This window comes from Taurulus bubalis (genome assembly GCF_910589615.1).
Source record: "Taurulus bubalis genome assembly, chromosome: 1".
Classification (NCBI taxonomy): Eukaryota; Metazoa; Chordata; class Actinopteri; order Perciformes; family Cottidae; genus Taurulus; species Taurulus bubalis.
In genome coordinates this window covers 9,410,375-9,554,553 of record NC_136589.1, presented here as the reverse complement: position 1 = coordinate 9,554,553, position 144,179 = coordinate 9,410,375, and the positions used below count along the sequence as shown (strand labels likewise).

At 41.3% G+C, this 144,179-nt stretch overlaps 2 protein-coding genes across 2 annotated transcripts in view; one reads left to right on the top strand and one right to left on the bottom strand.

Moving 5' to 3' along the window:
• dph6 (diphthamine biosynthesis 6) overlaps window positions 1-5,298 on the bottom strand; it is a gene marked incomplete at both ends in the record, with an annotated part of 59,151 nt that extends 53,853 nt beyond the window's left edge. Inside the window, one exon of the mRNA XM_079230485.1 lies at window positions 5,228-5,298. Within this exon, the coding sequence (XP_079086611.1) occupies window positions 5,228-5,298 (71 nt within the window). The remainder of the gene's footprint in view (window positions 1-5,227) is intronic.
• Window positions 5,299-89,543: 84,245 nt separating this feature from the next.
• cdin1 (CDAN1 interacting nuclease 1) lies at window positions 89,544-143,333 on the top strand (the record flags this gene model as incomplete). Its single annotated transcript, XM_079216913.1, has 11 exons — window positions 89,544-89,650; window positions 98,883-98,928; window positions 99,909-99,973; window positions 100,801-100,861; window positions 103,878-103,950; window positions 111,175-111,254; window positions 111,632-111,681; window positions 113,321-113,388; window positions 114,940-115,005; window positions 115,233-115,338; window positions 142,169-143,333. The coding sequence occupies 11 exons, from the start codon at window positions 89,544-89,546 to the stop codon at window positions 142,320-142,322; spliced, it is 876 nt and encodes a 291-aa protein (XP_079073039.1). The 3' UTR covers window positions 142,323-143,333.
• Between the last annotated feature and the right edge of the window lie 846 nt (window positions 143,334-144,179).

The window sequence follows — 144,179 nt, the reverse complement described above, 5'->3', positions numbered from 1 at the left end:
CTCTGAGGGAGCCCTATTTTGCTCAGAGGAAAGACTTTGATGCTCTTTTTGCTCTCTGTTGTTGTGCCAGAGCAGAATAATTGCACTGCTTTTGTGTGCTTCCCTTACCTTCTACCCCTAAGCAGGCTAAAGGCAACTGATTTTGTTTGAGTGTACAAAATTGAGAGAGATGTCTCTTCATCCCATTGCTTTTAACTAGGTTCCCTTTTTTGTTTTTGTTTGTTTTATTCATCCTGAATATATGGCAACAGCTAACCTGCAGATGCAAATCATTTGTTTTGTGGTATAAGCGGTACAGACTGAGAACAGGCATCACTTTTCTAATGGAGGGATTTTCTTGATAAAGTGCACATCTTTGATATGATTATTTTTGTAATTCCTAATTTGAAGAAAAAGGTGAGCAAATAAAAGATGTAATGTTTTCAATTCAGTATATTTTCTTTTTATATGTTCTTTTAATATGGCCATATTATTTGTATTATTTTATCTGTTAAAATATAAATATATACTTCCATGAAGTCTGATGTATTTGATTGAGACACCTTACTGGACAGGTCATATTCATCCTCAGTCCCTGGGTAGGTGGACAAAAATACAATACATGTACCATGACAACAAACGACTACAAATAAATTTGTTTCAGTGTGGGACATTTCATTTGACAGGATGATTGATATAGTTTTCAAAATGTTTCTTTGACATGTTGGTTTGAAAAATGGCCTTGACTTGGGGGAAAGCAGGACACCTGGTTGTCCCTCAGTTTGGTAAAATCATTAATATAGCACATATGTTCTCCAATTTTGTGGGTTATACTTTATAAAACAGCTTTATTGCCTCTGGTCATTTCCATTAAAGCCCAGGCCCATCGGATATAACTCATGCAAATGATGTCACTTATCAGTTTTAATTTATGTACTTTATTACCTAGACAAATAAAGAGGTGTGTTGTTCCGGTTTTATTTGTGGCAGCTTTTTGCTGACGTAAAAAAGCGTTTTATGTCCGTATTGTTGGTGCATGGGGATAAAAAGTGTTGATGGATAGCCCAACTGAGACACAGCCAATGGACATGAATATGAGACGCATAAATATGAAAGCAAGGCAGCAGGAATCAAATGACACCCTTGGCCTTTCCTTAAAGGAGCATGTGCATATATGACAGGTGATTTACTCAGACAAGCAAACTAATTTTTGTCTCACAAGGACACAAAAACTTTGGTTGTAATGAGAAACAAAGGCCTCAAATCACAAGACAATAAATGGAGTGTCAGAACAGGCCAGCCAAGGTTGCACGCTGAGTGGCCAGAATAAACGCATACACACTTCTAGTCTCTTCAGCAACATGACCAAGCAAGTAAATGTGTGGCACAGTAAAACATGTTGACATGTATTAAAGTAAAATATAAATGTACATATAGTTGATGATTACATGCATTTTCATGGTAACATTCAAACGTTGGTGGTACAAATTCCATTTTCTACCCTTCATATTGATACACCCTTCTTCTTTTTTTTTTTACCAGTTTTTCAAATTGTTATATTAATCACTTGCACCCTCACTCAAACTTAAACAATCCTATATGAATATACTTTGGGTAGATGTTCTGATAAAGAGATATTAATATGAATGATTTGGATCAACATGAGACCGAATTGCAAACTGGGAGCAAAATTGAATAGATTTCCTTCTTTTTGGACCTTTATTCAATGACAAAGGAATGTGAGCAGCAAACTTTAATCCCAATTTTAAAGTTACTTGATGTCAAACAGAACTTTCTGCGAAAACTCAAGCCAATGTACAATTCTTATTCTGACTTCATGCAGAACACAAATTGGATTTGAATTTTACTGTAATTAAATTTAAGTTTTAACTATGCAACATAAACATGAAGCAGCGGACACGATGGAAACAAAGTTAAGACGTTTGCCTGGAACATCTTGTCCAGTTTCTGGATTTCTTTCCTGGACTTTACATTGTGAATCACCATGTATCTGAATACAAGAGGTTTATGCAAGAAATATTAACTTCCTTCGCTGTAGTGCACTGAGCAAAACAGAAAAGTGAGCATGCTAATTATAGATGAGGGCTGATGACAGCCAAATGTTATCTTAAGATAGTGATAAATTTGCACTCAAGTGAGCAACGGTTGAAAGCAGTCCTGTGTATTCTTAACTCTACTTCACTCTGGTGTTGCCTCCATCAGGGGCTCATTTTCCAAACAACTATCAACATAATGATACCTCTTTAGGGCCTAACCACATCCAAATCAGTTAGTAAACAACCCAAACGGGGATCTGTACACATTTTTACAGACAATTAACTGTTATCACGAGGGGCCTAAATGGATTAGTAGGCTCATTAATGTCTGAGGCTAATCGGTCCTTGATTGGAAATGTGAGAAAATGTGAAATAAAGTCCTGATTTGATCCAAATTGTGTTTGATCATGGCATCGTCCTTAACAGCCCCAGTCTGCAAACAATAATTGTGTTTTTTTTTCCTTTCTAAATCCCCCAATGAAAACCCGGCTTTTGCCCCCCTTCCGTTTAGCTTCTACACCTATACATGAAGCAGCAGAGTGGATATATAAAAAAATGTTTTGCCTCAAGCTGCTGCACTTTTGTGAAAGCATATATATATATATATATATATATATATATATATATATATATATATATATATATATATATATATATATATATATATACATGCATATATATATGTATATATATATATAATTATTATTATTATTATTATTATTAATAATAAACACGACAAAGGGTAAAGCCAAGCTAGCGGCTCTTTGAGGCGGTATTAAGTGCACAGTGGTACTTTGAAACGACCATGCTCACAATGAAAATGCTAAGATGTTGACATTCAGCATGTATAATGTTAGCAATGTTCATAATCTTAGTTAAGCAAATTGCATATTACCATTAAACACAGCGTACCGTTAAAGCTGATGGGATTATCATTAGTTTTACAGGTATTTGGCCATTCACCAACATATTGGACAAATTGATTTTTTACTTAATGGTATCGTTAGATGAAACATCTGGGGATCACCACAGCTGTTACAATTCATCCTGAGAGGGACATGAATGTGTGTAGCAAATTTTATGACCATCCATCCAATCGTTGTCAAAACATTTCACTAAAAGACAGAAATATCAACCTACTGATGGCACTAAAGAAAGGTCAAAGGATTACCAGAGTCAGTATTCATCCGTTCAAAAATGTATTTACTAAATACCATGGCAATGCATCCAATATTTGTTGAGATATTTCATCCTGGACCAAAGTTGTGGACCAACCAACCGACAACCTCGTCAGACATCGAGCCATGCTGCTAATATCACTAAAAGTCATGATGAACCTTGAAACAACTGCTTTTGCCCCTTTTAAGGAAATAAATCAGGCATTTACTAAAGTAATAGTTGGTTTGCATTCAAATTACTATTGTAAGTAATTCAAATCACAAACTCCATCCTATGTGTCATACTACACACGGATTTTACAGATAATTCTCAACTTCTATAATCTTTTATATGTAACAAATTTGTACCATATACTTAAGTGAGAATCTCAAAGAGGATTTTTTTCATGAATCAGGATTTTCAAAATATAGAGTATATTTTTTAAACTCTGCCCTATCCAATACTGCAGGAAAATAAACTTTCCAACATACAATCGAGCCAACCGTCCTTAAGTACAAATGTAATTTCCTGAATATTTCTCCTTGATTTGAAATTGTCTTGCCTGTGCGTCTAGCGTCCTGGAATCAAATTATGGCTCCAGTGGTTGAGCCTTGTGAAGCTCCATCCAAAAGGATGTGGTCCATCACAGTACACCAGCGTTCCACTCATTATGAAGCAGCAAAAGCAAACAGCACACACTGCTGTCACCTGACCCTGCTGCCAAACACTATTCTATATGCAGGATCTTTAGTCTAATGGTTTACAGAGACACTTTCTCCTTAGTAATCTAAACCACTGGACATTTAGCCAATAGCTGCATTCAACGAGTGAAAGTCTTACTATCTTATAGCATATGCAAACACATACCTTAAATAAAACCATCAGATTGATATATCTATCAATATGTATATGGGTAAACAAACTAAAGTGATAATTCTTTTTCTACCCTCTTCTTCTCTTTGATATATCATTAAAATGATCAATTCTAGCTTTGCTTATATTGACAGATAAATTCATATTGTATCTGATTTGAAGAAGTATTATAATGGCCAACATTGGTGAAAATACTTTGTAATCTGTAAATTGTCTGGTGGGAAGGTTTAATTAGCTTGTCTGCTCTATATACAATCCTTGGACAGTTTTCCTCTCAGCCGACAAACACAACCCTAATCCAGGAAATAGCCTGCAATCAGAATATTGGAGTTGACATCAGAGGTAGCCACAGAGGCGATTCCCACACACCCCTCCCATTGCTTCAAAGGTCTTCCTGGGCCTGTTATGGGTTTCCCTCGTGATGAAGTGTGACACTCCACAAACACAAAAGCCCCAGACCTCTCGTGGGTCCGCTTTGCTTTTCTTGGATCACTCCAATCCGACCAATGCCAAGTCAACTTGGCGGTTGTCAAAACGGGCCCCATATCTCTGAAGAGTGTGTCTTTCTGCTGCTTGTGTTGCTCTGTGTATGAATGTGGTAATGTGTTGAGTGAGTGTAGATAGCTTGTCACAGTCACAGGGACCTCTGTCTGCATGGTAGATCTGTCTGTGTGTGGGGATGTGTGTTTGTTTCCACCTAGAAATGATGTCATGTGCACCCATAATCAAAGCCACCACCTTGTTGTCTGGGCGAGTTGCTGGTTTTCCAAAACCCTCCTCGTATGGTCTCTGGAGACAAATGATTTAGTAATGTTCTTCTTCCCCTTCCATTTGAGCATCAAGCATCATCTTCACCACAACATTTGTGCCATAGACATATTCTGTATGTTAAATCTATTTTTCCCCCAGTTATTTCTTATTAATGCCTTCCAAAAACATTCTGGTTTTGATTACAGTGTTTTCTTTTTTTCTTTTTCAGCATTAATCACGTCTCTTCTTTCCTTTCATTTTCTATACATATCTCCCACGTTTGACTCTTCCCCCACACTCTCTTTCATCTATCCACCGACCCTCGTTTGCGGTCTTTTTTTTCTTTCTTGCAGTAAGACGTCACCTGGGCTGAAAAGCTGGCCAAAGTTGAGCCAGACCAGCAAACTCACTGCCAGAACACAGCAAGCTCGGGTCTGCCATTTGTCTTGTGGTTTTTGAGTTGGGGATATTTGTCTAACATGCTGTCCAATGTCAACACTGGCTCTAAATACCCTTGCTGCTCCACGAAGTGGGCTTCCTTAGGGAGGATAAGGATTAATGCTGGGTTGCGGAAGAAACAGAGAAAGAGGAGGATGACAGGGGAGGGATGAGCCTTGAGAAAAGGGATTGATCAAGGCTGTATGTTTATGACAAGCAGAGGAGGATGAGAAGCATTCAGCATTGAATTTGTTTCTTAAAACAAAACTTTTCAAGAATAGCAGCTTGTCTTTCTTCTGTCTTTCTATACTTCCTGAAGACAGTGTGTACACAAGGGTTAACCATTTTGGAGCTGTGACAAGTCCAATGTGAAAGATAGCCTCCGATCATCCAGAACCATTTCTAAACCTGTGACTAACCATAAATAACAAACAAAATTCAAGGCCTCCCTCCAGCATTAACATCGGCATTGCCAGATGAGAAACTGTCGGGTAGATAGGAGATGGCCTCAAGTTTACAGCCTCAAACCTGTTGATCCTGAGCAATTGATTGTCATCCATAAGAAAGAGCCTCTGCCTCTATCAATTCCCAGCAAGAACAAGATGAATTCTAGCCATGAGAAGCACATCAGCGGCCTCTGCTTTTTCTTTTATGAGGAGAATTCCATACACTGAGCCCAATATTCGTGGTTACTGGAGTCTGGTGATTAAAGTGTATAAAAAAAAGGGGGCAGCACCACTAAAAGGCAATGATTTAGTGAGCTGTCACCCCAGTTCAGGCGGGGCAACAAGTTCAAGTCCCCGCAGGAGGGTTGTAATGAAAATGAAACAAGGAATGAGACGGTGTTTGGGAGGATAGGGTTGGGGGGTCGAAGGGTTGTGAAGGGGCAAGAGGTGTGAGTGGGATGGGGTCATCTGGAGGGTGGTGGTGACCATGATAGTATACATGGACTAAATCCACTATCATACAAAGTATTCCACAAGTTTTAACTTCCTACCTTGTGGTGAGCCATTAAATTCCATATATTTCAATTTGGAAAGAAAATCAACAACTCATTGAGTTTACCATCAAGCCGTTCCCAGATGGTGTGCCTTTCAACATTAGCTGGCAAACAGTCATTTTTTTAAATAAGAAATGCCCCAAATCACATGTTTGCTTTCAAAATATCCATGTTTGCTTATAGTTTGTTCTGTTTTAGATTTTCTGGCAACATGTTCTATCTCTGGCTTATGAATCCAGGACATTTTGGCTGTAGACTGTCATACAGTACATCAAACGCACCTCAGCAGCTTTAAAAAATAATCCCTTATTCATGCTGTTGGATTATAACACAAAAGTATCACTTTGATAAATAAAAATCTCAAATCTACGCAATGATTGTCAAAAAATAAATCTTTATAAAACTGTATATTGTGCTTTGGAATGTTACCCTTAATAAAGTTGTATCTCATTCTTTTAATATGTAATAGGTAAGTTACTGAAAGCCAGCCCATAACCAACCGTGAACTGCAAAATTGTTGTTTTAAATTTAGAAATACGTACAGATGAAATACAGTACGTTAATGTGATCTTTAGAGCTGTTGTAAGGCAGATTTCTTAAGACGGATTCAGGCTAGCCTTTCCCCGTTTCCAGTCATTATGCTAAGCTAAGTAGCTAATGGCTTCGGCTGCCTTCAGCTCCATATTTACTGTAAAGGCGTGAGAATGGTATTTTCACATCTGACTCTCACCAAGAAAACAAATGAGTATTTCCCAAAATGTTGAACTTTTCGGTCCAAGTCATCTGAGTTCAAGGGCTGTGCACAGTGTAGTGGCTGCATGTGGTGTAGTGTAGTCCTTCTGTGTGGAGTTTGCATGTTCTCCCCGTGGCAGCGTGGGTTCCGTCCGGGTTCTCCGGCTTCCTCCCACAGTCCAAAGACCTGCAGTAGGTGTGAATGTGAGCGTGAATGGTTGTCTGTCTCTATGTGCTCTGCGATAAACTTACGACCTATCAAGGGTGTACCCTGCCTTTGCCCAATGCCAGATGGGATCGGCTCCAGCGCCCTGAATAGGATTAGTGGTTTGGATAATGGAATGGAAACTTAGTTTAAACATGTGTTACAAACTACTGTGTGAGGGTGCTGGTGTGAAGGAGTTAACAGACATCCAATTCCCTGGACTTAAAAGGAGGGATTACTAGGTGCCTGCCCCTCCACTAACCTTGTGCTGACCTTGTAAAAAAACCTGACCCCATCATTTCCACCCTTACAGGATTCATCTGCTGGCTGGACTGCCTGCCTCTCATCTGTGGGAGTGGGGTTGAGATGCCTTCAAGTACCAGCCAGCTATAAAAGATACATCCTGATGGGCCTTCCTCTGCTGTGTTTAATAGCTGTCTCCCCCTTCTGACCTCCACCACCACACCCACCCTCAGCCTCTGCACTGGCCCTTGGCTAACCCCTCATATTCAGGGTTCAGGGTCAGGGCAGCAGACTCCCAGCCAATTGGGTGGTTGCCCAGAGGAGCTGATGCAGCTGTAAGCAGCAGGAGAGACGTAAGAGACCCAGGGACCTTTCTGATGTTCCCAAGAGTTTCCAAAGAGGGAGAGGCCGTGGTGTGTTTACAACGTCTTTAATTTAGGGAAGGAAGGAGCAACGCACAGGCCTACAAAAAGAAAAAAGTGGTGCAGTTGAAGTGTTACGTAAAAAGAAGTATGTGATTTTGTTCATTGCAATCAAACAGCTAAATTAAGGCTGATAACATTTTTAAAGTTTAGGTTTAAATTTTATTGCAATATTTTTTTAAAGTTCTAAACACACGAAGATGAACACACAATGAAAGACACAGAAGTCATTATTTAAGATACTAGTAAAAGAGAGAAATAAAGAGAAAAAGTAAGATGAGAGAAAGAAGAACCAGCATAAATAATAATTATGTTATGTAAAAACAGGTTGTGACATTATGGAGTGTTTTACAGAAAGCATCTAAATTATGGCTTCTATGAGTTCAAGCTAATTCCATGGAGGACTGAATGCTCTGTTGTTGTTCATTTCTACTTAAGGAAGTCTCTTCCGGCCTCGAGAACGCTGATTCTGGAGCATGGTATCTGTGGCTTCCTGCTGTGGGACAAAGAGAACACCAACGTCTATGCACATAGACTCATCTAGCATTTTTAGATTTCATGCGTGTGAATCTTTGACATTATCAATTTATGCCTGTATACTTCTTTTGTTTCCTGCGGATATGAAATACCATTTAGCTGTTGTTCCGTCTTCTGGACCACTTATTTCCTAAGCAACTACGATTGCACACAATGGAAGTAACTCTGTTAGGGTTTTTCACAGTAAAGACAATGACGATACAAACAATAACACCCATAAAGTGCTACTTCCTGAATTGGGTTATTTAGAATAACAAATGTTGGCTGCTTATGGCTCTCTGATGGCTTCATTTTTCACTTGGCATAACTTGCTAATTTTTACTGCTCAATGTCCTCCACTCAGCCTTCGTCACTAAGTCATAAGCATGCTGCTCCTGCTGATATATGGGTCTGCTCGATGATGTCAGCGAAAACACTTTCAATAATTGCTATGATTAATATTCTCAACCTTCCAACACCTTCCCTTTTCCATCTAGCTACATATCTCCAGCGAGGTTCATCTATCAGTCTGCTCTCAAACTGTTTAAGTCCTCCGAGTGATGCATGGCACATTGCCAGCCCTGTGTTGCAATGCAAACTATTTACATCCATTCAGATTATGAGTCGATGAGCCTCTGGAGCATAAAATTACCATGAGTTAAAGAGGTAGAAAGAGGGAGAGGGACAGAGTATTTACTATTTAATTGTTTTAACTTCATTGTGCAACAAAAGGATTTTTTCCCTGTGTCAGCTGAAACGATGACATCAAAACTAATTGTGTTTGTCTTCTTTTCCAAACAGTTTTACGATTAATTGTTCAATGAATAAATGTGAATTGTACACATAGAAAAGCGTTCCTCCACACTGACCATTTCCATGTAGGTTTCCGTGATGTCCTGCAGCTGGCTGGAATGCGCTTGGGGCTCTCACAGGACGGGTTTCCTCTCGGCCTGCACACTAATTGTTTAGGAGGAAAAAGGTGAAACAGATATGTATAAACAGCGGAGGTCTTCCAGAAAGTAGAGAGAGGCCTAGAGGGCCTGGGACAGTAGCTGACCTGTCATATTCACCATTCACACTGAGGAGCCAGGTCTGCCATATTCTGTCGAGTGGCGTCAGAAAAAATAAACTCTCACTTCCTTGATGTTGATGGACAAATTCAAACTCCAGTGGGAAACATTTCTCATACACATGTCAGGCTGTCCAGAGTACATATACAGTAATAGAACAGAAAACATAGTATACAGAGTAGATTTTTGAGATTCATGCTTCACTAAATAATTTCATTTAATTGAATAATTCATTTCCGAATGAATGCTTCAAGTAATATAAATGAAACCCTTTGTACTCTTGAGGTCCAAACAACAGTTAAGAGGAATAGGAAGAAGTACAAAAAAACTAAACATTTCTCAGTAACTGCTACAACTTGCTGATATTGTCTTTGCAGCATTATACAAAGCATCTTGCTATTGACTACACAATGTTTAAGCATTTTATCTTGCGTGTTTAAAGCCAGTACAGATTTCCAACTACCTTTTATTTTTGCTTTGTGATTGCAGGTTAAGGAAAACACACTATAGTGAATGATGTTCGTAATATGTACATATTATACAATATGCGGGACTAATAAAGAATACAGGATTATCTTATTTTATCTAATAATGTTGTAGAAAAGTGGCAGCATCATGTAAGCCAGCTAAAAGAAATGTTTACATACAAATGTTGAATCATACATGTCACATAGTATGCTTTTTTTTAACATTTCAAGTGACATTATGCTTTACACAAGTATTTGTCCTATATATTTAGGCGATGCATGCATTTTGGATATGTATAAGTATTTTCTGTGTTACTTTTACCTGTTTTGTCTTTCACATCCGTCTGTCTTTCTTGCACTGCACTGGTTCATGCAGCACTCCATTGTCTTTGTGTATCCCAAAAGTGCTGATCATAAAAAATAAATGTGGTCATTGCTGGGAATGTGCTTGCTCCCTGTATGAATGAGATCTGTAGACAGTGATGTTCAGTGTAACAAATTGATAGGAGTCAATTAAGCATCTATTATTAACCTCCTATGGTTCACTGTCAATTATCTGTCCCATTAACTCTGTAATACTGTACGCAGTATGTGTTTAACACTGAGGAGATCCAGCATGGCTCATATTTAATCTGCATTCATGAAAAAAGAGCCAGAAATTATGACTTTTAATGTCAATTCAATTTAATTAGATTTAATGAAATGGTTAAGGTCATTTATACCTCTGTTCCTCTGCTCGTAGATGATTTATAGTAATAATAAGGTACAATGATATAGATTAGTCATAAATTCCCCACACTTGTTCTACAGTCTTAACGTCAAGGCATAAAGGTGTTTTTTTCTGCAAGCATTACCATATTAAAGATAATATTACTGTCCACTTCAGGTATGGAAGGGAATTACTTACATCTAATTAAAGGGAAAAACTGGAGAAAAGCATTTATTACAAATATTTTCCTCTTTAGAAAATGACACATGGTGAAAAACACCTGAGAAAAACTAATCTTCACAACATGGAAATAATACCTATTTATCACAAGTGGCGGATGCAAAAATACCCTTCCATTTCTTCCATGACAATACCATGCCTGTGTTATATGATGCCAATGCCTGCTGTGTCCCTCTTGATGTTCATCAGCAAACCACTGTGCTTGTAACAGGAAATCACTCTACTGCTGCATGGACTGGGTCTTATTTACACAAACTCCCCCTAAACACTTAAGACAGGATATTTGATTTGGAGAAGTCTTTTCAGTGTTGTTTTCCCAGCGCTGGCCGTCACCCTGGGTTAAGGCCTAAACACAAGAAACACACAACTCACAGCACTAGATGGTAAAAAAAAAGAAAAGTAAATACACACACACACATACATATATATATATATATATATACACATATATATATATATATGTGTATATATATATATGTATATATATATATATATATATATATATATATATATATATATATATATATATATATATATATATATATATATATATATATTCAAGACCTGCTAGTCATTAGAGACTTGGGTTGCTGTGTTCCACAGCACTGATTTAGTCAGACATTGTTTGATGCCATTGTTTTGTCTACAATGTACTGAGTCAGCCATGTGTAATACCTACCATGTTGAGACACATTGCATCAAGCAAATTATCTCAGGAAACAGATCACATTGTAAACTATTTGCAGCAGTTATAATACAGCACCAAACACAATGACATTCAGGGAGCATATTATGCGAAAATGTAATTCTTCTGAGAGTTGAGAAGGAAACCATTCTCACCACAGAAATTCCAAATACCAGCTGGCTGGTTGCTGACATGAAAAGCAGGGCTGCCAAGCCAGACATGCTGTCATCTGACCCCAGTGAATTGACTGCAACTGCATACACTTATGTCTTGAGTCTGTATCTGGACATCCTCTCAATGTGAAGGGACCAGTGATGTCCCTGTGGCAGCCCTTTTTGCTAATCGCGCTTCCCTGGGAGATTTACAATCCAAAGACATTGGACAATTAGAGAAAGAAAACACAAAAGCCTGGAGGTCTTTGGAAAAAGATTTATGGTTTACAGAGGTGCTATTTTTAAAATTGAAAGTCTGATTAGAAAGTGCTGATGGTCTGATCCAGTAGAGGACTCTGTTTAGGTGTCACTTAACTGGTGGCCTCATTACATCCTCTCCAGTTCAACGGCCCTGTGCTGTGCTGGCATTTCCTCTTTGTTTGTTCACTGTCATTCTCCTGCCATTAACATAGCAGATGTAATAAATGAGTCACAATGAGATATGTGCCATGAAGGCAGAGTTTGCTCAGTTGAGTGTCTTAGATTATTACATTCTCCTCCAGTGCCACCAACACCTCTCCTCTCAGGAAGTGAAAGAAGACACATTTGTAGTGATGTTCCAAGACTCAAGGAACCTGGAGTCCTTTAACACGCTAAAAGGATGAAAGACTGCATGATGGGGACTGAGAGTCACTGATGTGAAGGGAAACAAGAAAACAAGAAGGCAGTGGGGCAAAGAAAAATACACTGTGTGTGGAGGAGCTGTTCAATTTAAACAAATCTCTTTGATTATTATCTACTAATTGTCAATATAACTGCAATACTCACATCTGAGCCTTCCATTGCTATACAGAGCCTTCCAGCTATAAAATAGGAAATGTTTGTATGGCATACAGTATTATAATGTTACAATGTTTTCTTTAACTAAAGTATAGTGTAAAATGTAGGTCACCCCCCAGTGTCATAACTTAAATCACATGTCAAAGTGTATCTTTTGATCTTTTTTCACGATAATGAGTTGCATTGCATTGCTCGGCAAGTAGATGTAGAAAAAGGGACGCAATCATTATGTCATTCTGCTACATTATTTTACTGAAACACCACTGACATTTAGGGCCTTTGATCTTCAGCTAGTTTTTAAATCGGAATTAAAGATTTTTCTGCCAAAAACGCAACACTTGAATCTGATTCGCTGCATGAGGAGTTGAGACCGTCAGGATCACTTTCATTCATTAAAATCACTTCCTATAACATATTTGTATAAATAGGTCTTTTCATTATCAACCTGCCATCAACCACAATCAAGGATCATACAGCTTTTTGTAATGACTTTGAATCTACAATAAGCCTGTACATCGACTACTGTCTTCCTCTCTGTGCACAACATATTGCTCAGTGATTGTGTTCTCTGTTTGTCCGTGTTTAATGGCAGCCTCCATCTGCCAGCCCTATGTGTCTGCAGGCTAGCGGCCCGCGGCGCCCCACATTAGGGCCTGTTGGCGCGGGCCTCAGGCACATTCCGCTCCTGGAAGTGTGATTATTGAGGCCTGATTACAATGTCTGCGACCACGATAACAAACCAACCCTCACTGAGTGCTTGGCAATCTCATCGCAAAGCAAAACGGCTGGAGAATTAATGACGCTTCAAACTCGGACAGGTTTTTTTACTGCTGATAATCCGGATCCAGGGTAATTTACAGCAATTGGTGGCATATGGTTTGGTTTTACACTCAGTGTCCAGCAACAGATATTAAATCTGTTTGACTGGAAGTGATATGACACCACATAAACAGACCCATTCTAGTTCATTAAGAGAAACTCGATGAAAGAAAAAAAAAGATCGATGAGAAAAGTAATCGGGAAAAGTGGACTAGTGAAAAGGCATATGAAACAAAATGTAAAAGAGGAGTTTACAAAATCAAACAGTCATCAAAACAGCAGTTCAGCTGTCTGGTTTGAGTTTTTCATATTGTCGATGGGGTGGCTAAAGCATGTCGCTGTGGAGAGGAACCAGAGAACAAAGAGCATGCTGCTTAGTGTTTGACAAACACCTGAAAGCCTCCATGTTCTCTCTCTGTAGAAGTGCCTGTGGTGGTCTCCAACTGCTGCTTGTTTTTGAAGGGAACTCATTGCCTCATCCCTGCCTCCAGGCGAAAGTCCAGCCCAATCCCTACGTCCTCTCTTTTTCTATTCTCCTTCTCCCCTCATTCATCAACTCCCTCTTTTGCTCAATCTACTCTCATTCTCTCTTCTTCTCTCAGTTTCTCCATCCCTCCGTCCCCTCAGGGCAGGAGGTTCGGGTAGAAGTCTATCGTGGCGATCAGAGCTGATAACCTGTATTCTGGACAGGCGTGCCACATGGGGCCACACCTTGCCTGAGGATAGGTCCATCCATGCTGGGGGCAACAGAGACACAGGGGCCAGGGGGCTAAAGCCGGGGGCTAGGTCTAGAGTTGGGTCTGCGAGCTTGAGCTGCAGCAGCGGCAAGGGGGAAACGAGCTGTATGCTGGGACAGCAGCTGCATGAGCCTGAAGGTCAGGGCAGCCGGAAGGGGGCATATAGAGGGGTGAGAGGCAGAGATATTGAGCCAGGAGGACAGAGAAGGGTCAGGGTTTGTGACAGGGGTCTGCACGGTCCAGCTGAGGCTCTACTGATCCATGGTCGAGTGGAGCTGACAGGTGAGAGAACAGCACCACCCTTAATGATGGCAGTTTGGGGAGATGCTGGTGCAGGTTGGCGTGCACACGTTCACCGTGAGGTGAGTTTGATTGGGTCGGTAGAGGGGTGAGGCGAAAGGAGGGAAAGAAGCGAGAGGTGGACACATAGATGGAAAAGTGATGGACTCACTCGTTATAGCCTACTGTATATAAAGCTTCTGTTTCAACTGATCACGGCTCAATTGGAGGCCTCAGCCAAGCTGTGTCTGCAGCACAACTATTATACTGCAGCAGAAAAGAAAATACATTTGTTTGGCAAAAACTGGATTTTAAGTATTGTTAGAAGTCTAGTGGTTCACATTGTCCCCCTTTTCACAGTAATAATGCGTTTTTTATTCACTTAGCTGGCTCCACCGTGTGTGACAACAGGCAATGTGTTCTGCCTTCCCTGCAGCGTTGAAAGTAGGACTTTCTGTCACTTTAGGAAGAGACCACAAGCTGGAATATTTGGTCAGAGGAACTATGGCAAGGTGCATTCTCTAATCATATTTGTGCATTTGCGCGTATGTAGAGGCAGGACTGTGTGGCAACGCTCCATCTGCCCGACTGCCTGGATTACCCTGTGTGTGCCACCTCGATTCCATCACCTTCCATGGCTTTGGAGAGGGGTGGGAGTGGGGGTTGATTGGGGGAAGGAACAGTGGCGGTGGGGAGTGTACACAAAAAGTCACCCTGAATCTGCCAGCTGATTAATCAAGGGTGATTTAGCGGCAAGCGCAGCCTACCCGCTCCTTCCTGGCTAGTCTGTGTGTATTTATTTAGAGTAACCCGTGGCTAGTCACGCCTGACCTCAAACCATCAGGAGCAGCCACAGTTGCGCCCAAGCATAAACAAAAAAATTCGTAATGAAGGTAAGGGGACAGAGGGCGGGGTGGTGTGGGGCAGGGAGGGAGAGGAGGGGAGAGAAGGAGAGTGGGAGGAGGGCAGGCACTCTTTCTTTTCTCAGAGATAGGGATCTTGAGCTTCACAGCAGAGCTCATGGGTCCAGACGTTGAGCTAAAATAGCCGCCTGTGTCCTGGTGTTTACTTCTCAGCTGACATGGGAAGGGAAATCATTGACCTCTGTCGGAGCAGCCAGGGTCCATCCATCTTCCAGGCCGAAGGTATTTTTTGTTGGGTATCAAATAGCTAGCGTTGAGGGGGAAACCTACTTGCACAACAGAGTTAATTGGAACCTCAGGATACACAACTAAAGAGAGATTAGTTATGATTTTATGAAAGGGAAATTATGGCATGACTGCAGTGTTGAGAATAAGTTGAGAGTTGGCAGCCAAGCTCAGTTGCAGAAAAGCCATAAGATTGTATTCTGTTTTGAAACCAACAGTCTCTTCTGCTCCCTTTTTCTAAAATGGTCTAGTTCATTTTGGGGTTAAAAGCATCAAGGTTGATCAATTTCATCATCTTGGCTGTGATGTAAGTAGCGGGGCAAGCAGGAGAACAGAAACAAACAAACTCCAAAGATGGAGCCTCTATAGAGTTATTGATTGAACATGAAGGTTAGCCAGAAGTCTGAGAAGGTTGGCTCTCAGCGGTCCCACGTGGCGTCGAGAGGCCCAACTCTCTCTGCCGTTAAGAGCACAAAACAGGGGAAAGAACAAACACAGCAGTGAGAGAGAGGAAGGGAGAAACAAGTAGAACACTCCCAGTCAGGCTGAGGATGTGTGTTTTGATGAAGAACGTGGTCAAGAGTCATTGTTATGAATGGCAGTTCAATTGGCCTGTTTTAGAGCTATTAATATTTAAATCAAGAAATAGAGAAAAGTAGCACGGGAACAGCACAATATTCTACAAATCCAAGTGTGTGTATTATGAACCAAGTCTTTATTTGCATTCTAAGTTCTCAAAGTTATTTTAAAGGCACAGAGGGAGCAGAGGTCAGCCGGGACATGAGCGGGTGGCAGTTAGAATGCCTGTTTACCAACCTCTGTGTCCTACACACACACGTCTGCCTTTTTACCTTGCGTTGGTAAGTAATCTGCATGACACGCGGTGATTGTCCAGGAGAGGCACCGTGGCATTGCAGGTGAGCAGGTGGAAACAGGCAACACACCACCTGGTGCTGGGAGAAAAAGGAGAAGAGAGAAGGAGCAAAGCCTCCCAGCACAGCTTGTTGGGTTCTGACCCACCACAGCCCTCGATCTCTACAACCCCCCCCCCCTAACCCTCACTCCGCTCTCCTTTTTTCCTCTGCCATCACATTCAGATCAGCCACACAGCGCCTGCTTGACTGAAGCAGGAAGGGTCCTGTCTCCCGCAGAGGCAAATAGAGGATAGGAGGATGAAGGGAGGGCAGGACAGAGGGAACGTAACAGTAAACAACAGCACCTTTTGTCCTGCATCTGTCTGAGCCTGGCATCCTACGGCGTGTGACGGTTAGAGATGCGCGTGGTACATTCAGCAATCTCCAACATAGATGTTGAGTCATCCCAGATGGCCATCATCGTTTTCATTTTCTCTCTCTTATATCTCTCCATTGTTTTCTCCACCCCCCGTCAGCGAAGGACAGCCACTCCGGTGTGATTTTGAGGAATGGGAACGATCAATTGAGACGCAGTAAGCAGCCGACATACGCAATCAGCTAATTAAATATATTGCCTCTTAAATGTATTCAGTGTGGAGATGATGACTACAGCAGTGTCTGAAGGTTTTTATAAAGACTTCAGATTAAAGTCTGGATCAGTTTAGGAACATTGATATACAAGCTGGGTTTACAAATTACCTTATGAAGATAATACAATGATCCAATGATAATTTTAACTTTTTTTTATAAAATTGTATTAATATTTCTTCCGTCCTTTTATTACTGATGCAGTAATTAATGCAGTTAAATTAATTTGTGTTATTGCAGAAACTTACATACGTGAACTGTTATATTGCATTTTATCTGAGAGAAATGCTTTTTAACAAGCTGCACATTTCATATCAGAGGTGACAAAGAATGATGATTAACCTTCTCTAATACAACTTTGAATAAGTCATAATTATGCACATGCCAACGGTTAAGAAGTGCTCCCTGACTAAGTAAATACCTCTGACAGCTTCTCACTTCACATTGACAAAACAGAAAAGAAAAAGATGCATAACCCTTTGACTTTCAACAGTTTGGGTGCCAAAGCCGCCTTGACAGATGCTATGCTATTGCACACATCTAGAGATGGGGAAAAAATATGAAAATGCATTATTAATTTCACAATGTGAATAGCCAATATTCATAGTGTAAGAACAGGCAGGCGAGCAGGCTGGCGGATGCGCCAGCCAACGAGTGAACGAGCAACTCTAACCTTGAGCTTTCACCATCGCTGGTTGACATCTCCGAAAACATGTTCTTTTTTTTTCAAGTGTGAGTTGTCAGCGGTACTGTCACTGGCAGGGAGCGGCGACGTTAAGTATAGAAGGACACATGTGGCTCCATGAGAAGGGGGGGTCTCTGTAAAGTCACTCACAGAGTTCCTGTCACGGTTAAGTAGACAGGTGCTTACTGTTAACACCCCACTAATATCTTTATGCATATTTATGAACCCCCCCTTCCCTATACCACGTAGCTCGTTAATGTCACAGCTGCCAAATATTGACTATGACGTTCTTTTAAAAAGCGCATAAATAAAACTGCTTTTAAAGATTTTGACCTGCTTAAATACATCGCTTTTCCTGTCCCTTTGATCAGGAAGCTTTTCATTATTTAAGCCGCCATGCTTCTTTATATTCTGCCACCTCATCTGCTGCAAATATGCAATATATCTTTATTTAGAGTAGCTACCTATCCCTTCATCTACTTTACCGGCACTTAATCCTCCGACTTTTTCTTGAGTCTCAGTGCGGTCAAAGACATCTAAGTGCTCTCATTATGGGAAAAGTTTGCGAGCGGGTCAAAATTTGCTGCTGGGTCTCATCAGTGAGAAGGAGGGAAATAGCTTTATAGTCTCTGAGGATTTGTATGCTGATTGCTGCCTAATTTTGACTCGCACTCTGTAACTGCGTCTTTCTTTTCCCATGAAAAGTTGGCAAAGAACTGCAGAGCGCTGGACATGAGAGGAAGAGTTTTGAAGAGATGTATATAAAACGGGACAAGTCCTTACTCTGCTGTAAAACCCAAAAAATAGTCACATCAGACAGATTTGCTATAAGTCTGGCCTCTATACAGAATCTGTTGGGGCTCAAACAAAGGCCTCTATGAGACAATCAACAGAACATATGTTACATTTCTGATTTAATTTAGTACTTACTGTAGTTCAAACTGTTTTCACTGAGTGGTTTGTATTTATCATATTAACAGAGCTGATGCAACCTGCCTCAAATCGTCAAAAAGGCCATAAAAGGTCAGGATGGAGATTGAACAACTACTTTAAGATTGACAACTCTGAACTCTTTGCGAAATTCACAACAGTTCATGGCTATGACATTATAAAATGCATGACATAATTTAATCTGAAGATCACAATCTGCACAAAAATGATTTGTTTTGTTCACAGTGCCTGATTTTATTAGATTGGAATAGCCTCTGTATATGCTGTAAAAAAAACAACTAAAAAATCTGAAACAAAACAAGTAATCACTGAAGCAATATGAATGCATTTGGTCTAAATGCATTTATATTTAAATATATATGTTTTGTGAATGTATATGAACCAAACCTTTTTTGTTTTACTTCATATTTACCAATGGCATAAGGTGTGGATGTTTTGAAGCTGTCAAATGAACATATCTGAAGTTGAGTCATAATTAAAGACTATAAATGTTGAGCAAAACTGCATGATTCCGACACTTCCCTCCAAACAAAGAGCCCGCAATATAGCTGTAGGAACAGGCAAAGAAATGAGAACAGTGATCAGACATACAGAACATACAGTATTGTAACATCTACGTCCATATTCAAACCACAAAGCGTTTGCATGCTGGTGGGATTTTGGTTTGTCCCTTCCTGTCTTTGAGAGTAAACAAATTAGCCCTGGGAAGCCATGGGTGGGGTCAGAGGTCAAGCCTGACACAGGGAGGCATGGTGTGACAGGCTTAGGCCACTTGGACTTCTCGCCCGAAGAACAGATGTTAGCCGTGGCAGTGTGATTATCGCCACGGCGACCGAGGAACAGGAGCAGCGGCCCTTGGATGGATGCTGGTAATTACCCAGGGTCCCCTGGGAAGTTGATGACACGTGCCCGCCACTCTTGGAGATCACAGGGGCGTAATTAAAGCTGCAGTAACAGTTGTTAATAGGGCAGCAAATAAAGGTAGCAGGGGATGAAGAGAAAGAGAAAGCAAGGGAGGGAAGCAAGGGGGGCATCATGGAGGATTGTCTTTCCTTTGTCCTCTCTCTTGTTTGTTTTGCACACTGTGACCTTCCTGTAAGGCAAAAGATTTAAATGAAGGACACTTTGACCAAAAAGTGAACTTCACTAAAAATGGGATATTGTGCCAACTCCAAAAAAGTATAGCACTTATTTTTCAGGGGCATTAATGCAATAATATGTCAGTATTCACACAAGAGCAGCAATAATGTTGATGAAAACATCAAATTAGATGACTGTATAGAGTATGTATGCTGGTCACTGTGTAGTTCATTCTCATTCCTTAAAGTCACACAAGAGGGGCTGTCATTTGTTGACGGGAGATGGCGAAAGCAATGAAGTGATAGACGGAGAGCAAGAAAAACAAAAAAAACAAAAAAAAATCTTACATTTGAGTAATCCAAATCTTTATGTGGACTTCTCAACCCCAAGACAACTACAACTATTTTTCCAGCTGAACTATAGAATCAAACTTCTCAGCATGTGAAGAACTATAGTGTGGCTTCAACGTCCAGCAGCAACAACAGAAAAGCAGGTTTGCTGTACAACAGAAATATAACACAGTCACCTCAAGACCTCTGCTGGCATGGAATCAGCTTGGAATCTCTTTAAGTGCAGCAGTAGTGTTTGCCAGTGACAGGTATGTTTTTGTCTTGCTTGGCAGTGTGTGATGTAGAGAGTGCCCACGCAGAGCTCTTAAAAGCACCATACAAGACCCCAAGTGTCAGAGCACATCACCACAGCCTTTTAGAGCCACAAAACCCTCTGACAGCACCAAAATGGCTTCTCTTGCTCTTTTTGTGCTCCAGTCGGCTTCATATAAATGACCACACTCAACCCCTGCACGGCACTTGACAGGCCTATGAATTCTGCTTCCTGAAAGGCCTGATGGGAAAAAGTACACATTGCGTTGTGGGGGTGTGGGAGTGCGTTTAGACTTTGTATGAAGAACTTCAATGATTTTCAGCTTGACGGTAAATTTTCTTTTGGATGTCAAAGAGGTTAAATTGGAAGTGGTGGTGGGCAAGTGAGAGGTAGCCAAAACACTATGGCAAACTGGACGATTAATCCAACTGACTGGAACGTTTTCAATGCTTTTGCCATGTACTTTGAAGATCAAATGTCTGACGTAACGTACCACCAGTAAGGTTAGTATAATGGTTTTACCTAATTACGTTACAGCTATATTTTTATATTTGTAATCCTACAACACATGATGTCTTCATTGTCATTTAACCCGCTGGTTTTTTTTGTGGCAAATTACAGATCTTTCCAGTGGAAGAATGAGGGGAGTAGAAGAGAAGAGGCGTATCAGATGACTGTGGCGATAATGTGTGAGTTTGCCAGTCAGGTCTGTCTTCCATAGCAGAGGGGAGTCCCAGAGAGAATTAGCCATGCTGAGCTTGACACAGAATACCCACCCAGATAAATGGCAAGGTTCTGGCAGGACATATTTAAGGGATTAACTCACTGACCCAAAAAAGTGATGTCTGCAAAATGAGACCACCAGGGACAACGAAAGAGAAGTAGATATTTCCTCAGATGTTATAAGGCCACTGTCAGCCAGGGAAACTTGATCTTTAGAATGATCGTTTAGCTCTCAAAAAGAAAAGGTCCACTAGAGAGTATTTGTCCAACGGGAAGCTGCCAATTCATACATAAGGTTAGATGAGGCAGTGATGAGAAACCATCTACATTCTAGCAAAACTAGCTGTACTATTAGCTTATAGCACACTTTCAATGAACAAAGTGTTTATTCAGTGTCAACAGATCTCAAAGTGGGATGGCCACGTCTTCTGGTGTACCCCTTTCTTAATCTATGTTTAATTTGGAAGAACCACCACTTATGCTACCATGCAATGCTTCTCTCTTTTTGATTGTATCTCTCTCGCCCTCACACGCTCACTCTCTGTGGTAACATCACACACACACACGCACACACACACATACCCATCACACATTGCAAATGTCCACATGCTCTCTATTTCTTAGAGTGTTGTGTTGTCAGTGTTTCATGACTTATTCACTCATTTTATCCAACTAAGGACATCCATATTTAATAGTGATGGAGGCATGCTTTCCCATGGCTTGATCAAGACTATGGTGTGCATGCAACACACACACGCACAGAATGCATATGTGAGTGTGTTGTCTGCAGCGGTATAAGAGCTTGTCTCCTGTGATAAAGAATACATAGTATCAGTGGAGTCTTAAACCAGCAGTCACAGGACAACAGCCAACATCATTATAAAATGTGTAATTTAAATTCCGATTAGATATAACATTCTACATATTATCAAATATATTCTATAATTAAAAAAAACATTGCAGTCAGGGCAATTTTCTGCTTGTCATATCCATGTTATTGTTGGCTGCCAATGCCGGATTTCTCTACAAACCCAGTTAATTTCTGTCACATGAAATTTAGGTTTAGGGTTTCTTGAGAAGAGAAAACCTGAAAGTGATATATATGTTCGCAAAGCTATTGAAACTAACTCTGAAAGAAACATTATTTCATAATATTTAATGTCTAATTAAATTGAGGACTATTTATTATTCCTGAAATTTGAAGCCATGTATGAAAAGCAACCCATGAACTGTGTATGGCTGGTCAATACACTGGTTACCTCATTTTTCACAATCATCAAAACCCAGCTATAACTTATGAATGACTCCATCTGCATTTGATCTAACGCCGGGTTTAGTCAGGTAAATCGATTGTTATAACCTTATGCATATAAAGGGCAAGCATGACTGCATTAACATACTGTGTTACTTGAACAGCTACCGATCGGTACAGACCTACAGCGATATCAATTTCACAGTTAACACTCATCAAATCTAATCCTGGCTGGAAATCCCCATGCACCCCGCTGTCATATCCCATTGGCAGGTTGCATCTAAACTGATTTGGCAACCTTTTGTCTTCTCTAATCTGGTCAAATCAATAGAAATATTCACCCTTGATCCGGCAAAGGGGGGTTCAGATCAATATTCATATTGATCAATAAGTGGTATTGGATGCATTGAGAGGTCAGCCAGTCCTACCAGGGTCGAGGCTAATCAGTTTAAGCAGCAAACAGGCAGTAAAGTGGGGGTTAAGCGAAGTTTAAGAAGTGACCTGGCCTGGAGAGTCCTTGGCTCCTTCTGTGTCACAGAGAAATAGGGATTGTAGAACAATACTTTTATTTTATACGTCAGATCATTTAATTGATTTATGCAACAGTCAGTCGTAATTTTCAGTCTCACCTATACTAAAATAGAATATGACATCCATTTTTTTTGTGGGAAGAAAAACAACGCTGATTCATTTAGTTTTCTGGGAATGCATTTTTTAGGTATTTCAATGGGCCCTCCAATGATTTATTGATCTTAAGAAGAAGGAAAATATGTTCAACCACGAAAGGAATCCCTCAATCATGAGCATACGTAATGTTGTTGACTTGATCCATTATTTTTCTTGGATGGTCTCAGATTATATGCACAACTCTTTTGTATATGGAAGGTGACAAAGTTCAAAGTCTTAAGAGAGAAGACGGTCGCTAATGTGAAATCTGACTGATTACACGCACTGGAGAATGACATTTGTCCATGGTGTCGAAACACACACAAGCTTTTAGGAGGTTATTTAACTAAGTGCCAGTGTACCTAACCCGATAAGCTGGTCTTCCTCCAACATGCTTTAGCAGAGTTTATTCCTTACTTTTCTATTTAACTTTTACATGCCGAATCTGTGTCTACCTCCTTTTCTCCCACACCAGGATGTATGTCCTGACACACTGACCAAGGTCAAGGATACACAGAATCATTAGAAGAGAGGATACACATGAGAAGGATGAATGAGCCCTACAAGGGTCACATGACATGAATGATAACGTACCATATTCTCTGCAGTTAAAACACAAAGACCTTATAAAATAAGAAGAAATAAAATAAAATAGGGAGAAGCACAGGACACAGACAGAGAGTTATAGTGGGAGGGGGGAGGGAAACCAGAACATGGTGAATCGTGGCAGAGTCGGGGCAATAGATGACCTTTTCAGTGAAAGCCCCTTACGCAGTCTTGGGCCAAGGTATACTTTTATTTATAGAAGGTATTTATAGAAGCGATTTTCCCGAGGTTATCCTGAGCAAAATGCCAGTTCTCATTACCAGCCGGGTCCTGCCTGTGCCTCATTTTACGGCTGGATGAGCCCAGGCAGCGGGGGACCCAGCATGCAGCCCAGGGTCACCTATTAAATCCTCATGTCCAAGAGAGCACCGTCATGCACTTCTTGTTCTACACTGGGTGGGGCTATGGAGCAGCAAGAATAGAGTGTGTAGAGGGGTGGCCAGGTGTGTCTACGTATGTGTGCACTTGTGTGGAGAGTGATTTATTAAGAGAGTGTGTCATTAGTACCTTGCCATTTTACATATACCTCCTGTTGTTTCAGATTCTAATGATTACATTTTAAGATCTAAGTATGTTTCCGTAACTAAGAAAAGGTGCAAACAGTGGACAACATTCATCCAGTGTGTAAAAAAAACATGCTTGTGGCATACACAAGACCGATGCACTTGTGTAAATTAGTGTTTCTGTGTGTCTGCATAAGAGTGTGTGTGCTTGTATCCTTGTTTGTGCAATGTACATGGCAATAAATGATTCTGATTCCGATTCTGATTCTGATGAGTGTGTCTGTGTGTATGAATGTGTCTTTCATCAGACGCCCTGGTTAAGCACCTCAGGCCCTTCTGTCGAGGCATTGGAGCCCCAGCATGGGGTCATCACAGCCCAGGGACATATACAGACAACGAGGAATGTCAACTCAAAGACATAACCAGACATGTACCGGCTCCAGGGAAAAGGCTAAATAAGATATAGCCCTTCTGCTAACATAGACAGCATGCGTTGCTTAAATAAAAAGTTGTTATGTCATGAATATGAGCTGTTTGCTTATATGTATGGTTCTGCTAACAAAACACATTTCATACTTTTCAACAGCCCCTTTTTCGAGACTGAAACCAGAAAACTGGATGACGAGGCAAAAAAAAAATCTGTCTCTGAACAGCAGCAGAGGAGTGGGGAAGGTACAGACTGGACAGATACACTGCAGCACAGGGACAATGGAAACCCCTGTGGAATTGCACCCTATTCACACAGCGCAGCAATATTCCTGTTTGTCCCTCATCAAAAGAACCTTCTGCTACTACTTTTTAGACTTGAGGGAGTCCAAGGGTTTAATGCTACCTGCAGAACCTTCGGAATAATGCAAATTGCTCCAAAGTGCAGGCAGCAAAATGACCTGCTTACTATAATGGCAATTACTTACTGTATGTGCAACAATGGTCTTCACAGTATAACACGGCAACTGCACTGACCTACAAGCTACTGGAGATATTTCTCTCTTTAAGTAGCATCTTGACAATAAATTTGATACTTTGTCACTCACTTCATTGAAAACACTATGGGTTTTGTATTGATTGAAATTCCATCTAGTTTGTTATTTTCTAGAAGGATCCTGGTATTTTCCCCTATACCCCCCCCCCCCCCCCTTCCTCCGCCTCCTGTTCCTACAGTATGCTGCTTGTTTGGTGCAAGGTTGTGAGGCTGTCAGGTGAGACACCATTAGACTGGGTCCTGACAGGCTGCACTAATGACCGCCAATGTAGAGGAGAGGGCGAACATTTTTGCACAGGAGCCACACACACAAGCACACAACTGCTACAGATGCTTGACGGACAAGAGTCCAGTTATATCCAGGCCTCTCTCTGTCTGCAGCTATTCTAAGTCCTCTGGTCATTTTGACTTTTACGTGTGTGTATGTGTGTGTGTGTGTGTGTGTGTGTGTGTGTGTGTGTGTGTGTGTGTGTGTGTGTGTGTGTGTGTGTGTGTGGTTTTGATGAGATGGCAGAGAGGGAGAAAGAAAAAAAGTTAGGCCTGCAGCCGACATATATTTCAAAGCTTCATACAGATTACAGTGGAAGATGTCTAATCTGTCGGTTGCCATTTCCTCTCACTGAGGAAGAAATTTTCCGGGATCGTGTGCGTGTGCGTGTGTGTGTGTGTGTGTGTGTGTGTGTGTGTGTGTGTGTGTGTGTGTGTGTGTGTGTGTGCCTACCACAGGTTTGACATAATCTTTATCATACTTCTTGGCCTCATCATCTAACCAGCAGCACTAGATTGGTGATTGTCAGAGCTTGGCTGTTTCCCCATACCCTTTTAACAACCCCCCAATGTCTGATTGGCTTATAGGCTCTACTATAGGGCTGTAATTCTTTCCATCCCACAAGGCTCTTTAATACTTAGCATGAATGGAGCAATCCTAGAGGAAAGATAGTTGATGTGAACTTGGCATTGCTGATTTTTTTTCTTCCATACAGTCAAAATTAGCAATGCAACATTTATGTGGCTCTTGAAGAAAAACTCATCAGGGTTCTGGTTGCCCCAGTTCTTTGTAAATTCAAAGGTAGCTCAGTAATAACTCAAGCGTTTACAAAAATGTAGATTTGCACATCACTAGATTTGAGTGAGTTGCACACAGTTCTTATACAATTTTCAAACCCCACTAACCGCCAGGTGGATCTGATGCATTGCAACGCGAGCTAACTGAGAGAGCTAGCGTTAGGTTATTCAAATATGAATTGTTTAGATTTAAAGGTTATTTATCAAAGTAAAGAAGAAAAAAAGAAGAAATGGGGAACATAACTGACCTCACACTTGATAAAAATGTATATTTAATAATAAAACATCTCATATTATGAAACGTTTTGCTAATAGCGTCAGTTTGTTCCCACTCACTCTGAACTGCAAAGAAATAATACCAGAAACCTACATTTACAAAAGTTTCAAACACGTTTAGCGAGAATTTTGTGGCAATCTCGTGGCTTCCTCTCTCTTAACCCAAACCAATGCAGGCGCAGAGCCACATCTACAGGTTTAACCGTGTAATAGTATAGATATCGAGGTGAATTAATTCCATCCACACCAGAGGGGAAAACAATGAATCGCTCTCCATTGACTTTATACTGCGTGAAGGTGCCTTCTTGTCACTTTTGTCTGCTGGCAAACAAAAGCAAAATGCTTACAAGCTGCTGTTGCTTTGGATTCACTACCAGCAGGGTGAAAAACACAGTACTTAGTTTTTAAGGGCTGCCAAACCCAAAAACCGAGCCTTTATGAAGACATCAGTAGGAGGAATGTGAAAAATGTGGGATCCCTAGTCTCCGTGGGTCTATCTGGGCAGCAAGCATTGTGTCTAAAGCTAAAGCATTTTGACAGTATGCAAACTGTCTTAGTGGAACGTGGAAAAATCAAAAAGTTATGCAGTATTACGTTTGGAAGTGCCTCAGCTAACTACAATAGTTGAGATTAACATTAACTTGTTTACAGCTCACTTTTCCTATCATTATTTTTGTTATTAACCGCAACCCTGGTAGACATAGGGAGCTAAAACAATCATTTGACATCACTTGGCTGGAAACGTGTTAAACTAGCACATTTTGACAGCCCTTGGTTCCATATTGTGGCGGCAATCACTCTTCCCTCAGGTGGGCGTGTTCTTTAGAACTAGTTTGAGCTAGTAGTTGGTTATTTCCAAAACCCTATGCACTGCATTACACACACACACACTTTAAACTGATTTACAATTAGCTGATGCAACCCTAATCCTGAATTACTGACCATGTCTGAATGACTTTCTTTCTTAAACCCATATTGCCCCACACATGCCATTCATTACCAACTTTAACTATCCAGTTAATCTATCCATCAAGAATGCCGATAGATGGAGATTATTTTCCTTTCTTTCTCGGAATGATAAAAAGGACAAGAGGAAAAAAAGCTTTACAGAGCAAATTTAATCACAGACACATGGTCTTACAATCTGGCTGCCATGCTCCCACAATGCAATGCAATGGAAACGCATGACATCTTCATTTCAGTGAACCTCCCTTGTGAGTCTCCGTAAATTAGCTAAAATCTCATCAGCCATCAACATCACACACAAATTTGACCATCAAGTGCAGGCCCTAAAGATGAGACCGCCCGCCTCCCTGCCTGTGCGCCCGGCTACCTTTCCAAAGCCACATTCCGGTGTTTGGAAGTAAGGGAGCAAGGTCTGTCCCCCAGGGCTGTTTGCCTGCCTGTCTGACATCATAGACTGCGGCATCTTCTGATCCGCCGGTACAGAGAGACGATCTGACAGGCTTAATTTACAATGTCAGGCCTTTCAAAACCATTTCCCCCTCATGCTGACAGCAATCCTGCATTTATAAATTAGCAGAAACATTAACCTTTAGACTGATTATAACGTGTTCTGAGGGAGGCAAATTAACTTCCATTTGTTAATGTCAGATTTTGGGTTCAAATGGTACGAAAGAAAATGAAGTAAGTAGATTGAGAAGATAATGTGATGTATTGTGTGTCCTAAAATGAAATGTTTTGTCAGGCTGTGATGATGAATGTGATATTGTTTTTGAGATAATGTGAAGCGCGTTGCACAGCAGGTGAAGCTCGGTAATTGCAGTCGTGCTCTCATCACATGCAGCACAAAGGTCTTATTGTCTGAAAACATTATAATATGTACTGGCTTTTCCCATTTCACAATATGTGACCTTAAAAAAAACAGCATACAAAAAATATAGAAAATAAAGAAATACACAGATAATATTTATAAAATGCAATTAAAATGAATACAATATTTCGGATGTTATCTATCACATGGGAACAATGCCAAATGAGATAAATAGGAGGTATCCTGATCGTTATTAACATGCAGCCTTGCTGTTCAGTAACATCAGTGCAATTGCTAACTTGTGCTCATCAAACCCAGAAAAGTCCTCACACATTGGCATGTAACAGCTTGTCATGAGGAACTGTTGCAGCAATATTTGTGGCTATTACCCTAATTAGAGGAAAGCACACAGATGGTGTTGTTTCACAAACTCACAGGCTGAGAATCAAAATGTCATCACTGCCAAAATTAGTGATGGTCTGAGAAAATAACCTCAGAAAAAAACACATCACTCTTTCTGCAGCTTAGTTTTCATTCTCAAAACTTCTTTTTTTCTCTCCAAGTGAAACTGACATTAAATGGCTTTTCTTCCTTGATGAAAAAACAGGGTATTTAGTGGTGAAACAATGGTACTTGGGTACCATATGCTGCATTTAAATGCTGTAAGACAGCTGTGAAGCCTGAGTGTTCCTGGATGTGGGCCAGCTCCCAGAAAAAGCCTTCCACTGGTTGGAAAATGTTTCCAGCGAGAGCAGGAAGAAGCCACTTTTCATGGAGCAACTTCCAGATGCAGGACACAGAGGATGAGATGAGTGCATCTGTGTGTTTGAGCGTGTGTGTGTGTGTGTGTGTGTGTGTTTGTATTTTCCACGTGTATGTCATTACTGTACCACGTAGTCAAGCACAATGTATGTCAATATCTCTAATGAAGGAAGTAAAAAGACAAGGTTTTCTACAGGTGGACATTATGATTGCTCTACTTATATTTGCCGTCCTTGACCCCCTTCAACTATTTTGTTTCTTTTGCCTGGAAAAGAGTTGTAAAGAGGTATGTTTCATAATGCTGCTCAACTTTGCCTGTACTTATTTATCAATGCTTTCTTCTTTTTTTAAAACTTTTTTTCAAGAAAGGTGCAGTTACTAACAAAAGGAAAAGAATATCTTGTTTTTCTATTCAGCCACACAGCAGGTGAAAGGTGGATATGCAGCTGCACTGTTTCTGAATCTGACTTTATTACTTACCCCCAAAGAAACTGTCTGTCAATCACATCATGCTCCTTCACAGAGTTGCCCAAGGGTAGAGTGCTAGTGCACCTTCTCAACAATGTTACATTGTTCACTACATATAGCATATCTACCACAGAGAGGCAGAGGATTCAATAAGGGGACCATGAGGTAAGACGATCCCCTTTGTTGAAAAGAATGCTGAGGATTTCATATTGCTGAGGTGAGCTTTTATGTGATGCTTGAACACGGTTATGACGAGGTGAGAAGTTTCCAATAACTGTGTTTTGCCTTCAGCGGGGATTAAACTGAATCTAGGCCCAATGCTGGAATCTAGGATTACAAATCTGGATCCTGCCAAAGGCGGGTTTAACTCATCTTTGTCATTCCAGAGTAATCTCCTCACATAAGACCTGTTTTGCAGTGATTTTATGTCTTAAACCTAAATATGAGATTTTTAGCGAACATGTTGCAGAGACTTGCTCAATGTTGCAAAAAAATGTGCGAGATCCTACCAAGTGCCGATAATTCCCCTTATCCTGTTTGAAAGGGATTTATTTACGATTGTTAGACAACAAAAGGGAGCGATGAGGCACCGCTACCACCTATGAACAGAAGGCCTAAGGTCTGATAGCTGGTGCAGCTAGACAGAGACTGAGAGACAGACGGAGAAGAAAATGAGTAAAAGAAATAGAATGAGATATTTTCAAGGGGAAGCAGGTTGGCATCAGATTCACTCCTCAGAGCTTTAATAAAATGTGCTCAGTTAGCCCCAACTCATTACTATACTATGAGTATTGACTTTCGCCTAGAGTCATGACCAGATAAAATGGTGTAAGGGCTTGTCCTAAGTGATTACTCCGAATTACAAATCTGTCTGCATGTAACCCAATACAGCCTGTCTGCTGAGCACTTTACAAAGAACACTTCCACACACACATAAACACAACTTGAACACACAAACCATGGACGTATATATTAAAGCAACACGTATATCCTATGAAACTGGAACGAATACATACTGTACACAAACAAACGCACAGGAGGCCAAGGAGAGAGGGGGTCTATTCATCAGCTAATGATTGCAAAAACACATGAACCCCACCAACACACACATACATACACGTACACACACTTTCTCTCTCTGCTATCTCACAGTCACACTCAGTCACCCAGTGTTGGTACAGTGTCTCGTCCTGACAGCTGAGTTTTAATTGGCCAGGGTGGTGCAGCATGGGCCGCTGTCACGCGGCTGGCAGTTTGAGGGGTTGTGGGACAGGCCCCTCCGTGGGGGCTGTCAAACGGCCCACGGTCTCCACGGGAACCCCCACCGTGGGTGTCCCGCCTCATTTAGGAGCGCACAGACAAAGCGCCAATTAAGAAGGGCTTTAAACAATCAAACAGAGTTCCTCAGGGCCCACAGACACTCCACAGGGCACTAAGAAAGACAGGCAGACAGAGAGAGAGAGAGACACACACACACACACACACACACACACACACACACACACACGCTTATCCATGCCTGGTAGTACACATCCACGCAGACAAAGATAGAAGGGTAAAAATAGACTGATCAGGACTTGATCTGAAGACATAATTAATGCTTGTTAACAGGACTGCATGGGTGAACTTGTGTGCAGGCATCTCTCTGAATTAAAGTGGAAATGAAATGTGACTGACAACAGCACAACACTGAATCAATACAAAAATGCACAGAATATAAAACAGAAGTTCCATCTTACAGTAGTTATTTTCTGCTGAAGCTCTTTGGGATTGTTTCTCTCTTTATATAAATTCTTACTTTTTCCCGTTCTGGTAAGAACTGCAAACTATTACTGCAGCCCTAACTGAAGAAAAGGCATCAAAAAAGAAACTTGCTGCAATCACAAAAGGACAACCTCCTGCATCTGCCTGTGTTTGTCTGCCTCCAGTTCCACGGAAGGAAGCGCCACTGACTGATATTCCCCACTAAACTGATGAACCTTGCATTTTTAAGAGCAAAGCAGAGTCTTTAATGTATATCTCTGTCACTCCCCTCCTTTTGCCCCATCTTCTACTATGAGCTTCCATATGCCACTTCCATATGGCCCTGCACCCTCTCCTGACAAGCCCATGGCTAAAGCCCATCCATCATTCGAGGGAGTGCAGTCACTTGTTATCAGCTCAGGCTGGCGCTGGGGAGTAGAGAACACAGACGAGAACAGGGCTGGGAAAAACAGAATTCAGGCAAATTGCCCACGTCCCTCCTCAAACAATTTTGTCTCAGAACAGAGCATCATTTGGCTGTTGGATATTTTATTTGGATTTTTTTTCCTTTGGTGATTTGAGTGACAGATTTCAGAATCTGAGAAAGGAGATGGAGATGTGGCTCTCCAACTGCTGCCTTCTCCAGCCTCAATGCTGAGGGAGAATGGGACCATAATGCAAGTTGTCCTGGAGGGGGAGATACAGGCATGCAGTCGAGCTGAAGAACTAAGAAACACTACACCATGTTGGAGAAAAGAGCAGAGACATGATCCATACACCGCAGCGCAATTAAGACGGTTCTTGTATACTCTTGCAAAAAGGAAATAATAATAAAAACAATAATAATACATTATGAATGTGACCTTTCAAAAACCTGTTAAATTTGATGTATACTGAATTTTCTAAACAATTAATCAAATAAATGGAAATAAACATGAACAAGCAAACATATTTAAACCGAACCAGAGGAATCTGGATAAAATATATCATCTCTCTTGAACAGTAGAAAAATAAACACTGTCCTGATTCATGATGTTTATCAATGCTTTTGTAAACATGGACCACAGACAGTTTACATTTATATTAGAGAGCATGTTCTGTGCACTCTCAGTATTAGAAGAAAAATATATTTTCAAGTACAAGTGGGTGGAAAGGGAAGACTGCACTTATATTATTTTTCAATTATGAATACATTTCTCTAAAAGTCATAACAGCATCTACAAGAGTGGGATATTTTTAAAAGGCACACAGCATAAATCTGTATATTTTCAGTACATGCCTGAGTAGTAGTTCCTTTGAGTCAAGTAGGGCTATCAGTCTGTTGGATGCATATGCTTGTGCAGTGAAATCAATTCAGATGATAGAGATGATAAACAAAATACACCACAAGAACGATAGCCTTGGTGGCTGCAGGTGTAATGACATTCAAACACTGATAGAAATCAGTAAACACTCAGGAGCATAAAAATGAAAAGCAGCTTTGGATACAGACACTGGAGGAGAAAAAAAGGACTTTATTTGCTATCCACTGGTGTAAAACAGCCACCTTGAAACAAGGGAAAAGGTGAGGAAGGCGATGCGTCTAGAGATAAGAAAGACGACAAGGACGAAGTGGAAGTGGAGGCATTGAGGCCATTTTGTGGTATCAATGGTGCCAGACATTCTATCTGGAGGAACATGTAGCCTCCATGCGCCTGTATGCCACAGTGGTCACACTAGTAGTCGGCTGGGGAGCAGAGGATGAGTAATTTTAAACCCCATTAACAATCACCATATTTATTTATGAGGCCGGGGCTGACTTGGTATGTATTGTTGCCCACACTTCCTTACTTACAATGAGTCCAGAGGACAGATGATCCTTGTCTGAGGCTTTCTGGGAGGAAGAGAAGCCTCACTTCCTTGTAGACACTCTGATAGCATGAATTATTGAGAGGGTGTTAGAAAACGAAGCAAGTTAAATGTAATATGTGGCCTTGTTATTGGCTCCCACCTTTTGTAACCTTTCAGCTTTAATTAACAGTGTGGGATAAAGCGGGGCTTGGGGTGGAAGTTGGCGCCTGTAAGAAGATCAGTGGTTGTAGCAACGTTAGTGAAGCAAAGTGTGTGAGCGTGAGTGTTCAAAAAGGTGAGGTGAAAAAAATCTGTCAATATGCACTCATGGGGATATTTTCTCCACATTTCCTGGATGTTCCTGTCACTTCCTATTAATACAAAATGATAATAAAAATAAAAATAAACTTCTAATTGCATTCAAAAAAGTAAACAAAAGTGTTCTTTAAACTATGAAATATATATATATATATTTATATATTAAACAAATTCCAATATATCGCCTTGCTTACAGTATCACAATATATTAATTTGTGACACCTGTATCGTGATACGTATCGTATTGCCACATTACAAATGATTACTAATACAGTCTAATGACTCACATCTTTATGAAAGGCAAAGGATGTTTCTGATCCCAAACACTTTGAATCTAAATATCTCTGCTCCACACTTTGCATCGGACAAATCCAAAAACCACAGCATAGCTGCATGCTCATCCTCCTCGGCCATTAGGGTGGAATACTCTCCCTGATCAAACACTCTGTGTCTGATTCTGCCCATGTGTCTTCAACAAGTGCTGCCAATATGGCCTCCCCTCTTCACGCTCCCCGGGCGGGATGCTGCATCACCGCTGCGCCCCGATGACTTCAAAGATCCTGACGCGCCGCACACAACTGACGGACAGGCGAAGGAGGCTGCCCGATGTAAATAAACACTCAAGCATTTTACCATCAAAGAGGTTGAGCCATTGTTGTGGTCAGTGTTGTCTCACATGTGTCATGTTGGATGATGCGGCGGGGAGTATGTTGGTTGTTTTGATGTACAGTGGTGCTTTTCATGACCTGCTAAGGGTTGTGGGGAAGAGGGCGTGTGTTCAACCACAATGCTGAACCTCTATCGATCAAAGTCAAGTGTCAAAACAGACAATTGCGTGATATGGTACTCAAGGAGTTTTCTCTTTAAAGCAATGGAGAAGGGGCTTTGTATCAGAGGGATTTTAAAGCTCTTCTGGCTTGGCTCTTAGACACAAAGATACATGCCGTGGAAGGATTTTCTTCTTATTTACTGAAGATGTGCAGCTATGAAACAGAGATTCTTTAACTGAATTATAAAGTATTAAAAATACCAGATAAAAGAAGAAAAAAACAAATGTATAGTCACTTGGATCTCGACTCTAACAGATAAATTATTAGACAAGCACAAAATCCATTCTTCTGCATTCAGGCTCTGAAAACAAGGTTTATGTTTCATGCTTTAGGTCTCCAGGCTGTCATTCAAAGGGTTTGTATTGTAAGCAATTTTTCTTTTTGCCTCTCCCACTTTTCTTTGTGTGCCACTGGCAACCATCATATTAAACCACCTTTGTTTATGTTTTCTCTCCTGAAACATGCCTCTTCTCCCTTTCGCCCAGTTTCTTCAAAAGATGTGTCATCTTTTTACATGATAGGTCTGGACCTGCAGGAAAGCCCTCCCCTGTCCAGCTGTTTGGTTCTGAGGGTAAAGTCTGGGGAGAGTGATGGGGGGTCAGAATGGGGGAGAGGGGAGGAGGTAAAAAGGGAGTCGATAGAGGCGCTCAAAGGGGGAAAATGAGCCGAAGTCTTCCCTGCTCCAACCATGTTAACCATAAAGATATGTGTGTGTATTCATGGCAGAGAGACACAGCGAGTGAGAAAGTAAAAGCAAGGCCTGAATATTTCCACCCAGTCCTCACAGCAAAGGCATTTCCATGGCAGGTGGTCTGGCTCAGCCGCCATCTGGAGGCCTCGATGGCCAGATAACCTTCGCTATTTACAAACCCCAAACTTTGTTTAGACAAACCCTCTAAAAGCCATGTGATGGCCAAAAAGAACTTCAGGCCCACTTTTGTTTTTAACCATCGAGACCTGGGAAACGGGAAAGTCACGCTGAATTTCCCCGAAACCACAAAGAGAATACTTCTGTTGGGACTACATAAATAAATAGTCAATTAGAATAAGATTGGGCAGTTACGTCTCAGCCGTTTTGCGTACCAGAAATCAAAGTCCATAAAGTGGAAATTCATGGGGCTGCATATGAAGTAGTTTCCTATTATATCCCTCCCAAAAAGTACAAATAATCATTCCATTTAAATACCAGGATGTATAAGTGCTGCAGTTTTGTGGTTTGGAAAAGGATTTGACAAAAAAAATGTAATGTCTGATGAAATTAATCAATGCAAAAAAATAGTCAACAATATGGAATTTTCCAGATGTTTTTCTTAATTCAGGAATGCCATCTGTTTCGTTTGCATTTTTTTAAATTCAAGGATTGTTTTGCATGCATACAATGAATCATTCTAAAATAAAGTAGTTTTAAGTTCATCTCCAGAACTCCCTATGCAACATCCTCTTCATAGGCTACAGCAGGTGAGAAGCTGATTCAGGAGTTCTGTGGAAAACTAGGTCATATACATTGGAGATACACCTGAGTTCACCACTCTTTGAATGTTGTTTGAACATCCTTTTCCCCATGCAGCTTCTCAGTTTCTCAGTGATTGGGAGTGTAATACAGGCCGACTGCATTAAAGCCATTTCCGCTAAGTGAAATATGTGTCCCGTCAGTGCGGCTCATTCATTATTTATCCGTTTGCTCACATCTGAAACAAACCTGAAAAAAAACAAAGCTGTTTATGGCCCTATGGGTTGGAGGAGCACTCGCTGATGTCATCCAGGGGATGTGCTACTCGTTGATTTATTCTGAATGTTATTAACCTTTCCCTCCCCGGAAGGCTCCACTCACCTCCGAGTGAGAGTAAAAGGTACGGAGTGGGGTGCTGGGGGGGTAGGTATGATTGAAAAGGGCAAAGTGTATCAAGGATTGGGTTGCCTCACGTTTGTTCGGGTCAATCTGGGCAAACCCTGTTCCCCCAAGTTCAAAGCAGATAGCATGTGGTTTTTTCACTGTCCTGTGAGTAATTATGAATGGTAAAATAAAGTCACTATGATATTGCCATAACTGAGCAAGCTCACTGTGAATGATTTCCAGATGTCCCTTGCTCACTAATGCATTTGCTACAGCAATAAAAATACTTTAGATTATATTTTCATTTCAACAATAGCTGGAGCTATCATTGCAACTGGAACAAAAGCACATGAAAAGCAAAGCAAGATCAGAGGGGGATGATGAGAGGGTGGGATTCCAAGAAACTGACATTATTGATAACATTTTACTATGGGGTGAGAGAAAGCAAAAGATCAAGAGGAGAGATGGACTACGGCTCTCAGTATGCAAGTAGCAGAGAATTTATCGCCTTGTTGCAGGAGCAAGCAAGGAAATTAAGTGATAAGAAAATCAATTGCATACTCCTGGATCCATATAGATGTTGCTAATGTTTAAAATTCCAAGTAAATGTGCAGAGAATGCAGCGTGGGGGAGTGTAGGAGGGTGAAGTAAGAGGTTGCAAGAGAGGACGTGGTTGGAGGGGGGGGTCGAGGGCGTGGAAGAGAGGGTCATCAATCACGTCTGGGTGACACACAATGAAATCTGACCGCAGCCCAAGATGTTTTAATACGGCATCCATTAGAGCCCTCAAATAAATTGCAATTTGGAAAACAGAACATAATACCAGCCAAGTTTTCCTCATCCATCTTGCAGTGTGTCATGTAATGTAATTGCGTTGTTAATTTATCCAAGAATTTCCTTGGTACACCATTTCATCCGCATTGGTTAATTTCCCTGTAGAGTATATTTTCTCTCTTTCCCTCAGTGCGCCCTCCCCTCCTCTAGCTGTATAGCTAGCGGGGGCAGAGTAATGTTTCTGCTTAGCATGGCATTAGTCGAAGGGCTAATCAAAGCACTGAAGTCTGTGACACTTTATCAATGCCTGGCTGTGTTGGCTGTGCGCCGGCCGACCTCGCTGTAGTGCAGATCCAATCAGGCCTCCACTGCCTGTCATTATGTCCCTGCGACAGCAGGATCACTCAAAAATGCCTGTGGATTACATCAATATAATTGACAGAGTTTGGGGGCATTTGAAGCTGGGCAGCAGCACCAAATGCAAAGCAGAGGACTGACACTTCCTGTGTTCGGGCCGAGGCATTACAGCGAGCCTGGGAGAAGACGAGAAAGGAAGAGATGTATGGGCACGACCTGGGTATATACACAAATCAATACACCGCCTAAAATAAAACTGAAGAATATGACAAGTGGGGTTTACTTTGATGCGTAATAATTAAACTTTCCAAACTGACTTTAACATGCTAGCCACCCAGTTTAGTTTGAGTGAATAATTCCAACAGTGAAGACAAGACAAGAACCTGGGGGGTTTAGTTGTCAGTGATAATGGGCTAAGGACCTGTAGTGCAACAACAACACCAGACATTTTCTTCATTCCTAAAATGGCTAAGTCAAGTTCGGGGATTGGCACGTTTTGACATCCTTCTCCAGCCACATGGTATTATATCCACAGGTGTTGAGCTGCAGCCTTGGTCAGTGGAATAACACTGAAAGGAAGACTAACATGGGCCTCTGTTGGAGAAGTATCCTGGTATCTAAACCAAACCAGAAGTTTTTTTTTTTACCTTCTGTCACCTGACTGGAGATCCTGAGGGGGCTAACATCAGACCCATGAGGGTAGACAGAGAGTGAGAAAGAGAGCAAGAAGCCTGACATGATCAAAGGATGACAGGGGAGCAAGAGGAGGAGAGTCGACCAAAACAAAGGCTCATTCAAAAGTTCCCTTGTGCAGGGTTCCTGCCTGGCTGACAGAGAGAGAGACATGGACTCCACCCCTCAGCACCCATTGCTGCCAGTGGACACATCACAGGGAACACATGAGCATACAAGGAATATTCAATGATAGAAATGCAGGTTAATTTAGTCTGTTCAGTACATTCTTACCATCAGAAAAGATATAATTTCCTTTACTCAAATAGTAATATTATATCCCGCTGACTGATTACTTTTTGCCGAACTCAGAATTGAAACCTTACCAAACCACTGATTGCTTTCAACTATGCCATGTAGTAATACATACAAAAACAGATAATATGTAAGTGTTGTATTCATAGTTTGTTTCTGCTGCCCCCAAGTGGCCAAACAGAAAAGCCATTGGTTATATTATATACTTGTTACAAATGATAGATAAATGCTTCTTATTATTTGCATGAACTCATAAGCATGCTGTAGCCATATGGGACAATAACAGTGTTGCCGTGAATCTGAGCCGTCTTCTTTGTGTTCTTCAAATCTATCATTAAAACGTTGGCGGTTTACAGAGAGGAAGTCTCACTACTTCCAGATAAATCAGTGAAATGAAGACAAAACCTTTCATGCATGTCCAAAATGCAGCAGCCCTCCAACCTCACAAACCTCAAAGCCAAAGCTGCAGAAAGACATATTTATTTACATGGTTTTGAGAGGTATAATCTGATGTCATTATGTGGATTTGGCTGAGCTGAACGCTTACATCTGAGTGGAGTGGACTATAGTTTTGAAATCAGCACCTAAAAAGACACTTTTTCAAAGACCTATATATCTGAGAGCATTTGTAATGCTTAAGTGATAATAACATATTTCAGCTTTTATTTTGCATTGAATTGAAGTTGTTACAGGATTAGACTTCACACATTCCACAAGACCACATACTACTTCCTTAAGGATCCGGGGGATCTGGAGGATTGACAAGAAGCACTCAGCATTCCTATAACCCATGAAAAGGGGTCTGAATACACAATGTTTTGCCTGACTAAGATTGAACATCTTCTCTTTTCCTGATCTGACCTTTAAGTCCACATTGCCTTGCCCCCGACCCTCAAATCCACCTCCACCTCCACCAAACACACCTATACCCTTCTTCTTTGTAGGAAATGATGTCTCAGGAGGAAGAAGACAAGGAAAAGGTGGTTGCTCGCTCAAATCCCACCATCTCAAATGAAGCTGAGCCATACCATGAAGACGAGGGGGGTCCTTGAAATGTGCACTCCGTCTATTTCCTCCGTGCAGCCTGTCACGGCCAATGCAGCTGAAGACGACAGGAGGAGCAAACAAGCACTTGTACGTCCGTCACCATCCTGACAGGTGAAATAAAAGCTTGACAAGACTGAAATCTAGCTGGGGCCCCCAGACATGGCCTCCTCAGCTCTTAGTCCAGACTAGGGAAAGGTGAGAAATACATTAGTAATAGTTTACCTGTCAACAACACCGGCAGCCCTGGCTATCGACCCACTGGTGTGTTCGCAGAGTGCAATTCAAACACATTTACACACCGTATAAAAGTTGGTAATGCACTCAAGAAAAAGGATTCATAACCATGGAAGTTTTATCCCCATATGCGCACCATAAAGTTGGATGGGAGGTGAATCAATAGCGTTTACAATATTCTCTTTGGTCACCGTTGAGGTGCCCTGGAGCAAGGCACCAAGGTCAGTGGGAGCTTTAAAATGTCTATACACACTTGTATCACTGCTCAATGTTTCTCTGACAAGAATACAACATTGTATTCCTCAAGCAAGTTTCAGATCTGCAAATTTTGATATTTACAAAACTTCACCATGTCTTGGAAATTGCTAAGCAGTAATAGAATGTGTATGTGTGTTCTTAATTTAAACATTTCCAAAGATGATATTTACTAAAAAGTATTCTGCCTGTAACCAGGTATTTAAAAAAAAAATGGCCCTGGCATTAGTTGGCTGCACAATAGAGCTATTCAAACAACACACTGACATTTAAACCAAAGGCTTTTCATTTAGTGCCCTTATCCATCTGAAAATCTCCCAGCTTCAGGTGTATCACATATCAACCAGCCTCAGAAATTAGCAAAGGAATTTGCCTAATTGAATTTGCAATCAACTTGGGTTTCAGCTCTGTAAGTCTGCTTCCATTTGTGCTCTTTGCAGGACTATTAAAAGAAATAAATGTATTCATCTTAAAATAATATGCCATGGCTGGAATCTTAGTTGGTATAATAAACTCAAGACCTTTTCTACACTAAAGAAAAATATTTTCTCTTCACATCTGGTTTCAAAGACGTCAGCCATCAACACTTTCTCATTTATAGATGGAGCTTTTTTGTAATGCAGCATTCTTGTTGCATTTTGTTGGCCTTTTGCAGGATGCACTTCAAGTCTCATTTTTAACCATCAGACTTTCATGACCCCTTAAATCTTTCTGTGAGATTCTACAGGCTGGTAAAATGGTTATGACCTATTTATCTGTTTTATGGACTCCCTGGCCATTTCAGATGGGCAAAAATCAATGTCATTTTTGACTGAAATCGATCGAATTTACTGGTGGTAATTTGAACATGCAGCGGAATAAGGTTACAAGGGAATCCTGGGCTAGAAAACCACTGACGGGGAGATTTCTACTGAGTCAATAAATACTATGATTGAATTTGAGATTTAATATGTAGAACATGGCAAAATCTTAAAATAACCAAATCACGGAAACATTATAGAAATATAATTTTCAAATATTTTTGTTTTAATTCCACAGCTTCTCTACACTTCAATTTCATGTGGATGAATGCTTCAAAGAAAAAATGGATACAGCATCTTTTATATGACAAGACAAAGACATCATTGATCATTTTGTTGTGAAAGCCACATTTTGGTAATCCCTCTCTTCCTCTCGCCATCGCTGCACTGTCTAATGATGCACAGATTGACACAGTGGCCCCTCCTCCGCTCCTTTCCTCTTCTCTGCCCATCTGTGTGAAAGATCTTAGCGTACAATACTGCTTCTGCATGTTCCCTTAGATGTGCCTCCCAGCCTGCGAGAATAAGGGATTAATGAGATAGATTTATCTTTTCTGGTAATACACCCGCCATTGTTTTCTCCATGCATGTCCTAAATGCATCCCAGAGTGCCTTGGGAGAGGGCTGCATCATTGAGTCCCATAGATCAGTGTTGCAGCATTCTATTCTACATTCACATTTCCCTTTAGAGGAGAAAGCAAGACGTTTATGCATTCACATATTATTCACCAACATTTCAGCACTTTAACAAGTATGTTAGACAAGTTGTACAAGTGCATGCTGGATTTGTTAATGTTTCTGACTTTCATGCGTAACTCATTATATGCATAGTGTATTATAAATAATTAAAATATGTTGTTTTATACTCCCTTATACTATGAAGGTAATAAAAGCATACTTTTACAATGTACAGATGTATTTAGAATAGTCTCAATATATAACTGTATTAAACAATTATAGGTATATTTATCTAATGTTAGACTTACTAATGCAACATATCTTCTCCAACTGATCTTCACGTATTTAAATCAGTTAAAAGAAAAAAAATACCTTAACAAGGAAATACAAAAAAGAAATCTGTTCCTAAACGCTTTCCTGATTACCTTACAATCTATATCAATACAAACCGTGATTGTACAATTTACTGAGACTACATACATGAACTCATCAAAGAGCAATCTGAAACAACCTGGAGCTACTCATATACATGGATAGACAATTATAGTGTCCTTAGGAGAGTAGTTAAAAAAGGCTAAGAGTCAATAATGACTTACATGTTTTTATTTGGTTTTGTCAATGCTTTTGCCCTCACTGGGAAATTGTTTTGCTGCACTGCCTCAAGGATGATGTAAATTAGCCAAGATTTTACATTACTGGCATGCAGATGAATATGCGAAAGCTCCATCTTGGAGGACAATTATGCCATTTATGTAGATTGTCAGCGCAGTACCCATTTACACTTAAATAAATCGGTTCTAGCAAAATTTAAAATGAATGGTTGATGGAAATAAAGATTATCTTTACAAGTGTTGTTTCAGAAAATGCAATTAAAATATCACACTCGTCTTTTCGAAAATGTTAAATTGCATTGTAAAGAAACACATAGATCCCTGTCAGGGCATATCTCCACAGCATCTGTTTGAATAGTCAGCTGCTAAAATGAGAGGACACACACTATAATTATCAGGGCATGAATCACACACACCATCCTCCCCTTGCCATGCATTCCTGCCTGGGTGGCAAACCAGAGAAAAATACACAGTGACCCCGGAGACTGGTGGGAGTTCTGCTAACAGGTGATGAACCAGCTTTCAGCACGCCAGAGATCAAGTTTCTGAAGAAACCTGGCGAGAGTGCAAGAGCATTGATGACTGTTAATGTTGCACGTTCAAAGTGTGAGAGCGTGCGTGTGCATGTGTGTTTTTCTCCAATCGCAGCGGCCTCGAGCGAATCAGGGACACATCTAACCGCAAAGTCCCTGACCTCCCAGTGTGAATGGCAAGTGTTTAGGAAATTTACAGCGGGAGTGATTAGCTCATATTTAAATGCCAACTTCCTGAAAATTTCAGAGGGGTGAAGTAGTCGCTGGTATTTAGATATCCCAGTGGTAGCGAATCTTCCTGAGTGAGTGGCTAAGGACTTCCTTAATTACCCATTTAGAACTTTCGGGCCTGTTTGACAATTCAAGGTGATAAGAATGAGATCATATCCAAAAATGACTGTGTGCAAGCATGGGATCTAATTTAGAATATCTTCAAATTCTAGCAAGCTGTCCACCACCCAGCAGGCCAGATGTGCAGTGGTATGACAATCATGAACACATATACTGTGATTCATTTTCCCTCTCTTCAGTGCCACGTTAGTGTTCTTATATTTGAAGGTGAAGAGAGAACTAGCGGCTTCCAGAAACACAAATGAGTGATCGCTCTGCTGGAAGACTTTAGCCCTGGCGTCAGACTAACATGCGTGGCTGTCTTAACTTGAAATGGCGCTGCAACTGAGGAGAGTTTCCTCCCCTGAATCCCTCGCTCCTCTCCACACATGCACAGCCATCAGCAGGTTAATTAACTGTGAAAGCTGCTCACTTGAAACCTTAAATCACTCATTCAGCGTTCTGTCACGAACCGCCAGCTTAACTACGCTGACGAGGGTTCCGCCTTGTTTACCCAACACAGGAGACAGCGGCGTGGAGGTGGGGATTTAGGTGGTGTGGGGAAGTACTGTGCGGGGGGCATCACATTTGGACTTTAAAAAATGGAAGGAAAATGTCAGTGAGTGATCTAAAATCACATGAAGAAACATACCCCTGGGTGTCGCTATAAATGTGGAGCTGCTCTCCTTCCTATCTCTGTGATTGCAGACTGCCATTCTTTGTGCTCTGTGAAACCTAATCTGTTGATTCAGACTGTTTGAATAATAACAGGTGGATTGGATATGAGAGTCTTGGGTATTTTGGAGGTGAACCAATTCCACCCACTCCATCGATATCCTCCCTGAGCACGTATACACAGACATCTCTTTTTTGTCTCACATACATTCTATACTTAAAGGCTGTATTTGTTCCATTTTACCTCCCAAGCCATCCTCTCTGCTACAGTCCAATATAGCAAGGCATTTCCAGCATTGAAGGTGCCATGCAAAGACTTCTTGGGAGACATCTGTCTGCCAGGCAGCCAGCCACAAGCTGAGCTCCTTCACACCCTTCAGAGCTCGTAGTAGTCCTGCCTCCATAGGTCATCCATAATATCTAAATGTGTTTGCTTAGGGAGAACTGTGACGTTTGCCTGTTTTCCCTCATTAGTCAAAAGGCTGCGGCGGGATAGGCCTCCCTTTCAGAGCAAGACCCAAAAGAGAAGTTGTGCTCATGTCTGCTCATTTCTCCTTTTAACAGGTTGGACATCTCAGAGGCGCGGGTTCATTTTGTTCTCACTGCAGGGGTATTGACCAGTAATGGCACCCTAGGGACGACCGGACTAATATGTAAGAGCTTTCAGCCACAGCAAATATCTGGGACACAGATTTGGATTCGCTTATGCTGTGGAATAATACATTCGTTAAAGAGGATGAGATGAAAACCAAGTTACAATTTTAAATGTGGCTTGAAAATGGTGTTTTTCCTTTGACTGCTAAAGTGCTCACAGTATTGACCACACTCCAAAATACCACCCTGTTGTGAGGACGCTTCCCGCTCCCCCCCCCCCCCCCCTCTCTCTCCCTGCCATCACGATCCTCTCTCCTTCCCTTAATCCTCTCTCCTTCCCTTGAAACATTACCAATGAATATCACATTCATAAATCACCTCCCATCCAAATAATCTCATAAACTTTTTTTAACAGTGTAATTCATGCTCATCAGCATTCTTTGTTTAACATTTATGTTTATTGATAAATGAAGATAGGTTTAAATAATTCAGACCAAACATTAGCTGTGAGCAAGGAGATTAATAATTGATGGGGTGTGTGAAGGGCTAGGCCACTCTGGGAATAGATAATATTAGCTTAATGCAGGGCTGTGTGAACAGGGGAAGTGTAATGGACCCGCCGCCTTTAACTGATGATGGTTATTGTGGCCTGAAAGTTGTTACAAAAGGGAGAAAAGGGGTCTGAGACACGCAGAGGGGGGAGGGGTTGGAGTGTGGTCATAGATTTGGCTCATAGGAGCTGACAGTGCAAATTGTGGTTTTAATAGCAGGAGGTTTACACATTCTACAGAGAGGCCCTAATGGCCAGGCCTGTGCTTAGCGTAAAGGGAGAAAAATGGCCCTGTGCTATTAAAATGAAACTTGAGAAGGTCTTTGCTCTTAGTTTGGTGTTTTGCTTTTTCCCCAGTCGAACTCTGTCTCTCCATCACTCATTTTGATCCCCTCCTGTCCATTTCCTGCTCGGGGTCTCACTTAAATTTGCCCACACACCCTCAATATGCAGCGGCTCACAAAGTGATCCAGTGCAATGACCCTGTGTGTGATCGGCAGCCTCATTTTACACAGAAAGCTGAGGACATGACCTGGTCACCAAGAAAGTCTGAGCCTGTGCAGCAGATAATATGCTCAGAATAGTCTCTGCATTACATTCATTATGGATATATAAAAAGACTGTAACCTGAATTGGAAAAATTCCCTGACCATCTAAGACCATACTGTCGTCCCCCAGAGAAGTGCACAATATTGTACAACACGTAGAACAAAGACGTTTTATTAAGGCATCATTATTTCTTGAACACAATAGCAGAACCCAGCAATGCTAGATATTATCCATATGCTTATGTTAATGGCTGCTCAGTGCCTGCAGGTCAGCCTGCAACAAAAGGGCCTCATTTACTCTCCAAGGGATACTAGTCTTGTTGTGCCAGGCTAGTAAAAAAGATGCAGAGGGGTAATGTGTATCAAAGGCAGAGGAGGACCCCTTCATTCCATATTGCTATCACAGCAGCATATTAGCATCTAAACAAAGGAAGCAGAATCCCCTGCAGCGCAGCAGCGTTTCAAGTGGTCACTCACTGCCTTTATTTCTTTCTCAATCCGACACATTTTATGCTGAGTAGCAGAATTGCTCCCCACTTCATTGTTGGATAGCATGTCTTCAGCACAAAAGTGTTGAAGTTGCTGCTTCTTCTCTTTTTATTCTCTCCCTCTCTCATACTGCTCTCTCTTGTTTGACTTTATCACAGAGCTACTATGACAGCTGTCATCACTCCTCAGCAGGCCTCAGATCTGCATTTCAAGGTTTGCAGGTTCACCAGTTCACAAGGTTCTGCTTGGGCAGACAACACAGGCGATGTGTCTGAACCTCCGTCTTCTGATAAGTCCCTCTCATAAACAATAGGTCACACATGCATGCACCGCACCGCCACAACATATAACACTTGAGGAGCATCGGTGTCCCCTCAGCTAAGACAAAGCAGTGAGCTAAGAGTGATACTCATTATTAACTGTACAGGTGTTAGTCATGCTGTTGTAGTAATGCTATGTAAAGTTATTTTGTCATCAATAGTTATCTTTATATCCATATAACATGCAATATAATTTATTGATGACATATTTATGTCACAATTTAGAGGAAATATATGGTATTGCTACTCTGCAGCCTAGATGATGTCTTAAAGGCTTTGGGCTTTGCAGAGGAATGCAAAAAGGAGCTGTAAGCCAGAAACAAAGAAAAGGAGTGTCTTTAACGGAATGAGGAGTGATGGAGAGGGATAGTTGGTTGGAGTTGCATGAAAAAAAAAGGTATCCATATTGATGCAGAAAAACTGGTGATACGGTATTTTTAATTAAATGCATTCTTCCTCCTTGTCAAAACCTAGCACCTAGAATACCCAGAATAACAATGCAACTCCGCGCAGACAGTTCCGCAGCAGCTAATGTGGCCTTGAGCCTCTAGCCTCAAGCAGAGATGAGGAGCGGCATGCAGAGGTCTTAGGTCAAACTTGTTGTCTTCCACCCCATCTCACGCTGACTCAAGTGACATCACTTGAAGCAAATGTTATCAGATTTCCTCTGGAGCCACAGAAGTTTGTTCTCTGTCCACACATGTATGTAGCAGTACTTCCGATGATTTGTAAACAGGCTTTAATCTGTAAAAGCGGCGGTTTTCCTCTTGCTGGAGCCAGAAGATGGTTCATTTATTTTGTATCATAATCCCCCCATAAACCACAATATATCATGTTTACCCTTTTTGAACATATTAAACAAATCAGATGTGATGTGTCAATTAGATAGCTTTATAGCTGCTGTTAGATTTGGTCTGTTTCTCCCATTTTACCAGTTGTAATGCTAAACTAAGCATATCCTGGCTATAGCTATATATTTAGCATACAAACACGTGAGTGGTAAGAATCTTCTCATCTATCTCTGGGCAAGAAATAAAAAAGCATATTTCACAACATATCAAACTATCCCGGCAATATATGTTTTGCATGTTGTATGTAGCATAATAGGTTGGAATGATACTGCTCATAGACCACACACACACCATACCTCTATTCAAACTTTTTCACAGAATTTTTAAGATGTATTTTTTTTCTGGAGTGAAATGTCTGCGTTGTTGAGGGAGCAATCACAGGCATACAAGGTTCCTTACTCGTGTTACAATCCTGACAGACTTGTTTGTTTTTGACCCTGGCAGATCACTGTCAGAATTGAAATGCCCTTTAAGACGATGGTTTGGCTGGCGACCTTCCTCACAACTCACAGCTCCTGAATGGATGGACAACATGCTAAGTCCAAGCCTGCAATTTGGCAGATCTAACTTTGACAGCACATTGAAACGGATCAATAATAACCTGTCAGGAGGAAGCAGCCATTCGCTCTCATTTAGTGATAAAGGTGAGTTTGTGTTGGACGAGTTGCAAGCGGACAGATGGGTAACGAAAAGAACAAAAAACGTACTGGTCAAAGATGTTGTTGGAGAAGTTCCGCTACATTGGTATAACAATAAAAAACATGGAACACATGAATAAATAAGAACACGTCCTCTTTGGTTATGTTTTTGTGTTAATTCTGTTTTCTGCAAAGCGCAGAATGTCTGAGTGATGTCACCATTGTCTTCAGGTTGGTGTATGACCTCTGGGCATGAGGAGGCCTGTGCATATGTAACCAGGCTAATTTACACAGCGCTATGAGCAAGCTTTACTCCATAATTCACAGGCTTGGTTTGTTTGAACCCTCTATCTCTCCATCAGACGGGTCTAGGTCTGCGGCCGCGCACAACTTCAACTCCACGGCTCATCTGGATAGCTGGAGGCCTAGTCGCAGACACAGAATAGACCAAAGGTACAAAGGCACACATATCTCAATACATGCATGAGAGGAAAGTGTGGGGTCGTTATGGTAGTCCGGGATGGCCCCAGTCCCATTACTTTCTCTGATGTGTGTGTACAAGGGTGACATGTCATTGTCCTCATGCTCGGCCTAAAGCGAAGCTCCTTTGTTGTCATCTCTGAATGCATAAATCCTTTTTGTCTGGACCTCAAAACAGAGGACAGGGCAATTACAGACAAAACACCATGGCGTCTTGAAGTCAGATTGAAAGAATTGTTTCTTCATTTTTTTCAAGTTCCTATTTGAAATATGTCAAAATTAGAACTGGGATTTTCAAGTGACTTGAAACTAAATCTTGGTACAAAACACCCAACATACATGAAATGTGTTTATTTGCTCCATCAGCTCCAAATGGGAGAATAATAGTTAGAAGATCTTGACATGATTCTCCAGACTAAAAGCAAAACTCAAAATTATTCAGATCATACGAAGCACTTTGGCGAGCCTTCAAAACAAACTTCACTGCCGCCAAATCTCAGAAATGTTACCATTGCTCTCCCTGTTCCTCTGTGAGAGTGTGATGACGAGCCTTTCACCCAGTTCAGAGCACTAATGGTGTCTGTGGAAGGCATGCAGCACCGAGTTCCAGGCTGGCAGGGACGTGCTTAGAGCGGTACACTTGTCACAGCCCATCATATGAGCGCTCCTCTGAACTATAGCCGTGAATAATTTCTTCAAGATCCAAAAGACTTTCTTTTTTTTCTTCTTTTTTTACCCACAGTATCTTTGCAGAACCAACCGCGAAGTCCTTGTAACTATTTCAACACTTGCAGTGGAGAAAGCAAAGCGATGGAATACAGTAGTAGTCTCTCTTTGTTTAACTGAAGAAAGTTTGCAAAACTGGGCTCAGAACTTGACATTAAAAGAAGAGCTTATGTGAGCAGTCAGACAGAGAGAGAGTGAGGGTGGCAGGCTCTGTGCGGGATTGTGAGTATAGGAGTTAACTTATCTAATTGTTAACCAGCACACAAGTGTGTGGACACTCATCATGCACTTGTCAAAACATGGTTGCCCGTGATTTCTGCTACGGCTTTTGTGTTTTAAAGTTTGTTTACATTCAGACAGGCCTTTTACAATTCATGTTTCAGAGTACAATTGTAGCAATTACTCCAAGAAAGGTGCAGTACAGCTGGAGAATCAACAGCGTGAAAAGATTTAACATATGCATTCCTTACAATTATTGCTTCATTCTTGGGCTGTATTTTCAGCATGTGCATCATCTTTGAACAAATATGTCCAGATATGCACTTATTTCCACTGAGGTTTCAGATGTAAAAGCCAGCGTTTTTCTCCATTTGTTTGCTTTGAGTGTTAGTTTGAGATGGTGAAGATGAAGAATGTTGTTCAAAGTAAAGAGTCATTCATCCAAAATGATGGTTTCAGTCGTGGGTCTTTTTTTACAGACTGTCAAAATGAAGGTCACTCATTGGTGACGTAATCATGAACACAAACAACAAAACAACAACTTGCAGTCGACAGACTACACTAGAGTATATTCTATAATCTAGATATCGGACCTGTGTATATGAAATCAGTCTGATTAAAAAATATAGCATTTTCTTTTCTTCTTGAGAACAGTGAATTAACTTAAATTTTGAGAAAATGTGGCACACAGTGTGGCACATAAAGAAGGCCAAGAGTCTGCAGCCATGTTAACGGCTCCGTGGTGCACAGTTCATGGGAATCCATCCAATAGATGTTGTTTACAGTTAGTAATAAGGGTGGACCGACTGTTATTGCCATCCGTATGCCACTAGCATGGCTAAAATGTGGTGACACGTGTATTTTACTGAAAAAAAAGTATTATGTTACTGTGAGGAGGAATGAATGTATCCATGATGTGAGAGAGCAGGCAGATGGGCACAAGCAGTGGGTTTGAAGTTGATCTTGATTTCAAAGTGGTGGGAGGGAGTGGGGGGGAAAGCTTCCTCACACAGATGTTCACAAGCTGCTGTCAAAAGAACATCAACAGCTCCTCTTAACGAAGACACTCTGTCCGAGCCTGAGAACACACATCGTGTGGTTTTCCAAATACACTGTACATTTGAAGGAGACACATCCTTCTGCATCCATTGGAACATCCTCGCTTACCAGGTGTCACAGGCTGCACTGGAGTCAAAGTTGAAGGAAGGAAGAGGCAATTTTGTTTTTCAGCACAGGCCTGAAACTGCTGATGGATGCACTTCCGAAAGTCTTCGCACACACACACACAGGCTGGAACAAATGGTGTGATTGTATGCTAATGTTCTTGCTTGTGGCCATGAATTATCTGCTCAACAGAGCAAAAGATTAAAAACAACCTCCAATCACTTGTGTTTTGAAGAAAAAAATATTTGTTGGACAGCATTTTGCACTTCTCTTTTAATGCCACAAGGCATTAATGTCAAGTGATGAGTCAGAAGTATCCCTCATTGGTTTCTGTGGCTTTGAGCATTAAAACTTGATGCGTCTCCTCACTACACTGTAAATGCCTGTGGACCTCTTAATGTGCAAGCCAAATGCCCTGCTGGGTTGAATTGACCATAATGGATTTGGTCCAAAGACAGATATCCAGCACTCGTAAATTGATTTGATCTCTGAGGACACAGAAAGAGAGATGATTTTTACAAGTGAGACATCAATGGAACGTCGACCACAAAAGAGGAGATGGAGAAAGTCAATCCCAGCTAAATTGGCACTGGAAAAATCAAACATGTTCCTCAAATGACTGGTTTTGAGTATCTCTAGGCCTCTTTGGTCTTGTTTTCAGTGAGGTTGCAGATTTTCTTAATAAATTAAATATGTCTAAATAAACACTTTCTTGGAGTATGTAATGCATCTAGGGGGTAAAGTGTATTCTTACTTTTATCCTTTACTTGACAATAGAACTTGTAAATCTTCTTTTTGTTAACACTACTATCAACATATTCCAGGGTTAAAGATCTGTAATCTATCACACAGTCTATTTTTAAAATCACTCAGGCAGACAAGGTCCGATTGCTCATAAATTCGACATCGAATGAAGTGATCAGATTACATTTAATGCATTTTTTTGTATCTGCGGGCTTCTGCCATAAATTAAAACCATCTGAAAATGTCTGGAGTGCATTTCATTTTGCCTTGATTCATGTGCTGTAATATAACCCCTCTCCGATTCCCTGTGTGGCACAGAACAGCGAGCGGAGTGAGCGGAGTGAGCGGAGTGAGCTGAGTGCGTCAGAAGATTAAACTCTAACCACGGGATTGGACTCAGGATGTAGGCATGAGATAATATAGTAGAGGTATAATGAAAGTAAACTAAAACCTGGCACATTCATAAAATCTCCTCTCTCACCATTGTCTTCTTAACTAGAGATTCCATCAGCCTGGCGCCCTGCGAGTTATTAACAGTTGACTGAATAACACACTTTCCGTCCATATAAAGGCTGAGCAAGCAAGGAGCGCTTTATAAGTAAGATACATGAGAAATCCTGTCCAAAAATCAAAATATAAGTGCAAAACTGACCCACACATACAATGAAGACATCAAATGATCAGTTTCCCATCTAGATAGACAAGCCAATTAAATCCCTTTAGCTCATATAAGTCTATGTGGACAGATCCTGACGTGTAAAGCTCTGTCAGCACACTGCTGAGCCCTTCTCCTCTGTAGGCTGGGTTTACACCTTTGTGTCCTTGTGTGCCCGGCTGCTGTAGTGATAGATTGGTCGTCGCTTTCACGTTGGGAGCAGCTCTGAATGAGACGCCTGCCGGACAGCTGTGCTGGCAGAGACTGCGATCCTTGCTGCCAAGTCACAGAGCCTTTTTACCCCTGCTGCTCCCTTAGCACTGCTCAGTGCTTACCGTCAGCCTCTTCCCTGTCGTGCTTCAATGACAAAACACACGTCAGGCTTTAACAGCTCACTTTGTACTGGCTTGGCGCGCCCGGTCCAGCTTTTGTGTTATTGGCAGGGTCACTCTCTGTGGTGTGTGTAGGGCCAGTGGAGCATACGGGGTCATATTTGGTCTCTATTGTTAATATATTAAATGAATCAGTGCAGAAACTCATCGTCTGCATAACGTGGCCAACACTAATTTCCCTGGCTGACTGCTGAGAGGCGAACATTTTATTTAAAACAACTCACATTAAACACCCAGCTGGGAGACACATCACAGCAGACTTCTAAAAATACTGCCGACGGGTTTCAAAGACCTTGAATTGAGACATACTCTTAGTTACAGTAATGGAAGAAGTTAAAAGGAAACATGTAGAGAGGCTTAATATATGATTAGCATTTTGCTGTGGCACCAGACTGCATTAATAAGAGATGATGAAAAATCAATATCAGTCATTACACCACGACGCAGGATAAAATATTAACTAGTTTGGAAACTGACCTGAGGAGATTTCTTTCTCTCCAGTGGTGAAGGCTTGATCGGGTTATTGGTAATAAACACCTAAAGTGGTGCAACTACTTGCTTGGGAAATATCATATTTACCAAAGAGAGGTTAGATGTGCAGTTAACCTTCCGTATAATTAGACAAACCTGCTGTCTTGCATGTTCTGTCAGTCCAGTACAGAAAGATGAGTGTTTGAGCAGAGAACATGTGAGATAATACAAACCCTGGGAAATTCAGTTCCTGCATCTGTAAGCTTGTGTTGACCCGGAGCCCCAGACCTCAAAACACATCGCAAAAGTATTACGGCTTTGTGCAAACATCTGTCCGTGTCACATCGCCCAGTGTCACAAGTATGAGGCAACTTTGATCACTCCATGCTACTTCTAGTGTGAATGCAAAATGTTTCGCTGGCATGTTATGATTGTCTGTATGAAAGGCATAAGTTTGAAACAGGAAGCAGATGATGTCATTATCTAGTTTCTCCATACATTGTTCCCATTCTCACTGCACTTATCCATCCAGAGCCGAGCCCTCCTTTCTCTATCTTTTGAGAATGGATTCCCAGTGGAAGGATCAACAAGGATTTCACAAACAATTTATCCTAAATTGCAGGAAAATTGGCTGCAGATCTTAGAGAGAGAACAGTGGGGGGGAGAATGAGGTTAAGATGATCCACAGGGCATTTATTCACTAAGGCTCTCATGGTTGTTCCACAGGGTTCTCCCCTTTCAAAATAACCCACAGCCCCCCTTTCAAAATCCCTGACAGCCCCCCTTTCATTCTGCGTTTCAAATGTATTAATGGGCCGGAACCTTCCTGGATGATCTTGGCCCTCTCCCTAATGAAAACGCTCTGCGGCTGGATCCTAGCACAGTAATCAGGCTCTGGCCTCCAGAGCAGTGGGGCATGCAACATGCAGAGCAGGAAGAGCCCCAGTGTGACCCCACACTGTGTCCTTCAGTCACCCCATGTTGCCCTGTGCCCTCTCTGGCCCGGGCCTCTTCTCCTCTAAGGCCCTCGGTGCCAGAGGCCACGAGCCTGGACGGCTATAGAATGAGCAGGACAATCCAGCGGTTTGCTGGACTAGAAACATCACCCGTTAACAAATCTACTGTTTCTGTAATCGTAACGTGTAACGCTCCACAGTATCACAGTTATGGGATTTTGTAGGCAATTAGAGCATGAGGAAATTCAAAAGATCATATCGTATATACCTGTTGTAGGCTGTTTGTTTCAGATCCATATTAAGATCCATATTAAGATGATATGCCAGACAATGGCATTACTTAGACATGTATTTAAATTAATCGTATCTCAATGAAGCAAAGTTACTGTTACATTGTTAAACGTATTACATCATTTTTAACTGTGTAAGCTGTGTACACTGTGTGCTCCATTTTGGGTATCTTAAATGCATCATTATATCATCAGTACCCTCAGCTACCATAAACAGAAGCCAGCCACATATTGTAAACACTGGAATAAAAGCCATCCACTTCCCTGCGAGGTGTCATTTTGAAAGGCTGATGGGGACAAGACAGAAGCAGAAACCATGTCTTGGGTCTTCTCCGACATTTAGCCTGTCGGTAGCCAGCAGGCCTTTGTTTGGTCTGTTCTGACAGGTCTCCTTTAGTCTCCACTGTCTGTCCCCTCAGGCCCTCGCCTTCAGCCTCGAGGTAAGCCCGGCCAGATGTGGCGACCCAGGGTTCTTTGCAGCTGCATGTGTAGCAGGGCACTAAAATGATGGGGCAGTCACCAGTACGTGCATCATCTGTTTTAACTTGTCTGTCTTCCCTGACAGACCTGCTGAGTGCTGTTTTCATTCCCTTGGATAATATCTTTTACAGTTACAAAACTGTCAGCGATCCTAAAGCGCTGAGCCCCACCTGCCTGCACTGTTGCCCATCACCCCTAATGACAACCAGACACCCTCAAAGACAGGGCACTAAGGTGCTAACAACCCCACAGAGCTACATCTAGCACACATTTGCAAGCTCACATTTTCCAATTGGATAGTAATAGGCAGATTTTCTCAGTTTTCTGCTTGGAACAAAATCCACTTTTAGATAAGTGTAACACTTTGAATTTTTTCTGCAAGTAAACATGCACCAATTTCTGTGTTGGGTTTTGGAAAAAAATAATCTAGAAAACACTCCACATCTTGGGTGTGTAATAATCTAATGGAGGGGTGATGCCACTCAAACTCAACGACATAAGATAAACTCTGAGGACCATTTTCGCAAATCATGAAAAATGCCCCTCTTACTTCAGTTTATGCGGGACACATTTATGTGTGAGCACTTCTTCAGGGCAATTTATTTGAGAACAAAAGGGGAGCCAGCCTTCACATGTGTTAGTGGAGCGTGTGACAACTACACTATGGTCTGCATTTGTTTTTCTTGGGCACTTCCATTCTCTCTCTCTGACCTTGGGGGAACAAGGACCGGCGGGCAATTATCTGGTGTCTCCAATAGTTAAGTCAGACATTTCGCTGCTCTACAAAGAACTGCAGCCTCTCTAACTACTGAAGAAATTATGGAGAAAAGATAATGAAAGAAAATCTGTCAGATATGAAGAAGTCTCAGCTTTTTAGTGTCAGTGCTTAGCCAGGCATAAAATGCGCCATTTAGACCCCTTTCCAGAAACAAAGCTTTCTGGCACAGGCTTACAGTGATTGTCTGAGAATGTAGGAAAAGATTTCCATTTCTTCCCAGCCCCCTCCTTCACCCTACACATCCAACCTTTTTTTCCTCCCCAGCTCTCCCTCCCTTTTCATATGAGACTGTAACATTCAGCAGTTCAGCCTGGAGTTGTGAAGCAAACTTGGTGAAAAGCAGCAGGAGATGAATCTCTTAAAGTCCCCTTGAACAACATAAAACAGTCTGGCTTTCCATTATTCAGGGGTCTGTGCTGCTTGTTTACAGTGGAGTGGGCCCGCTGCACCTGCACTCCGGATGGCCTGACAGCTTGATGGGCCCTTTAATGGTGATTCACTGGCCAGATCTATGTGGATAAAAATGGAATTCTGGGAGAGCAATCTAATAAGAAAATAAAGCACTGTATGGTTGCCATGCCGGTTGGATGGGCTTGTTGGACCTTTTTCAGCGGGCCATGCTGGCTGGAAATCAAATTCAAACTTTTGATCTTGGAGCTTTATAACATGCCATCACCTCAGCTATGGGGCTTTTCAAATATCGTGTCACAGGGTCAAGTAGATGGTTCTTCAGTTTGGATTTGTTTAACTTGGGCTTTAACCTTGATGCTCAGGAAACTGTAAAAATCCAATCCCAGCCTTGAATATTATGTCTTTGGCAGTGTGCCTCGGTATATTGTGTACGGAGCTAGAATAAAATATCTGACTGATATATGTATATATCTATGCCAACAATATTTCTGAATTGCATATAAATACATTGGACATAAAGAATTATCCTGCACATATTGCAATGAATATCAAGACGAAGCAACATTTAGACCCCACTTTAAATATTGTTGCTGTCCACAGAAAACCATGTATCTCCATGTTGGGCGATCTTGAAATGTGTTCCTTTATGGGTTGAGAAAATGTTCCTACTTCTTGGATTAAATAAACATTTTAAAGACCAGTTACATAATCTGAGATATGCATTATAAAGCCATTTTGGGCCTGCTCTAAATAATAATGTGGTTATAATATGCGTTACATCCATTCTTCATATGATTATTTATACTTAAATAATGTTAATAGTCATTATTGTGGGTCAGTATGATAGAAAAACAAAAACATATTAATTATTCTATATTTGTACAGAATTTTTAAAAATTTGAATACATATATAATACTATTATTTCTTAAATAAGTCACTTTAGTGACAGCTGATATCTACAGTGTCATTGTAATGGTTCTGCCATCCTTTATTCTCATGGCATGACTGCTATCTTCTGAATCATTTCACTTTCACATTTTCTATAAATATGATTGAATAAGACAGGAAAAATCAGGCATCATTCACTAGTGGGTCTGGAACAACAGATAAGAACAAAGGGGTTTCAGCCTATATGATAAACCTTTATTATCTGTGTAACTTATGGAATTAGCTGCTTTGACCTCCAAAGGCATCCCAACCTGCTATTCCCAGCCTCTCTTCCATGAGGTGAAAACGTATCCAGAGGCTATCCAGTCTCTATGATGTTTGACAGCATGTACCTATTAAAGGCAGTGCATAGTGCATAGTGCACACACACACACACACACACACACACACACACACACACACACACACACACACACACACACACACACACACACAAATCCGGGGCTCTAACTTGCAGTCTGCATTGATCTCCCCTGTCATATATCATTAATGAGGGTATTAAATCCATGTTTAGGAAGCAGAAGACTGGCTTTAAGTGGGGTTTGCTGGAGCAGCTCATAACGCAAAAGACCCTCGCTGAAATCTCCCCCAAGGAAGGGCCACTCTCTGGCTCTCTTTGGCTGAAGAGCACATTAATGGAGTGATGTCATGGTGCCTCATATCACTGCTACTGTCCAGGGACAGGAGAGAGGGGGGAAATTCAAGTATGTGACCCATAGATTGACCCCGAACCAGCTAATGATGATGGACAGAAATCTCCAAAAGCATAACTATTACCAAAAACTTGTTCCACAAAAAAAAATCTTTGAACAGATATTAGTTTATGGTATTCAAATGTGAGATATTGTGAGTAACATATCAAATAGAAGGTGCATCCTTATGCAAACCTTGTCATACTGTACACCAGCTGTATTGATCAGTCTAAAAATTCTGCCCTATGTGCCTCACCCCTGGGTTATCATCGCATCATTATCATCCGGAGTTTGGGGAGACGCTACAGTATGATATGGCAAATGGACTTGCTATTGATTTTGTCAGAGAGGGAGAGAGAGAATGGCAGATGGAGAGGAAGTCAAAAATGAAAGTCTGAAGGGGACAGGGGAGGAAGGGTGTGTGAAGGGCCTCGGGTGTTGGACGATACAGGAGGATAGTGCAAGGAACGTGTTGAAATATACAACTGTCAGAAAAGTAGAAATACGAGTTTCTTGATACTTGAAATCTGAGCTGCACCAAAAAAAAAAGGCAGAATGTGTCTTTTCTCATTATTTTTTATCACACATGATAAAAAAAGACAAAATGTCCATTTTATCTTAAAGGAAAGCAACGTCTGCAGCACTTTACATTACATTAGAAAATAGCAACTTTGCTCTGACTAATTCAATTATAAGAGGGAGTCTTTTCTTTGGAGTGTAGCTGAGGTGTTAATGTGATGAGCAGCGTGAGAGTTGAAAAAAATAAAATAAAATGGGGCAATCCTTCCTTTCGGGAAAGGGATATCCTGAGGCACGGCTATATAGACCTTAAGTGCTGACAAAGAAGATATTGTGTTTTTCCAGTAATCCTTTTAAACACCGCAGGGCAGAGGCATACTGTTTATTTGAGAGTAATGCTGTTACATTTCACTGAAGAAAGACTCCTATTGTGATCTTATCATTCATTTATTACACGCCAGATAGAATAAGGTGAATATTCATATACTTACAGTCAAAGTGTGCTTTTGTAAATGATACATTCTGACGAGGTAAAATAAACGGAGCAGCTCCTTTAGAATCAGGTCACCTCCACACACCAAAAGGCCAAAAATCTTTTATCTTCTCCTCCCACTGGCTGGGTTTGTTTTGTTCTGCTTGATTAACCAAGAATGCTGGAAACTGTATGTGTTGTTTCCGCACCATGTGCAGTGTCTAAAATATTTGCTGTGCATTAAATACTTTAGCAGACAATCAAAATCCTTTCAGCACTCCCCATTACTGTGAATAGGCTTAAGGGCAAATAATGTGCTGGGCATGCTGGTTTCAGAAAACATGTCAACAATTCATCGTTGGTGGAGTTTCTCACTGTCAGGTGGAGCTTACTAGGGGCTACGATTAGCGCGGATTTGTGTGATGCACCATAACCTTGACACTGAACTGTGAAACAGCTTCACGCAACATTCCAAAGCAACTGTCAATCAACTCACACCTACAAGGATAAATACCCATCTGCTAAGGCGGTGCTTTGAAAGAAGTGGTACAATGAGCTCTGTGTGGCTGTTGCAGTTACATCAGGATTATGTTCCGAAATATATTATCGGCTGTCTCTTTGGTTGACTTTGTGGCGTGCACAAGTCAACAATACTGACAAACTGACCCAAACAGTTGTCTGCAGGGATTGAGTTTGAGAACTGTGGTTGACTTTAACAGATATCGAGATGGAAACAAGTGTTAAATATCTAATACTGTTTGCCCTGAGGGCTTCACTTTCTCTGCATGGACCTTGAGAAGCTACAGCCAGCTGCATCGGATGTTGGCAGGGCCGACTCCTCGTCATGAGACCGTCTGACTCGTCCGTCTGACTCGTCCGTCTGACTCGACCGTCTTTTCATTACCAGCAGCCCAGGTGGATCCTCACTGGAGTCCGTTCTGTTGTTCAGGCTCTGTCTGCTGTGAATAGAATAGCAGAGGTTATGTGAAATAGGAGGAAGGGAGGAAACACATTTCTCAATACATTAATTTTCGGGAAGCATCTTTCACAAATGTCTCTGCTATTACCTGACCTGTGGGAATGGGTTGAATGAGTTTCACCCAGCGTTCAAGGTAGGATAGCAGCGTTTAGGAAGGGCGGAGGTCAGAGAGCATTGGTTTTCGTTAAACTAGCTTTAATCACTCCTGTGCCACTTGTGCTTTGGGTGTGTGCATGTGTGTGTAAGAGTGTTAGAGACCAGGAAACGTACTTCACAGCACTGCTATTCTTTAACATTTACAACACCTAAAGTGTTACAAACTACAGTAGGCAAAATGAAAACAAAAAGGACATTAACAGTTAGACATCTGTTGAAATTTATTGCAGTTTTTTTTTACTTTCGCTGCCAACAACTGCAGATACTGTACCCAATATCTCATGGCAGAGAAATACAGGAAGTCTGGCTGCTCTGTCGGGGGAAGCCGGAGGTGCCGTGAGGGCACCCCACTGAGAGGAAAGATGGGTCGAGGTGTGGTGGAGTAGTCAGAGCACCTCACTGGGGACCAAAAAGGATTTCACACCAGTTGTGTCCAATTGTTTAGGTTGATCTGAGAATGTATCCCTGGTTATTAACAACTCCACCTCACTGGCAGGAGCATGAAAGTAGGAGAGCAACAGTCCTACGTTATGCACTGTAATATTAGGCTTATACAGAAATTAAAATAATAATTGCCTAGAATGCTTTTGTAAAAACACTGAGTGGTGTTTCTGTTGTCATGAAGCTAACACTCACAGGATTAATACCCTGGCCTCGCCTCCTGTCATTGCTCATGGATTAAGGCTTTGGCAGGCGGTGAAGCTGTCAGTCAGCGACATGTCTGGACTCATCATCCACTAATCATCAGAGTTTATGAAAGTCCCTCACCTCTGACAGGTTAGAATGACTGATACCTCACAGCAGCAGGCCCCACTGCCTCAACACGCACTGTGGATCCCATCAGAAGCCTCCAAATCAAAACAGGATAAAATGGCCACACTATTGCTGAGTGTTTGGGAACAATTCCCCCACGGGCAGATAAATGGTTTTTTTTTTTCTCGTTTAAGCCTTGATGGAATTCACCATGTAGAGTTTGACAAAGGCTGGCACTCTCTTTGACATCTCTGTGCCATCGGGGCTCTGGAGGGTAAGAGATGAGTGGCGTGGTGAGGTACACATTCGCCTGCTGGTGTGACGTAAGGGCAGTGTTTATGCAGCATCATAAATATGCATGTTGCTTTGTGCTATACAGGGGCATTTATGACAGTGGAGTGACAGTATTTGCACTTTCAGAGGTCATTTACCTGTCATCCACTGTGACAGGAGGGATGAACGAGGCAGAGGACGACTACACATCACATTTACCGGACAGGAGGATATTAAAGGCTTTGAGTGGCTGGAGGATCTGATCAAATTAAGATGAATATTTTTTTTCAAAATACTGCACTATGAATAATTAAAAAAAAGTAACTTTTTAATTTGTTGGATTTCTTAGGATAGGATTTACAATTGATAATATGAAAGGCTTACAAACAAACGCACAGGATTAAACCCTATTCTCACTGCACCAAACTTCCCCCTGAGCGAGTTCCCCTGGGATAGAACAGTGGCCTCAAATACATGTAATGGTTTAGGAATGATTAAGATGTGGTGGCCAGAGAAACATCTGGAAATGTGAAGGAAACATGTGAGTCTGAGGGTATTACTCCTTGAAGTATTTATAATACTACACCAGAAATATTTGATTGGCAACAAAAAAAGAAGGATGTGTTCTGCAAGCTGTATTTCCTTGTTTCCTTCTTTCTCTCCCCCATACTGTTCATAAACTGATTGGGGTTAATGCAGTGGAAGACACTGCACTTCTGTTCCACATTATGCTCCTTTTTTTTCCGGGCAGTTTTGTGCAACTTTGAAGAATACACAAGATAAAATTCCCCAGAACTACTGTAACAGGTACACCATGTGGTATCACTCTGATGGAAGAGTAGCGAAGGTTGTTATCATAAAGCCTTGTGACCTGAGGCTAGTCCTATGGACATATGAAATCATTATAAAGATGTCTGTGCCTGTTCAACTTCTATGAACTGTAGTCCTAGCAAAGAAGTAAGCACTATTTATCATTAATAACTTGTGATTGCATCAAGAATAGGCGGGTATAATGAGCAACTCCCAGAGAGGTAGTATATTGACATAGATACGCATTTAAAGTAGATTAATTGAGATTCTGTGAGGACAATTTGTATTTCATGGATTAAATTCATCAAAAGAATGAAAACAATGTCAGTACAACTGACGATTTTAGATAGGAAATAGGACAGAAAACATCAAATACGGTCGATGATGTCATCTTAGAGGTAAGTGTAGGCAGAGATGGATGAGTCTTTTCTTTGGCCGACAAGAGGTCAGTTTGATCAGCCAGGGTGAGTTCTGGACATCAACGTGCCCCTGCTGCAACCCCATCTACTCCCTGCCCCGCCTCAGACAGATCAGGGAGATGAGGAGAGCTATGTCCAAACGAACACAGGTGCTCTGATTCGTCCTGCATGTTCCAGCACAAATCCAGGCATCCAGGGAGCCGCGCTACCCCTCCCCAACGACCATCTGCCCCGGGGAGACACTGATCCTGTGGATCTAATGTCAACACTGAGGGGATGTTTGGAGCAATGGTGGAATCTTAAGTATTGAGTCAGCGGTATGGGCGTGTGCGCAAAAGACAGCAGGGTCGGGGGGTGTTTGGGCCTGAGATAGGCTTTATCTCCGATCACTGAAAAGTTATATATATTTTAAAAATATTAAGAGTTTTTTATTTTTTTTTGCCAGATGCAGATTGAAAATAAACAATGTATGTTATAGGGTAATGTAATTGTATATTCCATCACATTTGATCAATGGTTAAAAATAGAGTGTATGAAGTTATATTGCATCAATAAACAATGGTCATAGAGGGAAACTGCATCGAGATTTAGAGAGACTACCGATCACACGTGTCAGTAATGTGAGAAAAGGATAAATCCCACTAAAGCCAAACCCCGCTGTGCTGAGACTCACAATAGCTCACTGTTTCCCCTCTTGGATACAAGTCTCAACAATCTCCTCTCACTGGGTCAAAGTGTCACATGGCACAAGCCCAAACACAGGCCTACAGTAAATAGAGAGGGCTTGAGAGTGCTTAGAGCCCTGCTGTGGAGGGACAGTGTTTGGATAGGCCCTCCCTGTCTCGTCCACATGGACTAAAATGTTGAATTAATGAGCTCACGTGCGGCATGTTAGATTTATCTCACAGTGCTGCTCCGTCTCCCCGGCCGCCGCTCTCCATCATGCTGTGGGTCTCTCACCACAACATACAGCTACTCGCTGATAACTTTGAAGTTTATGTGCAAAAGCAAACAACTGCTGGGGCACTTGAACCTGACTCCGAGACAGGCGGAAACGTTTATATGATGTTGTCAATTTTTGTCCGTTTTTTCCCTTGTCTACTGAGCTAGGAGGTAGGACGTTGTGGCCTTGGGCTTTTGCTCAGAGTTAGTCCATTGTCAGTGTGTTATGAACTAACCGGATTGTGTGTGTGTGTGTGTGTGTGTGTGTGTGTGTGTGTGTGTGTGTGTGTGTGTGTATTGGAGTATGCACACTACTTTATGTTGAGGGTAAATTGTTTTGAAAAAAATTCAAATAGTGACAATGCCTGCGGGAGAATGAAGTAATACTTATTTATAGGGTGTATGTTTACTGTAAAGAAAAATTGGACAGGGAGGAGGTTGATGTCAAAAAACTATTTGCCTATTCCTCTCACTGCCTGGGGCTGGGGCTGATCTGTCCCTGTATGGGTCCCAGCCACCAAGAGTGGAGATACACTCCCTGAAATTATTGGCCTCAAGAATAAATACAAGTCTATCATCGCTCAGCTGAAAGACTCATTAGGGCTAGAGGGGCAGAGGAAAGACGGTAGGAATCGGAGGATGGTGCAAGTTTGTTTGCAGATGAGTGTGTGTTTGAGCAGAATGGGAGAGAGTGTGATCAAAAGCGAGGGGGAGGCAGGAAATGATGCAAGGCTTTAAAAAGACAAACTGCTGGTGATGCTTATTTTCATTGCACTCACCACTAAAAATGGACTGAGGTCTGAGGCCCCGAAAGGTTGGGGGGCTGATGCCTTGGAAGTGACCCGACACTACAAATAGCCCCCCTGTCCTGTCCAAATGTCATTGTTTGAGTTCCGTCTGGAATACAGATAGTTCCTATGGGGTCAGGATCCCAGGAGATGGATATTTCCCTCATGTCCAAATCTACAGAGGAAAGGAAATATTAAACAACTCCACCACACATTGATATTTCTGCCCACTGCTGTTTAGAGTGTTTCCTGACTGAAATCCTGCAGACCCAGGAAACACACTATAACCTGAAGGTGCATAGGCAGCTCGATCTCTATTTAAACAAAATAACACAGAGACATAGAAAGCGATAATGAAAGAGAGGGTAAGAGGAAAAGAGAAAGAGTTAAACAAATAAATCCAGAGATAGCAACACTTTCAAACAGGAAAGTACAAGAGGCGGCGAGCAGACATCAAACTGTCAGTGTCAGTCTATATGCGGCGATTCCATAAACTGCTGGATGCAGACAGGCCCAGCATGAGGCCAGGGCCCCTAGTCTGCAGAGCATTCCTCTATAGCGAGCCCAGGGGAGTGCTGAGCCAGGTAAAGTACTATCCCAGCCACAGCTCTGTCTTCTGCAACTAGAATCACAACCCGTCTAACGGAGGAGACAGTGCACTTCCACCACTGTCTCTCACAGTCATTAACAATCTTCACTCAAAAAGATTTACAACCTCATGATAAATGCGTGTGTGACTAAGTACAGCAAAGACACTTCCAAGCATAACAGTTTATTTTCCTTCCATGACTGGCTGGACTGTGCCTTGCTCTCTGCAACGTTGAACAAAAATCCCACTGTTTTACAAAATGTGAGACAAAGCCAGTTTTTGTGCGTCATTTTCCATTTCATACCAATTCCTTATACGGTGTTTATTTAAAAGGTTAGTAAAACAAAATCGAAAAAAAAAAAAAATCTTTTTCTCTTCCATTTGCAGAGGTTTTACAATATCCGTCTATGAAAGTCAGTTTGTCGTTCACATAATTAAAAAATATTCTTTAAATATTGAACAGCAAAGTATCTTTCCATAAACATCTGCATGGCTTGATACCACTAAAGGTAAGTAAGTGAGAAAATGTGCTTTACTCTAATTCAGGCATGCAAGTATATTTGATTTAACATGTGCTTAATGCTAATATATGAGCTGCACTGCAAGATACACATCTACTAAAGGTAATGGAAACCCATAAAGTGCATTATGTGCAGCATTCACATGCAGTTTTAAGTAATCTGATAATGACATCAATTGTAGTAAACCTGCAGTAAAGATACAGCGTGCACACAAACGCACAATCCCACACAAGCACATTACACGGCGCTATCTGGCAAAGAACAGCAGCAGGTAATGTGCAGCAGTTCCAGGACTTAGTGCTGCTTAGATGGCTCCATGCCTTGAGGGCTCACTAAACACCCCTCCCATGGCTAAAGGCCCGGAGAGGAAGAAGGAAGGAGAAATCAGTGGCTGAGCTCATCCAGGCCTGCAGCACAGAGCTAACACTAAAGCTAACCCTCACCTGTCCATGACGATCCTTTGACCTGTATGAGGGAAGTTTGTGTGTGTGGGTGTAAGTGTACATTGTGTATGAGGGGATGAGGAGCATGTGTGCACTCCTGTGTGTGCCAAGAAAGTCAAAAGTCAAAAGCACAGCTGCCTTCATTCTAGCGCATGGTTCCATTCCAACTGATCTATCTATCCAGAAAATGAACAAACCACTTTCTTTCTTTTTTCCTCCCTTGGTGTCTTTTTCTAACACCACCCCTCCTTCACCTTTCTCTCTCTCTTTCTCAATTCGCTTTATCTCATAATTTCTTCCAGTCCTGCCATCTGACTCTCCTCCCCCCCCACGTTTCAAACTCTCAAACTGTACGGGGGACACAACCTGGAGCTCCAGCCCTCCTCTTGGAATGCCATTAATCCCAGCTTTGCCATCTCCGTCTAAAGTGAGATCATTAGAGCGCTCGCCGCTGTGGCGTTAAGAGACATACTCTGATGAAAACATCCTGCCGCCTGCTCCTCCTCTCTCCTCCGTCTGTATGCTGCTGGTGTGAGCCAGAGCTTTAGGATGGACGGAGAGGCGGGAGAAAGAGGGGGCAACACCATTCTACATGTTCTCTGAACATCTGCAGATAAAGCTACTCTTACTGTAAATAGAAAGGAGACAATATTTTATCTGCATAGTATGCAACTTGATAACAAGTTGGTGTATGTTGAACCAAACAAGGATACTGAAAGCGCAGCACAATGATGCTGTTTGTAAAAATATGGATGCCTCAGAATCCCTCTGGGCGTATTAATAACAATGTTTGGTGCTTCACATTTGATTGACCATAAACTCGGTTAGGGCAATACATCAACAACATTTGCATGGTCTCCAATGATCAAAGAGGGAGGTGGAGGACCGCAGCTTAATAGCTGGAGACCTGTAAGTCCTCCTACACTGTACAAATGAACTCACATTCACTGGGATGTCGTCACTGGCACAGATGAGAGTGATTATCTGGGGATGGCTGATTGTGCATGGATTCTAGCTATTTGTATTTTGCACTATTGGAGAAGGATATACCTAGATTATATGTTTGTCTTTGGCGCAGCAACGTGCTTCCATTGAGAACGTTAATATCATCTGCACAATTGTTTCTATTATATTTCTGAAGCCCTATCCCTGACTCTTTAATCATAAACTAGCATTAGTCATTTCTACTCCTTTTGTTAACGTACCTAAATTAAATTCCGCCTTCAAAAGTCTTCATTAAGTGCATTCATCAAAACTAAACAGTGTTCCGACTTTCCGGCCGTATGTTCCCATGCAATCCGATCCAAACCAAATGAACAAATAAAAGCCTTTTACAGAACACTGCGACTCAATTAGGCCTTTTAACCGAACCACAGCAAATAAATCACTTTGTTGATCAATGTCTTCAATAATTAAATGCTGGGCAATAGCTTTTCTGTTTTGCTGCTGTCAATACTGCTGAAATTTATTTCTCTCTGGCTGTACAGGAAGTCAATTTTTACAACCCTTCGATTTTCGACTGTGAAAGCAAATAATTTGAATGCAGCAGTGAGGGGGGAATTAAACAGTCCACTGTGTAACTGCAGACGGTGATGTCTTTACATGGGCTTTCGCTTTTGTTTTTTCTCCTGCAAAGTTAATCAATATCTGAATTTAGATATACCCTGCAGTCCTAAACCCCATGCACTACGCTCGAGGATTGCTGGTGCACAATGCCCCAGACTCTGCACCAGGATATGAATATGATATAACCATCCAGTAGTGGTGCTTTCCACAGTAGTAATCTAACATGATGAAATACATCCTCTGAAAGCATTTCAGAAAGTTTTCTGCAAGGGTCTGATTGTGTCTCGTGCTGTAGTCTCCCTCTGGACAGCACTGTATATCATTATTTTCTCCTAACCTCGGGCTATTTACTGCACTTTACACTGACGAAATAACTTACTTTCAATCGGCAACCCTTGCCCTCTTTGTAAGGTAATTTCCCTTGCTGAGAACGCGGCAACCAGAGGAGGAAGCAAAGGGACAAATTATCCTCAGTGTCTAGACGGGTACACGGGTAACAACAAAGACCAACCTCTACAGAGAGCACATCTGAAGAAAAGACACGCACACAGTCAAATCTCTAGGCTGCAACCCAAGGTTTACACAGTGTACGCAATATACGGTATTGCTGCACGAAAGCAAATAATCACAACAAACAGAAATAAATAATGAAGTTGTCATGCAATGGAAGGAAGAGTAGGCGGGAAACATAAATCACACAAGTATCACAATGCAGCACCTCCTTCGACAAGGCTCCCTGGGGCAGGGTCTGGGCAGACTTAGATCCTGGACTCTCTCACAGCTATGTAAATCATACCTGCCCTGCTAGACCCTACACCAGACCCCAAAAGCCCCCTCCAGACACTACTCACAGCTCCCCTGTTCAACTGTTAATTCAACACAGAAACCGCTACAGCCGCAGAGCCCGTGGCTCCGACCTAAGTCTCAGAGGAAGCTCTCTAACCCCAGCCACAAAGCTCCAGACCTCTAACCTCAGCCCCTACGCTGCAGCCCCGAGCCCTCAGCTTGAGTCACAGTTGTGCGGCTGTAGTGGTGGTGGGAAGTTTGGCGCATCTCACCTCAAACTCCCACATTAATCATGAGATCCCACCCGTCAGTCTCAGTTTCAGTCCCTTCTTAAAACTCAAAGCACCGTATGATAAAGTGGCACTGTCATATCAACTGTGACTCCCTGTGCTTGAAGCGCACAAGTATAAATACACATGTCAGATGAAAAAACATGCTGGGTAGGTAGGTGGGGAAAGAAGAGTTAAAAGTTTAGCTTCAGAGGACATATTTGATCCTTCCAGACACTTCATTGGGAGCTCAGCAGGAGGAAAAAAAAGAGCTGTTGATGGAATGCAGCCATTTGGTTGACCCTGTGGCCGTCTCAGGGAGGAAGGCCGGAGACAGGTAGATATATGGCCAGTTTGTTATTGTGAATTCCAGATCCTGTGATTATCTCCCGACTCTCAACCTTCTGGAGTTTTTTAATCTGGGGATTCCTGAGACAGTTCACTCACAGGGGCTGACGTCGCTTCTTGCTCACCTTTCTCTGACCCCCCCCCTCTTCACTGCCCGGACACTGCACACACATACAAGCGGCAGGATTCTCAGTTCAAGAAAAAAGAAAAGACGGAGGGGGAAAAAACCCAGCACCTTACAGATTCCAGGGCCAGGGTCAGGTTTCGTTTTAATGTCCGCTTGCATGTGGATGGGGGGCTGTGGGAGCGGGTGGCTGGGGAAGAACTGGGGTTAGTGTGGAAGGGTGTGGGGTTAGCGGGAGTTCCCCATGGCAGCCGTCCATTCTGCACATACAAACCCCCTGATGTCACACACTACTACTTGCAAGCGAGATGACGAGAAGCAGCTTTTTTACTGCCACTGAAGTCACTTTCCTCACTGCTGATGGAGAATTTAAAATGCCGTGAGCTGTATAACATGGTCATAGACAAGACAAACAGGAGACCCATGATAGCGGAGACTTCTAGACAAAAGGGAATCAAGTTTCTGCACCTTGCTCTGAACGAGAGGCGGCTGATTGAAACCAGATAAGGTTCAAATGGAACTGTTAGGTCCAGTAATGAGATTCCCCGAGTGTATGTTTGGATTAGGTGATTACAGACCTTGCCTTCCTCCTCACAGTCACTCTCACATGCATGCATGCAGGCACAAACACACACAATGGTGAAGCGTTGAGCGTTAGGCTTTCATAAAGGTAAGAGTTCATCATGAAAATGGTCCTTCCCTACTCTGTACTTTTATAGGGAGGTGAAGCAGAACAAAAGGAAAATGGGTTATGAAAATAGACACAGCTGGCACAGCCTAAACAATGGGCCAGCTGGTTCTTTTTGAAAGTAATGATCCTCGCGGCTTCACACAGACTTGACAGGATCTGCAGAGTTACTAATAAAAGTGCAGCTAAGACTAAAAGAGGAGTAAAACAAAAGCCGACCCTCAATGTCAGACACGCACCTGCTCTTGTTGAGGTTAATATCGGCACCAACTGCACAGAAAAGGGTTAGAATAATATTTATTTGTTCATCCCTGAAAATCTATATTTTTGAGTTTCGTAATTTTTTTTTTGCTGAATTTCATCTGTTATTACACAGACTCTCTGCTATAAATCTTTCATTCTACCTATGTGCCTGTGCACCCGGTCGCTCTGCAAAGTATATTGACATACGTTGAAAGTTTGTAGGCTTAGGTATTCAGAGGAAAAATATGGCGTGCATAATTAGGTGATGTTTCCATTTTTTAACTGCTGGGACAACACTGTCAGAGGCTTGCAGTAGCTCACTTCAATAACGGTGTGTGTGTGTGTGTGCATTGTTCTTTTGAAAAGTTTGTCACAGTGACAGCGTCACCGGGGTTTTTGACATCGCCTGTCATGCTGAAGATCTCTGCTGCCTCTGTTGCTGTCACTCCTTATCAGCACTCATTTCTTAAGTTTATGCTTGCAAATATTCAAAAACCATATTACCATACCTACCGCTGCCAGGGGGGCAGAAATGAAAGGAGGCAATAATCTCTCTCTTTCTTTATCTGCGAGCTATCCTTCAGCAAAGTATTCAGAGCTAGGGATTTTCAGCAGGCTTATATGAGTGAGAAGGATATTAATGTTATGATTGTCATCTTTTTTTTTCAAAAATGATCCAGCTTGTGTTCTCTATGGCAAACACTGTAAAGTTATTCTTTTAATACTCCTCTAAATTATTCTATTTTACCTCGGGTTAAATGGCAATGTCACAAAAGAGCGTATATAAAATTATTAAATACAGCACACAATAGTTTGGGGAGTGTGGGGGCGGCTTACATGCACATTTAATTGCATTACAAGACAAACACTTAGCACCATAATGCAGAATCACAGCAGTACAATTTCACAGTGCTTCCGCACAAAAACATGCTGCCTGGCATGCATTTTGGCATATCCATCACAATACTGCTATCTGCAAGGTGCAGGGTAACCTGATTTAAGGGCAACTTATTGGATTTGTGGGAGGGACTGAGAGGGGTGGAAGGGAGAAAAGAAAAACAAAAGGGAAGGATTAATCACGATGCAGCGGCATGACAGTACCTACAAAGGCAGCCATGAAACAGTTGCTTGACGAGAGAATGATTGCAGGATCTGCAAGTAACTGGCTGCCACCGGCGATGTTCTTCCTCCAACTCAACTTGTCAGGTGTAATCATTTTGTTAAGCTTAATGTTTTATGCAAATGCTCTTGGGGAGAGTTTTGTCAAGGGGCTGGTTGTTGTTTTTTTTGTTCCTCTGTTGTGTGGGTATGTATTGTGGTTAAATGTGTGGATGATGTTGTGTGTGTCTGTGTGTGTGTGTGTGTGTGTGAAGTTGGAAGGAGGAGGAGGGGGTGGGGCGGGGGGGTATTTGGCGGTGTGTGTGGTATTGTTTTTTAAGCACTCTGAAAATATTTGCATTCCTCTGAACCCTGCCTGTGTTGCCCTGATTATTTCCTGTATGCATCAGGGTTTTCTCTCATGGAGATCACACGGCTCAAGTCACTTCACACGCTGCCTGAAGAGGAGGGAGCCGGTGCTCACTAGAGCCTGCCTTCTCCAGTCTGCACTCTTTCAATAGAGAGGAAAGGATAAAAGAATCAATGAGGAGGAGAGGAGGAGAGGTCCGATATGTTGCTGTTGTTTCTTGGCTGCAAATAGCAGTTGATTTCCAACAATGTATTGGCACAGAACTCAATGTATTGGCACGCTCTCATTATGATATATGACGGCATGTGACCTATTTGTATGTTTTGGACTTTGACTGAATCCAATGTGGACTTTCAAGGTTACCAAAGAAAACTCCAACAGCCGTGTCATTTGTCCTTTCAATCTGCGTGTCAATATCAATCGGTTTTCCAATTCTGTCACCACCCATTTATTATAATTGTTTTTTTCCAGTGCTATTTATGATGACAACAACAGTACATTATCCCAGTTTTTAACAGATAACTGGTTATAGATCTTTAGTAATGGCAAAAGAAAAACTCACTATTGGATATGAGCAGGCCTAACATCCAGCCACACGAACTCTCTCAAATCAAAAAATGTTTCATCCATAAATATCCAAGGTAATCATCTCTAAAAGCCAGCAGAGGGAGAAGAAATGCATTGGCACGGACCAAACCTAACATGGCCCTCAGGTCCTCTTTATGAACTTGCGCCTTTTGTACTTTTATTGAGCTATATCATTTTTTATGGTTCATCATCATCATCAGAGGATCTCATGTGAAAATCAAAGCCTAATGTCAGTGTTGAGGGAAGAAAGCAGTCAGGCTGAATGCGGTCTTAGCCCCGGGTTTCATTTTCAATCGTCCTTTTTTTTCCCCACACGTGCCTTAATTCACTGCCAGATGCGATAAAACGGATGTAGCCTGTGGAAAGCGGGGTGACTGTCTTATCTACAAGATGATATTCACTGCCTTGCCTTTTTTTTTATCACCTTTAAAACTCCTCCATACTTTCACACAGACGCCTGAATCATACGGTGCATCTCGTCAAAGGCAGAACAGACAGACTGAAATCCATCCTCACCTCAGTGCTTTTGAATTAAATTTGACAAATTGCTAATTTTAATTCCCCAAAGAGTATATGCCCCAAAGCTTTTACTTTATACGTTTAGGTTACGTCTTTTTCATCATCATCTTGAATTGAAACAGTTTTGGAAGGGAAGTCGAATGTTGATGATTCGTGACTTTGAAAATATTTTTTTGTGTCCTGAAAGGGAAAAAGCTGTATGATCTTTAACCCCTGGTTCTGCTGAGCATCTCCCATGTGCATACAAGTCATGGTGAAAATATTTGAGGATCCTGTTTAAACTGACATGACCTACAAAGAGGGAATAATAGTGTAGAGAGGATGAGGGAGGAAGAAGTCTCTTTTAGTTTATGTTTAACTATCTTTACCCTTTCCACACAATTTTGCTCTCATAGTAATGCTCTATCAACATGTGAAATATGTAGCTGCCCCGCTACAATGCTTATCAGAAATGTAACTATTAAAGATGCTATATACTGAGCAAGTGAGAATGACTCGCTATGACTCAAGTAATTAGCCCGTTGCAAAAGTTCAACTTCACTGTTGGACCAAAAGCTCTCGATCTAATGTGAGGCATGTGATGGAGGAAAGGCCACCTAGCAGCTGCAGATGGTCGCCACGTGCCGTCTGTCGGTCCATTTGTCTTGTCAACATGGTTCAGCGGGACAGTTATTCAGAAAGTGGACTTGAGGAAAACAGTTCAGTAGAGGAAATGTAACTCGGGATCACACAAACTGAATGTGTACGTCTTCTCTGTACTGTTTATGTCATTTCACCATATTTTCTCTCAGGGGAACACCCCTGACATACAAATTAAATGAAGGAGAAGAATGCATAGAATAAAAAAGCTGAGATAAATGTTTTTATTTGTTGTTTTTTAAGTCCAACAACGTTATTAAAGTGCATACATATGAATATCAATCTAGTTTTTATAAGGCAACAAACAAGCAACAATATGATGAAAACCCACATATAAATACACATTGTAACTGCAAAATGCAAAAGTTTGTTATTCTAAAGGAATAGACTGATTCCAAACAGCCTCAGGCATAATGTTTTTTTCTTTTTTTGGACACACACGATCCACACATGCACAGCCAAACACAGCCAACACATGCACAATTGCACACAAACAGCCCTCCTGTCCTTGCTCTGCCACACTGCTGTGTACTGGGGTTAATATTCATTCTTTTTGCTGGGTGCTTCTGATGTCCCTCCACCCATAAGTAAGCAATGAATAAACTGTAGCTTCCAATAAACCCTGGATGGTGTGTGAAGTGGATTTGAAATATGGTAATGAGAGTGTGTGTGCTTTGCAAGTATTGAGCTTGGGCTGGACCACCAAAGCACAGCAGAGAGGACAAGCAAAGTTGCAAATGACAACAAAGGACTTCAATACCATTGTAACAATAAAATGGCATCCATTGGTGAAATTACAGAATTACTAGTGGTGTAGTAGCTCTTTCTCATTACAATATTACCTCTGGCTCCCACCAGCACGTTGAACCCCATTAAGATGACCTTCACTGGTACAGCACTCATTAAAGAACGCTGAAATGCTCTTTTTCATCTGTCGCCATAATGAGAGGACTAGTGTACATACCAATATGGAATTTGATCAAGAAAGGCATAGGCTGCAATTATAAGGACCTTTTTGAAAAGTTCACTTCTATTATACCCCTCTACCACTGGTAATGACATTGTGGCCATACTCGCTCCCCCAGTAAGTTAATATCAAATATGAAACCAGAGATCAACGGCCCCAGAGACTGTGTGCATGCTGTGTGTGTGTGTGTACATGTGTCTGCATGTAAGCGCTGCCACAGTGTAAGCAGGCGCGTCCTTCATTGCATTGTGTCTTTAATCTCTTGATATTACAAGCCATTCATCATTTCATCTTGACACCTTCATAAAATAAAACATACAGTAATTAATTTTGTTAGACAGAGAGATCAGGAAAGAGATGAAGAAAGGACCATGGAAAAAAAAAAAGGTTTGGAAGTCCTAAATTAAGATTTAATTTAATGATATTTGATGTGTCAAATCTCGTCCAAATTGACTTTATTTTCAAATTCAGCTTGTCAAAGGAAACGCAATGAAGCCGATGGAGTTTAACATGAATATGATCCTGATTGCATTCTTGATTCCTAAAAATACATCAGATTTATCATTTGTCAATATGTATACTTAAGATTTTAATATTGTACAATCTCCAAATTTAATCACTGATAGTGTAAATGCCATTGCAACAACCTCAATCTCAAATAAAGTATTTATGTCACATCAGGGCATATTATCTGGGTATTACTCATTCGCTCTGAAGCCCAATGTACTGGGGCATATTATTCACTATCGAAATTAGACTTCTGAATTCTAATATAAAAGTGTCCAGAAAAATATCATCAACATGCAATAACCACAAATACTAGAACCCACTCGACATAGACAAGAAACTGTGTGTACAGTATACTGCTTTTTTTCTTTTTGAAAGAGATCATTACTTCATCACAAACCCACTTCTTGCTGTCAGTTGTGGGCTACACATCAGCCGGTTTCACGCCGCTATGCTCTGAACCCTCTAACAGTGCTGCAGACAGTGGAGATGGATGCTTACACTGTGGAAAGTATGAAATTAAAAGAAAGAGTCTGATAAATTGACAGCAGGCACCTCAGGATATAGAAGCAGGAGATGGAATGATCAACCTGACTTGAGGGTGGAGCGCTCTGCTGCTGAGGAGAGGCTGATGGATGTACAGCAGGGGGAAATGTTTGGCTGTACAAGACGTGTGTAGCGTTGTGTGTTCTTTGTTTCATTTGGGATTTGCATGTTTATACTGTATGCTCATGTTTTCAAATCTGGGTTTTATTTAAGAAACAATAAAACTGGCATGCCTGCAAAAATTGCCTTCATACAGTTTAAGTCTTTTAAATTACTATATTTAAATGAATTAATCATTGAATGAAGAATTATATATATATTATATGATATATATCTAAAGAGGCCTTTTCAAGACACATGGCTGATTACTCTTGAACAAAAGTTGCTAAAGTAAAAAATAAGTTTTACAAGGTACGAACATGATTAAAGGTTGAATGGTTTCTACTTAACAAGCCAACAAAAAGTCAAAATACATCAACCACGGAGATTAAAAAACTGCCATCTTTCCTTAGTGTAGTGATTGTCTGAAATGCTGCCACGGGCATGTGGTTGCCAGAAGCATTGCAGTATTTCTATGTGGCTGAAGTTGTTTCTGTAACCCACTGCTACATACAGAGAGAGACAGAGAGAGACTAAATCCCAAAAACAGTCTCACAAAGTCACAGCAGAAACAAATCTTAACTCAAATATTATGCTATGGGAAAGGAATGCCATTGTTTATATATCCGACATCAGAACAGGACTCATAGTATTAGCACAAAAAAAACTATTATTGAACTCATATTTCTGAATAGTTTTCACCAAAATTCTGGCTCAGTGAATATTTTTATATATATATATATAGTATATACAGCCTCTATACTGCCAGCATGTGCGTTAACATTTAAGAGGCAACAATCAAGGCGATACTGTAACTCCTTTCTTTCGAGCTCCACTTCTCAGCAGTAGTGGTGAGGATGTAGTGGCCTTTCCAACTGGCTTCATTCTTCACCTCTTGCCTTCCCTTCCTCTTCTAACAGTGGTCAGGCCCCCGCCACCCCTCCCAGCACACACTGGCTGGCTGCTCACCCCAGCACAGGTGTTTCCCATTGCCAGTCACAGTCCCTCTCGCCCCAACACCAACATTGTTTTAAGGGAGAGGACTCTGGGCTCCTTCCTCAGCCTTCTGACAAGCCATTGGACCCATGTTTATCTGTACGCATAAAACTGCATGCATCACAGTGTCCACTCGCTCAGCCTCTTGGGACAACACATGGTTTTAACATTAGCTCATCCCCCTGAATGGAATACAAGAGAATCTGTGAGGCTTTAAGCCACCACAGGAGAGAGCTGAGAAATATTGCATTGGACGAAAACAGACTGTTAACAAGCATCATCCACTGTGTACAGTATTCACAAATACTGTATCCCACTGCACTAAAACAAGTGCAGTGTGATTAGGCTATTACCATACCTGAGTTAATATGAGCGGCATGCATGCAGTCATCTTGATAATTTAATTTGAGTGTGCCCCGAGGTGGAGCAATCTTTATTTCATCATCTCAAAGCAGTTTATTTCATTAAAACGTCTACTTGTCTATCAGTAAGAACCTGTTCCTTTTGAGATAAGCTGGCGGAGTTTATCATAATTGCAAATGTTTGCCCATAATGTAAAGACCTTGTGGGGTCTAGTATTCTTTGAGATGAAAAAGGTTGTCATGCATACAAATAAGAACAAGTGACAGTAATTCCCGCCAACAGTTTTCGATTAGTGGCAATTTATAAAGAAACGTCAGAGTTGATCGGACCTGCAGGGCAATATAATTTGGGCCCACGGTTTCTTTTAAATCTATTATTCTACTTACTTCTGGCATTTTGCCAACAATGTTACTTTAGTTCCGCCAAAACTTTTTATTCTTTCACTCTTTTCATCACCAAGTCTCTGACTTTCTACTTCTCCCACACATTTACAGTATACACATTAATGTACACACACACACACACACACACACAACACAACACAACACACACACACACATGCACGCACGCACACACACACGTCTACACCCCACTCCCACACACATCTCATGGCGTAGCGGCTGAGAGGGGACTAACTGACAGAGATTGCTGGGTAATTCAACCCAACATGATTGACTTTATGATCACTTTATAGCTCCAACTAGTCTTTATGCTTTCAAGAAATGCCAAAAGTTTCCAGCACGAAAGTGGCAGGGAATCGTGAAGGGAACAAGAGGTAGAGAAACCCCACAACTGCTTTCACTTCAGAGCCCACCTCCCTCCCTTCCTTCCTCTCGCACTCTTTCACCCTTGGCACTTTTAATGGCATAAAATTATGGGCCTGCAAGAGCGACAACAACTGTCTAGGTTTAAAACATAATACGTTGACAGGAGTGACATGGCCATTTTCTCCTCCTCCATTAGCGTTGAGATGTGGCCACCTCCTTTTGCTCTTAAAGAACCAACCACAGCGGCAGGCCAAAGTTGTCAGACGTCACTTCCTCTGTCATTACTCGCTGACACACTGACTGCTGCTGCTTTTATACTGACACAAAGAAAAAAGTCTGAACGTACTTCAAGACTGCTCTCTCCTTGTTACATTAATGCAGACTAATCACTAAGTGGATGTGAACATTTGGAAAAATTAGGACGTCTCAAGACAGATATAAATTGTTTGGGGGTTAGGGAAAGAGTACACAATGACCGTCAATATCAAAACCATTTGAGGTAATTATTTATGACAATATTATCAAATATTATGTGACTTCATACCTCACCCATTGTAGTTTTTTTTTTTATCTCATTTGTCCTTACAAAAAAATCCAGCTCTTTCACAGCCATTTGCCTAGTCGCGTAAAGAAAGAGGCTCCTAACACATTAAGCTCTGAATCAGGACAGAAAAATGCCAAAGGTTCAACTAATAAACGAGGGTTTTCAGATATTCTTTGATTTATATGATTGTAAACTGAATAACTTTTATTTGTTCAACATCACCTTGTGCATTGGGAAATGATGATGGGCATTTCTACTTTTCTCTGACATTTTATAGGGTTACTGATTGGCTTATGGGTGAATTCATTAAAAAAAACTAGATAGATGAACTGATTAAGAAAATAATATTGAGGCGCAGCTCTTAATACATTATATACACAAATGAAAATGAATCAACAACTTGTCCTTCAGACTGATGTTAATAACAGTACTTGGTGACTGTAGTTTTCCAAAAAGAAATGGAAACTTTAACCATCAGGAACACTGATCACTTGTATCGTAAGTCCCTCAAATAACTCCTCTGCACTCCCTATTACAATATAACTCTTGTGTTGCAAAACCTCCTCTCACCCCTGCAGGATGCCAGGCCCAGTCCAAACAATGTCTCAACACTGGTGCGGTGACAATCCAGAGCATGAAATCCTTCCCGTGGCTAAAGGGCCTCAGCTTCTGAGGATCTAGCCCTTGGTTAAACGTGACGACCACATTCTGTGCCGTTTGCTTCTGCAGCCTAAGAGCGAGAGAGAGAGAGAGGAGAGAGAGAGAGAGAGATAGAGAGAGAGAGACATGGAGGGATCTATAATTCAAATAAACAGGAAGAGGATTATCACTCATAAGCTGCATAAGAACTTCAGTGGGGAATGTTGGGTTTGCTGAGATCATAAATAAACAAGATCTCTAGAAAGGGAAGAGAGGGACCTCCTTGTTCTGGTGTCAGCTTGTCCCAGCGTAATACATGTGTTATTGTTGCTCTAACTACGTTCTCCCTTACATGCTGCGTTGTCCCAGTTGCATGCTGTAGCAGAGCCAAGGCCTTTGTTTGGCTAATGTCCTGTGGTGGCTTCTGATTCGTCTAAATGACCTGTGACACCTCATTAGCTCCTCAAGTTGGCCTCTCTGCATCATATTATTAATGGCGACATTGAAAACAGAAGCCATATTAACCACCTCACACTTAATGGTGTTGGTTTTGATTAACATCACCAACAGTCAAATGACAGTTAGGTTAATGGGAACTTTGAACAGGACCCCTAGCGCACGCCCACAAGAATCCAGGCTTGCACACATCACACACATTAACATCTCCCCTATCTTGGCTGATATCATCTTACCAGGGATTTGGGTGGTTATCATAGTGAGCATGAAAAAAAAAGACTGAATGGCCCAGGAAGCCTCCACTGACTTGTCTATATGGAGCCTCATTAGGGACATTGATGGATGGGCTATTGCCACCAACGGGCTCGCCCAGAAAAGCTCTGGGTATTATTAGTGTTTGTGTGTTTATAAATTGACACTTAATTACAGGTGCAAAATCAAACCACATACATTAACGAGTCTCGGCCCATTGAGTATGATGCAGCCTGGATATTTAAGATTAAGAACAACTGAACAAGAATTGGATTTAATTCTCAAAAGACATAAGGAGAGACATACATAATGCTTTTGGAGATTTAGACTGGTTTTCTGCAGGAAATATAAATTTGGAGGCAGCCAAAAATAGAAGCCCTTTCAATTGGGAGAAGAAAGCCTTTGAAAGTTGAAATACAGGAGCTGGCAGCATATTTGTATTTACTCTTTTTATTTCCAGTTTCGGGATATTTCTCTTGTGTATTCATGTAAAAAGTTGACCTTTCAAAAACCAGAGGAAATGGGAATGGTTTTCTTCTTTTTTTCCATTAACAGCCGTGGTTAAATATAATCTTCTTTTGAGGAAAAAAATATATCAGTAAAAGAGCAGAAATCACAGTTAGAAAAATTAAATGAACGTTCTCTATTTCTTTCCCATTCCTCAAAAGGTGCAACGACTCAAATCCAGATTCAGTCTATCAGAAAAATATCTAAATATCTCTTTAAAAAAAATCTTTCCGTTTAATATACATCAATACAAATATTTCTGAAATTCATTTCCAACACCTTCATTTGAAGTTAGTGCGAACAGCTGATCTTTATTTTCCTAGTGAGCTCCATGTCATAGAGAAGTCACTTCCGTTCTTCTTCACACACACACTACTGTAGTTGTGTATCAGATTTACAGCTGATAGTTTACTTTTATACCAGAGGAGGTCATACAATATGATATTTTCTGTTTCCCAAAATGGCCTCAGCCAAGGGCCCAGACATATAAAACTCCTGACAGCGATACATTTCACGTGATGACACTACTCTGAAACAATCTCGATATTGCCTTTCCCTGTCATAAACAAAACCTGACCACAGTTCTGTTCGCCGTGTGCGCGCGTGTGTGTGTGTGTGTGTGTTGCTCTCGATTTGTCTATCCAGCATGTGTGTGAAGGGGGAGGGAGAGAGGAAGAGTGGTGGCGGGACATGGAGACGAAAACTCTCTTATTCTCAGCGGTAGACGGAGTAAGTAGATGGGTTCACTCTGGGGAGAGCAGTAAGAATGGTTGTAAAATGCACAACTCCATGGTAACTGAAGGAGAAGCGGCTCTGCTGAGAAAAGAGAGAAAGGGCAGGAGACAGGAAGGAGAGACGGCTGAGAGGGAAGAGTGAAAGAAGAAAGAAAGCAAGAGGAAGGGAGGCGAGCGGACAGACAGAAAGGGACGGAACAGACACGGGGGAACTCTGGCAGGTGCTTCATCATCTGCTAAGGCATTGTCGGGCCGCCCGTAAACAGTCATTGGGCTTCTCGAGGGAGCAACCTCCTCCATAACTAGCACAGGTATAAATCTGCCTCTTAGCCACTAAATTAGACACATTCTTGAGAGAGTCTCACTCTGCAAGTGCTGCACAAACCTGAGGGAAAAAGGAAAGACAGAAAACTAAGCCAGTCCACCGAGAGTAGTAAAGGAGGTATAACGTATACCCTGTGTGAATTTAACCAGATGGCCACTTTGATCTATATGAAAAATTGTTAATGTTTTCACACCCATCGCTGTTATGAATAGTTTCTTTACACTGAGCAAGAATTAATTTCCCCATCATCTCAAAGAGCTGTCGTTGCATCACGTGTAAAGAGCCTGCTGTGCCTCAAAGCCGAGGGCCAAGACCAGGGTCTGCGCTCTGTCACCTCGTCACAATGTTTATCCTTCATTACGACTCCAAAAACAGCGACACAAACATTTCTTCCCCCAACGAATTTTTCTAACATATATGAAGTGGTGACATTGTGCGACACTTGGATATTGTTTTAACACTTGGTGAAGGGGGGGAAAGGTTGTGGTAAAAATACACCAAGAAGAGTGATCTAGTGTTCTGGAAACAAAAAGTTTTTACTGCATGTGTATCTATACATGTCTAGCCATGAGGGCATACTCTACTATTTAAGCCTGCCGAACATTACATTCTAAAAATAACAGGACAATATGTGGACTTCCACTCGACTCTATATTTGATGAAAGTGAATTCAAATACATTTTACCCTAATTATAAGAAAACTGTGACACATAAAGATCTAAAACAAATACACAATTTTAGACAAAACATAACTCAGTGAAAAAGTGAAATAAAACAAAAGTGTAAAAAAAAAATGTCTTTGATTGAGACAGAAATAATTGTTTACTTGGTGTATATTTACATGCCATATCTGCTCCACTGAATGCTATCTGCTGCTTTGAACAACTTTTTCTGAAGTCGGAGGTCAAATTTGTCATCGAAAAGCCCTGCAAACATGGCACTCAAGTGTGCTGCGATGTGTTGTAACAGGATGCTAATCTCCTAAACACTCCATCTGTATTTGCTAAAACATTGCCTCACTCACAACACGTTTGCTTGAATGGCACATTACTCAGTGCATGTTTTCAAAAGGTATCCTGCGGGTCAAAGGAAGGAAAAAAAGGAGGTTAATGTGAAGTTATTACAATGCCAGTGTTCCCCCGAATCACAATTAATAACTAATACTCTTATTTTTAAAAGCAATTTTCAAAGTGTTTGATGAATAAGGTGGTGTCTTGTTTTGATGAGGCAAAAGAGGAGGCAATCGCACAAATTAAGACAACCAACCTCAAACAAAAATAATGTATCTTTAATTTTTAGATATGTTAAGTACTATTTTAGTGTTATCATACATGACGTAATTAACACTTTACGTCTGCACATAGGAAACAAAGGACTGTAATAATCCACGCTAGAAGTCTCGGCCAAGGCTTTGTCATTCCTCCAGTTTAACGCCACTATTTTACTAGTTCCTCGCTCAGAGAGTTTCTCTAAAAAAAAAATCCCCACAGGACTTTTTAACATTCTAATAAAACGATTTTACAGAGTGGTCTGAGTGTGAATTTTGAGGATGATGCCATGGAAAAAAGAAAAAGAGGTGAGCGCAAGATTGTCAGTGAGGGACAGGAAGAATAAAGGGGAGGTGGTGAGCATACTTTACTCATAAATCAAGGAGGCACGATATGTTACGTTTGAGTCAAATCATGCTGAGTAATATGAAAATGATCAGATCAATGCACTCTCAGTAAGTTAATGCTGTCGTACAGTTCAGTATAAACAAATATTATTGAAATAAGTAATCATGCTGATGTGAAAGTTTTAAACCAACTTTAAAACTAGATTAATCAAAATGAAATGTACAATTTTTTATTCATATTTGTTATTGAAGAGAGTTTCATTATATATTTCTTTGATTGATCACACAAACAGTAATGCATACTAAATCAACCAAGCCATAATCAACCTTTGATACAATAAGCCCAGTGCTGACAGAAATAATCCACTGGCCACCTTCCTAATGAATAATTGATGCCTGTCTTAACAGGCTAATGAATGAATGTGGTTTGGGTTTGAGTGATAGCCCTCTCGTTGGAGAGCTATCCCAGGAGGGACGGGGCACTGGAGACAGAGGTGCCATCCTCTATAACCTGTATAATTGGTCTTTTGACATAAGTGACTTGACTGTCTGTGTGTGTGTCCGTGCACCGCCGGTGGAGACTGACCCTTTTACCCTATTGTTTATTAGCACTGTTCCAGGTTATCACACCAATTAGGGCTGGGATAACAGTGATCAAGAAAGGAAAACAAAAAGTACAAAAATGCATACTATTAGTGAGGGAACGGAGGATCAGTCCAGGCGTGGCAAGCATAAGAGCGAACTATTTTGACCTGAATAAAAATATTCTAAAAAGAATAAACAACTAGTACGCAGTTATAGAAGGGAGTCACAGATGCAAAAAAGGATTTTGTTTTAAAGTGCATGCTGTGTATCTCGACTGAAGGAAAAAAACACTATTGAGAGGTGACAAGGCTTGAAGGCTGCTCCTTGTGTGCATTTGTGTTGGGCTTGTCCAAACAATCATACTTACATTTTAGCACTATTATGCACACACCCTATTTCCACAGGTCTGATAACATTCTCACTGCAGTTTCGGTGTGGCACTCTCACTAAACAATACCTTATTGACACGAGCTCTGGCCTCACAATAGCCACAAAACATCAGGGTTCCTGTTTTTGTTGACACTGTTTGAGCCGTCCATTGAAGGCAAAAGCCAGTGTGGACTCAGCAATGCATAATTGGAGCTCTCTGTCATACAACACAACAAATCAACCCTTTAAATGTTTGAGCATGATAAGGCAGAGAGAGGGCACACAGAGGGGGAGCGGGACAAAGGCAGGGGGAAGTCAGGTGAATGGAAGTGTGGAAAGTTGATGGAAATGGAGAGTTAAGAGAGACTATGGAGTTGAGCGCCACTAGGGGACAGTAGTAAGTCATGGACGGCAGCAGGAGAAGTGCACATACATGTGTGTGTGTGTGTGTGTGTGTGTGTGTGTGTGTGTGTGTGTGTGTGTGTGTATGCAAGTGTGTGTGCGGCAAACAGTGAACAAAAGACTTTCTTTGTTGCACTCTGAGATAATAAAAGAATTCAGAAATAGCTACTTGACTGCTTTAGAAAAGATCTTGACAATGCGTTGGCCCATAATGCACAGGAACAGCTCCAGATTTACATAATCATATGTAATGTAAACCACTACGCAGCTCCACAACCAACAAACAAACCGACTGGGGAGAGGGGGGACACAGGGAGAGGGACCCGCTTTCCCCTATGGACTTCATAAACTCACTAAAAGTATATTTTACTTCATCTGCTCACAACAATAGGATAACGTTTGCAAATGTTGTGGTGATTTTGTGCTGATGATTCAACAAAAAATAAGCATCTCAGGTAAACACCTAAATATACTTAAAGCACAGAATGAGAGGTACCAGTTTGAAGCAATGTTTTTTATATTTACTAAAAATGATTTATAGCTTTAATTATGCAGTTGCACACAAAAGAGGCACATGATTTAATGCTGATTCTTCAGTGACAACGTAGCAGAAATGTTATAAGAAAGAAAGCCTCTGTGTTAATGAGACACAAAAATACAGGGACCTTTCCTTTGACCACAGACCAAGATGAATGGCCAAAGGATTTCACGCTGTAACTTGAGGCATTGCTACTTATATTTGCTCTTTTTGTGTTACGTTAAAAGGGGTCATTTGTTTGGTAACTGGTTAAACAAGAGAAGTTAACACCTCCACGTACTTCTGACGTTAGATATAACCGTCAGGAGGGAGCCAGTGTTTCTTTTTCTGCTATGGTAACCAAGGACGTATATTCAAAACAAGCTGCCTCCTCCTCCGCCTCCTCCTACAGCAATTAAAAGCAGAACAATAACAATATTCACCAATGACAGCAGCGTACAGTAGTTATGCCCTTCGTTAGTTTCACAATGTTCCTCATGAATTAGTTAAGTCTGTTAATTGCACATTTATTACACTCAAGGCCATAGAGAGATGCACTAAATGGCTCCGGAATAGAATAATACTCGCGCACGTATCATGAAAAATAAATTAAGCTTTTAGATTACAGTTTAACCTTATGTCGCAAAAATATGTCGCAACAAATGTTATTTACCTGCTATGTTGTCTTTTAGGAGAAATTCTTAACCCATATTGTATGTTAAATAAAAGGGATACTTTTAAAATGACCACTTTTGACATTAGTCAAAAAAATACTGTTAACAATATGTAATAATAAATAAATAAATAACAAAATTAGATTTTAGGAACTTTTCCTTCCAAGAAAAAAAAAATCATGAAACTAAAAGCCCTACTTATTCCAATATTTACATTTGCCTCGAGTGGCTCCAAAACAACGTGACAACAATCATTTTTATCCAGAGACAAGAAAATAAGGCAAATATCAAAATCATGCACCGGCATTATCTCTTTGTGTTTACACTTTATCATCGCCTTTTCTGATCTCCGGCGCGTTTCATTATGGAGTGACGTTTGAGTGACACTGCGCCGGCTGTCACAGCCATGTGCTGAGGTTCCCTCTCATTTCCAGCAGCAACAATAATAATGACTATTCTAGTGCTAGCCCCACTATTTGTGTTATTGTTGTAGGGTGTCAGACACAGGCCCTGACGTTTGCTATGCTATCAGCAGGAGTGTACAAATACAAACACATTTGCCTGAGTTATTGACCTTTATCTCCCCACTTTCTTGACAGCCTTCTCCAGTTATTGACAATACAAACACATGGGACGACGCCTAACCTTTCATTTACAGAGCTCTCTCTCTTCCTCTCTCTTTTTCTCCCTCCCTCGCTCGTTCTTTCCCTTAGTCTGCGTCTCTCTGCTCTTGCAATTTGTTTAAATAAAACGGGGCAGACAATGGTAGTGCTCATTTCTGCCATTTTTCTTTCACTTCAAATTTCAGAGGATAATATCATTAGAACGATACAATGGCTGCTATTCAGCCATAGATACACATATATTTCAAGTATTCAATATAGTTTTGACATGCTGACATTAAGGGAGAGTGTTGTTTCCCTATTTGTTTGTTTACAATGTCGATTCAGTCATAAATCGTATATTCCGAAGGCAACATGTTTGTCTTTATGATGTTCAAATTACCACAGAAATATATGCATGGTCCGTACAATCAAAACACCAATAATATGCAAAAGATGCAGAAATAAAAATTATTTTGAAAAGCTAAAATATACGGTTGAAAAATGTATATTTACAGTGTATATAGCATTTACATTAATGTTTAAACACACAGCAAAGTATGAGGAGAGTAGTTTTATTTATGCAGAATGTGGGCAACATAATTATTCTGAAATTGGGACTGAATCCATAAACCCATAATAAACAGAATAATTTACTGCATCACAATACAGCGTTGAATAACAATGGTCATAAAAACCACTAGTATTCCACTAATGATTCTCCTCCAGGATTTATTGTGTTTTTCAATGTGTGTCCTCTTGCATTTCAGCGTGAAAAATAGTGTCCATAAAATACGGGTGTCCCCACCAGTCAGCCCCTCTGCAGGTACTTCAGAGCCCCAAAATTAAATTTTAAACAATCCAGACCAGTGTTTGGTGACCATGGTTAATCATCAAGAAACAAAGACATCAAACAATATTTGATAATGAGAAAAATGCCTCCAGGATATTAGGGGATGGGGGAGAACACAGCGTGAGCCTCGGCAGCAGAGCTAGGTAGAGAGGCCAGACCAGACACAAGCCGCATTCACATGTCTGTGTGTGGTGATGGTGTGTGTGTGTGGGTCTGTGTGTCAGACGCACAGACCCACACACACACCCACACACACGCACGCACACACGCAAACACGAGTCAACTTCTGTCTCACACACATTCACACATGCATGTAACCAGTCAGACACATACACACCTCTTATGGAGTTAAAAAGCCATTAAAACATTGCCTCTTTTTTTAAAGTTCATGACGAGATAATTAGAATTCAGTGTATGGAGCCAGTGGTGAGATTACAGCTTTGTGAAATTGTGCTTCATTTTGAACTTGCATCAAGCCTCAACCCAATTATCTGCAGTTAAAATGGCTTAGTGAGGCACCAAACTGTGACTGACAAAAAAAATACAGACGAGCCCAAAAAGTTTTCTTCTTAGATAAAAGTGATTATATTGCCCAAAATGTTCTAAAAGGCTAGACTTCTATTTGATGTATCATTCAAACCAAATATGATTACATTTGGATGCCATTAATGTATATTAAAAGTGTATTAATATACTGAAATATATATTAAATATACATTTAAAAAAATGTTTTAAACACATTGTTCTTTAAAAAAACATCTACTTTATAAATAAAAAATTATACTTTCACTAATACATGTAACAGAATGGTTTAATTTTCCATTAGGGCAGTGTAATTAGTGCTAAGCAAAATAAGAAGTTGGGCAGAGGGAAGGGAGGAGGGGGGAGGGAGAGTTGGGTAATGAGGAGAAAATGTTTGTTTTTTTCCTCTTCCTGTCATGGTGTTGGGTTATCCTTGATTGACGCAGCGTTAACGGTCTGGCCAAATCGAGGCAGATCCAGCAACCTCGGCCGAATGGCAGCATGTGCAGCCACCTCGGACATGCAAATTGCACCCAGGCAACCCGTTGACTATGATTAATGAGTCTGGGCTGCAGCCTTTGTTTCGCTGTGCAGCCGTTTAGAGTGAAATGCAATCCCAAAATATTATCAATCCTGTGTTAATCCAGTAAATGTGTTCACATCGGACATGTTGTTTTGAGCAATTTATAGCCAAATGTGTGCATGTCTGATCGTGCATGTGTGTGTATGTTTTATTGGGGTGAGCACAATTGCATTTAATTACATGTCCTGTAATTAAATTCATTAAAGGATAATACAATAAATGGAAGAAACAGCTTTGAAAGCGAGGTTGAAACACATGTGTCTTGTCTCCCGTGATGTAAAATATGGATGTGGGATTTTCAGGGGCAGTCATGCTGTTCAGGGGGGGAATGCATGAATCCGATACCTTGCTAATACTACAGGCATTTCCTGGTTATGGCTTGCCTCATGTTTAAACTGTGATTTTTAGAGCTCAGATCCCAGACTCCCTGAAGATTGGAGAGCAATTCTGTGGTGCAGAGGAGTGAAGTCACTGACTTCACAAATGGAAAAAAAAGAAAAACATTATGACAGTATTGCTGACGATCTAGTGCAACAAAACACTATGTATGGTGAGTAATATCACTGGATATGGTAAGTAGGGACTACTGTGCCAGACATGGGAGGGCTAGCAATTTCCTTAAACTGCGTGATGAGTAAAGGAAATTACACAACCTCACAAATCGTACATTCATCGGCAGAAGATGCTGTCGATAAAAAGCTATCTCACACACACACACACACACATTTTCCCTCTGCTGCAAGCAAAATGTAAATGTTCCCCAAGCATTAAGGTATATAAGTGTCATTAGTGGCACAGTGCTTAGCACTACAATGGTGTGCCGAGAGCAGTGGAGCAGAGATCAGTGCAGCGTCTCCTGGATATCAGAGGGAGACATCCTTTGTAAATTCATCTCCCACTGTGAGCAGGCTTCACAGCTGGTTAACGGCACTGCGTGTACCACTGCCCTGTTTACACGCAGCCTCCAAAGCACTCGTCTTTCCCCTGCATCCTTCCCCAGTATCTCCTCCATCCCCTCGGCATCTCCTTCAGCCCTCATCACAGCCCACTGTGGCTCTCATAGCCATCAAAGATGCACATAAACTGATTCAATGCAAGGGTGTGTGTGTGTGCGCACACACACAACAAAATCTCTGATCCCTTCGCTTTTGGGGCCATTACAGTACACTGCCTTCCAACCCCTTCTCTGATTTTTATCTTTTTATACCATCACATTACACTGATCCTTTTATACCTATTACACACGCGGCTCCCCACCAAACCCCCTGATCCTCTGATACCTAGATGAGTAAACTGCTCCTCCTGCCCCTGACCTCAGCCCTTTGTAGCAATCAGACCAGACTTCCTCAGAGGCCCTGATCTTATCTGGCCATACCAATCCCACTACACAGCTCCCTTTTGTAGCAGGCACAGAGCACTGAGCCCTTTCAGATCCAGGGACTGTGCTGGTGCACACACAGCCCGAGACCTCAGCTCATCTCAGACATCATACTACACTGCCCAACAACAATGAGCTCTATTTTCTGATGCACCACAGGTCAGATAGAGCCTTTCTGCTCACCGATGCATTGTTCACCCACAATAGAGGAAATCAGCAATGTTGTTGTCAAAAGAATGTTTGACTTTACTACAGAATCGCTTGATGTAGTCATAGGCTTGCAGACAATAATGGCAATTTTTAGACGATATTGTTGTTTTATTTTTGAAAATAAATTTGAAAAATCTGAAACTCACCACAAGTTGACTGTGAGACTTCCCTGCATTGGTCTGTTGAGATAGAAGATGAAAGAGAAAATCTATTAGGGTAGACTGAGGTTTAGCACTGTTCAGAGACTAATTACACAACAATGCCATTGTAAATTATATTGATCTCAAGGGCATGTATTTGACAAATTAGGTCTTAAAAGATTTGAATACTATCTAAGAGTCGTCTAAAATCAACACTCCAGTCAGAGGCATCCATATCGTTTGGATGGAAATAAATAAACACACTGAATCACTAATTGACTATTGACTATTTCCTTTCAAATATCAGTTTGCATTTGTAACTATTAAATAGCTATTTTCATTAACATGCAAGCAGTTTGGAGTAACACATGTTAAAACTGTATCCTTAATAAATTAAACAATATTCTTGTATGCTTTACAAATCTTTTCTACAGTAGTACATCATCATCCTTGGCCTAATTTACATATTTCTGCCGGGGGCATTAAAGCACTACCTTCACAGGTTAGGTGAAAGGTGCTGATGATTCTGGGGACCCACAGCTGGGGATGGCCCACACAAATATCTGCTGGATGTAGGAAATAATTAAGGAAAGCCAATATTAAACCAATATTTTCTCAGGGAAGCAGAATTCCTTCCTACAAATGTAAAATAATACAATATACACATTAATGATGTGTTACTGCAGTGTAATTTGGTAGACTTTGTGTTTTGCACTTAAATGGAAACAAATCATTTGTATCAGTGGTTTAAATGCTGTATGTTGGAAATGTAACATAATCAAATTAGATGAATGATGAAAACACTTTTAAGCAAGGCCCGTCTGTTCAGATTTGCAGTTGCTTCATATTTAAGAATGAGGCAGAATTAATAAGAGCCGAAACTGAAGTTGAATTAAGCTCCATGAAAGCCAGGGGAACATATCATATGCTTTGCTACTTGATCATTTAATGCAGTTTAATTAAAATAAATAAATATATATGCTCTATGTTTTAAGTTGAAGTAGCACGTCTTATTTGAGAGACACCATCTGCAAAAGTAAATTATGCAAGCACAGAAGTAAAGCTGTCATTAAACTACGACATTATTGACACAGAATTCTTTGTGAGCTGTATTTACCGGTGTGGAGCCTTCTACACACACACAACACAGACGCTCCTCTCTCTGCTCTCCTTCCACAGTTCCTCTGCCCCTCTCTTTAAACACTTCCCCTGCCCGTATATTTAGTCTTTTTATTTTCTGTCGGACTTTAGGCTCGTCAACAAACGTTGCGGCAGAGCCGAAGACGACTCATATCAAGCACCCTCCCGCATTTGACGAGAATCCAGTGACGCTTCGGAGGAAAAGCATGTCTTAACTGGGTCTCCGCCTTCGTCCTGTCAAGTAACCAATCAGCTGCTGCCATACTCAGCTTCGAGGAGGAATCGACCAATCACAGCGCTGCTCACACAAAAGTCACCTCTTCAACTTCCTAGCGGGAATCCGCTATCGGGAAGTGTACACATGCAGCAGGAATCAATGGTAAACAATAATTTTTACGTGTTATTTATCGCTCTACAGTTATATTTGACAGTCCGAAGCGGACAGTAGTCCTTTAGTACACTTTTGATGAGTAGACAACATGTTGTATTTCATGGTCTGCGTTTAATGTGGCGCGTTAGCCACAACGTAAAGCTAAGCTTGGTTAGCAAGGCAGGTAACGTTACAGCTGTTTTTGACAGCTCACGTTGTTTACCTCTGGAAGGAACTCGGATTGCTCCACGGACATCCGTTCATTACATTCTCACTCTGTGTTTGATAGATAGATACAGTCAAAGTCACCCAGTCAGCATAGTAATCAAATGACAATGAGGCTATCCCGAGCTGAATATAAAGAGATCGTGAGGTGGACTGATCAACTGAGACCCACCCGCCAATGTATGAAGACTCTGAAGGAAAGATTCCCAAAGTAAGTTAAGTGGTTACACACTTCTTTCTTCTTTTGTGCGTTTCCTTACTTGTGCAGATGTATTGTGTGTAAGTTATCTACTGTAGGTGTGTGTTTATGGCAGAGGGTAAAAACGCCAAACTTCTGTGCATAAGCATCTTTTATACTTTGTACAAAGTCATTGATTATTGTCCAAAATGCACAAAATAAAATGATGATTAGATAATAATTTACATGCATAAGAGCTCACTTCAGTGATGCCTTTTCAATCTGTATATCAACTCCCAATAACATATTAATTTATTCCTGAGTCTCTTTTTTATCTCCTATTGTTAGATATTTATAATCCCATTTAATGCACCACTTATGATCTCTAATTAATTAATTCCACACATGTTTCCGTATAGGCTTTCACCACAGCATTAGCCAATGTTTTGCCATGCAGTGCCTGCACATCCAGAAATCGAAGAGAGAGGTTAATGGTTGTGTTTGCCTTTCTCCTTGACACTGAGGGCCCTCACTTTATTGAACGTAACATGTGTAATCCCCCAAGGCCACCAGGACACGATGGCTGATCCCGCCGAGGTCACTTACAAAGTCGTATGTATTTGGAGCTTCCTACTTCCATTGTGCCCTAATCACCAATCTAGAAGAAGGTATCAGGTCCCCAAAGGGGAAACAGCGAAGCTTGAGCTTGGCTTTGTTCTCACTGTCAGCATTTTACAGAATATGTCATGCGTATAAAGTTCATCCAATATCCTGTATGTTTAGGCACCAACACTCGGAGGTCCTTCTCACATTTATTTTTAGTTTCCTTTCCCCTTTTGGTTTCCTAATCTAAACTGTCTTTAACAAACAGTTCGCATGCCAGTTTTTCAAAAAGTGGTACTGGTGGGTGTAATAATTAAAGGAAAACATGGGGCCGTTTTCATTCCAATAATTCTGCACGATCTTTCTCTCTCCCGGAGGTGCCGGCTCTTTTGTTTAGTCTTGCTGGTTATTGTTATCATTTCGTTCACCATAACCAATCTTGGGGAGGCCCTTGCTCTTTAAAATCCCTGAGTCTCGTCACTGGGCCTGACAGACAGGCACGGCAGCAGTGTTTTCACAGCCTGCGAAATTATTCTGGTTGTCCAATCAGCTGAGCTGGGCTCTGGAGGGTTAGTGATTGGACTGGCAGGAAATCAGGCTCTTAAGACATAACATATCGACTAGGCCATCCATCATCTCTTAGCATGCGCTCAGGCACGGCAGTCAGCCACCCCCGCCCCACACCCCTCCTGTCCCCTTGGACTGTGTGGGAGCCCTGCCACTGCGTAAATATTGGCCAGGCTCAAGTTGGCAGGAGGGGGGTTAGGGGTTTGCGGACAAGGCTGCACTCTATCTCTCTGACTATAAGACTCAGAGAGATAGAAAAGACAGGTATCTGGATATCAAATCATTTCACATCGCATGGGTCGATTTCCAAAGGATACAAGCAATGTTGAGTGTAGACTGTAGATTCATGTGCTGTCTACCAGCATCATGACGGAGGCTGTTGTAGTTTTTTCAGGGCCATGTGCCACATTTTTGTTGCAGCTGACACACCTATTATTTTGTTAAAATGCTAATTTAGCATAACATATGATTTATTCTATTTGTACTTATTTTTAAAACTTTTAATAATAATATCTATCCAATCAAACTAATGGTATTGTTAGCTAGAACATTTCTGTATTTAGTTTTAATTAGGGGTGGACTATAATTCAGTATTATCTGTTATTGTCTTTAAGTGAAATCATATTGCGATGATATCACGGTTCCGTGTTAACATTACATAAAAATTTGCTGACTAATGATTCTTCGCAAGTTGTAATTAAAATGCAATACTAAAAGTAGTTATTGAAGATTTGTCTGCAATGTGAAAAAGTGGAACAGATTTATGGATTATATTATATTATTATCCTTTTTATAAAACAACTTGCAATTTTCCATGTCCTGACTTACTTTATTGATATCAGAAAAAATATATTTGTATCGATATTGTGGTATTTAACTATTGCCCTTTTTTTTTTCAATCACCGTTTTATATTTGCATTACAATGATGTATATGAATACGCATTATCCTGACATCTTTGAATGCTGTATTGAGTTCAAACCCATTTCAGAATCATTGGTTTTGATTCGGGACTTAAAAGGGAGTAACATTTTAACTTTGAATAAAATGACTGTTAAAGGGCCATTTCAAGGTAATTTCCACGGAAAGTCTGTCAGTCTTTCTGTTGTACTTTGATTATGGGTAGTGGGAGGAGTGAGGGAGTGTCCCACAGACAGACAGAAAGAGAGAGATGTGATGTGGAGTCCCTCATCTGTAACGGCTGCATAACACAGATGTTGGGAGTCATCTGTCAGCCTGGCCTCTCTTGCCGGGCCCGAGCTGCTCTGGGGGGAAAAGAATTGGACACGGTGCTGTCACTTTTTACCCCCACTCACAATGGAGGGACATGCAAATATCAACCCCCATTCTCGCCCTCTCTTCCTTGCCCTCCTTTTAGCCAGCCGCGGTGTCCTGCCTAGTATCTGGACCGCGGCTAGGCAGCGAGGGGGGGTGGGACGGCTCATCACAGGTCGGTGTGGGGAGAAATGTGACATCAGTCCCATCAGGTCCTTCTCTTGCCACGTATTAGAATTGGAAATGATGGGCTGCTCTCTGAGGCCTTGCCTGGCTTCCCTTGGGTCTAGAGGGGACCCCAGTCTTTCCACCCTTTGTCCCCAGAGAGAGTCTGTGTAAGAAGGGCGAGAAAAAGAGGGAGGGAGTATGAGAGTCCTCTGTGTCCTTCTGTGCTGTATTATGAATGAATTTGGATGTAATGATAACCCCCCCTCTTTAAAATGCCATTCAGCTCACTCCTCATATGGCTTTCACAGTCATGAAAGTAGGAGGGTGTGCAGAAAGGGGGCGATGCCTCTGTTTTGGAAAATGCTTAAAAAGTAAAGTGTTAAGCATCCCTCCCCTCTAAACACAGCCTCTCTCTTTTACACACACACACACACACACACACACACACACACACACACACACACACACACACACACACACACACACACATACACATACACAGAGCTCCCTGGTGAGGAGTCCCTGAACGTTTTTCGAATCGGGCCCTAATGTGCCATTTTCATCAGCACTGAGGCGGGCTGCAATATGGTGCTGGGTCTCGCTCTGGGAATATGAATGTTGATTAAGCATGCGTTCAGCCTTTTGAAATTCTGAAGAAGTGTCAGAATAATGGATGTTGAGCAAATGTCAAGCATTTGTTAATTTCTCTGTTATTTGGGGTTTATCTAGCATGATCTTTGGAAGGAAAGCGTGGGACAGGGTTGTTGTGGCATGTGCCATTGATATGGTGATTTCTTCGCTACAGATACTTTGTTTTTGATGGTAATATCGAGACCCGGGACGAAGCTTAGGGACCTAGTCATTGATTATTTATTGTGGCTGTTGTGTTTATCTCTTCTTCTTTTTTACATGCCGGATGAAGTTTAGGATTTGATAACAGGCACGATGCATTAAACTGGCCAGCTCTGCATACATTTAGTTGAACTAAATCTGCGTGGTTGTTGTTTTTTATCCTTTTTTATTATTCATTCCTCTATTTCCGACTATATTTTACAGTGCAGGGCAGTTTTGGAAATCCATTGGCATTTATTTTTATATTGAATGTGTATTTCTTTTAAGACTCACACACAATCAATTGTCTGTTTCCGAAGATTATGAATCTTGTAAGAAAGTGAAATACAATTTTTGCAAATCAAATGGCAGAATTATTGTAATAACCTGAAAATTAAAAAAAATATTTTCAGTTAAAACAACGTCATTGAAGATTGCCTAGATCGAGGATTTTAAAGACGAACAAATGCCTTCTGAAAAGGCGAGAAGTTTGGAATATATCAAATTTATAAACTGAATGTCCCAGTTGGAGTGTTGCTACATTTAACTGTGATTGCCACTATTGTCTCTGTGGAATCAACTGAGTTGCTCTGTTGTAGCTCTTGTGACGGTAGAATACGACAGCGTTTTGTAGCCTGGAAGTGGCAATGACATTACCCAGAGACTGATCAAGTGTAGAGCCTGTGGGGGCAGCCCCGACGGCCTCCGGTGCACGGCCTCACTCTCCTGGTCGCCCATATTGAACAAAACACAAACTGGCAGTTGGGGCTTAGGGGTACAACCCTTGAGGGCTGAGAGGATGGCAAACTAATTCCACAGCTTTATGTGGTTAGATGAGCATTGGAAGAGTGAAGGGATGAATGAAATGTAAGCAGAGAAGAGAGCTGTAGAAAGAAGAGAAACTGTGCTGAGTTAACAACTTCATGGCAGGCTAAGGAGTTCATGAATAATAGATGCAATCAATTACTTGATTAGGAAGCCCAGGAATGACTACTTTCTTTTCATATCTGAGGGATGTTGTCCAAGCACACTCTGTACAGTAGATTGGGATAAAAAACACTTAGGTAAGCAGCCTGTTTGTTTAAGTAAGCGATTATAAGGGACACTATCTTGAAGGATGAAAACTCTTGCAAGAAAAAACAACACGTTCATATTTGTAGAGGCAAATTATCGACACTGGAATATGGTTTATTGTGAGTAAGACCATTACATTGTCCGCTGTATATGTCAGTGTCATCTCTCAACCCCCAAAGCCAAACGCACACAGAGGGAAACCTACAGCTGAAAGCAGCACAGTTCAGCTGGACAGCTATGGTGGAGCCTCTTGCCCCAGGTTCTCTTTGCATACTGGGATCAATTGCAAAAGAAGAATGAAACAAATTGCCCAGAATGATACAAGTTCCCCAGCCACGCTTGGGGGAGTAGGCAATTGGTCAGCATAATGTGTTTGTTTGCCAGACCAGTGGACGCTCGGCACTTGACGGATACCATGGACCTCATTTTCAATTTCCACGAGAATTTGCAGAAGCAACGATGACAATAATTATACAAGAACAATGGCAACGCAACATTATAGTTTTAACATGTTTTGTCACAGAGAGTCATGAAGACCCATAGCTTTCAGGAGGAATCACAATTAAGGTGGTGATTGTGGGATCTTTCCCACTCGTTTATACAACAGTTCTGACATCTCGGGGCACCTCAGCAGACAGACTTTTTAAAGATTGTAATAACGTGAAGATGGCTTTGTAGGGGTCATATTTTTCATCTATTAGGACAACTGTAGGCAGCAAGATGCCCTGTTGTGCTTGTGTTAAAGCCATTTCTGTCCACAGCCCCCCTCAGGCTTGTAGGTCTGTGGCCTTCTGCAGAGAGAGTCGAGAGGGGGAGCACTCTCAGTAAATGTAGTGGAATGTACTCAGAGTCTGGCTTTTGGTGAATCCTTCTTCAGTTATGGTAAAAATGTCTAGAGTATACTGTTAATTTCTCATCCTGTACATGCTAACAAAACTACATTTAAAAAAAGCTACATTTTAAAAAAGTAGATCCAGTATGTGACGGTTGTTGCATTGACTGTGATAGGAAGAAGACTTTACAGTTGTTTTGCAGGGGGGGAAAAGTACAACTAATTTAAACTGTAAACACGTGTGCTCATTGTGCAAGTATTTGTATGAAACTGCATGACACACTGAGATTTGTGTTTGTTTCTATTTCTTGTCACAATATATCACATTTATACATTACCGCGTAAAGATTTTAGTTGGTACACATTTGTTTTGTTGCTGATGACGGTAGGCTTAGCTGAGAAACAGATGTTAGCATTTTGCCTATCAGCATGTGTAATTAGCAGCATTTGCATATCCAGAGTGTTTAACCCACATTCAGCTGTTTTTCACTTTATAAAATATTGATCCATAGGAAAGTAAATGCATAATATATTATTGTCAGCGACCTTGCTTTAATGAAAATATGTATAAATCCCAAGTATGCAAGGGTAGCATTAGCTAATAATTAAGGCGATAAAGGTGTGGATGACGATAGATCCAAGTGTGAAAACTAAGCAATACTTCCATACACTTTGTACAAGTAAATCATTTCATCCATGTCATTCCCTTATTTATTTTTTTAAATAGCTTCATCGCCATTAGTAAAAATATGTGCTATGCCTTAATTAGCCAGTTCCATGCCCTGAAGAGTCGCACCATGCAACACTCTGCATGCAGATCCACCAAATGCTAAGTACTGTCGCAGCATATGATCCCAATGCCATTAGCCAGGTGGCTTTCATTACCTAAATTACGGCTATTGTTTATGATTAATTATTTGTAAATAGGAAGATTTTGAATTTAATTGATCGCTTGAATTTCCCCCATCTCCTATTAATTAGGTTGATGGGAATTTCTAGGCTTTCTGCGACTGCTTTCTCCTGTATGCTTAAGACACTGATACACTCTGAATGCACGAGGAGATTCAAACATGAATTTGTCAGATTCATAACCAGTGGATAGCCTAACTTAATAGAGCCTAAAGCACTGACCAGACAGGCATACCAGCCCAGTGACAAAGTGAAAGTCCCTAATTGTTTTTAATTTAATCTGCTGCTTTACTATTTTGGGTGCCAGTGCATATTAATGCTCTGTCTTATGTTGTGAGGAAGGGTAATTAGGTTTAGAGTGAATGATTCCCTAACCACTCTTCTGTCTCCCAACCTTCTGTTTCCCCATGTTCTAAATTATATCCAAGAGGGGGAGATTTTTAGTTTTTTCTTCCCACATAAAGGTCAATGTAACAATGTACTGCAGACTCTCTGAAAAGTTAATTGTTTATGTTCATAAATTTCCAACAATGTAACACTGGTTTAAAACCAAACTGTCGGCCATTTTTCTAATTCACAATATACAATTAAGCAGGGAAAGCAATTAGGACAGAGATTGATGATCTCAGTTGTTTACAGAGACATCTTACAGATACGTTAAACTGAGATTTGTCTGTTTATGTGCAGAGACTGTCAGAGTTCAGGTTCTCCCAGACTATCTCTGAGAAGAAAGATGTTGTTCAGCCTACAGTCCTCGTTGGGTATTTCTTTACTTTATCTCTATGTCATATCAAAGCATTACAAATGATTTATACAGAAACTAATCCTTTTCATAATGTGCACAAACCTGAATAAGCTTTGTTTAAAGCCAAAAAAGGCAGAGAGAAATTAATCTGGTTTTGGAATATTTTGTATTGGTTAATTTATATTTATAGCCAGTGAGAGAGATTCCGAGTCCCTCTAATGCTGGTATTAGGAGGCAAGGTAGTGAATGTGTTCTAGCTACGGTGCAGCAGCCAGATCAGAGCCATTTTGTAAGACTGCACATAGCTCCATATTTTAGCATGAAGTGAGCATACTGTGCCCAGGAGAGCACAGATTGGATATACATTAATGTAAAGTCTGCAATAACTTACTATTAATGTCTATTATATGGGGGGGAAAAAGGACATTATACAATATGAGCGCCGTGTAAAACTCAACAGACTATAAAACGCAGACAACGCTTGGTTTTGTTCCAGGTATCTGCCCTCTTCTCTTTACATTGCTTCATACTTTTATCTTTTTCAAGTCTTTATATTTGGTCTTCTATCGGGACTCGAATCTTTTTCAGCATTTATTACGTTTTTGTTGAGTTTTGATGTTGGCAAAAACTGATTGAGGTAAGGAAGAAAAAATCTAAATTCCCCAAAGTTTTTAGTGTTTTTGAAACCGATATGTTTTCCCAGATATTTAGAGCAGTTTAAGTCCCTTTAAAGTTAACAGGGTATAGATTTAGCAATTAGGCAGTAATCATGCTTATTACAGAGAGTAATCCATTTAAAACCTAACAGATGTCTGTTCCTACAGGGGGATTGAGATGGTCCCATGCCAACAATAAGGCCTTAATGTTGTTGAAATGCTCAGGTGCAAGGTTGAAGTGTGGAAGAATTTTTTTCCCTCCCTTAAGTGTCCACATGTTGACAGTTGACCATTTAATGGCCCACTTAATTGCAGTGGCCCCTTCGTCCCCAAGCATCATTGTAAATTAATGCTGAGGTAGCAGTGTTTTCTGAGAGTTTCCCCCTCTTCGCCTTTACTTCAAACATTTGTTCATTCACTCTTTGACAAGACTCAAGACAAGACTCATCTATATGATGGTTCGAGCCCCAGAGAGTTTAAATAGTTGAGAATTAGCTGTTCTCCAGCCAGAGCAGTAAAACTCCTTAAAAGTGGCATCTGGAGAACCCAATAGGACGTCTTTGGTGGGGCAAGTCATTAAAACTGCTCAACTATTACCATTCTCTCGTGACTTACATTTAACAATCAAGTGAATTGAGAAAAGTATGGAGACACAAAACTACTCAAGAAAAGCAGTTTGTGGATGTGTTTACGCTTACTGTATTGGTGTGTTTTATTTTTCAATGAGATACAGGGTAGAGGTGTGTATCATCCAATTACAATAAGATGTGTCACTGCTTTGAATGTCTTCAACCCAAAGGATGCCGTGGGGGTTGGAGAGGGTTGTCAAAAGGGCTGTGTGTTTTCCAGGTTTGCCTCTCTGCCAGGTGTTTGACATTGACTAGAGTTGGTGATGAATGTAACTTATGGCAACCCATGGAATTGACCGACTCCTGGGAGTCCAAGCTTCCTGGAGTGAAAGTTTCCATTTTCAAAGCCCATCAGTTGCAGTGGGAGTGCTTCAGAATGGTCCACATGGCAGCTCTGACAGTGAAGCTGGAAAACTTTCTCCTATCTGTGCATTGCAACACAACTCACACAAACAAGTACACACTCTCACAGTGGTCAACCGCATTGCAAAGAGACATCGGCCAAACAAGGGAGTGTTATTGCCGGTGAACGCTGTCTTTCGATCAGCGATTTACCTTGAATCCATTCAATCGTTTGCATGTATCTCATTCATTTCCCTCCAATTTTGCCATATTTAGTTAGTTTCTTCTGAAGAAACTGCACTTTCCTTAATAATAATGTAGCTTTCAACACTCTTACTGTAGAGAAAGGGGAAGGAGGAAGATATGAAGTCTGTATGAATGAGTGAAAGCAGAAAAAAATTAAACGTTTTCTGATCTCTCATACAACACTCAACCTCCCCCTTTCTCCCACCCCCACGCCATCGTGGCAGGAATCCTTTGTCAGAGGTGTTCATCTGGAACAACTTTGCCACACTTGTTTTCATGTTCTTTTAGATTACAGGGCAGCTGGCCCCATCTTTGAAGCTCCCCCTCTCCCTTTGTCTCTGTGCAATGCACTCTGGTAATTAACTTTGTCCTTCTTTTATTTGTTCCAGTCACTCGCAGTCCACTCTTCTGAGCATCTTCTCCCTGGAGTACCAGGTTAGAAGTTTTCTTCCTTTGTGAGCCCTGACAGGTGCCTAATTGAATGATGAATGTCCCTTTATTTCTTTGTAATTGAACTGCCAGCTCTCTGATTGGTTTGGAGGATGCCCCCCTACCATGCCCCCGTATATATTCCAGCCTCACCCCACCACCTCCACCCCCTCCCCTTCACGTTCACGTTGAGGGCCCTTGCCTGCCTGAGCGGATGTCTGCCAAGCCTTCCCATCCATCTGTCTAATAACATCTAGCCCCTGCTTATTTGGTGGACCTGTAATAAATTATGCTAAACCATTATTATTCTGACAATAATAATTTCCCCGTGTAGTGCGGCTGCGTGTGCTAAATGTTTGCTGACTCGCACTGTCACTGCTGCTTTCCACGGCTGACAGCGGATGATGATAAATGGCCGCTGCCGCCAGTGGCAGAAGGCAGCACAGGCAGAAAATGGAGTCATTTATCATCCCCCTGACAGGTGTCAGTCACACTGCCTGTCTCTGTGGAATTACATTTTCTGTGTGTAGTAGTTTTTAAATAAGTTGTTTTTTAACCAATGCTCTTCCTCTTTTATCCCTTGTCCTCCGCCTTCTCGCGGAAGATGGCAATTGAATTGCATGGAAATGTCAGGGTTACATGGAATGTGGAATAGGGTCATTGTTTGATCGAAAAAGGGGAAATGAATACAAGGTTTGAGTGAGGGGAGTAGAGGGGGATGGGGGTTTGAACAAGGTTGTCTTGGCACCGTTTGACCCCCAGCAAACTTATTGAAATGAAATAACTGTGACCCGAGATCTTTTGTGCTTGTTCATATATAATAATAGAGCATGTAAGGAGTATGAACCAGACAGCATTTTATTCAGGTAAACTGGAAACATGTAGGCTAAAGCTTTGCCTCCTAACAATGTAATTAATGTAATTGTATTGAAAGAAACTTTATTATTAATAATAATATTACATTATTGTTGCATTTCTTTTTTAAGAAACGAACCAAAAGAACATTCTCAAGACACCATGCACCAGACGTTATTGAAAGCCACTACCAAAGGTACTGTATTACTTTGTATTGTATTACTTCAGCACTCTGTCTTTATCTTCCATTCATCTCTATCACTATTATTCTCTATCACTTTTTATTTTCATTTGTCTCCCACTCCTGTGTGCTCTCTTTGTCTCACCCGTTTTGTGGCCGTGGAAGGGACTGGCCAAAGTCATAGAGTAGGTGGGCCACCATGACAGATATAATCTCCCCCAAACAAATCACCACCCTCAGGATTCATTCCAGACCTTCACTTGCACCTGCTAAGCTAAAGCTCTGTTCTCCATGTCAAATTGAAAGCAGAAAAATAAATATATAACCAGCCGTTGGACATTTGCCTTACACAGGCTTATGATGGGATGATTATCTGTAATTCAATAAATGCGGATACATTTAAAAAAAGGAAAAACAGGCTGTAGGGGCGAAACCTCTTTGCATATTGCAATTAGCCTTTATCTAGCATATTAGGCCATTGTTCTGGGGAAAACAAGGCTGGATAATGCACTTCTAATCCACTTACAACAACAAACCTCAGAGACGATCTGGGTAAGATCAGAAGGGAGCTGCAGTTTTAGCTGGCGAGGGAAAAAAGGCTTTTTGGGCGGCAGGGGTTAACTAACTATCACTATCATCTGGCTTCAAGGAAATTTGAATCCCTTTAAGCAGGGCTGTTTTAACCGCACCGGACCTGCCATATGCCACCTAGGGCAAAGTCATCAGGGACATTAGCATGTCTTGGCTAGCCTGGTCTTGTCCCCTCGACCCTTCTGTCTGTCTGCCTGCCTTTGTGGGCCATATTTGTTTCACTGCTGTTGTTGTTCTTTGTTATGATAAAGGTATCTGATTGAAGCCAAAGCACATCCCGCTGCTCCCGTCCTGCTTCAATTGGCCAATGAGGTAATGGCATAACCTTTAGTTGTTTTTTTTCCCCCTCTTTTTCTTTTCTTATTTTCGAAAAAATAAATCGGAGCACTTGATGCCCACTTTTATTCTATTTACCGATAGATAGAAATTGGCTGCAGTTTTGCATTTTCTGCCTTGTCTGTTAGTCATTATCAAAATTGGTAAATTGGTCCGCTCCATTATCAATTATTTAATGTAATTAGCCCCCACCTCCATTAAGCAGATGTTAAAATATTTTTTTTGTTTTATTATGTAATTTTCCAAATTGCACTTCAGACAGAGTTGTCTCAAACTGCGGACAGGTGATTGCTGGGTCATTGGTTAATTCTTCTCTTTAACACGTGTTTACTTTAGGAGGCCAGTGCAGGATTTGTTCTGTTGTTGCAAATGATATTCACACACATCATTAAATGTAAACTTGGTACAAAACTCAAATAGAGGGTATTGGGTGTTTCTACTCTTGTCCACTTGGCCATTATTGTCTTGTTACACTCTACCTAGTAAGTATATTTATCATTTCAGTTACAATTGCTACTCTCTGAATTATTGGGCTATTTTTTGGAGCCAGATACTTTGTCACATATTTATTTAATTATGTATTTTCATTTATTTGTCATTTGATCACATTGTTAGTAATTGTGTTTCCTCCTAATTTGATTGTTAAAATATGCTGCGTAACATTTAAAAAAAATATAAATGCAGATTTAAATGTTTGTCGGTGCTTACACCGGGCAACAAGATTTGAGGGTTTCTTAATCTAAAATCAGAGTAGTTCACATACATTAGTGGCACCTCAAAGCTAACTGCCATTATTCATTCTCCATTTAATTGACACATGATTTTTTTCTCCAAAGGATTAAATTCAGCTCAGAGATAACTGTCTATGAACCATTTAACTGTCATTTTAATATGCTACTTAACATTTAAACCAAGCACTCATGGTCTCCCAGACCGCTAATTGATGTAGTTTCATCCCTTTATGAGACAATATATCTCCAACAGAGGGAAATGATTAACAATGATGAAAACTATTCATGGATTTCTTCTTCTTTTTTTTTCCTCCAGAAGTCTCCTATGAATGGGGGTTTTAAACTCGACATTTGCTATTTTTTTTTTGCATGCTTTATATGGAGCTTTATATAAAGGTTACCTAAACATACAGTTTTATAACTGGTGCAGTTATGCTATATGTACCTGACACCCATTAGCTTTGGGGCCTAATAAAACGGGAGTTTTACTGAACAATAAATAGTTTTCTGCAGGATTCAAGGTTCTGTGAATCTTCGTCACATGTTAAGCTCATGAAGTGCTGCAGTCTTACTTGAGAATGTAGATGGACTCATGATTAATCTGAAAATTAGGGAGATGCAGATACCTGAACTAATCAGGTGGTCCTTATTCAGGCTGGGCCAGCGTTGGTAATGTTGCCATTTTTCATGTGTCAGCGCTGATGCAGGTTACCAGCAATCTGATGCTCTTCTCTCGTTATCCAAAGGTGTGAATGGAGAGCAGGCCAATAAGCACAAAGAGGAAAGGATTGAGAGAAGAGAAGAAAGAGAACATGAGAAGGGTTGGGGAGAGAAATGAGAGCTACAGTAGCTGGAAGCTAGAAATGCTAAGTTTAAATGCTATCAGTGGTCTTAATGAAGATATAAACTCTGTGCTCACCCCTTAATTATTATAGACATGTTTGTCCTTTTTAGAAGCCGCTTTCTTGCAATATTATGGAGTTGTTAACAAATACTACTGCGGGTAAAAAGACATTGTTTAGACAGAAGCCTCTCTGCTCCCAGCGTTACCAGCAAGCATCAGAGGAAAGATGAAACGCTCCAATCTCACTACAGGTTGAGGGCAAATTCACTTTTGGTCCCCAATTATGCTAAAAAGAGAAGAAGAAGAAAAAAGATCTTTTAGCTGCAAGAACGTTTTGTTTCATAATGAGCCGGCTAGGAATTGCTTGTCTTCAAGCAATGTTTTAATTCCTTCCATACTGAAGAGGCTGTGCAATTTAGCAGGGAATGACTTTATGTCTCATTATTTGCATTCAAAATGCAATGCTTTTGAAAATAAATTTGCTCCATACGCTTGGTTTACCTTTTTCAAAGCGTGCTGTCAAAACCAACTTAAAAATTTTGACCTTTTTTTTATGGATGATGCCTGTTAATTAAACTGAATAATAGAAAATAAATAATAGCTCTTGGTTTTTCATGACACACTATTCTAACACTTTCATGATAATGTAATTTATGATGTGTAGAAAGGCATTGTGCTTCTCAGAAAGTAGTCAGATAGATACCTTCAGTATCGGTCATTAGTGCTCCCTTTACCTGTCAGGGCATCTCCCTGCACTCAAACTAAAAACATTGCACACCTCTCAAGGTGTGTTTGTGTTCAAAGTATGCTGGAGCCATAGGTCCTATCCACCCTATTAAGGGCTGCATTCCCACAGTCCCTCCGGTGTGTCCTGTTGGTTCCTGAAGTTTTGCCTTGCTGATCATCCTATGATTAAAGCGCTCCACTGTGTCTTGCTCGGGCAGAGCGTGCGCTGCTTTTTCACACGAGATGAGAGCCCGCGCTTGTCCGTTTGACAGAGGCGAAGGCAATTCAGATGGGGTAGCTTGGCTGTGTAATTGGCGAACTCTTGTTCCTGTGGGAAAGGTTATTGCAGAGCAAAGCTTTCAATGACCAATTTTCACAGGGATTGTCGAGAGTTAGGTCAAGGTTTTAAAAACGCAATAATATCATTTAGAGCCATTACAATCATTATTATCTATGTGACATCAGCCAAAGGTAGACTGGCCGTGTAATTTCAGTGCTGTAATTCTTAGGCTTTTTGAAATATGTTCGCACTTCCAACTAGATATGTGGGATTTAGTCTGAAGGTTTGTAAATGGAGTAATTCTCCAGAGAGGAATAACATTTCCTATGTTTTGAAGTAGCATTAACTCCCCAGTTAATAGCCAGTTTTTCTTTTTTTTTTAATTCTTTTTTTTGTTCAATCTATGTAAAGGTGGATCTGTCTCCTGCACTGATGGCTCGTATCATCCTGGACAGGTTCCTTCAGGGCCTGGAGGGTGGAATGCGTGAGTAACACTTTTCCATTTCCCACTCTGTCCTTTCTATCATTCCCCCCCATCAGTCTTAATTGTAGCACTTTGTCTTTAGAATCTCTTTCTGTTTGAGTCCCAATTCCAGTTCTAGCTGCTGTATTTTCAGCCTGTCCAAGCCTAATGACAGACAGAGCACATTTAGTACTCGCTGCATCCCAGGGCACATGACTGGCAATTAAGCACTGGGAGGACCACCCACCTCTCAACTGCAGTGTGGATCAATTCTAGCTCACCTCATCAGTGTTATTTATAACACCACTGATTTCTTTCCTCACCCTCCTTCATCCCCCAATGCATCCATCTACCCCCTACCTTCTCTTCTTCCCTCATCCCCTTCTCTTTCTCCATCCCTGCTCTGGCCTTCAAAAGAAATTGAGTTGAGGAAAAGTGTGGCAGTAAAAAACAGACCATTTCAGAACAAATATTTTTGTTGAACATGTCAAAGAGATTGTCCAGATATTGTGTGAATAAAAATAGTCCAAGTACATTTGGTTAATATATGTTACACCTTTTTACATGTGATGTTTGTTCATTCATACAAAAACCCAGGAACTCCCAATATCACATGCATACATGATTCCATAACATAGCCGTGTGTGTGCGTGTGTGTGGGGTAGTCTTTGAGAGTGAATCGCGTGATGTCAAAAAGACGTGATTCCAATTTAATCAAGAAAGAGATTAAAGTGGATGTGTGTTATTTTCAACTTCGCCACAGCACAGCCATTCGTCAAAGTCAAAGATGTGATTGCTTTGGACCCACCGTTATCCACTGCCTGTCAAAATACTAGTCTGAGCAGCTTGTAGAACAGGGCATTCATCCAGGAGAAGCACTCCGTCTCAGATAATAGCACACTGCATCCCTCCATCTCCATACAGTGAAAACATCCTATATTATTGCCCAGAATAGATTTGTAGCTGATGAAACTTCCTGGATGATCTTTGTTTAATTTCAAAAGAGTGTTGGAACCGTGCAGTATCTCAGTGTTTACGGGCTAGTGAGTAATGTCATGGTTGTAGTTCTTCTTCTTGTGGAAATGATCTCATAGAAGCTAGGTGACTTTTACAGGATAATCATAGACTAACTAAGCCTCCACACCAGGAGAAAACACTAGAATTTAGATTGATTAATCTGTTCTGTTTTTTCAGGTAAAATAGTTTGACTCCGACGTACTATTTTCAAATGATGTCATTATGCTGCACCTTCCCAAAGTTGCCAGCTGTGAAGTCTGTTGCTTTGAGGGTGACTTTTGTTTTGACAGAGCTCCTCTGCTATCTCACCATGAACTACTTGGCCTTTGCAAATGAATTGCTGTCCACATGGACTGTGCGGTCAAATCGTCCAATCTCCCTGTGTGTATATTAGACTCCAGTAATGTGTTTCCATTATTAAACAATGCAAGGATAATTGTCTTTGCTGGCAATTAGCTTACAGGTTGGTTCAGTGCTATTGTCAGGTATATCCGTCATGCCCCCCTCCAGCCCCAGACTGCGCTCCAGTGTGCATGCGTGTGTGTGTGTATTTGTGTGTTTTTGTCGGACTCCAGAGGGAGGGCGGGCAGGCACATTGCAAAGATCAATAGACTTCTATATAAGGGACATTACCCCCAACTGGGTGAGTGGCTTGCCTTTGCCTAGCACCATCGTTTTTTTATTCTCCTTCTCTGTCTCTTTGCATTTAAGAGACACAGGAATGGGGCCTTTGGGACTGTGGAATATATGTACAATCACTAGTGCTGGATCAATACAGAGTTTTAAATTGTTTTCTGTCCCTTCCTTGTTTTGTTTTGCTTGCTTGTTGTTGTGCCCCCCCCCCCCCCCCCCCCCCCCCCCCTCGCCTCCACCCACACCCCTGCCCTCCCTTCACACTAGCTACACACACACACCACCACCACCACCTTACCTCCACATGACAACAGCACCAACAAGCTCCCTCCCACCTCTCCTCTCTCCTTGCAGCAAAAGTATTGGAGAGAGCATCAGCCAAGCAGAATAAAAGGCTATCTTGTGGTGCTTGTAAATAAATCAATACATTCAAAGTAGTTTTATCACGTATTGAATATGATATCAACATCCATAATGTTCCTTGTCTCATGAAACAGACAGGGCAGTAGGGGAGGAAAGGTCACGTGTGCACGTTGATACTGTTTAAAGCCACTATTTTCAGGTCACTGAAAGCTGCACTTGATATGATTTTTAGGAAAAAATACAGCAATCTGAACCAGTTCAGAGAGCTTCAATGTTTGTGCCAGAATTCCTCTCATGGTTGTTGGTTATGGACTAATGTCCCACATATTAGACATTAGGTGTCAATTAAGTTTATGAGGCGCAAGTAAGGCACTGTCTGGAAATATTGAATTTGATAACAATAAAACAGAAACATAACTACGGTAGTAAAACGTATGTTTTCATTACTGTTTAATCTATCGTTGTGATCAAATTTAATTTTTTTTTAAGCTTTCAGATTGAGCCATGATACATTTTCACTTGTTATTTTTTGTATTACCGCTGTCTTTATTTCTAAAGTATATATCCATTCATCCATTATCTATAAGCGCTTATCCTGTTCAGGGTTGCGGGGGGGGGGGGGGGCTAGAGCAATCCCAGCTGACATACCCTATCAGGTCGCCAGACTATCGCAGGGCTAAAGTATATAAGATGATAATAAAGTTCAATTTAAATTAAACTTAAATTATTAGATTTAAAATGATATTCTATGAAAAAATATGGTGTAACCAACATTGATTGTACCCAACAATAATTATATTTGAAAACGTTTGAAAATGCCAAAAAAGCGACGAGGACAGATATCATCAAGTGGATTTAACCCAAATGTGCTCAGTTGATAAATGCTGTAAATGATAGATATATTTTAGACCGCTTTATTGTCATTCCAACTCTATGTCTTTTAGATACTACCTCATATTGCCTCACATTGGGGGAGCTCCTGCTCTTTCTTCCCCCCTCCTGCCATCTCCTCATCTTTCTCTCTATTCCTCCTTTGACAGGAGTTGATAGGCCTCTAGATTTAGACATACTTTTTTTGAGGGGGCAATTTTGCTAGCTATTTGACCTTTTCCATTTTCCCAAGGCCCAGCTCCAGATTAGATTGCCGCTCCATGTTTTGTAACTATGTGATTCGACTGCCTTTAAGATTTATTGTCACATTCCTTTACAGAAGCCTTGTGCGCAAGGTTATAAATGTCCTGTGTTTGATGTTAACACTGTGAGAATGTTAGTGTCTACTATGATCCTTTGGTTCCTTGACAGTATTCATAATAGCTTCAGTGTTTTGCAGATCAGACGTGTTGATAACGGAATATTGTATCATGTTCCATCCAGTAAAATCTCAACTTTCATATCCACTATGGTTGTAATGGTTCATCCTCTCTTGTCTTCAAGTGCTCCTCGCTTCTTTCTCTCACCTCTCCGCTAAGGTGGAGCTGGTGTGTATATGCAGCCTTTTTCTTTTTTAAATAAGGAGAGCAAGGGCACTTCATTAGCAAGAAGGGAGGGAGTAAGGTAGGTGTGTGTGTGTGTGTGTGTGTGTGTGTGTGTGTGTGTGTGTGTGTGTGTGTGTGTGTGTGTGTGTGTGTGTGTGTGTGTGTGTGTGTGTGTGTGGTAAGCAGCAGCGTGGCACTTCACTTGACAAGTATACTAATTACTCCTTTTCAGCAGAGAAGCTCCAGTCAGCCTCTGCCACAGTCTAATGGCCTGACCTGGGAAGCTTCTCTCCATAGCAGAGCCTCCCCAGATCTACTATTACCACTGCTACACACACGCAGACATGTGCACATACACACACACCGAATTGTAGAGTCTCATCTCACCGCTATCAGGGAGAATCAGGTGGAAGCAGATCAGTTCTGCCCCAGTAACCTCTTCAGGGACTGAGCTCCTCCTGCACAGGAGATACCACCTCATATCATCAACTAGCACCTACACACCACCACAGATATTTAAAAAAAACACTTTTTTTTCTCCGTTCCTCTCATCTCCCACTCGCTCTCTCTCTCTCTTTCCCATCTTCTGTTTTTTTTTTTCAATACGGGAGGATAAATTTAAAAGGAGTAAATTGGAAAATCAAATGAGGGCTTTAGGCAGCCGCAGAGATTTGCAGAGCTGTCCGCTAGCGTCGCAGAGCCTCATCCATCATGTCCCACAAGTAGTCAATTCCTCTAGTATCTGTAAATGTTTTCAGATATTAGCCAATTTATATGCTCCGAGATTCATCATGGAAAATCAGCTTTAGCGGCGCACATTATCAGGACCTGTCTCCCCCTTGCTCCATGAAGTTTGATGAACGAGTGCCCCTCCACAGCTCAATGGCTTGTGCATGGGGAGTGTGTGTGCGTGTGGTGGGGGTGGGGGGGGGGGGGGGGGGGGGGTGTAGAGGAAATGGATAAGCGCCCCCCACCCGTGGCAAAAGTGGGTTTTTTAATTAATAAACAAACTTGCTCATCAGTGTCAGGGGCAATAACAATCGTCATCCGTTATTGTTTATTACGGTCCTCCCTCAACAAATGTTGCAATCTAATGAGGTTTCTCAACATTTTTTTGTGTTTGAGATAATGACTTTTACACCCTCTTGGAGAAAGGAAGAGTAGTTACAAATGACACAAGTACGCAATAAGAAATAAAGCCAAGGTTATGTTGCTGTTACCTTGCTTCATATAGTTTATCTTGTTTTGGAGTTGCATATGAAAACAGGCTTGTGATTTGTTTACACTGGTTGTTTTCTTTAGCAAATCCCAATGGAGGCGTAGCGTTTCACATCTACTATTCTCCTTTTCTCTGTTCTTCTCTGTTCAGATGTTGACGGTGTGATATGGTGCCTTAGTCAGAATTTATACCAACATGGGACAATTACAGTAAATTTGGTGAATGTTTACAAGGTGCAGACTCGTGCTGCAGGGCTTTGTTCTCTGTGTCTGGTGTTCTTCAGATTATGCTTTTTATTTTCTTGCACATGTTTTATGTGTGCGTCTGTGTGTGCCTTGAGTCTGTGTATTTAAAGAGCATGGCGTGTGCATGTGTGTGTATGTGTGTGTGGCAGAGAGGAGCTCAGGGTGTCATAGAGGAGTGCTGCCGTGCAAGGCGGGGGCGTCTTTAATAAATGTATGCTGATGTTGGAGGCTGCAGCGATGCGAGGGATGCAAGAGCCCTGTTGTTATTTACTGCTGTGTTTGTGCACAGCAGCGAATCCTGGGCCTGCAAATGGCATTACAGCCCGTGATGAATGAGCATTAGGGTAAACTCATTTTAAAAGCATCCTGATTTATTAGCGGTCTGGCCTTCCATTTTCATCAGGTCAATGCTTGGCTGAAATTCCACAATGTCAGCGCCAAGGTCACCTCTTTATGGCTATTTTTAACCCCATCGTTCAAAAAGAGCAGGAGGAAGGGATCCTATCACTTATTATGGCCATCTACCAAAAATGTCAAAGTGCTGGAGAGACAAGAAGAGAGAGAGAGAGAGAAGGAGAGAAGCCTGGAAGTGTGTGTTATGTGAGAGACCAAAATGTGGTGGTGGTCAACCCCCAATTATGAGCGCTAGTAAGACAAGAGCTTTAATGGCTGCCGGTTGCCTTCGGGGAGGTTTATTACACACTACTGTTTTGCAGAAGCAGCGTCAAATCTATAAAAGGACCATTAGGAAGAGGGAAAAAATCAATCAAAATGCCATTAAAGTGGAATAAGTTGCCAATATTGCTGATGTGGTTGCGGGTCCTTTGATTTTCCTTCAGATTATTAGGCACAGTCGAGTAGTGACTTTGTTAAGGGAAACCAGTGTTGTTGGGGAGTAATATGTCTCCTGGCTTCATAAAGTTTGCTGCCTCATATTTCCCGCTTTATTGATTATCCATTATCATTTGTCATGAGGTGTCCTAACTCAAGGGGAAAATATAACCCTCTTTCTTCTCCGCCACCTGCACTGCACAGGAGCCTGGTATGGATCTGCGTGTGAAGGTACCAATCTCTGAGAAAAATGAGCAAAGAAATAAAGCCCAGTGCTGTGCCTTGCAGCTCTAAGAGGGAGTATGAGGTTATGGGGTGGGCTGGGGGAGTACCGTGGATGGGAGAGACTGAAACAGACAGGAGGTAGCAAAAAGAAAAGGAAAAGGAGAGGTGGCAGAAAAAGATGGAGACAAAGAAAAATAAACAATAAAAGAGAGGAGGGAGCACTGAATGCGCTTTGTTCTTCTTCAACACTCCTCCCTCTTTATTTCATCCTTTAAGGTAGATGAGGGATCACAGCACTGTTCGTCCAGTCTGATGGTTTTCTCAGGGAATGCCTTTGAGAGAAATGCAAAGGGACAGACGACGGAGAAGAAAGGTCTTAAGGGTTTCCTAATGCATTTGTATTAATGACATTAATTGAAGTACCACTCAATGATCCAATCAGTGTTTGTAAATGTACACCCAAGTCTTTTCCAATTAATCCTTTTTCACTTGGGGTTTTTCAAACTGCGTTTTTATCAATTTCCTATAAATCTTCACATAAGCTGTCTTGTTTTTAACAGTTATATACCGTGCACAGTTTATTAGATGAGCTTGGAGATCTCTGTGCCGTGTTGGTACAGGCACCATTCAAGCCTGAAATGTGAATAGAAACATTCCTTGTATTGTCTGCAATGCTGCAAGTCTGTCAGGACCATGTATCACTAAAATGGCGTGCCTCAACCATTTCGTCACACAATGATACAATCCATTTAATCCAAATCTTTTTAAGAAATGATTTAAGGAATTTTTTGCTGTTGCACTACCAGCAAATCAATCCAGCAGGCTTTCCTTTCTGATTTATAATGTTAGTAGAGCAAGAATGAGTATGAGAGATGCAGAATAGTCAGCGTTCATAGCATAGATAAACTACATGGGGCTCCTGTGCTCTGGACTGAAACATTTATCTATAGAAAATCTGTATAGACACCAAGCAGCCATCTAATGGACTCGTGTGGAAATACTGCACTAACAGTCGCATGGTGAATTACAGTGTGTCAAGTCTGTCTTTTCTCTGTATATTATCAGTTTGCTCTCAATTCAATGCAGCAATTAGAGTTTATATATATATATATATATATTATTTTTTTTACATGTATTTGTTACACAAGCTACAATGTTTGAAGTGATTTGCGAATATATATTCATATATTTTTGCAATTGTTTATCTCCCTCTCTTGCCTTTTTGTCTTGTCCCCAGCCTCTAAACCCGTCCTCAACAGCATGCTTAAGGAGCCGTCATTAATTCCAGACCAAATGTTGGCCAAAAACATCTACCAGGTATGTGTTAACGTTTAAATTTAAACTGAAATATTACAAGAAACCATTTAAATAGTTTTGTGTCATGGAGTGATTTTTAATTACTTAAATTCAATTTTATATAATTGTATTAAGTTTGCTGCCCTTTTCCATGTAACTAATCCCCTGCTTAGGTACAGTGAGTTTTTAGGTGTTATTGAACCACCTGGCTGACAGACGGCATCAGCCGCTCATGTTTGCTGATGAGGTCACGTGAGAGCCGGCGGTCATGCCTGCCAATCTGCCAGCATCTCCTGTGTTTTCTCCTTTCCCGGCACTGTACGGGCTTCCTTCCTTCACCTCCCTTCCACCCACCCACTCTTTTCGCACGCCATAATATTTCTTCCCCCTCTTTTCAGTGCACAATAAATGACTGCTGTTATGGACCGCTGGTAGACTGCATCAAACAGTATCCTATCCCATAAAATTTTAAGCCTGAAATTGACGAGGAGCTATTGAAGGGGATGAGATGTGTCTGGCTTCACCTGACATAAAAGTTCTGCTTCATAGAGGAAGTGTTTCATCCTGCCCACAATCACCGGTATAGCGGCTGAAAGGCGATGGAGGGAAGAGGAGGAGGAGATGATTGGCTGATCTAAATGCATCTCCATGTGCACACAGTGGATCAGACCCAATGTTCTATGATACAAGAAAGAGAACAAAAAGATAATTCATAAGCCTTGTGGGGGTTATTGTGTTCTTTTATTTGATATTTTACTTAACCAGATGATTTGTTATTTTACTTTCATTTATTTTTTTAAATGCATGTTACTTGCTGATTTAAAAAAAAAAAATCCATTTTACTATAATTGTATTTAGTCCTGATAATTCTTATGTCGTCATTCAGCACCATGGAGAGTTCTGGGAACATAGTCCAATTTGAACTATTCATTTTGATCGCCGATGAGTTCTATTTCATTAATATGTAATTCAGTTGCACTCCTTATATTTTCCTTTCCTTTCTTTGCCCAACTATAAATACCCCTCCTTATCTAACAGGGGCTTAGCCTTGACTATAGGGGCAGAATTGGAGTCCAAGCTATTTAGGGGCAAGCAGCTGGGTCACAATCCAACTGTTTCCTGGGGAAGAAGACTGATTTGAATGAGTGTACATGGGTACGTTTGTATGTTATTGTGTCTGTCCAAGCTTTCTTATGTGTGGTGGGGCTGGGTTGCTCTGTTCATAGCCAGTCAACCCTGTCCCACTCTTCCCTCCTTCCACATCCCCCCCCTTTTTACCTTTCTTTGGCTGTCCTCTCGTCAGTGTCAACTTAGTCAGTTACTCTGCCACAGAGAGTTCATTATAACCGCCCTACTGTGTGGTTTGAAAGAGCTCCATCCTCACATGAGAGCAATGCAGTTGAGTCAATCATGATATGTATGTATTAATTAAATCCACTTCGAGAGATTAGTGGGGCAGCATAATGGCCGAAGAACTTTTCTCTCTCTCTCTATTGGAAAAAGACAGTTTTGAAATACGGCCTTGGTAAATGCAGGATTATTTTCTGTGACATCAAGCAGTTTGTATTCTGATGCAAAATGGCATTTATTCTAAAAGCATTTTTCTTCAAAGATTTTAGCGGAATGAGTGGAGGAGCTAGTGCAGGCACTCGATGTATTTTGCCAAATTGGCATTTGTTTCTTCCTCATTAAGGTAATGCACTTTGGAGATTTGTTGTGAAAGCAGATTAAGGTTGACTTGAAAACTTTGATTGGGCCAGAGTAGTGGCTTTCACTTTGCATAGTAAGCCAATAGTGGAGAAAAGCAGATTCTTAACTTTAGCTGATGTCAATGATGTCAATCTGTGCATGGATCCTGTTACAACTGCCAACTGCATTGTACTTTATGTTTTTTTTAGGAGGCAATTTTACAGTTAAAATCCTGTTTTTTTGTTTTGTTTTTTTGGGCAACCTTTTTTTTCTTCTTATGAATAACGTTTGTTTCATCTTCATGCCAGACTGAGACAACACTAGTTTAACATGTTGGTGTTCCAGCAAACCTATAAAGTACTGCTTCTGCTACATGTTCCTTGACTATCTGTTCTCAGCGCTATTGGCCAAGAGCACGAGGTGCTGCTCTGTGACAAACTGAAGGAGAGGAACCTTTCCTTCCTGGGTAAGGCATCTCTTGACCTTCTCATCACTATTCTAAAGTCAATCTGGTCATGGCAGTGTGTGGACTTTTTGTAAGTTTAGTAAAGGATGCAGTGGATGTTATCTCTTATTGATTTGCTAACAACTAGAAGCTGTTCTCAAATATCCTTGCATGCTGATGCACCGGCATATAATGAATATTTATAGAATAAAAGCTTCAAAGGTAGGCTTTAATGTTTTGTTAGTTGTAATGTTTGGTCCTGTCAAGTTGCTGTTCAGTTTTGTCTTTTTTCTCAATTGATTTTTAAAAGGCCAGTTCCTGTTTCCATGAAGATTAATATTATATTGGTACCATTGAGGGGACCTTGCCATTTCTTTCCAATTAGTTGTTCGGGGGATTTAATGTTTAGGATTTTTTTTTTCAGTTTTTGGTTGTAGTTTATAATTTTTAAAACAAATTATATTTGTGTTGTCTTAATATCTTCTACTTTGCTAACACCATTATCTTCGTGCAACAATATTAAATCAAGGTAGAGTGTCCGGGTGTGAAATTGTGAAACAGAATTTGTAATCCCCATCCCATCACCCTCCCCGAGGTCAGATGAGTGATGAAGGATAAAAGTCATTCCCACTGTCATTAAGACCATATCATATATTTGAACCCGGAGTGCTGACCTTTCTCCAGAGCTGTACAAAGGACTGTTCTAAAACTGTCAGAGTTCGGGCAGCACAAGGGCCACTCAGGCGGCCTATCCCCATCTGATAAATGGATTGGAAGTAAGCTACCCAACAGCAGGGATGGCCCATTAATTTTAATCAAAGGTGATGTAAAAAGGCGATCAGAGCCACCTGACAATGTCAACAGCCCAGTAGGTATGAATAGAGGCTCCCATCCCACCACATACACATTAACACCCACATTACCACGCCCTGGATGCCCCTCTGTACCACAGGCCTATGGCAGCCTCTCTGACCTCACTCAGCTCTCTTTCTCCCCCCTTTGCTGACGCTACCTCCTCACCACCACTGACACCGCCACCCTCCATCTCTCCTCAATTCCCTTCCATGCCCCATTAGTTGAGCTTGGCTGGAGACAAAGAGGCAGGCCCTTGGAACAGAATGACCTGGTCAGCCTGAGATTTAATGGAGAAATCAGGTGTTGTGGGGATAATGGCCGAAGCGCACCAGAAGTCAAGGACAATGGCTGCGGCCTGTGCAGGCAGGGGTCAGACTTACAGAGGCTATAATGCCAACCTTGTCCCCTTGCTGTATTGCTGTATATTTTACAAAGCTCCGCCAAACTGGAAAGCAGTTCTGTAACCGAGCTTTAAAGGTTTTTGTGCATCGACAGCGAATACGTGGCAGATGTAGTTAATGGTTTTACTGGGCTTGCTGTCCTCTACTGTTATTCCTTCTGCTTTGCTAACACTTTTTTTTTATTTTACCAGCACCTTGGTGAAGGTTGTTAGGTTACCTGCATGTGATTGATGCACCAGAACTTGTTTGATGAAGAGTACAACATATTGCAAAGTAAAGAGTCAGATGTTACAATTCTGCACGTTATCTCCTGCAGATGAAAACCAACTGAGAGTGATGGGCTACGACAAAACACCTGATATCATCCTGGAGGTTCCCATTGGTTAGTATTTAAATACTATTTTATCTGAAACAACTACATGTTTACATTGGCTGTCTTTTTTTTCAAGAAGGGTTATGCAGTTGTCAAAACGTGTTTTCTTAGATTTTGGTGAACGACTGGGAAAGAAAATCAAAGGAAATGTCACACGTCCCTTCTGGAATTTGCTTGTGTGGCTTTCTTGTCACTGATTTTTCTGAAGGTTGCACTGTATTTCTGTTTCTGAAAAGCCGTGGAGGGACACATTGTACACTGGATTGAGAGCAAGGCCTCATTCGGAGACGACCACAGTCATCGCACCTATCTCAATGAACAGTTCTGGAGCTACTGGAACAGGTGAGTCTTCTCTTCCTATGTTCACCACTTTGTATTTGGTTTTCATATGCTTATCTAAATCAACCATATTATGCTATTTTCCCAGTTGGCATAAAGTTTTATAACTTCTCCTTTTTGACCACAAACCACAATCGGCTTTTCTCAGTATTACATGGGCAGCTCATATCTCTGACAAACAACGTTAACCACTTCCTCGCTGGCACCGACCACACTGACCCCACACTTGAACTTCCACATGCTACATCTGCACATTATACCACTTCCACTCCTGTCATTGGAGCCTTTTTACAGTCTGAAGGGTCTGCCTGTGAGCTTGATTGTTTTCCAAAGTACACACATTGTTTTGGAAGGGAAGCTGGTAAATGGGTGATTAATATGTTGCATCTGTTGTCATGAGAACTTTTGGACAGGAACAGACCCTTGTGGTCTGCCCCTCCACGGTGGAGGTGTGTGAATGTGTCTGTCTCAATCATGGCTGTGTATTGGCAAGAATCTGGCGATACAATGCATGATGATACAGGGGTTACGAGTCAATATATTGTCTGTTACTGCGATTCTATGAGAAAGGCGATATTTTGCAATTGTTTAGACCTAATTTTAAGAAAATGATTATCGTTTAAAAAGCACATACCTTTTAAAATCGGAGTAGTTTTTTTCTTCCTTTTTTTTTTATACATTCAGAACAGTGTGATTGATACTCAAAATGTGTCATATTTTCTTCCACCGCTAATGAATAAGGTTGATTTCATTGTCCATTGAGAGAACATGATTTTGATCTATCTTATCTTTACACAGAACAGCAACTTTTTTTTTTATTTACATTTTTAATTTTACAACTTAAAAAGACAGAACTCCAGAACTTTAAGGATACAATACAAAAGGAGAAAGAAAGAAGAAGAAACAAATACAAAAAAATTAATAAACAACCACCAAATGTACGCATCACCAGTTTGACATAAGTACATCTTGGTTATATCATCAGGTCAAGTCAGCATTACCAGCAGTACCAGTGTTTTTAATCTGGCAGAGCAAAATCCAGCCTAGAGGGGTCTACCATGTCTAAAACCAGTTTCCATATCTTGACAAATCCCTTGACAATGTCATGGGGGGTGTGGGTCAACTGAACAGCAACTTTTAATTATTTTCTTCTCATCACTATACAACACAAGACTTAACGTTATGCCCGTTTTTATTTAGTCATTAGTGTGCTAGTTTAAAGGTTGAACATGTCCAGTAGCGTCCCAGCCATTGAGGAAAATTAACTAATTATTTATTAAATGCCAGCAAAAAAATTGGCTTCGAGTAGGCACACACAGAAAGAAGAGTCGGGGTCATTCACACATGGTCCTCACCTCCCTTGGTGCCGGGTCCCAGTCACCAAGTTGAAAAGCCGCTCACACCGCCGCCATTCGCCTCACCGCGGCCCCGGCCCCCCTCAGCCGTGACAGCCAGCTGACATGTTGTGACATGGTGCTGGAGCACCAGGAGGTTCCAGACCACAGGCACAGCCAGACTCTCTCTGTCTCTCTGTTTTTGTTTTACTGGAGCATGTGCATTACCAGGTCAGGAATTCTCCCATATATCCTACAGATAATCGAAAAGTAATCTTTATTTTAAGCAATAACTCCAGTTTTTGTAAAGACTGAAAAGTAAATGAAAGGGAAATAATGGGTCCACATTCAGAAAGTGTTACCCCCCCCCCCCCCCCCCCCCCACCTATATGACTGCTCTACTGATTTCACTCAGAAGCTGCCAGCAGAGTAATCATTTGATTTTAAGGGAAGATGACTCATCCAATTGCATTGAACAGTTAAAATGCAGTAGATGGGGTCAAGGTCATAATCAATGGTGTGTTTTATTTTCTCAGGGTAACATAGTTTTATTTGGAAATGGCCTGCTTCCAGAAGAAAAAGACTATTTACCATTGTTGACGTCAGGAACTGAAAGCCACTGAGGTGTGAATTTAAAAAGGACCAATCTAGATTGTTGATGGTTACTATCTTTGTTCGGCCTCATTAAATATTGCTAAGAAAGTTGGTTGGAATAAAGGCTTTGCTTAAGCTCCAGATCATTCCCAGACAATGTTTAATGAGAAAGTACTAAATGATGTCTCAGTCAGTCGAACTTAAAATAATGCAATAAATAAGGAGGGCTCGTTTGATTAGCGTGACATTAAGATCATACATATTTTACCGTGCAAGTCAATGTTCTTTCTTGGTTTGTATTGAAGAAATTAGCATTCATCTTTGTTTTAGTCTTCCTGCCTTGGTACTCGTTGCTTTAGTTTACAGTAGATCAAAATATCAGAAATACAAGCAGACTAATTGGATGGTTAGCGTTCGCCTGAGCCGTACATATTTGCCTACGGGTGTCTTTCATTGATATTCACTGGGGCGGCCTTGTCCGAGTGTATTAAGGAACTGACAAAGTAGATCCCATCATGTCTGCCAGCAGCCCGGTCAGATAAACATTGTTGTGTCAAAAAAGAGAAAATGTCAGTCCCTTCAGACCCTACCTTTTCCAGCACCCTTGTAATTTTTAATTGACATTTACTGCTGACATTTGGAAATGTGCCTCATCTTTCTCTTATTGTTAGACCTTACGGATTATCGTCTGAGGTGCGTGTGTGTGTGTGTGTGTGTGCGTGTGCGTGTGCGTGCGTGTGTGGTGAATTTGGGGTCAGCGCTTTGTAGTCAAACAAAAAAATCAACTAATACAGAAATAGGGTACACACGAGTGATGGGGTGACATCATCCACCTTTCACTTCTCATTAGCTGGTTTTGGTTTATGAGACGGGCCCTGAGGAGCTGATGTTTAGAGTGTTTGTCCATTCCTCAAACTCAGATTTCAGCGTTTGACTCTCAACCTTTTGGTTTTCTTTGTGACTGCCCTTGGAATCCCACGGCAGTGTTTGTAATGACTTCATTGCTCCTGATTGACATTTCCAGTGATTTGCTTATTTTTCATGAATTCCCTCTTTGCTTTAACTGAGCCGCTTCACCCATAGCTTGTGTTAATTGTTCTTGGTTTGCCCTCGAGCATTGTGGAGTGAGCTATGGGGACATGTTTTTGTAGACGACAAGGAAAAAAACATAACTAATTTTCCTCCAAAGCCCTCACCAACTGCATTTATCATCCAAACAATAGTCTTGCCAACACACTAACCCCATAATGAACCCCTCTTCAGTGGAGTGAGGGGTAATGACGCTTCACCTACAATGGTCCCAAGAAAAAAAAAGAAGAAAAACGGTCTTCTTGCAGAATCAAACGGCGTGTTCAGGCCCAGTGCCTGGATGAGATGGCGTAGCAGCAGCTATTGGTGTCTGCAAGCCATCAATCTTAGCTGGTGGCGTTCCAGAACCAGCGAGCCCTCTGCTCTGACGGATGTTCACATAATTGAGTTATCCATCTCGCCCAACTATCAGAGTTGCATAAAAATTATTCACCTGCTGGTGAATATTAAACACATAATGAGCCTCTTGTGTGTTTTAGGAGAAGTGGGTAAGGTTAAACACAGCATGTAATGAAATATGGACCCTTCTGTGGTGCCACCTTAACTGTCCCTCCTTGATTATGGTTCACTTAAATCAATTATGGTTGGCAAAGTCCGTACGATAACTCTCTGAGCAAGTTCTGCCCTTGTATTTCTTCGAATAGTTTAGCTCATCAAATATTTAATGCCAAATGCATTAAGATAATGGCAATTATTTACTGACTTCCTGCACTTGATTGATTGTTACTTGTCTTTTTATATTTGTGTGTGTGTTACTTAATATGTAGTTGTCAGACTCTGGAGTCCTTTGTAAAATGTGTTTTGATGCTTGATGGATGGATAAATAGATGGATATATAGATCAATGATTGGGCCTAGTTGTCAGGAGAGTGTGTATCACCGCTACTAAAAGAAAATATCAGTCAAAACATTAACACTACAGCCTTCCACATCAAAGCCCAGTCACAAAGCAAACGTCTGACAATAATGGATACATGGGTTTCTCTTGAATTTATAAAAAAGACTTGTTGTTTATATGTTATTTGGCTAGTCTTTGCTTGTTTCATAGTCTCACAGCATCTCTTCTCTGACAGAGTCCAGTCATTAGTCATTTTTCAGATTATGAGGGATCTTTGTGGCCCTTAATTGCCCTCCATGCTGCAGTTGTGTACCATTAAAGAATCAATAGAGTAAATCAGAATGACCACAAAATAGCCTTTCAGCAACAACACTTCTTTGTGGTGCAGTATGGCAGATTAAAAGGGTAAATGTAGAGTTAAATAAATAGATTCCGAGCCCTTTTCCTCTTTTCCCTCCCCCATTCCACCCACGCCAACACAATGGACAGCCTGTGTGGAAATGAGCATGGACGCCAGCGTGCCCCCCTCCCAAAGTAAATCAGCTGTGAGATTCGTAAACTGCAAATGTGTCAGAGTTGAAAATGTTAGCACTCTTAATGGAGCCTTGAAAAGGTTAGATCTGATAAAAAGCTGTCAGCTATCCACAAAAAATGATTTATAGCAATATAATGGGACAGTATGCCTCATTTCTCCCTCATATGAAATGGGGGTTAAGACTTTTTGGTTTGCCATTATACATCATCTGGCTTGACCACTTGGAAATGTGTTGAGACTTGAATGCAGGCACATGCATTATGTTCCATCTCGCTCTTTTCTTTTAGTCAATCTGAACGTCATGCCTTGTTGTCATGTAGACCATTTATGTCCTCCTGTAATTACAAGCAGAAAATTCTCATGCTCCAAAAGTGCATATCGATCTCCATTCAAATGTGTTTTTACGCACATGAGATTTGTGCCTATCCTTTGTCGCAGCACTTTTTTATGCACATAATGGAAGCAAAACTACAATTAATGGGGAAGTCATAATTCTGAAGACTCTCACCAGACTGTTCCTACAACATCACTAATCTGCCTGCTGACACATTTGGCTAATGAATAGACAAGAATCTGATTTATGTGATGGTTTATATTAGTTGACACAGCTGCAATTAGACATCGTGAGTTCTTTATGAACTTTTTCCAATTATATCTGGAACTGTATGCTGTAGATTTTACATCTGAAATGTCATGTTTTTTTCTGTTATATTCCCAGAACCGTCAATCTATTTGAGACATCAAATTAATTTTTTGATTAAAGATATTGTACATTGCCGTCTTTTTTTTAATGGACATGTCTATCATTTTTTTTGTTGAACTTTCCAAAGCAGTAACGACAGGAATGCTTAATTAATGGTGTGATGTGTTGCAGAAAACTCATTCTGAATTCAGCAGATCTTACCTTTTATGTTTAAAAAAGGTTTCATTGTGTGCCTAGATCCTTAGATGTGCCAATATTGACTTGATCAATATGAATAAAAGCATTTTTTCATATTTAGAAATGCTCGCCTGTGCGTAGAGTGCAGTTAATCCAATAATAGTGGCATAACAAAAGCAGCAGCAGCAGCAGCAGCAGGGCCATCACAGGACCGGAGCAGATAGGGGATGTCACCTGAGAGAGGGCGCCCACAGGCCGTGGCTGCTGCTGATCCAATGAGGCTGGACATTACAGGGCCATCCCCGAGGACAGGTGCTGGCGCTTCTGGGGTGACAACGTGACACCTCCAAGACCTGTACCCTGCCATACTATACCGCACCTTCCTGTCAGAGATGTGCACAACAAAGAAAGGAGAACATGAAAATAGTATCCATTGCAATAGTGGCCTTTAAAGAATAATTAATATTCACTTGAAATACATTGACCTAATATGCATTACTGCACCTACCAGCAATGTGTTTAGTTTCTGAAATAAGACTTTCTATTGTGATGTTGCTGAAGTGGCTTTTCAGGGGTACAGGGTTTTAAAGCTGTGGACTTGTTATGTACTTAATATGCATCGTAATTTCTAGTTACAGCTTAATTTCCTCCCTTTTTTTTTTTGAAAGTGCAAAAATATTTTCCCCTGGTAAAGCACAAGCGCCTTTGACATTGCCTTCCTCCTATTTATAGGTATGGATACCCCATGCAGTGCAGGAACGTGGCCTCTTTTATTGTTTCCTTTGTTATGACATCCTATCGTAGAATATTCCAGGGCTAGAAAAATAGCTATCCACAATGGTGGTTCCTTTAGGGCTTTGCGAGTGTTTGTTTTAGGGCACATAGGCACACAGAAGTGCGATGCTGGCCCCCAAAGCACAAGCAACTTGGAATATTAATGGCAAATGACAAGTCGGCTCTGATGCTTCAAGGATTTCATGCTTTTAAGGATGCACATTTGGGTGCATTGTTTAAGGCGTTTGGGGTGTAATCCGCACTCTCAGGTCTAGAGCAGCCTCAGGATTTAGCTCTGGTTAAGCCTCCATGGCTCCTATTTATTTTTGTAGGGTTGTATGTGAGCATTATCCAAATTTGTCATTTACCATCGAGTGTGAGAGCCGCTTTGACACGGCCGCTGTGTGTTTAAACGAGGAGCGGGACAGAAAGCGGCACCCCAGCGATATATATCCCTCCTCCTGTCTTCCTGCTTGCCTGTGACACTGTGAGAAGGAGAAGAAAGCCTGGAGTGAAATGAGGTTCAGGCATGTCTACTCCATGAATTCCTGTTTTGCCATGGAACTTTTTGAAAGATTAACTTACATTTTTTGTCAGCTTTCACAATATATGTCATCAGACTTACAGAGACACACGTTTTTTTCTCCTTCTGTCATTTTTCCAGTCTTGCTGCCTTTTTCTCCCCTTTCTTCTTCTCTCTACAGTGACCTTCTGGGTTTCATTCCAGGAGGAAGTCATCAGCATTTGTCAAGAGCCTAGAAAGTGGCGGACAAGGATTAGAATGGCTTTTTTTTTAACTTAATCAAACAGGAGAATATCAAGAACATACAGGTCCTGCAATGTGACGCAAAACGTGCAGTGATATTTCCTTGATAGCCCAGACAAATCGATCTTATCCACAATACACGGTGCTTGCTGTGCATCACAGAACGGCCTGTGTGCACACTTATTGCTGCTGGATATCTTCCCAGCATCTGTAGAAAGTTGCAGAGAGATAAAAGGGGAAATGGGAAGGTAATTTTAGAGATGTGTGTTATCATACAAAGGTTGTGCGCTTGTATTTTGCTGAATATTTTGCTGTCATAAAGGCTAGAAGTAATTTAAGAGGATTTTTATTGCCACATTATATCCACACAGACACCAACAGTTAAGCTCAGTAGTCATAAAGCTATAACACAAATATTTAATGCTTTCGAGGACCTTTTGTTCATGAAGCCTTTTTTAAGCATTTCATTTCATGCACCTCCACCGCTGCTTCAAAAGCATCTTAACACTGCCCAAGTAAAGGGCTTAATTGTGTCTTAACCTCTCAGTAGAGCTGGATGAAGGAGGCCAGGAGTCATCAGACGATTCCTCCAGTGTCCTCCTGAGGCCTAAGGAGAGCATCGGACCATGAGCCCCGTGGCCTGTCACAGGAAATGAATGAACGAAGGAAAAAAAGAGCATATTCTTTACTGGTAAAAAAAAAAGATAATCCCAATTGAATAGAAACAATCTGTTCTTTTGTTCTTATCAAGCAATATGGTCCTGACATTTTGTTTTAAGGAATGGTATTTGGTATCGAGAAAGAGAGCTTTTATTTTTCCATGGTTCAAATGGATACAGGAGAGGAATGCATATTTTAGTTCTGGATGTGCGATTTCATGACATGGCAAGTGTTTAACAGCTTTTGGGGGGGATTAAGATTTCCTTGGTTTTTTTCTGATCTATTTTTTGGTTCAGTTGACTTGTCTCACTGCTAGTACCTTTGCTACATGTACGGTGTAGGTTGTATACTTCAAGATTTCAATTGAACCTTTTAAGAGCTACTTGGGTTTAAATCAGTGCTGCTGTATATGCTACAAATTAATGGTTTAGTTTAGTCACTTTATCTCTGCCGTAATTTTTATGGCGGTCAGCATTGTCTGGTGTATTTTTGAGCACACAAACAGAAAACATTTTCTATTTTAGACCGAAAATAAATATATTTTACCTCATGACAGCCAAGGAAACAGTGCTTCATATTTCTGCCTTTGTGTTTTAAAGAGCAGCTCTGTGTGTACCAGATAATGTGCTGGTACTCATGGTCCATGGAGGCCCATCAGTCACTGTGTGGAGCTGGTCGCTTGTGATAAGTGGTTCCTTATAGATAATCTAGACACTGGGCTTTTTATAGGCCCACTGTCCCTCACATAACCTTGTTTTTTTTTTGGGTGGCGGGGGGGGTTACCACCCGTGCTTATTTTCTTTATTTTCCCAATGATTTTACCTTATTGTTTATTCTGTTCGTACATTTAGATCTTTTCCTAGTCTTGTACTTCACAACATGTACTTTATTTTTGTGGAACCAATGTTAATATGGAAAAAATATATGATCAGGAATCTAATTCCATATAACAGATAGACACACACATACAGTGTGGCTCAGTTTGACCTGATAAAATGTTGTCGGTAATTTATACTATAACAAAGATTTTGGTATTCTGAACAAAGAAGGCAAGGTTCTTTTCATTTCACCTTGCATGCAGTAAATAACATGTTTTAAGATGTTTTAAGAACAGAAAATATTTATTTTTTTAAATCCATAAAAGCCAGCATCAGCAAAACACCAATCAGCTTCTAACCTCATCCAGCGTCCACAATAACGTTGATATAAAGTTTGAGTTGTTTGTTTCACTACGTAAAACCTATATCTGATTGTACCTCATGGGAATCATTTTGATTGATCTATCGTAAGCAACTGAATTTAAACACCAGATGAAGAGGTATTTGTTTTTGTGAACTTGTGCGTTACATTTCAGTATTAATTCACTTCATTGCGTTGTTGCCAGACACACTGAAAGAGATATAAGCACATCTGAGTCTTTCCTCACCCGCCTGGCATTTGTTAAAGCGCTTCGTCAGGACCCTCTTCCCCCATCTTGGTTCCCAGGCAGCCCTTTCCCTCTCCCGTCTCTGGTTTGAGTTTCACGTCTCGCGGCGGTCTGATTGCCTGATAGCTTAAACATCTCTGCCCGCCTATCCCTTAGTGGGAGTGTGTAATCAAAGACACATGGGGAGCCTGTGTCCAACTGTTGACCTTCTGATTTTGCTCATCAATTCTGAGGGTTAATGTACACGATCTATCAGGTCAACAGATTTGTCTCCCCAAGCTCTGTCAGGTCTATAAATGATTAGGAAACGAATGCGTTTGGCCACTGAACCCTATTAAAACTTCTTAGAAAAAATGTGCACTCAACATTATGCTGATATATTCTTTCCACTCTCGTGTTAATAATGCTAATATGTTTTTTTTTTCTTCTCTATTATGCATTTTAAACGAGCACAATTAACCAAATCTCTGTGACGAGGGTTTAAGGAGTTAACAGGGTAACGATATTATCCAAATTCCAACTCTGTCCGCTGTCGATGTAACGTTTCATCATAGGCGGGAAGGAAACGGGCGATACCCAATCCTTTTCCTCTTGGACTGATGCGAGATAACAGAGGCATACATTTCTGAACAAGTGAAATATAAACTCTGCGCAGAGTTTGGGGCTTTGAGACGCCCCCTTTGAACGGCCGCCACGGAGATGTCGGAGAAATCTATTTCTCATTTTGAGTGATATCTCCATCAGCTGGCACGTTCGCACCATGAATCTTCCCCCATGTTAAACCCGGAATCTGTCTCTTCAATGACGGCTGTGTGTTTTAAATGACCACTCTTATTTTTTGTAATGGGTGTCTGTGTGTCATGGAGGTTACAAGTGAAAGGGCAGAATAGAGCTGTCTGGCGAAAGGCCTCTGATAGAAAGTGCCACTTCAATTTGCACACAGCTGCAGTTAAGCCTAGGCTGGCTCACTGTCCGGCCCGACACTTCACATTCTCTTCTCCTGCGACTGGAATGGATGTGAAAACTATTAACTTTAGACGGAGTTTTGGCCTGACCAGTTCTGATCCCTTCCCCTTATTCATGGCTTATCTTTAGCTTGTTTTGTCAGGATTGGACTCTGACAAAGACTGTCTCAGACACCATTTACATCTTGTTTATTTAAGTTTGCTGACTCTTTGTTGCCTTTTGTAAAAACTTGGTCCCAAAGTCAATTTTAAAACAAAGTTTAAAAAATAAATCATATCATAGATATATGTTTGTGTATATTTATGTATGTATGTATGTTTACATAATTTGTGTGTGTGTATATATATATATACATACATACATACATACATACATACATACATACATACATACATACATACATACATACATACATGGTGTGTATGTGTATATACTATATGTATATATATTTCATTGTGTACACTGTTGTGCACAATTAAAATACATGGTGCATTCATTTTGATATCACTTTTCCATTGGAGAGGTCATTGGACTGCAGACTACACAGCTCCTAATTTGGTGATGAGGGGGTTTAACAGTTTGAGGAACTCTATCCGTGGAGCTGCTGACAGTCCTCAGCCCCCCTGAGTCCTCGCTAAGGACGAAGCTCGCGGTTAAAGAAAAGACTACTGGCTCTGCTTAAAGTATTCGTTGTGGTTTGAATTAGAAAGGGGATAAATTCTCTGAATAATGATCGCAAAACATTTATCTTCAGCTGCCCGGTTGAAACAAAACACGCTTCAGTAAAACTTTGAACCATTTTTCCTTCCCTTTTTTTTTTTCCCCAGCCGTTTTGTTTTCAAACTGTAGTGCTGAGTTCATGGGAAACTCTCTCCCAGGTTACCTGCGCCCCTGAAAAGTAATGGGGAAAAAAGGATTACGGCCACAAGAATGTTTTTGCAGTTTGTTGAAATATTACTAACCTTGTGAAATGTCATTTTGAATGAGAAAGCAAACATATTTTAATCAGGCTTTTAAAGGCAGGGCTTTTTAAACTGTGACTCTCGGAGAAAGGGGTCAGCTAATTGCAACGTTTGATGTCAAGTTTGGTCTCTCTCCATTTTGATGCGACTGCCTGGAAGCACGCTCGCACTCTTTGCTCTCATTCTCTCTCTCTCTGTCCCACACACACACTTTATCACACATACACAGTCGAAGGAAAAATTACTGAAAGGTCTCAGGGTTCTCAATGGTGTAATCTTCATAGTCTTTGCTTCTATTTCCTGTCAGCCCTCCGCTCAACTTCAACCTTTCCTCTCCTGCATCCTGCAAGATTTAAGGATCTTATTCATAATTTGGTTTATCAATGTGTATGGGCATGCCACTGTACTAAGAGTAGGGCCTCGCAGTCCTCAGTCTATGATCAATCTCCCAGTTTCCTTGTTGAATAACTACTTTGGTGGACGAAATAATTGCGATAAACAATATTGTCATTTTAAGACTATCATGATAATGTAATTGCATCATAATATAAGTAAGTACAGCCTTTTGTGAACATTTAATTATTAAAACTTGTATGTGGGGAAAAAAAGGTTATATTCTAAAGAAATAAAACCACACAACCAAACAATTAATAAAATGGAGTCTCCAGGAAAAAAAAAGTCCATGCAATGCCTACGTCTTATATCTGCAGGGAAAACCCTGCTGTTTATTCTGGCCTCATGTGGCCTAAATGTTGGCGACATTCATATGCAAACAAACGATTAGATACGTCTACACCATGGAAATTGAGTTCTTGGATTGTAACAGTGTACCGTTATCATGGTATGCTGTGGCATTGAGAGTGAAGGTTATCGTATCGTGTACATTTGCTGAGTGTGTGTGTGAGTTAAAAGCTACAGCCAGGATAATAATAATAATAGTGTAATACCGTATACCGTGATAGCGTGAAACTGATATTTTCTGAGATGGTTATTGCACCGTGAAAATCTCATACCGTTACAATTGTATGAGGCCATGTGCATGCACTGTACGATTAATCGTTATAGGTATCATTTTGACAGGCCTGCGCTTGGAGCAATGGTACGTGCAAAGCTCTCCCACCGTCCTACAACAAAACAATCCTCCAGTCACATAGGCCCAAATCTCTCTGGTTCTCATATATATAATTACTGTATTATCTAAAGCAGAGGGGGGAGGGCAGAGGGATATACATTATAAATTATGTTTGACAAGGTGGGGTTAGTGGTTTTGTCGTGGCTTGTCTTTAGTTATTACTCATACTTCCTCCTGCCAAAGATAAGGTCTGCTGGTGAACATACCAAGGTGAGCGCTGGCGCAGGGCCCTTATCGCCAGTATTGATTTAGGGCAAAACCCAGTGACAGAGGTCATTGTGCAGTAAAGCTATCCATCATTCGGGTTTGATTTCTGCTCTGACCTGTCTCCAAGTTGTCTGCACGTAGGCGAGTCACGGGGAGGAGAGGCCACGGGAGGGTTGGACTGGGAGGTGTGATGTGTGACGGTGCATTGACGAGCTCTAGGTAATGCTCACGGTTTGTCAACTTAAGAGATGTCAAGAATTCATAATTTTAAGACTGTTATTTCAGGTTGATTTATATTTACGAATTAAGGAAACAGTGTTAACTCAATTTTAGCTTCTAATTATGGTGTGGAATCCAGAAATGATTTGTCTTGCATTTAAAGCTTTGGATGCTTAAGAATAATATGTAGCCTTGAATTGTGTTCTGCTGGTAGCTGATGGCCATCTTCCCACTGTTTATTCTGCCACTCTCAGTAATTCTCCATGTGTCCGAGAAACTGAGAAACATTTCCCCCAGAGTTAAAATGCAAGGTAGTTCTCAGTCTGTGGTAAATTAATTGACAATCATAAACACAGGTTTCCCTCTTTGTAGGGGTATTTTTTCAGATGTCTGAAGATTGGTATTTATTGCTGTTAATGTTGTCCGTGGCCTTGGTTGCCAGACTTGTACGTTTAGGCTTCAATGTTCTTTTCATCCTTGCTTCAAATTGGTGGCTTGTACTTTCAAATATGCTATAAGTCATATTATTGATTTGTCATGAAGATTATTTATTGCACTTTTTTCACCAACTTGTGCAAGAGCTAGAAGCTGCCAATAATTCTCCTGGAGCGATCGCATGTAAATGGTTGTAAACTGTCAGCTGACTCCTGAGGGGAAAGGTATCCAGTAGAGTCTGAAGGCATCTTTAGTTATGCTAAAGTAGCAATGGTGGTGCTGTTTACTCTAACCTAGCAGAGGATAACTTAAGTAGCTAATTACACTTCAGTCTGTAATCAATTCCATGTCAGGTTGTCTGAGAACCTGGATTTGTGGTGGATTTCAGTTAAATACATGGGCAGCTTATACATTTTATGGTTCTCTCCTCAAATTAAAGTTTATTTCCGCAATCCCCTCTAAAATGTGTCATATCCCATTACGCAAATTTGGATATGGTAAATTATAGAGGAGAGTGCTTACGCCATGAATATGTTGACTTTTTTTGTGCTGTGTGCAGGGGGTTCGCTCGCTGGGGTTTGGGGGTGTCTTTAACTCTAAAAAGTTGTCTTGAATTTTCTCCCTTTGCAAGATGATGTGTTTTTGCAATTCAAATATTTGCTCTTTCTCTTCTCCATTGCAAAGCTCCCTTTGAAGCGGAAGAGTTCTATCAGGACCAATGACAGTGTGAGCTTGCAGCGTGACAGCGCAAGAGGCAGTGCTGGACTATTTCTAACTGCATATTTAAATAGCAAGGAAATCAAATATCAAAAATGTATGCAAATGACGGCATGTTTTGCATGCTGATATTTTTATGATTTGGAGCTTGCATATTCAGGTGGTGTTCAGTATGTGCTTAGCTTTAGCAACATTAATCAGAATTACAGTATTTCATGTCTTCACCACATCCTTGATCTCCCTCTAACAAACATTGCTGGGGGTGGAAGGTCTGCAATTTTGCAGATTTACTTTTAATGAAACCTCTGCTTAATGTTTTTATGGACCGTTTTTAGTGGAAAGGCATATTTATGGCCTTGGGCTTCATAGGAAAGTGTGTAACCCAGAAACTCTGACTACTTCCTTCTTAATATGATTTTTCTCTATATTGCACATTATGGAAGACCTAACTACCCAATCGTATTTACATTAATCACAGCTAATATAGATGTGTGTGTATGTATGTATATATATATATATATATATATATATATATATATATATATATATATATATATACACGTACACACGTGTTGGTTATATTGGAAATGGAATTATGGGTTTCTTTTTGAGTATATGCCTTCTTCATGTTTTGTGGGAAAGCCTATTTTCACTTAAATGAAGATTGTGGACGTATTCATTATAATTAACATATGCACCATGACGCCATGCGTGGGTGTTTTGGGAAATGTATGTGTTTTTCCAACGAGCAACATATCGAGACAAAGCCCTCGAAATGGGCCCATGGCCTGTCTGCACTCCTAAAGGTATAGAAAATACAGTATGAAATAATTAATTGAATTGTCATTTGTATGAGCAGCGCTTGCTCTCTGCACCCTATAATTCCAACCTCTTTCTCCCCCTTCCCCTCACCACATTTCTCCCTTCTTTTTTTTCTAAACAGCAATTAATCTCATTTTTAGTCCAATTTCCAGCCCTCTGCTGGAGTCAGAGCAAGTCCCCTGTTTTGTTCCTATTTGGCTTGGTTCCTCTGCATAGTCATTAAGGGCCCAATTAATGTCACCCTTTAGCTGAAGAGTGCTCATTTTTATTGGGGAGCTGACAGTCACCGCCATGAGTGCCGCAGTGTAATATGCATTAATTGCCCCGTAACACTGGTAATTACCAGTTCTTCAAGCCTCTCAGTAAACTGTCATGCCCAGACACGACTGCTTTGAAATAGATTACTCATTAGGGGGACCTGCCCTGTTTTCCAATGGGGGCTCGCTGGGTTGGCATAAAGATGAAAAAAAATCTGGTGCTTGAACAAATAGTTGCCAAGAGCAATTTCCTATTACAACTTCCCAGTAACGGCTTTTCTGTGTCTCACTTTTTCTTTCTTTTGCCTCGGATGGCATTCCAGCCGTCACTCGAGTTAAAGAACAGAAGTACAGCAAGACGTCCATCACAGATCTTGCTGATAGATAGCAGTTGGTTTGACTCCTTGTGCCATAGGTTGGGATGGGTATTGTGAGGGTTTTATTCGATGCTAGTACTTCTATGGTTACTGGCCATTGGTTTGGTTCCTTATCAATACTCTTTATCGATTCTTTTTTTTATATTTTGTGAGAAAAAAAGTCAATTAATTAGAAATAAAGCAACATTGCTTTATTATTCTTATGTACAAACAAATAGTCTTTCTTGAGCAGCAATGTCTAAATAACTCACTATTGTTGACTATACTAGTTCAAAGCCAACAATATATGTAAATAAATCAATACCTTTTTTAAAATAAACAATATTCTTAGCAGCCAAGAGCTAAATAAAGTTGGCTGTTGCCTCAGCTCAGAAATCTACAAAAGGTTCCTAAATCCTTAAAATACAGGCGCAGCTGAACAATTAGCTGAGCGATCAGCTTTCATTTATCAGCCTGTTCTTATGATTAAACTCTGCATCGCTAACGTCACCTGCAGTGGACGAGGAGGATACAGTAGGAAACTCTGCATTTCTGCACATGTAAGTTATGTGTGTTCATTGATAAATTGCTGGTATTACCAGTCTTTCTTGTACGGGGTTTTATTGCATATGTGAGAACAAGAGTTCGCTACTCAGTAAAATGTAGCCATACTTTCGATCTTTTTGTTCTCTCTTTCATGATGGGTGTTTCACACTGCAAAGACAGGCACAGAGACAGGGAGAGGAGGTTTGCAACGTTGCTTTTTTGCCCTGAGATCTCTCACTCTGTAGCTTCTAAAGTAACACTAGCATTACGGACCTTATCGATACCCCGGTTTCTACGACTGTATAATCGGTTCCTGTTGAGAACAGAGTTTCGGGGCGAAGGGGCCATCCCTAGCCTTAGGATTTCACCATTCAGCATATTGCCTTGGTTTTAAGTGAAATCTTCAATGTTCATTGTTTTTTCTGTTTTTGCCGTTGTACAACACTGCCCTGAATGCCCTAGCATTGCAAGTGTCAGCATTGTTGCTTAATGTGGGGCATTTCAGGGCCTCTGTTCATAGGATCAAGGCAGTGTTGATGTGAAGTTCTTGTTCAAATATTGATGCTAACTTTGCTCAGGTCTTGTGTTTGCAGAATGTGGAATCTCTGTTTTAAACATTAGCTTGTGCTTCACGGTTCCAGAAACGTGTCCTGCATAGCCGCAGAAAAATAATTTAATCGTGAATGCAAATAGATGAATTTAAAGAAATGGTTAGAGGACAAAAAGAGCAGATGAAGTGTGGGTGTCGCCGTTGTTCTGCGATAAGATATCATAAAGGAGGGACCAAATCAAACAATGTTAGCTGTTACACATCCTCTCGACAGAAAGGTGTTGGCCTATTTAGTCACGCTAGAAACAATATTTATATTTCACAGCTTTGTAAACACTCCAAGTGTGCGCTGGGCTGATTCTTCTATGGTCCCTGTTCGTTCTTTCTTTCTTTTTTCAAAAGCACTCTTGTGTCATTACCCATTTACCATAGCAAGGAAAATAACAGAATGTGAAGACCGGGGAAAAGCCTCTAACACACACACACACGGATAAAACACACGCATGCATGCACACACAGAGCTTCTCAAAAGGTGCTGCTTTTGTTTTATCTCCCTTATAGCACCTGCTCCAGGCAATCTGCTCCCACTCGTCTCAAATGAATTTAGTCACGGCCTCTCAGAATCTCAGCCAGCGATGCGCTAATGAAAGGAGATAGTACAATTTGAACTGACCAGGTAGCAGCCAGCAGTGCCCAGCTGAGAGCAAGGGATGAGGACGCACCCCGCTTTGAAACAAAAGACAAGTCAACCGTCCGCTGATATACCCATTACCCTTCTCATTAATACCCTGCAGACCTCAGCGTGTGTGTGTGTCCGTCCGTGTGCACTTGTGCGTGCGTCTATCTGTTTGTGTTGGTCGAGCACTTATCGAATTGTTTATGACAGGCCTAATTGGGCTAATTGAAGACATTAAGATTACCTGTCAGCTCTGTGTATCCAGACTCCCTATCTGTCTGACAACTCCTGACAAGTGAGGGACCCCGTAGCATCCGTCATGATGGAGCATTCCCAGGCCGTAATAGGGACAATAGGGGCCACTCTAATTTGATGTGGACAGCCGTGTGTGTGTGAGACTGTGACTGTGACTGTGAGAGAGAAATATAAGTGAGAGTTGGGGGCTCTGTGGCTAATGGAGTCCCCCTTGGCTATGTGACAAAGCGATGAGGCGGTCTGAGGGGAAAAGTGAAAGGGGTCTTCAAGTGTTTAAGGACATGAGAGGCAAGGTGCTCGGGGTGACGGCCTTCACCGATTGAATGACAAGGGAGGAGCGCTGACATCTGTGTGTGCTCCTATAGCGGACAGACTCAAAATGTAGATGATGGGCCCACTTTGACTTTTCCATATATGTGTGTTCTGTCATTCACAGTTACAGAAAACCACTGATAAATAATATCATGCAAAAACTATATATTTTGTCTACCTGTGTTCTTCAATCGTTTCATTGGAAATATAGTTTAGTCATTATAGTTTATCCTCCTCTGATCTGAGGGCCAGATATTCATAGATCAGGGTTGCCAGATCGTAAGCAGAGCACAGTCCTATCTTCTAAGGCTTAAGGAATGTGCCTGTGCATATTTGTATCGGCCCACCCTACCTCCTGTTCTTCCCCACTCTCCTGTGTGGGCATTGTGTGGAGCTTTGCAGCATCGTCGCTATGACAGATCAACGCTGTCAGCCCAGGAGATCCCTCTGTTTGTTTGTTCTCCAAAAGGGGTTAAACTGTCAAGTTGACAACTCACAAGACCTTTAGACTCTTGCACTACCGCCTCTCCCCGTCTCTCTTCTCTCCCTCCATGGCTCCCTCCCCCCTGTCCACCTTCATCCCCAAACGAGTGAAAATCAATACCAGATTGCCTGAGGACCACTGTTTGGTGTGGGCCTGACCCCTAGATGTCCCCCACTCTGCTTCTTTCATTACATGTAGCCCAGTATTTAACTTCCATCCTCATCCCTCGCCTAATTAGTTTCGATAAGCCCTAAGTCTCTCTCTCTCTCTCTCTCTCTCTCTCTCGCCCCCTCCCACCCACCCCCACCCCTCTCTTACACGTGCACTAGCACACAAGCACACACATGGACATGTTGCTTTTTTGCCCTTTGAAGGGACACTCTGGGCTGGCAGTAATAAAAAGACAAATCCCAACACGCGCACAGAAGCCCCCAGCGATTCTTGAACTGGGATTATTTCTTTGTTTGCATAGCAAATTCTTAAAAACTACAATGAAATTAGATTTGCACCCCAGATCATCAGTGAAAACACAGGGGATATCCTGTGTTGTCCAAAGGCTAATGCTGCGTTGTGGTGGGCCTGTTAGCAAGACTACACCCCCACGTGTGGGGTTTTCCACTCGGCCTCCCCGTGAGAGTGCGTCTCTGTTGAGTTGTCCAGTCGCAGACAAAATAGCCATGACTATTTTCTACTATTTACAGAAGATGCTAGTTAGCTCTTTTTTGAATTTCCTCTCACTAAACCTTGTAAATAATTGATTAGCACAAACCCAGAAAACAGTTTTCAGTGATTTGTCCGCTGTAGGTCTGTGTGTGTGTGTTTTTATGTACCACCCACATGTCCAGGTGCCGCCACTGCGCCGGCTGGCCTCGTCGACCACTGACAAGCCCCAACGACATGTCGGCCCCCCTGCTCTGCTCCCCCCCCCAGGGGCTAAAATTACCCTCTGGAATGTAAACAGACTGCAGAGTAAGCACACAGCTTTCTGTGGCCCTTCGCCTGAGTCCGTCTCCAAACCGGCCCCCCAAACTTGGACAGTTACATTTTGGACTCCAAGGCCAAGTTTGACGGCAGGGATACCGGTACCTGTTGTACGTTGCAAACGTTTCACGCAAAAGCTGAAAAATCTACTTATTTTATTTTTTTACTATTTCTCCTCAGACCTCCTTTCCCCTTTTTATTGTACCAGACAGATGGGCATTCACACCAATTCATTAGGTGTGTGGGGTAGCTGTAAGCGGTGGAGTCTGGGTGAAGAAGTTCACTGGGCCGGGCGCTGACATGTTGATTTAGTGGTGGTAACACGACTGCACTTCCAAAGGTGCTGACTTGGACGAAAGCCAGGACTCTTTTTCTCCCAGGGAGACATTAGAGGCCTCACTCTAATTTCGGGGCAGGGTTCTACTCTGGGATGCAGAGGCCAGGAGGCCCTGCACAACAAACATTCACACCTGCCTTTCCATGCCGAACTTTTGGTTCAGCCCTCACTGGAGTGGCAGCAGAATTGAAGATGTAAGACTGAGCCAGTGGATATTGTGGCTTTTTTCAGAGCATGTGAACCGCGGATGCTTTTCTAGTCGCTGATCTCTGATAATGTTACATTGTCAACAACCAATCAGTGTTTAAAATGACACGAGGAGAACGGTTACTTTAAGACGCGTTCAGGCTCTGCTCGGTGAAAATGAGTTTTGGGCAAAGGTAATTTATAACGTAATCATGAAGTGTTCACATGTAATCTCGTAAAATGTAGTGTTGGTGAGAAACTTTAATAAATCCAGTTGTTTGAAGGAGATGTTTTCACGTAATAATAAATAGATATTTGAGATGAATTATGACCTGTTTACACTAATTCTAAGCAGTTTATAATAAATACATCAATAAAACTACTAATAAAATAATTATTTATTTTAATAGATACAATATATATCATTTGAATTGTGTGTTTTTATGAGGGGAAAAAAACAATTAGTAAAAGGATGACATTTAGAATTATTGATGGTTTACAAATAATTTTTTAGGACGGTGGCAAAAAAAATTTGTCTGGAGCCTTGTAGATATTATCAAACAACAATATGGACCATCAATGATCTTAAATTAGTATCGGTGCTCCATTTTGTTTTCTTCTTTTGTGCTGATCCGATCTGTGATCCGATCCATGACTCTGATACGATCCGAACTGTGAGTTGTATGATCCGTTGCCTCACTAGTTAGAAATGACAAAAGGTTTGTTAAAACTTAAAATGGAAATTGTATTTAAAAAAATATTAGAGCACTAGCTTGTTTGCACGCGTGTTTATATGTTTGTTTCAATAGCAGAACAAATTGTAGGAGCCAAACAGCCAAGTCTCAGACACACACACACGCTATGACCTCACATATAAACATGATATCATCCATACATATACACACACAACAATGTTCTTCTGCTGGACACACCAGGTTTGCAGGCGCCCGGTCAGGCTGACGCTGCCCTCGCAAGGGCAGATAGGGTTACAGTACAAACTGTTGTTGATTAGGGCCGTGCCTGTAGTGGGGGATCATCCTAAATTGAAAACACATCAGCCGCCAGGGTTAAGGGCAGGATTAGGACCAGGGCTGCGTGGGGCGGAGAGCAGCGGCAGACGCAAGATGGCCGTCCCTCTGCTTGCTTGCGACTGTGTTTCCCCAGAGACAGGTGGCAATTATCGGCCAGGGCTGTTGGGAGTTCACAATAACAGGTTAAAGGAGCATGTATCCCCTTGACGCTGTAGTCCTCGGCGTCTACACAGGCGCCCAGCCCCCAGCCTGCTCGCCCGCCACTGCGGGGTGGTTTCCTGTCTCCAAGCAGAACCTACAGACATGGTTACTCATCAAAGGCCAGAGGAAGTCTCTGGACAGATCTCCAAATTAGCACTGCGACCAGTGTTTGGCTTTAGAGACTAATAAACCTAATCTGAAAACGGTAATCTCAATCTTGTGTATCGCATACATTTAAAATGTACACACGTCCATACTCACAGATTATTGCCTACTCGTGATTTCAGTACACCTTTTGCAACCATTGACATAATAGGATTTAATAATATCCGGTGTTAATGAATACCCAATTAGTGTGTCATAACTGAAGAGATCAAGCCGTTCTCATGATCTAGAGGCTCATTATAAAGGATGAGGAGTCGATATCTGAGAAAAGATCAGGTGAATGCTGACCGCCTGAATATGAACCCTTACACAGCCTGGGAATAATAACACAGAGAATTCTTACTACTCATATCACAAATGCTGAATTCAAAAGTTTTTGTAAAAGAGGAGAAAAGACACAAGGATTTGTCTAGAGTATAAATTGTTCCATAACTCCAACCCAACTTTTAATATTGATCGTTATGGTCTCATCAGAGAGCTGTCGTCGGTAACTTTTGTTTAGTCGTATGCAGGGTCCTCCACGCTGTTTGGAGCAACTTCTGAACACTAAACAGACGCATCCATAGCCAGACCACACCTTGTTTGGTTTCGCTCCACATCCAAAGCAGACCAGAGTGTGTCAAAGCACGTTGGACCGTGACAGCGTAGATCTTACAGGGGACCAGCACAAATTACACACACACAACGCACACTTGTCCCTCAAATATGTGTTGCTAATGCAGTCGGCGACATGCTCAGTTAAGGGACCTAATGAGTTCCAAACGCTGATTAAGCTTCCTCCCATTGGCTGGAGGATGTTTGGGAAGCATACTATTGCACAAATGGCTCCTAACCAGGACCAAATGGCGTGAGGAGGCTGATGCTTATTAGGTCAGGTGCTCCTTAAAATAATCACGTGTTAGCCATGTTATCAATCAGCTGATTGATATAGAGTGCGTGTGTGTGAGTGAAGATAAGGTGTAAGTTAATGTGAGAAGGTGACTAAGGTGATAGGAGGGCGTGAGGGAAACTGAGGTCAGAGAAAGTGATAATTCGTGGTGGGAGAAAAGTCCCACAATACAGTGACGTGTTAGGAGTTAAAGGTGATTAATACAATGATAAGAATAACTTATTTGTACAAATCATCATCCAGAAAAAAAGTTTGTTAATTTCAGTGCAAGGCTTAGATTTGTTTTTATTATAGTTTCTTTTATCCACAAATGTGTGGATTATGCTGTGAGTACCACAAACATACCTGCATCCTAGTTGTGTGTGTGTGTGTGTGTGTTAACTAGATTCTGTATATTCTTCAGAGCACATAAAAACTATTTAAAAGCTATTGCCCTAATGCATTAAATTAATACATCTGACAAATCACTGTAATGATAATGTCTATAGAATAGGGCAATATATTGTCAGAACACTGTACTATATCATGATTTCAGGCAATGTTTTGTAATGTTATTGCTGCATTACAGTAACATGATACATATTTACAATATTATTGTGTAATAATCTATATATATTGTGTATTATTTCTTCATAATTATTGTAAGTGAAATTGCCATCAAATATCTAATCCATTGTTATTGTCAAAAAAAATGGATACAAATATCTTGACAAGATACTATACAAGATACAAAGGAACACCTTAGATTTAATTTTGTCAATATCGCAGTATACCCTTATTTGACAGGTAGCTAACTCACAAAAACCAACAATACATTTTCTTTTTTTATTATATATTTATACATCTGTAGTTTCTATGGTTACTTCATAAAGCAGTGGACTCACACTGACCTGACCTCCCACACCCATCATACTCACACATTGCGCCTCCACACGTCTATGTTAAAGCCCAACACTACACATACACACATATACATACCCTCCCGCTACCTCCAACAGTGATAAAGACAAACCACCACCGCGCCACGTTCCCTTTCCATACCCCATCGACAGAAAACATAAAAATGTCGGGGAGAATTACACTTGGCGGAAGATGTTTTATTTTTTATTGCCCTCTATTCCACCTTAATTACAATGCTTGTGGAGGCTTGGGTGACTCATTTAACATACAATTGTATGCCGCAGCTGCCTTGTATTTGTGCTTTACATACCTGAGCAGAATTGAACTTTTCCTCGTCCACAACAATAAAGGGGGCGGTGGTGAGAGAAAAGAAGGTGTTTTTTTCTGAGCTCTAGTCATGTTAATAACTTGTCTGTGTGAGGTTTACTCTTCCATTCAACTCCTGTTATTTATGGACAGGAGGATGTATAGTTTGTAGCAATGGATTATTTACCTCCCCGTACGTGGACGCCCCTCCAGGCAGAGCCAGACTTTTAAATATCCTCTTTGTGTGCACGGAAGCTTGTGTTATCGGGGCGTCTTCATCGCAGGGCTGGCTGACTTGCTACAAACAGCCACTATGAGGCCATTAAAATACACGCGCTGGACGTACAGTGATCAGCTGCGGGCCATATCACCTGGCATGCAGGCCCTGGGTCACTGCCCCCCCCCCCCCCCCCCCCCCCCCCCCCCCCCCTCCAAAACTCCACACTTTCAAACACATCACACAGTCATTATCTGACCCTGTAAATAAACTCCAATAGGGAGCTGCCTATAGCATGGACTGACCATGAAAGGTCATTTGTCACTAATACACACATTTTTTGACTTTTGCTATGTGCATAGGCCTTCTGTCTTCAACACAGAGAATGTTATTCCACTATACCTCTCACCCCAATTACTCTCAATGCTTTCTGCTTCAAAAGAAGTTGAGCAGGTTTCATACCTGCATTTCAGGGAGCGGAGAAAAGACTGACTAAAGCTTATGTTTGGCTGCGCTTTAGCGCGTCTACCTTCTGACCTGATGTATGGATGCTGAAAACAAAGAAGTCTTTGTGGGGAAACCTCCGAGACATGGAGTTCATGCTCAGGTAAAGGCTTATGCTGTCTAAATCATCGCCGGGGCGTTTGTTTAAAATGGGTCTGCGCGGTATGTAAAATGAAATGACGTGTTTTAAAGTCAAGTGTAAATTCATCGTGATTTTATTGATAATTAGTCATGCCGCGTAATGTGTTTTGGCAGAAGTGCTCAACCCCCAGTTTTAGTAAAGCTTTTTCTCACCAAATGTGGCAGATCAAATTAGCCTTGATCTGTTTGTTCGGTAGAAATGTTAAACAGCAAGTTATTTTTTAAGGGGGGTGCTGGCGGTGAGCTGTCTGACCTCCAGCAACCTCAGATTTATAAAAAAGAAAACCAAAACGGCAAGTTTGCAAGTTATTTGAAGGGTACAGTTTTGTATTTTACTGTATTTCTCACTAGATTGCAGTTAGTTAGATTGCATAGGTTTTTTTTTCTCTCTCTTTTTTTTGGTGCTCTGTGTACATATGGGTGGTGCATTTAAGAGGCAGAGATTTAATTCCAGCTCTGTGTGAGGCTTGGCTGCATGACTCGCTGTGTGTGTGCAGGCAGACACTAATAACACTCCCTCTCCTCCATTGCAGCGTTTCTGTTCCTGAGTGCCTTGCTCTCATTAAGCTGCCGAAGTAAGCTGCTTGGCACCTGCTTTAAATGCGACCACCACCCGCTCATTAACACTAACGAAAGCGTGGCTGGCAGCCGCAATCCACGCCCAGGCTCGTCAAGTGTCCCCCTTGCTGAAATTAGCTCCGTTTCACAAACAATTTCACCAACTCGTTACAGAGTTAGGTGTTTATTGGAAGATGGTTGACTCTGACGCCGAGGTGGTGTGCATGTAATAGGCACCCACCAGGTTAAGATGAGCCAACCCACATAATAAACCATAATTTGCCTCCAAATCCAAACTGATCTTCCAGTCACTTCCTCCGGCGTTATTACACACAAAGGGATTGTAAAGGAGTACATAGGGCAGCATATATTTATTATTGCTCTGGAACTTCTTCTTCTCATACTGTGGCCGTACGGCTCAGTCTTACCCTCTGACCATTCCCTTCCCCCTCAGTGTTATTGTTTGTATTCCCAGTCTCAGATGTTTACCTCAAGCTCCCTGTAGTATTGACTTGTATTAATTCTGAGTAGGATTCAAAGTCCATTTATTTTCTTTACGGTATGGAAAGGCCTTGGTGACATGGCTCCCCTGTGTTTATAATTGTGCTTGTTTCAATTTGCGCTCTGCCTCCCCATGACAGACCTCGGACATGATGTATCGTACACCGCTGCCTTATCTGTTGATGTACAGTTTTAACCTTTCCAGAAGGTTGCTTCTCTCCACTCTCTGCCGACCAGTCTCCATTCTCTCCCCTTTTCAGCCTCACCTCCCCATCCAGAGCACAGGAAATGCATACAGCACGGCGGCTGAATAAAAAGAAGAGCATAACCCCTTTTCCAAAGTCACCTAATGTAAATGTTTAGGTTTTGTTTCCATAACATTTCCATATTAAGAGTTGGCGACCATGTGCAGCGGCGGGCCGTGGAAACGATGAGAGTTTGGGGGCTTGAGCTTTGTGCGGTGCTGAGAGGCTGAGCTATGTGTGTGACATTGTGGTGAACTTTCAGTGTGCATCTGTGGGCTTTCTCCAGGGCTGTTAGCTTTGGCCTGTTCGCTCATAGATACAGCACCGTAAATCACACGCTGTAAAATGTAGAATCCGGGGACGGGTGCAGAAGCATGTACTGCTGCAAGGGCCTCTTTGAGGGAGGGTGTGTGCGTGTAGGGTCACATATTTTGTGTTGCGCATGTGTCGGTCTCCATGCAAGTACTGTATGTAGAACATGCATTGCCTGAAGGCACGGTCAACAGCACACATGCATAGTTGGCAATGTCACGACAACTGATTCTTGCACTCGCATTTATAATATATGTGGTTAGAATGTCTTGTTAAAGTTGTAAGGGTCAAACATCAAGGTATTTATAATAAGCTCATAAATGTAAACCATATGAGAGATGAAATATTCACGTAATTATTATTAAAATAACACCACAGGGTGTTTAAGCCAGTATTTTAATACAAAATGATTGATCACAGGTTCAAGGTTTTATGCACTTTACCTTGGAGCTGAACTTCTGTTGCTCTCCGTGGCTCTTTGGCTAGCTTCCTGTCTAGGTCTCCCGAGGCCCCACAACATTGTTAACTGTCTGAGGATAGAGTGTCTGGGACCGGAGCACTGTCAGCCGCCTTGAATCTGGAAGCTGAGGTGCTCTCCGTTCAGAGTTCAACTGTGACATGTCTTTATGCATGGCAGCTAATGTTCAAAGAATATGTATGATCTATATGAGGCAGAGAGAGGCCACCGGTGGCTCTTTGGGGCATAATAAATAGCTTGAAAGATGATTCATTGACTTTGTGAGAGGGAGAAGTAGTGAAATAACGTTGCACATTCCCGGTGAAGAACTCCTTCATTTTAATTGTTTCTACACCTTTCAGCAGACCTTCAGGTGTACAGTAGCTACAGTGTCTATAAAAGACAATAGCAACAAACTGATCAGAGGGAGAGAACAAAGAATGGGAGAAAGAAAAGCAAAACATCTTGTATTTCAATAGTGTGAACTTGACTTCTGAGTTGCTTGGCAAGTCCTTATTTATAGCTTTTGGGAAGTGCAGTACTTGCCAACTGAGGCAAAGTTGCTTTGGCTTTCAAAGTGAATGTGAATGAAACAGCTGGACGCTGTCGGATTGGCTAACATTAGCAGCCAGATGCAGATTGTTTAAGTCTCAGACTTTGTGTTGAACTCTGCGTGCTCTGCTATGTCCCAAAAGCTTCCTACGACAGGATCCGGAGGCCTTGGTGTAGAGCTTTGTTATTTCTTAGATTATTGTTATTCCACTGCCATTGTAATGTGATCAAGTGTGTATCACCTTGTCAGAAAGATGTTAATCTTCCTGGCAGCTTTTTCATTTGATTCAACACAAGTTTCCTGCATGGTGATCAAAGGAAAAAACATAAGTGACCTTATCTCCCGTAGATCAATCTCGCTTATGTCCCGTCTTTCTATCCCTTCACTTACTTATTCATGCTTTTTATTTTTGCCTCACAAATCCAACATCAACAGCCTTAAGCATTGTGCAGATATGAATTTGAAGGAAACTGTAACTCATTCATAGCTACTTCAGAACTCTCAGACCTGACAGCAATGATGTACTAACAAAAAATGTGCTCTTGTTTTGCACTGCAGGTTTGGTCCGGGCCTTGTGATCTACTGGTATGGTTTCATAGAGGAGCTGGACTGCCAAAGAGACAGAGGTATCCTGCTCAAAGACTGCTTCCCGACAGACATTGTCCTGTGCCATGCCGCTCAGCAGGACGGACCGCCACACGAGCCAGAATAAAGACAAAGAGTGAGAGAAAAGAAAAAAAAAAAAAAAAGTGAGATGGAAGGAAAGAGAGAGGAGAACAAGGAGGCGGGAAGGGTAGGAACAAGGGTGTATACCGAGATCCGGAAGCAATTTGGCTTTCCTGCGGAGTGAGACGACTCTGCCCTGAACTCCTCCTGACCCTCGGTCTGTGTCTCACTTCCTCTCTTTCACTGCCCCAAAGCCACCACATGTAAACACACACCACCTTTCTGTATATCTGACAGCACAGGGTCAGATTCATACCTGTGTGCGAAAACACTGCCTTGGAGTCTTTCCTGGTTGCGGTCAGCTCCTGGCCCCTGGATGGCCTCTTGCAACGGACAGCCAGGGTGAGAGCAGGACCAAAGCAGGACATTAGGCCCTTCCTTATCACACCCAAAGCCCTGGCCTTTGTCACTCCTTCCTCCTCCACTCCATAAGCAGATAAGAGAGAGGCAGTCCGGGGGCTGGGTGGAAGCCTGTCTCTCACCTGCGTCACTCGGTGCCCTCTCAGTCACTCTCCGGGAGGTAAACAGGATCATTTCGGAATAAAGATGGCCTCCATGTGACCTTTTTCCACTTCACTTTATATAATCTATTGAGGATTAATTTTTTTGACCACCAGGGTTTACATTGCAACTAATCGTCATCACACAAATATGGTCAACGTTTTGTATCTGCTTCAATAACTATAATTGGTGACTTTTTAGTTACAAATCTCACACAGCTGCCACTGACCTTACGTGACAACAATGACGTTAGATAACAGGTGTTTCTGTTTTTCTCCTCAGCTGGTTTGTTTGGTGTTGGATACAGATAGACATATTTTTAAATCAGTCTGTTCTGCAATTCATATTTTTTCTGACAGTTCATGTGTTGAATATTTTCTACTTTTCTACCTGATACTCAATTTACAGCGATATGAAACAGAAAATAGAAAGTCCTCGCATATAAGAAGCTTGTTTGACATTTTCTGCCTCACAAATAAAAATGGCTCATTGATCATTTTCTGTGTTTCTATTGACTGACTGCTTAAGCGTTAAACTTGAAGAGGCAGCATTGGGTCACTGTAAGGCCCGGACTGTTGTGGATCTAGAAGGGCCAAGAACGGCAGCTCCTTGTGGTCACGAAAGCGTCTGGTAATCTGGTTTAGGGGGCTGTGGAATATGCTACAAGGTGGCCTGGATGGTTTTCAACAAAAAACAGAGAGTGGCATGGCTTTTATTCTATAGAAACCACAATTTATAAACCTACAATAAATAAATTATACACATTATTATTTTCTATAATATTAACAAGTTAATTTGTTATTTACATGTTTTATGAGTGGGCATTTTATCACTAGTATTTATAATATTTTTTTGGGCTGAATCACTTCATTCCTAACGCTAATTTATGTTTGCATGTCTATTCATTGTGTTTGTCCTCCAGTAATTCTGCACGGTTGCAGATTTCCATTATGCACCATGAATATTATGTGTTTTATACTGTTTGGATTCCAGTGATGTCTGCCATGATGCCATGAACTCCAGAGCAAGTCCAAAAGTGCAGCGGATATTCAAATCGCAACGATGTCCACCTCTCCTCGTTACTCGCGGCTTTCATCGTGGACTAGCAAACTAGCTGATTCAGAACTTGTCAAAAGGTCAACAATAACAGAGTCCACTCATTAAGAGCGGAGATATGATTGGTCAAATTTACTATCATTTGAAATCGGCTTTGCATAAATGTATAGTGACGCACCAATCGGAGCTGAAAAGCACCACCTTCATGCCTACAGATACTAGAGTAGAAACACCTGATTTTTGTGTAAAGGTGTGTGCCAATCCAGCAGTTGCGTGTTGCACTTCT